The sequence below is a fragment of the Serinus canaria genome, chromosome 1 (assembly GCF_022539315.1).
Source record: "Serinus canaria isolate serCan28SL12 chromosome 1, serCan2020, whole genome shotgun sequence".
Classification (NCBI taxonomy): domain Eukaryota; kingdom Metazoa; phylum Chordata; class Aves; order Passeriformes; family Fringillidae; genus Serinus; species Serinus canaria.
Window position 1 is genome coordinate 108,006,588 of NC_066313.1, and position 128,091 is coordinate 108,134,678.

Genomic DNA, 128,091 nt, shown 5'->3' on the forward strand with positions numbered 1-128,091 from the left:
GGAATATGAGTCCTGTCCTTCATCTGAAAGCTAAAAAGATGAATAAGAGGTTATCAAACAGAGGCTAGAAACAGGAAAGTTTGCCCTCACTTAGCAGAGCCAAAGCTACAGCACAGCTCCAGGAGCTTCAGGAACACACCCCTGGCAAGAGCCTCTCTTGGAGTTACTGCCTGGGTTAGAGCTTGGAGGCTACTGCAAGAAGCAGAATTAACCCTGGAGCAAGGAACCAGGATTTCCCAAGCAAAGGAAGTCAATCAGAACAGGCTGAGGCTGATGCAAGGCTGCACAGACACTGAAAAGAGCCCTGAAATGGGAGGCAAAGCCCAATCTGCTGCAGTGGGAGACACTGAAAACCACATATTGTGTACATACCTTGGCAAGCCACGGCTGAGCCCAGCATTTGGGAAAAAATTAACAACAGATTACCTTTTCTGGGAAAGAATCCACATGAACCTGTGGTGCACAGCATGGGAGAGGAGGATGGGGACAGCACCATTAGAGGCAAGGGTCTTACTTACAAGAGCCATGAAAAATGCTGTGGGGCCAGAGAAAAGGACAACCAGCCCATAGGCAAATGGCAATAATCAATTTTCAGCTGGACAGAGCTGCACAAGCTGATAAGGGTCTGACAGGGTTATGAGCACTGAGAGAAAAGCTGCAGGCAGCAAAAGGGAAGGAAGAAAGGGCTCAGGACTGTTCCTCACTGAAGGAGATAAAGGCAAATGAAAGAGAGAGTTCATAATAATGTCAGAGATTTTTAAAATGTCACATCTTTGATCTCACCCCCAAGGTGATCAGACTGGGTCAGAACAGCAGAAATGGCTGGGGAACTCCTTAAACTGCAGAAGAGAGCACAAAAACCCCTCAATGAACCCATCTCCACAGGAGTGGCTGGAGCCTGGCACCCCAGCCCAGGGTGAGGTTTGAAGCACACTGCTGGGAGAATCAGTGGTCCAGGGAGAAATTCAGCCCTGGAGACACTCCACATCCATCCACAGGAAGAAGTGTTGCTTTCTCACAAATAAGGAAAATTAAGTCATTATGTGAAGTTATGAGGGCAAGTTTTCCTCTCTGCCCAGAGGGAATGGCTTCTGGGAGACAGCTGAGAGCACATGCAACACCTGACACACCCAGGAGGGCTCTGGTATTGAGAGTCCAGAGGAGGGACGTGGAGATGGTAAGAGGCATGGAACACCTCTCACAGGAGAAAAGGCTGAGAGAATTGGGATTGTTCAGCCTGGGAAGAGAAGGCTCCAAGGTAACCTTATTGCAGCCTTTCAGTGCCTGAAAAGAGATTTAAATTGGAAAGGAACTTTCAAAAGGGCATACAGGGTTAGGACACGGGGTGATGGCTTTAAACTAAAAGAGGGTGGGCTTAGATTTGATATTAGGAGGAAATTCTTTGCTGTGAGGGTGGTAAGGCATTAGAATATATTGCCCAAAGAAGTTGTGGGTGCTTTATCCCCTCCTCAATTGTACCTTCCTTTGGCTGCACTGAGACTCTGGGTATCTGCAGCTTCTGTGAGCCTTGGTTTTGGTCACAATCTTCCACCAGCCTGGAACATCTCTTTGGGTTGACTGCAGTGATCCTTTGGAACTGGGTGGACTCCTCCAGTTAAGTTCATCCCTTCCATTACAAAAGGCCACTCTCCAAGTTTAAGCAGCCAGGCTTAACTTGTTTGCAAAACTGGAGGCCTAACATGAATTTCATCAGTGAGTCTCCTAAATTCACACCAGCACTAAATTTCCCCTTCCAACCATACAGTGATAGGACCTATTTTGGTATTTTCAATACTTATTGATCTAATAAATCAAATTAATGGGATGGTTCAATTGCATTGTTTCAATGCTTAAAGCACAGGATGCTGATTTCTCATGGTAATTTTGGAAAGGAATCATGGCTGTGCTCTGAGCTTCCTAAAACCCTCTGGAGACTGGGAATATGGTACCTGCAGGTATCAGCTTACTGTTCTGTTGTTGAACATAGAAAATGGATGAGAAGTTTGCAGGAATCGTTTTTTTCTTTTGTTTTTGATGTTCTCACTTAAAAACTGAGAGGTCTTTAAAATCAGTTGTCAAAAGAGAGATGCACTCATAACCAACAAGACCAATCATTTTCATGCCCCAGAGCAGACCATGGTACGAGGAAGGCTCTGGGAGTTGTGCACACAGTCAGTGCACCTTGGTCCCTGCCAGCACAGCTGCAGTCCCTGCGTGCCTGAGCTGCCTGTCCTGTCAGCAGCCATGCACTCTCACCTTCCTGGGGCTTCTGAAGGGGGAGTTAAGGCTGTAGGGCCACACTGGAAGTAGGTCAAGCCCATTTAACCATGTGGAGCCCAAGGAGCTGTAGTGTAGACAAGACACCAGCATCTCTGGAACTGTGTCTTCTGCTTACAGGCAGGAGCAATCCCTGTCCTCCTTTTCTCATCCAAATCTCTCTCCTGTCATTATTGGGGTGAGTTGCACCTTCCAGATCCAGACTGCAGCTTCCACAGCAGTGAAAAGTCATGGTGTCAAGCCCCTCAGAAAGTGCTGAGGGCAGGAGGACTTTGCCACCACAGCAGGGCAGCACAAACACCAACCCTGGTGCTGCATCCTGCAAAGGCTCCAAACCATGAGGCTGCTCCCAGAAAGTGTCCTCTCCCTGAGCTTGGCTGCTCCTCACCACCAGCATCTACTGCTGGTCAGTGTGGAGCAGGATTCTGGCTGGGTGCAGCACAGCCACACTTAGGGCTCTGTGATTGATGCAGTAGGATGTGTTGTAACATGGCACAATTGTTTACTGAATTAAGAGAATTAAATAGCGAAGCCCAAACAAAATGGTTTTGCTTCTTCAGAACAGAAATTCTCAAAATAATTAAAATCAAGCCTTCTGATATAGAAATGCAATATCATGGTTTGATGACTTTGTTTTTTCTAAGGATTTGGGTTGTGGTTTTTTCTGAGATTATTACATTTTCACAGAACATTTCATTTGCATTTATGCTGTACTTTCCTGCAGAAAATTATGTCATTAGAAAACATAATTTATCTCTTCTGGAGTTTTGCAGTAGTAAAATTGCAATTCAGATTGTCTGCAGCTGTAAATCAAACACACTTACTTTAATGGCCTGGTCTGCAGAGCTGGAGGCCAGCTCTACCCATCCAGTCTGTAATGAATTGATGAACATCCCTGTTCCCTGCAGCAGTCTCAGACTGCTCATAACACTCAAGCATTGATGTCTCTATGTGAGCAGTTTCTTTAATTACCATTGCCAATTCCGATTTTCCAGGTAAAAGCTGTCACCTTGCTCAAATGTTGGAATCATTTATCACCTGTCATGAAGGAGAGAGTCTCTTGGCATCCTCCTGTGCAGTAAGATATGCTTTGATCTCAAAGCATTCTATCTACGGTGTAGTAAGACAAAGCACCACCTGCTATGAAGCTTGACAGACTATATAAAATATAATTTATGTACATTACCATCTTGTCTGACATAAAAGAATCACATAAGAGGACAAGAAGCAAAAAAAAATGTTGTAACTGTAGTCTCAGGCACAAATATCTTTAATTTATGACAGACTTAATAAAATAGGTTTTCTCCCAAATCCATGACTCTTTCCAGGAGCTGTGCAGTGACTTCATTTATATGGTCTTAAATGAAAAGAATGCCTGTTGTCAATACAGTGCTACCAAATGAAAAATAAAAAGATTCAGAAGATCTAGAAGAAACCTGTCTGGTGCCACATGTGTTCAAAGGACTAGAAATCTAAAGAAAAAGCTAAACCCACCAGTCATGATGTAATTAATTTTCAGCTCTTCAGCTGGTAGAACTCCATTAGCAGCAGTAGCCCAGCACCCTCCCAGATGTACAGGGATGAGCAGGGACATTGTCAGGAAAGATGAGTTCCAGTTCCCACTAATGGACATCACCACACCCAGGTCCCTCAGATGATCCTGAGGTGCCATCCAATTCCAATGGGAAACCAAAATCCTTCTGTTCATTAGCAGATTCCAGGGGGGTAGGGGTCACCTTATGAAATGGGCGGAGGGAAAGGAAGTGTTTGTTGCCAGAGGAATCTGATGGGATGGCCTTGGGGGCTGCAGGGTCAGGATGGGGCAGTCCCAGCAGCACTTTGCAGTCACTGCACTGGGAGGGTCCAGGCACATCCCCTCATGAGATGCAAGGCATCAGGATCCTGCACTTCCATTCCTTTATAGGCATGGCATGTTTGTGGGGCACTGTCTTGCAGCCAGACCAAAGAGGTACTGCTGCAATTAATGCAATGTTCACTCCTCATTTAGATTCAAGTACAGTGCCAGAAACTGCTAGCAAGGGTTACTCAACCCTGCAAAGTCGAGTTTTTTCTTGTTTGCTTTCCAAATGAAAACTATTTTTCAGTCGTGTTTTTGATAGGGAAAACCAACACATCTGTCTCCCCTTCCACAATTTTTAATTCCCTCAGTAGTAAACATCTGTCTTAATGCAAGAACTTCAAAGAAAGCCAAAGTGATTCTTTCATGTTATGAATTTGCCCAGACACTAAACACATTTAAATGTCATCTTCCGTTTTCTGTTATGTCCTTATAAATAAGATTATCCTGCTACTGTTCTGCAGATTTGTTTACAGGAAAAAAATTCCAAGCCCCATTTCTTGCTTTCTACTTAAGTTTGAAGTTTGTTCTTAAAACATCCTGGAACCAGAACAAAAATGGTTCAAATTGTCACTTGGTTGGAAAGAGAAGTGTTGGAAAAGAGCAGGGAGATACTAAGAGCAAACAAGGCTAAATAATAGTCTTGTGCTTACTGAATCTCTAATTTTTGAGTGTCCAACCTACAACTGCTACTGCCAGCCAAGCCCGATGTTTCTACATTTTCTTTTGACATTTGAAGATTAAGTAAATCATGTTTATGTGTGATAGTACCAGCACACACTTGACTCCAGTCTCTCCCCACCTCTGCAGAACCTGTCACCAAAGGGATGCTATGGAAACAGCATCAGGTGGAGATGGCCAGGAGCCACACCCATGCAGGAGACCACCACAGCTAATTAATCTCCTGATTAAAGGGAGCATTGAGAAAATCTCTAGCTCTTCCCTCCTGTGCTGAGCAGTTGCTATAGGTCTATGTTCATGTGTAAATCTACCTCATAGGCATGTGCTTGTTATCTCTAGATTTGTGTTTATTTACCTCTTCAGCTTTTAGGAGGGTACAATTAAGGATACCAGTTCTTGGCTGCTGTTTGTTTTATAAAGTAAACATGAAGCAATTGACTGTATTGAGTCTGCAGTGCTATACTGAGCTCTGATTAGAAAACCACTAAAGTCTCCTTAAAGACACTCCACTTTCTAAGGGGTTCTCAAAGGCATCTGAGATTGCCTTGCAGAAGCAGAGTATTGAGCTTGCCTTTATTGTCATTTACTGCTGAACCTGCCTCACGTGGCTACAAAATTCCTGATTTACCTCTCACCATCAGCAACTTTTGCTGATGGTGAGAAGAGACTCGAGTTCTTTTTTCCTGAGGATTCCCATTCTGTATGGAGAATGAAAACAGTTGTCAGACATGGATGAAGAGAGGAGTGGGAGGGAGGGAGGAAGGAAGGAAGGGAGGAAGGGAGGAAGGGAGGAAGGGAGGGAGGAAGGGAGGAAGGAAGGGAGGAAGGAAGGGAGGAAGGAAGGGAGGAAGGAAGGAAGGAAGGAAGGAAGGAAGGAAGGAAGGAAGGAAGGAAGGAAGGAAGGAAGGAAGGAAGGAAGGAAGGAAGGAAGGAAGGAAGGAAGGAAGGAAGGAAGGAAGGAAGGAAAGAAGGAAGGAAAGAAGGAAGGAAAGAAGGAAGGAAAGAAGGAAGGAAAGAAGGAAGGAAAGAAAGAAGGAAAGAAAGAAAGGAAGAAAGAAAGAAAGAAAGAAAGAGGAGGAATGCAAAGAATTGAAATGCAGAAAAGAAAGTGCAAACTGTTTTATAACCTTGATTTAACACCCAGTCTGAGCCTGGCCTGTTATACAGAATATGTTTCCTTGGGGGTTTATAATGCAACTACTACAGAGAAAGCAGCATGATCTGACACAGCATGAGCTATTCAGCAGCCTAGTAAAAATATGAATAGCTCATAATGACAGGAGAATCAAACTGTTGCTGTCTGGAATGTGAGATAGTAAAATGTGAGATGATAAAATATCATGATCCAGATTGAAAATCAATATATTTGTTAAAGCTGCTAGCAAGGGAGCACAGATTATTGGAAAACAGTCAGTGCATTCCCTACAGTTGCTACCAGCATTCTTTGGATAAGGCAAGAAGTTGCAAGTTTAAAGCAGAAAATAAATTAAAGGGTTCTTAAATCAATCCAAGACATTCAAAATTAGAAAATTTAATGGGAAGCAAGTAGTGAAAATCCAGAGAGGAGTGCTGAGCAACTGCAACACTGATATCTCAAAAACAACGGGTCCATTACCCTTACCTGGAGGGTTTTCAGGAGGTGCTTTACTGTAAGACAATGCCCTTGCAATATTTAAAGGGATTTCCTGTTAGAAAATCTTGGATTAGGAAATTTTACATACACCAAGTGAGATATCAAAGACAGAACCAGCCAGCCTGCCTGGTTATTCACTGGGGTTGGTGCAGGTAAGTAATAGCAGTGAAGTATCCCTGCTCAGGTAAGAACTTAAACAAATGTTTAGACTGTGCATATTGCTCAAGTGTTTATTCAAGCAATTTAATACACCCAGGCCACACTAATGAAATTCAGCTGCTATTCATCCCACCAGACAAGATGTCCTCCACAGCAGAGATATGAAAGCAAATAAGATAAAAGGAATGGTGAAATAAGAGGTGCTACTTACCTGTGCTATGCATTTTGTCTTTTTTTTTTTTTTTAATGGAGCCATTTGTAACCAATCCTTAGCATGGTTTGTATTAAGTCTGGATCACAAATGACACCTACCATGCAGCTGTTTACATCTGGCTCACAGGTGTGTGGCTGGTGCTTGCCAGGGGCAGGTGGATGCCTTAGAGGGACCTTTCAGTGCAGAGACAGAGGGGAGGGAAGGGTGAGGCTCTTTACTGCTCCCTACCTGTGCTCCCTCCCTATTACTCCTCCTGTTATGAAATAGAAGTCAGTTTGCGTGGAAATACTGATTAGAAAAATTCCAGATTTTCCTCTGAAGTAGTGAAAAGTGTAGTAATGAATACATGATGGAGTACAGGGCAAGTTAACTAGAAAAAACAATATTGTTTGGCAATCCAGGTAAAGCTTCCAGCAGCAGGAACTCAGGGTACAGCTGTGCTGGGATTGCAGCTGTGCTGTACCCTGGCTGTGCTGGGATTGCAGAGTCCATTGTCCTGTGTCCTGCCCCAGGGGACAGAAATGGGTGCATTAGATTAAAAATCTGTCAAGTGCTCCCAGATATCTGGCACTGTGGTGTACACATACACCAAGGATCCCTCCACATGGGCATTAAAAACCCCTGTATGATGCAGAGCTCAGTGCTCCTGTTCCCCACAGGCTGAGGGGCCAGCCCTGCTTCTTAAAACCCATTCACCATCATCTGCTCAGAAACCAAGTGCTGGGTCTGACAGAGGGCAAACCTAAAGGCTGAGGGGAGACCTTAATGTGCTCTACAATTACCTGAAAGGAGGCACCAGGTTGCACTGGGGAAGGCTTTTGTTAGACATTATGAAAAATTTCTCCACAGAACGTGTTGTCAGGCATTGGAACAGGCTGCCCAAGGAAAGTGGTAGAACCACTGGAAGTATTCCAAACATGTGTGAATGTGGCACTTGAGGACATGGTTTAGTGGTGAACATGGTGGTGGTTCCAGGTTGACAGCTGGGCTTATGATCCTAGAGGTCTTTTTCCAACCTTAATGACTGCATGGTTCTGTGCAAACCTGAGAGCAGGACATTTGCACACCTGATAAAGTGGGGTCAGTGTAACCCACAGGCTGCAGGGAGGATAAACCTCCATGTCTTGCCTGCATTCAGACACAGCCTGCATTCTCCCACCCATCATGGCCTGAGAAAGTAGAAAGCTGCATGGCAGAAGGATGCAGGAGGCAGGGTGGGGGGAATGAGCAGGAATTCACCCCCTGCATTACCAGCCTGGCACTTTCAGAGCCAAGTGCATCAGGGCTTTGGCAGGGGAGTTTTGTTGGAGAGGAACAATGCCACAGACACGGGTGGAACAAAGAGATCTTTGTGAACACGACTGGCCTGCAGCACAGGATCAGGGCTTCTTTTCAGGCTGGCTGCCTGGAATACTGAAGGAGGACAAACAGCTCCCCAAGTCAGAATAACATGACCGAAAATCCCAGAACATCCCCCGAGCTCCCTGCCAGTGCAACTCCTCAGCCGTGCAGCAGCTTCTTCCTGGGTGGGAGGATTTGAATGGAAAAGAGGGGGAGATGTGGGGGCTGAGGCAGTGGGCAGAGCAGGAGCTCTTTGAATGCATGCACACGTAGCTCTGGAGCCTGGCTGCCAGCAGAGGCTGCCTGGCTGCAGAGTTTGGGAAGCCCTGCAGCACACAAAGGTTGCACTGAGACAACAATCCTAAATTCAGTGCTTTTGCTCTCCTGAGCCAAAGAAAAAAATCCACCCCCCCATGCCCAACTTTGGCAGAGCAGCTTCTTCCAGATTTCCTGATGAACTATCACAAGGAAGAGAAATCATCCTCAGCCCTTCCTCACTCAGAAAGCTGAGGATTTTTGGATTTTTCCCATGGTCTGTGTAAAATGAAGCGCCTCAAATTAGCACACCATTCATGCTGCCACAGCCAAGAACTGCCTGTGCAACTACATCCCCAGTAAGAGTGTTGCAGCCTCTCTTAAGAACCTACAAAATGAAATGTACCCACAGATTTCTAACTAAAACACACCACCAAACTCACCCACTTCACCTTTTTTTTTTTTTCCAATAAATTTAGGCCATGGGAACCCAGTTTACCTCAAAAGATTCCAACTTCTTTATAAACCAACTTCTCAGAAGATTTTTCTTTCTAAATAACTATGTCACCAAGCCTGTGTTTTAGCCACCATTCAGAAATCACGTGCTCACCAGCTGGATTGGAACCATGCATTTTATTTTCAGTTCCCATCACAAATTCAGTCATCAACAATGCCATCAAGCTGTCCCTGAAATATTCTTACACCTCTGGCAACTTCAGGGACACTATCATTGGTGAAGTGAGATCCTGAATCTTCCATGCACAAGCATGCCTGGAGATCAACACAGATATTGCCACTGAACTTGCAACCAAATATATTCAAAAGATATCACACTGCTGTGCCTTAAAGGAGGCTCTCAGGGGCCCCTGGCCACTTGGAGGAGAGCAATGATGGCACTTGCTTTGGTGGTGTAAGACTGGGCTTTGCCTTATCAGAAGAACTGCCCTTATCTCACAGTGATTTCATTGTGTCTTCAGCATCCTCAGGAGGGGAAGCAGAGGGGCAGGCACTGATCTCTTCTCTCTGGTGACAGGACTCGAGGAAATGGCTTGGATCTGAGTCAGGGGAGGTTAAGGTTGGATATCAGGAAAAAGTTTTTCACCCTGAGGGGTGTTGAGCACTGGAACAGGCTCTCCAGGGCAGTGGTCACAGCACCAGACTGACAGAGCTCAAGAAGTGTTTGGACAATGCTCTCAGGCACATGGTGTGACTCCTGGGGTGTCCTGTGCTGGGCCAGGAGCTGGACTCAATGATTCTAAGGGTCTCTTCCAACTCAGCTTATCCTGTATAGAACCAGAAGCTTGGTTCAGTGCAGAAACCCAAGCCAACCCACTGCCTCCATCCCTCAGGTTTCACATACTAAACCCTGATGGGATCCAAATGGAAAATCATCAAGAAACTAAAACCAGCAATAGAATGCCATGTGTTTTGAAAGAAATTTCCCCCAGCATCTAAGTTTCTAACTTTTAAATAACTGCCACCCTCAACAAACTCATAACCAGAAGTGAAACAAAATGCCCTCGAAATAACGAACAGCAACAAGCAGAAAATAAATACTCTGTAAACCCATTTCTGCAGCCACACTGCCCTCCAAGCAGCCCCACTGCAATCCAGGGAGCTTCACATGCTCCCCATGAAAGCTGGCACACACCACACCTGTACATCCCAGGACTGAGGGAAGCCATCCAGTGGAACTCTGGAGCTGTCAGCACAGCAGCAGTGACTCCCCAGAGCTGTGAGAACCTCGCTGCCAGGCAGGGCAGTGCCAGGCTGGGCTCACTCAGCACTCCTGGGCCATGCCCTCAGCAAAGAAAGGAACCCCTTTTCTGACAAACAAGCTGTGGGCAGGGTGCCAGCTGCCTGTTTCTGAAGGGGGAAAGGCTGCTCCTTGGAGAAAGGCTGGATCCAGGCACTGGAAAGATTTAACTCTTCCAGGGCTGGCTGGTTTTGCAGAATGTCACAGGGGCAGCTGGTGTGCCCAGGGTACCAAAACTCACCAGTGACAAATCCTATCAAGCACAAGCTGATAAAGATCACTTTCTGGCCATCAAAAGCGCTGATCAGCACCTCCAGACAGACATCTATTTAATAATTTGCAGCATGGTGCCAATTCAAAGGCACAGCAGCAACTGTACTATCCCCAGACATTTAGACACTTCCCACATTTCACATGGTGGTGTTGCAGTCTCCAGAACTCTATGCAGCTGTGTGCCCCATACTGCTCACCAGGGCTGCTCAGCATTCCTCATTCCAAACAATATGCATCCTCTTGCAAAAAAGAAGTCAAGTACAGCTTGTGTAGTGCTGTCAGTTTGCTTTTCCTCTGCAGCCAAATGCAGCTGATCTTCAGTGCTGTCTGCCCTGCACCCCCACCCCCAATTTATTTGTCTGTCAGATGTGTAAGGGCATCCTTTGATTTTCTTACTTTTTTTATCTATCCACAGACCACCCATCTGCTGCCTCACAGACCAGCACAACGTGTTGTGTTCCACAGACTGAAAAGCACTTTCTTCTCCCTTCCAGAGCCTTGGCATTACAAAATGCTGAGCTGAGCTACAGCTTTATGTTAAGAAAGAGGAACCATAAAATCCTTAGAAACAATCTAGCAGGACACCTCTAACCTGTTACAAAATTAGCAGTTAAAACACAGAAAGGCTAAAGAATATTGCCCATTTCAGAGAAAATGCAAAAGAAGGTTCTTCTCAAATTGCACAGACTTTGTAATAACTTGTATGAGCAGGAGGGGACTGAAGCAGTCTCAGAAGATTCCACTGTGATTTACTGTGGGTTTGGAAGGAAATGCTTAAGTTAAAAATGGTCAGTTTGTCAGGTGCTGCTAAGGGACATGAGCATCACACAGTTGCTACAGCTATGAAGAAGTAACTTGGATAAGAGTTGCTTGATCCCATGTCACATCCTACAATTGATCTGGTCCCTTCAGGCCTGCCCTGGTTCCTGACCTTTGTCTCTGCTGTTCCCTGATGCCCTCACAGCATCTTTTCACACCACAGGAAGCCTGCTGAGGGGCAGTCCATGCATTATGGATGATACATTCCTGCACTGTGCCTGAGAGCCTTGGCACTCGCTGCTCAGGGGAGCTCACAAAATGACCCCTTGCCCTTCTGTGACTTCCCAATAAAGCACTCATCCTTCACATGAAATTATAAACTCTTGTGGCTCCAAAAATAGGCAGTGTCATCTGGTTTGGAGTTGTGAACTTTCAATCATTGGCTTAAAGACCAGGGAAAAGCCTGTTCTTCTCCATTAATATGAACAAATGATTTCCAGGATGAAAGCCTACACAGAGCAATTTGGCCTAGAAATGCCCACATTCCCACTTTTCTTTAAAATGCAGGTGATTCTGGTTTGAGTGGTACCACTGCAGCAAATTTGGGAATAGTTAAATACTAATGTGTTGTTTCACCCCCTTTTTTTATATGGCTCATAGAACAAAATTTCAAATTACTATAGCAACAGGCTGAAACAATGCTCTGGAACTTGTCGATATTTATCCCATGATCTAACAGGGGTTTGTTGACTGTGCTACTCTGCAAAGCAAGGGCATTAAGTCAGAGCTTCATTCTTTTACCATATGGTCCCCAGGAAAGAAATTTTCTCTTACACTTTGTACTCTGCACTACACTGAAGTGCACCAACAATGAGATTCATAAAGAAAGCCATTAGTTACCTGTGATTAAATCCCACAGCCCAGGTATGGATTTAAAATTCATGGAAATAAAATTGTAAATGTAAAACTGAAGTTGCATAGATCCAGATGAGTGTTAACAAGTGTGAAGGGCTGTGAGAGTAATGTGCTATTTTACTGTTATTGTAACATATGTTTATCTTTAAAGAAGGTGCCTGTGAAAGGTATTGCACGGGGATTTAAGGCATGTGGGTAGGTGCAAGTAGCACAGGATTAGGTGGCTGGGGGACCAGGCTAAAATTAAGGAAGTTACGTCATTCCCAAAATCAGAAAACTCAGGAGTGAATCTTAAAGGAATGGGGAGAACTCTGACAGAAAATTATTTAAAACAGAGGTGAATGAGAGGATGCTGTACTTATTTGGTTAGTGGGTTTTTGTTGTTGTTTTGTGGAGGGTTTTAGGGGCTTGGAAGTCTTTTTGAGCTGTCTTTCTATGAGACTTTCAAAAAATACAGCAAGACAGACAGTGATTCTGTTGGTCAGCTTGGGGATGGCTCCCAGACCTGTACACAGAGCCCCACCTCTTGTGGGACAAATTCAGTTCACAGAATTACACAGAAGTTTTTGACTTGACTAATTTGCAGTAGCATTTCTTCCTATGACATCATGTTTGCAGTGTTTAGGAAGGCAGCAAACTGCTTTTTAGGAACACACAGCTCATTCAAAGCTGGTTAGTGAGGGCATATTGATCTACCTAGGGACTGGCCATGACCCCCTTGAGTATTGCCAGGACTCCTGGCAATCCCAGGAAGAGTGCTTCCAAAAAGTCAGGTATGAATGAGTTTTGAGATGTGGGATTCACTAACCAAGGGGAAAAGCACCGTGCTTGGCTTTAGAAAAGAATAGAAAGTCTACATGGACAATGGTAAAACAGTCAGTGGAAGCTCAACAGCACGAAAAATACTCATCTGAATTATTGACAATCAGTCAGTGACTCTGAGAGCATAAAGGCAAGGAAAACTGCTGGTGTGGATTTGTGAAGAGCAAATTGTGTCAAACCAACTGAATTTCCTTCTCTGGCAGGGTCACAGGGCTGGTGGGTAAGGGCATGCTGTGGAGGTGGTATATCTTGGCTTCAGAAAGATTTCCAACAGCATGAGTCTGGAGAGGTCTGAGCAGCACTTTCACAGATAAAACTGGAATTCAAAGCAGCCCTGATAAAATAAAATGCATCTAAAATCAGCAGGGTGAAACTCAGTGGGAGGGCAGCATTCAGGAAGGAAAACTCAGGTGCCTAGAAGGAAGCCAAGCTGGGCAGATGGACTGGGCTGCTGCACAAACCAGTGTGGGCACCAGAGAAAAGCAGGGATCGAGCATGAATTGACAATGTGATATTGTTGGGTAAAAGGCAAATGTCATTTTGGGACATGCCAGCAAGTGCTGTAAACAATTACTCCACTCTGCTCTGCTTTGAAGGACCCTGAGGAGCAGCCCTGGGCCCAGACCTTGGCATCAGGCTCTGCAGAGAATTTAGGCAGATGGGAACATATAGGGAAGAGGAGCAAGAGAAGCTGCGAGGGACTGAAATGCATTATTTATGGGGGAAGGATGAAGGAGGAATTTGTTTAGGCTGGGAAAAGGATTCTGCCATAAATAATACACAGAACAATATTAAATGAGGAAATTCATGGGGTTGCTGGCATGGGGCAGCTACGCTGGTGATCTGTGAGAGACACCAGGCACAGAAGTGGGGAACTGGTCCAAAATGCTTGGGAATAAACAGGCTGCCAGGGACAAGGCAGATACATGGGGGCTTGCTGACCTCCCAAGCCACTGCTTCATAATCCCACCCTCTTCCTGCCCAAGATCCAAACCCACAGAGCTGCCAACTTCTGGAAGCCCAGTCTGAGCTGATACCTCTGGTGAAAGGAGCAAAGGGGACCGAGTCCCATGGTGTACATTTCAATGTATGGCTTCCTTAAAATGCTGAGCCCCTGAGGATGCTGTGATGGGCTTTGGGCATGCAGGGTGGGAAGGACAGGACCTTGCTGTCAGTCTGTCTTCTGCCACATGGCACCCTGGGGTAGCTGGGCAGGAGTGCAGCAAGAACACTCTCCCGGAAGAAAAACACAATAAAAGCCAACAAAAAACCAAAACCAACCAACAAATCAGCAAACAAACAAAAAAAAAAAGCAAAATCAAAAACAAAATCAAAAACAAACCAAAACCAGCAACAAAAACCAGCCAAACAAACAAAAAAAGAACCCAAAAAAATTCCCAAAACTCCCCAAACCCCCAAAAAGCTGAATCAAGCCAAACCACCAACACCAAAAACCAAGAAAGACAACAGCAAATAATTTCTGAATGTGAAGAAAAGGGAACCTATAGGTGGGTTAGCTCCATGAAAAGGGTGAACCAGTCAGCTGAGAGGGGTTGAGCTGCAGGTTGTTGCTCTTGTCCAGGACTGTCTTCCTAAGAGCAGATATCAGTCTGGAGGGTGAGAGCAGGGCATGTCCCTCCCAGCAACACAATCTGGGGTTATCTCTGCCAAGTACCACTCATTTTGGGGTGGGAGGGTGAGGGGCAGATCACATGTGTCTCTGTGCCAAAATTAGGCTTCCTTGCCTTTGGAAAACCAAAATCTCACTCACCTCTCCTGTGCTTCACATGACATCCCTCTCTGCCTGGGTCTTTTTTGAAAGATCACAAGGTGACCATGAACTCTGTTTGCTTTGCAGACCATGACAACAAGAGCAGGCTGTCACTATTTGGCTGGTGCTGCACTGTACAGACCCACATGTCCAGGGATTTTCTTTCTCATGAGCTGCACCTTGGCTGCTTTTACACTGCTCTTCAGTCTTCCCTCACCCATACAAATCTCCTGGTGAAAGAAGCTTTGTGAGAAATGATTCAAGACCAATTCTGGAACTGAAGAGGACTTTTTTTATTGATTTCTGGATTTTCTATCAACTTTTTGTTTTCAGACTAATTTTCTGAGTAGTTGTCCTCTGTAGTCCAGGATTGGATCACATTAGAGAGTTCCACTACCCTCTGACAGTGGTGCAGCCCTAGGCAGGTGCAAACCTTCCCCACCTGCACAGCCCAGCTCATTCCAGAATACTCAGGGCATTCCATGAACCTGCCCCAGCTGAGCAGTAAATCTGCAGCACTGTGATCTTACCCAGGGTAGAAATGTCTTTCTCATCAAAGGACATGATTTAATGCACGTCTGCTAAGTTGTGCAAAGCCTTGTATTTTACTGCTAGCACACCTTCTGGGACTGTGCATCCCTTTGAATCCTCTTGGAGGGGTCCCATTCCAACTTGGAGAAGGGCAGGGGGAAATTTTTTCCTCAGGGAACAGAAAGATACCCCCCTGCCCTCACGCCCATGACTTCTTCCTCAAGCAGTGTATACAACCAAGCTTTCTGAGAACAGGAGAGAAGCATGTGACAGTGCTTTTAATGTCTGCTCTTTCCCCCAGCCCTCCCCTGGGGCTGTACACAGTCAATAGCAAAGAAAAGATTTTTGAGCAACTCTTTGAAAATCCTTCTCCACTTTGTCCAAAGAAATACTCCTGTGACACAATACTAAGGAACAAAAAGCATTGTGGGCTTCCAAGCCTGAGGAATACTCTTCAGCTTGAGCAGACGTGTCCATGGAAGGTAGAGATCAAATGAAATAGCCAGAGAAGCATCTCAGTTATTCTAATTAATGCAAATGCTGACTCTCACAAAGTTCTCATTTCCACGGATGGAGGTACAGCCTTTCACTCACCAGGAACTGTGTGTCTGGACAGCTGCTTTGACAGGCCTGGCAACATCCCACTGTGTTCATGTTCTGGGTTGTGAAACTCTGCAGTTGCTCCAGGCTCAGTGGGTTTGCTTTGTTGTGTTACATTTTGGACTTCACAGTACGCTGTGAAGCGTAGAAGAAGAAACACAAACCAAAAAGTTGCTCAATATTAGGGCCCAATATTCAGAAACTGAGGCTCTGTCCCCCTTGATGTGCATTAATATGTCATAAAGAGTTATGAAGTTGGTAGATATCTTCACTCTCCATTATATGAGCCTCCTGTTCCCATACAGGCTCTCAAATGCAAGGCAGCTGTCAGGGATAGGGAAGCTCTGGCTCTCCAACATCCATGGACATTGGTCTAAGTGCTACTGAAGTCAACGCAGTGTTACCACAGGTCTGCACAGAAAATGACTTGGAATATGTGCTGCACATAAAACATTAGTGTGAAAAACAGCAGGCATTTTCAAAAGCTTTCTGTATAACCTCAGGACTGGATGGTAAAATCAGTCACATATAGAATTTTAGAAAAAACCCCATGGTGTTGGGAAGATTTCCCAGCATTAAAAAATGCTGGTTGATTACAACATTCAAGAACTTGTTCACTTGAGGTCTATAAACTAAATCATGCCAGGCAGCCCTAGCAAATCCCATAATTCACATAACTGCGTGAGGGATGGAGTTCAGGGAAAAGCCATCTCCCAGGGAGGTGACAGAGACCAGTGTCATCTATCTTGTCTTCAATACAACATTACTGTAGGAGGATGAAAAAACAGGGCTCTGCTGTAAGGCTGAGAACTGATGATCATTTCCAAACAGTTGCATGTCACTGGTGAATCACACTTGTCATACAAATTAGAAGCAGGTAACATCATGGTTTCTGGCTGGACAGAGGAATGTTGTTTACAGCTATAGTTTATTTCCTGGAAAATGCTGGCACAGATTGACAAGAATAAGTTCTAATTTATGCCCAATGTTGCCTTGGACTGGTCAGATAAATAAGACTCTAAAAAAGCCTGACAAAGTGAAAAAAAAATTAAACATTCATATTTTAAGGATGAAATGCTATGCTTTCGTGTCTGAAAACACAGTTCCAGTTTCAGTTAAGTACTTGTAATGTTTAATTTCAGGCACAAAAAGTAATTTGTTCCAGTCACTTTATTTTTTTCCACTCTTTGATTCATCTAAAACACTTTGAATATTCTCATTTTGGGGCAACCTGAAAGAAACGGTGGTTTAATTCCTTCAATGCTGTCAATGAATTGAAAAAATCCCTAATTATCCAATCTTTATTTGCAGGTCCCATGCTCTGTTTTAATCCTTCAAAGTCTCTCTGTTTTCTAGAAATTATAGGTGTTTCAGACAGAGCATGTATGTACATTTATATATAAAATAAATTCTGGCAGAAAACTTATGTAAGATGGGAAAAGCTTTTGGATTTATGAGCTGACTTTGCTTTGTTTTGCTTCTTCAGTACCTGACTGAAAAGTAAGACTAACTTAAAGGGGACTTGAGAAGGATATTTTATTTTAACCTAGGATTATAGTCACTTCAGCTAATGATGTACAAGATCAAAGTCTAAAGATGTGCTTTCTGTCTCTGTCTGGAAAGAAAAAATCAGATCTCATCTTTGTTCTAGAAGTTCTGATGGTATTATGGATGCTTTTATTCGTCATTTACCCATGTCTGTGAAGTGTCAGATGGTTTGAGTCCTTAATGGTTATTTCCATAAAGAAGAAGTCACAGACTTATGTGAGCACTGACAGAAGCCAAAATCAAAACAGTCTGTCACCAGAGCAGGAGACAGACTGAAGTGACACTGGGATATCTCTTCAGCAGGGGAACATTTCTGGCCAGTGAAGAGCAAGCCATCTGACTGAGCATCTCCTCCCTCAGACCTGCCTTGTGCTCACTCTGGGTTTTGTAATGCCACCACTTTTCCAGCTGTCCCACCAAGGCAGCACCTACCAGGAATGCAAGATGAAGGAGATGTTTTGATTTGTCAGCTCCAGAAACCACATGAGAACTGAGGCAGTGCCAAGGCTTTGGGATCCAAGAAGATAAAAAGGCTCAGGCCAGGGCTTTGCTCTCTCAAGGGTTACACACAGGTCAGCTAAAACTTGTCCTTGTAGCTTTGGCTGAGTGAAGCAGCAGCCCCTGTGTGCCCTGTCCTCCCTGTACACAGCAGTGTCACCCCAGCTTTGCACTCTTGGCCACTCATGTCCGAGCTGATGCTCCCAGGAGCAGAGAAGGAATTTCCCAGCAATTTACAGAACCTGAACTGAGAACCAGTGCAGGTGCTGTAAAACTTGGCCACGCAGAAAAATTAAAATTCTTTAGAAACCAGAGCAAGGCTGATGTTAAAAGCTGAGGCTTGGAGGGTGGTGTCTGTGAGAGGGGAAGGGTTCAAGAGTAGTCAGATATGGTTGTGTCTCACCCAACCCTTGATCTCTCCAGAATATGCACTTTTTGCAGGGTATTTTGTAGGCAAAATAAAGAAGGTGAAAGATAAGCAGTTTTAAAGTGCTGGTGTGTGTACAGGATGTCCATCCCACCCAGGCAGCTCTGCTGGGAACATTGATTCATCCACTCATCTCTTTCACTAACAGATAAAAATGAATGCTCAACAACATCATGATATCTCCTACTGGTGATTCTGGCATGAAAAATACATGATGTGTGTGTCAGGTATTCCCAAATAACTCACATTCCTGGAAATAGCCAGTGGAAGTAGAGAAGCAGATTAAAATGTGATGGCTGAACAACAACAACAAAAATTCTTTTCCTTACTTTTTTACAAAGCTGTTTTCATGGAAGTTATTTCCCCTAACACCCTGCAAACTCATGCTTGTATTAACACATATTGTGGACAAGCATTTTCCTTTCTCTCCATCATGGTTTCAATGACTGTATGGGACACAAGAGTGTATTTTCCTTAATCCAGTTCTTCCTCCAATTTAAATCCAAGGTTTACAGAGATAAAACTGCATTTGTCTTCCACATACTTCTGCCTTGGCAGTGTCAGCTGTGGTATGAGAGCACTGGCTCCCCAGTGGAAAATGTTTGTGGCTCTGAGTTTGTGATCTCTTAGACCAAATATCCCACTTGGGCTACTAGTAAATTCAATGGGAAATGTGTCAGATGTGTTTGATGCAAAATTTACTATATTAGTGTTAAATAGTGTTAATTAGAGTTTAATCCTGGTTTTATAAAAGTCTGCAGCAAAGCTCTTGGTGTCTTCTGGAGGGCCAAGCTTTCACTCACTGTGGTTTTTCTAATTAATGGACAGACAGTGCCACCCAAACAGGTTTTTTTCTGTCCTTACTCCTCACCTAGGAAAAGTCCTACATCCCCAAAATGCCACACAGCTGGCCAGAGATAGGAGATTTATGTTCGATTTCTTTGGAAAAGGTGAAAAATAATAAATAATTTATTTTATTGCCTCTGAATTGTGCCAGATGCCCTGGGGTGGCAGAAGAAAAAGGCATATTGTTACTCAGCTCAGCAAACCCTGCTTTGAAATGATGCAGCAAGACATAGTGGCTTCTTGGAGCAGAACTGCACATTATCATTTATCTGGATGAATGCATGACAGAGAAAAGTTGTTCTTGATTAAAAACAAATATCCAGCATGGCAAGAAAATGAGTAAGGATAAACAGTGATTAAGTGTGATATGTCTGAAGGCTTCCCACAGTATAAAAGCCATATGTGGGAGGCAAGAACCTAAAATTAAACTCCTAACAGTGTGAGTTAAGGTTTTTGAAAGAGGCACCTGACACAATCCAAGGGGGAAAGTTTGAGTAATTGGCTCATTGAGGGTGGTTCTCACCACTTTCCCATGATCTTCACCTTCTTTCTCCCCCTGTGCTCATCCAAGCAGGGAAACACCATCCAGGGGTCACTCCAGACAAGCTGACTTACTCATCCCTCCAGCCCTGGCCATCCAGAGGAGCTCCTGTGCAGAGCTGAAGCAGAGGAGCAGCTCTGGGCAGCCCAGGCTGAGCCTTTCAGGGCTACCCCGAGCCCTGGGAGGCTGAAGGTGGTACAAATGCTAAAGTCAAGTCACCCTATGGCAGCCCAGCCAGCTAAAGCCCTGCACCACAAGCTCCAGTGAGGGAGAAATAGACACAGTTTATTGTAAAAGCAATTGTCTGGGACAGCAAGTAATTAGCACAGGCCCTTCCTTGCAAACAACCAGCTGGTGGCTGTCTCGGTGGTGGTGCTGTTGCCTCAAGCAGGAAGGAAGAGAGGCCTCTTTTCACTTGAAGCTGCCATTTTTTATTCCCTTGATGGTGCTGCAGTCTTGGATTCCACAAAGAGCCTGTGACCCTAACAGGAATCTCATCTGGCTTTTCTGGCACCTGGTGGTCCCAAGGACAGGCAGAATTCTCAGGGTCGGCCATCGCTCTCCACCCTCTTCCATGGGGCTGAACACCCTTCCAGAGGCTCCCTCCCTAACAGGGAGCCTCTGGTTTTTGGGAATGTGTCTCCCAAGTGTTCCCAAGGCTTCATGACAAACTGTTTGCACTGGTACTCACACCATGTTTTGAGGGAGCTGCAAAATCAAGGGCTCATTCATCCAGACCAAGTTCAATAACTGCAAGTTGCTTTAGCTTGTTAGACACTCAGTATTCAGATGCCTTTCCTATTAATCTTCATTGCAGACCCAATCAACAACATCTTCTTTCTCCACTAAGGAAGAAAGAAACCAGAGAGAGCCAGGGTGTATTTGTTAGCAACTGGGAAATCCTGAAGCTTTGGTTTCTCCCTGCAATGCTGAAAGCCTGATTCCTGCTGCCAGCACCTTGTCCCAAGGCCTTTGCAGAGGGAGGCCACAAAGCAGCCTGGAGACTTTTCCCCTCCCTCTGGACATGCTCAAGGAGTGAGACTGAAATCACTTCCATGACCACCCTTGCCCACACAAAGACCTGCTGTGACCATGGAAGGAGCTCCAGCTCAGGCAGAGCATAAGGAGCCTGCACAAAATATGTGTTGCAAAATAAAGGTCTAAATTTACTCTACTGAGAGAAACAGTGGAGATACAAATGCTGAGGGGGCCACTGTGACTCCCCAAATATGAGCAAAACTTGCCAGATTTTGTTACTGACCCCTTTGCCCGTTAAATAGCTTTCCCTCTCTTTGGGTGGAGAGACTGTGCCCAGTCAGGGTCACACACTCAGGGCACCCTTGGCTCTGTTTGGGCAGCCCCAGGGCCCAGGCTGTGGTGCTGGAAGGATCCTGCACAGCCCTGGGAAAGGCAGGCAGCTCCCTGGTCCACACCCTGCTGCAGGATCAGCCTCTGCAGTCTGCTCCCACAAGGAAATGCAGTGACTGGATTTGTTATTTGAAGCTATCACCCATCCTGTGTCAGGCATGAAATTAATAAATTTTGTAAGGAGAGCCTTCCCTCTTCTCTGCCTGTGGAGGAGCTGTCTTCATCCAACTCTACACTGCTCCAAGATGAAGTAATTTGGCTCCCTGAGTTTTAGCTATTTGAGATAACAAACTCAAATTCCTTAGTCATCCTAAGGCCAAACTATCTTTATGTTATGGCTTCATTTTCACACTGACCTGTGCTCTTGGATTAGCAGGACACAGAAGCTGGTCCCAAATGAGGCAAGTTTCCTGAATGAGATGTTGAGGAAGGGCAAGAGGTTAAATTCAGGCATTATCAGTAAAATTTCCATGCAGTGCCCACACAACTGTTAACAGGAGAACTTAATTACTGTAAAGTACAACCAAACAATCAGAGAGAAAAGCGTGCTGGGGTTTGCATTGTTGCTCACAGGCTGCCCTCTCTTAGTCATGTCTGTTTATTGAGGCTGGACACAGCAAAGGGATTTAAGGGAGGAGCTTCCAAAGATTTAACTGTTACTAGAAACCCAGAGCCCCAGCATGCTCCAAAATCCAAAAGAAGCATGTGGTTTTTCCCATCTATGTTGCACATAAAATTTTTTCAGACAGGTGAGTGCACCTTTCTCTGTGTTACATCACAGATACAGCTGGGTAAGAGATATGGTCACTAGAAACCTGATTTTTTGAGCTGCACTTCCTTAGGCAGAGAGCAGAAGTGTGAAGCACAATGAAACACACAACCAAGGCATTGAAAGTATCTACTACCCAATGTGGCCTGCTCTGTGCCAAGACAGTAAGAAACATTTTTGAAAAGTTATCCAGAAAATATTGTTGATTAATGAATGTTTTCAAAATAATGAGCTCGCCTGGATTAAAAAGAAAAAAAAAAAAAAAGATAAGAGATTTTTCAGCTTAATATTTGCTGACAAATTATTAAGATAGCTTTTTCAAGTAGCAACAAAGGACTGCATGAGCTCCTTTCCTTTAATTGTCCTGTAATTGCCTCTTGGCTTCCCAGTTGTATGGAGAACTTTTTCTCTTCATTTGAGCTTAAAAGAATCTTCCATCAAAAAGAAAAAAATTGGATTTGAGTTGGTTAGCCTGAGGATGCTTAATTTCCATCATCACTCATCTTAGTCACAGTGGTCAGCCAAAATTTGAGATCCAGAAGACTGTCAAATTAAATAGATAATAATAATTGACTTATTGAAGGCATCTGTTTACCTAACAAATTAGGCATAAAGAAAAAAAACACCAAAACTATAAAGACCTGTTCTCCTCAAGGTAGGGATAATCAACATCAGGAGTGGAGCTCTTTGCTGGTACCCCTCACATCTCTGGACAGCAGCTGTTCACAAAGTGCTTGGTCAGAGCTGTTTAACTTTTCCATCATCATCATCATCATCATCATCATCATCATCATCATCATCATCATCATCATCATCATCATTGTCTCCTTCCATAGTGGTCTCTCTTTCAAACATCTGTTCTCCCCAAAAAGCCCATCTGTCCATCAGGTTTAAATTCTTGAGCTAGTTGTGATTCTCTGAGAGTCATAATTGATACATCTGCTGTCTCCTAAAAAGTTACATCACCCAAAATGTGTTCTCTGTTCCTCAAAAAAAGCTGCCAGGATTATCTTTATGGAGATATAGTAAAGGTTTAACTCAGACAAATAGAATTTGCTCCTATTTGTGTTGGCCATACAAATATGTGCCAAACTCTTCATGTGTGTGTGTGTACATGTGTATTTATATATATATATAAAATATATATATATATATGTATGTATATATATATATGTACATATGTATATATACACACAAATACATATTTTTATGATCACACAGGACATATTTCCCCACAGTTACACCCATATAACCCAAACAGTTGAGTCTGTCACTGTTTTATCTACTATTTTGCCGCCAGACAGAAGCTTGCAGATGTTAAAAATCTTCCATCCCTAGAAGAGAGGAAACTGATGAGTTCTGGGCAGATTAAGACACCCACAGCTGGTGAGAAAGCTGAAGGTTTGTGGAGTTGCTGCTGCCAACTCAGTGTGTTTGCAAGACAAGGGGGAGAGATCATACACGGGGGTGCTCCAAAACAGGAACATTAACAAAACCTGAAAGAGAAAATTCTGCTTCTTCTTCAGGGTGAGACCATCTCATATCATGAGGTTTTAATTAAAACTATCCTCCGGGGATGATCCTTCTATTTCTCAGTCTCCTGCTATGAACTAGCTAAGATTTTATGACAAGCTAATGTAGTCTAGGATGGCAAATGCCCATATTCCTCATTTTCCCACCATTTCTTTTCTCTGTCCTGAGGAATCAGAGCGTGGACAAATCCCACTGATGCAAATCCTGTGGTGTAGGAAGAATGTTTGCCACCAGGCCATGCTTTGGAATGACAAATATGCAAGAATTAGCATCTATAACTCTCTATAAACATTGGGGTTAATCTCCAGGGTTTACAAGACTCTTTAAATGTGTTTTAATAGGACAATATGTTTCAGAAAGGACCCATCCAACACTTCACGTATCAGCAAAGTTTACAAGAAGGTAAACTGAGCCGGGGTAACAGTTCAGATGTACAGCCAGGGCCCTAATGAGAATGCCAAAGTCAAAGTAATAAATTGATTTGCAAGTCTAATACCTTCCCAAATTGCTGAAGAGCATTCCAAGTCTGGCAGGACATTTGGAAGGGAAGAGCTGTGGGAATTCCATTGTTGTCTCTCAAACTCCGAAATGTAAGAGGATCAAATCACACTTTCAGCCCACAATGATGAGCTGGCTTAGACCTGCTCTCTGCCCCCCTCACCCAGCTTGGGCAGGACTCTGCTCCTGGGACAGTCCTGTTGAGGGGACAGCAGTGCCCCTCAGAGTTTGGGGCTGTTGAGAATAAACAATAATGGGTAATTAAAACTGAGGGCTCTGTGGACACCTTTGGGGGCACCTGTTACAGGAAAGGAAAATTGAGACCCCTGACAAACCTGCCATTCTCCACTGATGACATAAAATTTTCCTTCCAGCTTCCTAATACCAAGTGAGATAATCCTGCTTTGGATTTGAGCCTTGAGTGCCTACTTGCTTCAGGTAGATTCCACCTGAATCTATCCATGAACCCCAAGTGGATTTATTCTAAAAAATTATTCTTAAGATGACCAGGCCTAGCCTTACCACTACCATCCAACTTTTGTATGTACAAACTGCAGAATAAGCATTTTGACCAGCTTGTTTCAGGTTGTATTATTCTTTCTGTGTCTTTCACCCAACACTGAATATCAACAAGAAATTAATGTTGAGAATTTTAAGTGATACAATCCCATGAAAACCAGCCAGATAGTCCTAATAAATTGGATGAATGAGACACTCAAAGAAGGATGACTTCATGTTTCCCTTCTTTATCCTAATTATTGCAGAACATTGGCCTAACCTTGACTATTTTTCCACATCTTTGTAAAGACCTGAGGGGACTTTCTGGAGGGAGTCAGCCAATATTTTAGCTGCGTTTGCTATTGTTTCTGTTTATCACTTGGGTAGACTTGCAGTAAAAGGAGGATTGCTTCATTATAATAATTCAATCTGCACTGAGACAGGCTGTCTCCTGTGTTACGTGAGAAAGAGCTAGAAATTTTATTTCAAAAGCAAAACCACCACTGGCCATTTTAAAATACCAAGAGCAGCTGTCATGACATTGTGGTTTGGCTGGTTCTGTTCTCTGGTGCAGGGGCTGTGGTGGGATGGGGAGCCTGTCTCAGGAAGGGACTGACCTCCCTGACTCACAGAGCAGAGGGATGACAAGCAAAACAAGATCCAACCATTCATTTATCATCAAATCAAAAAGTCCAGGAAAAAAAAAATCTGTAATTGCTCATAGAGAGATTTGGGAGTGATTTTTACTCCTTTAGAAACACAACTTTGACCTGGTCACCATGACTGAAATCTGGCAGGAAGATTCCCATGGTTGGAATGTTTCAATCAATCTTTATTGGGTATTTCAGGAGGATCAGCTGAGCACCATCTGAGGAGGACTTGCACTGTTGGTGAGAAAGGTTTTGGCCTGTTTCCAGATTTCCAGCAACTTGGGAACAAACATTCTGGAGTGTGTCCTCTGATGTATAGTCAGTTGAGAATCTGTACTAAAGACCTAAGTCCAGAGAAGCCACTAACCAAAAATATTGAGTAAATTGGTGGTAATGATAATGAATTACAGGCTGTAAATTATAGCATCATATTAGGAGAAGGACAAATGCAGACATCTATGGTCAGCAGGAGTTTTAAAAGTATGTTAGCTACAAATGGGATCACTAGAAAGGCATCAGATTGCTTCTAAATGGACAAAATGTATTGGCTAAAGCTGTCAATAATAAACCCAAAGCAGTAAAAATTATGAGTAAATATTTCCCACTTCTGTTTGGGGGAAAGCCAGATAATGCACGGCATCTTATGTAAGAAAAACAAGCCTTTCTTTTATAACAATGCTTTCTATACTTGGAAATTTTTAATTGGCAGTTCCTGAATAATTTGCATCCAAAAGGGAAAGATATTCACTGAACCCCTGCTGCTGATTTTGAATAAGTCTTGGAACACTAGAGAAGTTACAGATGTGAAGCAAAGATAAAGTTGTGCCAGCATTTAAACACAGTAACTAGGATGATGTGAATAAATATAGACTTGTCATCCTGACACCAATCTGAACAAAATAATAGAATGGTTATTTGGGAACTCTCTTAAGACTTACAGGGGGAAAATAGAATTACATTGAAATTATCATGAGCTTATCAAAAACAGACCCTATCAACATAACTTCATAATGCTGGAACATGAACATGTTTAATCAGTAAAGGTGATAGATCTGATTCTGTTGGACTATTTTACCAACTGGACTGTTTTACCTCAGATAAAACTGTCTTTGGGGAATTGTCCAGTTTCATGAGCAAGGTTCTTGGCTCATCACTGTTTAACTGCTCCCTGCTGATGGCAAGTAAGAGAGAGAATGAGGGGCTGGTGAATGGCAGAGCCCCTTTGCCCCTTGACTGTGGCAGGGCACAATGAGGGAGAGCAAAGCAGGCCAGACTTGCCAAGGGAGCAGATTGGGGATTCTGCAGAGATCTCCAGATCCTGGTTGAAAGTCGGACAAACTTCAGCTCAGGTCTGAAAGGGCCAATATATGTGTATTTATATATATATATATAGGGCCAATACATGTTGAGAATTTTAAGAGATACAATACATCTTTTGGCTGTGCAAAGCAGGGTCCACCATGGAGCAGGTATCTGCTGTGTTTCACAATGGTGTGATGGCTCCTACAGTTGTTTTGGTGTTCAGGAAGAAAAAAAAAAGGAGGGGATTTAGACAAAAACACACTAACTTGGTTAAGAATAGGAAAACATGCCTTATTCTGAGAGATTCAAGAGCTAAATTTGTGTGACACGTCCAAAGGAAGGCTCAGGGATGACATGATGCTAATGAGTTACGGCTGCACAGACAGCAGAACTTGCCCAAAGACAAAGTCCTTCACTTCTTGGACAAAGGTTTAGCAAATCTCATGGTCTGATGATGGATAGATTCATTCTGATGCAAACAAGACATTGTTCTTCAGAGGGGAGAATAATTAACTGCCAGAAGTACTTACCAGTACTTGTTAACTTGTTAATAATCAGTTTCTAATAAAGCCTATAAAGCCTGGAATATTCCCTAAATTTAAAAAAAATAAAATAAAAAGGTACTCTAAGACATTGACATTGGGAATTTAAAGCTGAATTTGGAGAAACTGATGTAGGTTCCCTGGGCTGTATTACAATGAAGATCATTCAAGAAGGTCCTAAGGTCTATTCTAACCCTCCAAAAATCTGAGAAAATAGAGTGGCAGAGTGGCAATAGTGGCACATTCTTTCAGTGGGTCTTTCAGCTGTCTCACCCCTGAGAAAACTGGGAAGATTCTGTTCTACACCTTAGAGTGCTCAAACATTCCCAAAGCTACTCTTTGCTTTTACCAGAGAGATCCTCTTACAGACAAACAAAATAAGATGTCTTAGCTAGTGCAACCACCAAGTTTACTCAACGTTAAGCTTTTCAGCTGTTGTTCTTTTAATTTTGTCTTGACCACACAGAAATTTCCTCAAGGCAGAGGATTTAGCAGGTCTTGCAAATCAGTGAACATTTAGTAGCAAGGAAGGTAGAGTTCAAAGCCATTCATCCCATTTTTTCATACTCCTCAGCTCCTTTTGTGGCCTTGTAGGACTTCTTGCCCACTGATTTTAGGAAGAAGCTGGACATGTTTTTGTGCATAAAACTCATGAACTGATCTGAGAGGAAGCACCTCTGTGAGTAGATCTGCTGCACTTGGGGAAGTTTCCGTTCACCAGACTTGCTCTTTTATTTCGCGTGGCCTCGCAGCCCATCAATTTGAACAAGTCTAAAGTTCTAAATCACAACTCCAGCAAAATCACTGTGGTTTTTCCCTTATTCCCATTAAAAATCTGTGTAACTACCAAGTTTTCCATGGCTTTTGCTCAAAACCACAACCTGCTGCAAATTCATTGAAAAATAATTCCAAACTTAACCCAGATTAATAACGCGGCCAATTAGGATAGCCAAGTTTTGCAGTTTAGCAGATTAAAATTTGTCAGGTTTCATGTCTCTTTGGGAACATTGTGTTCCACTCAAACCACAATCTGACAAGAAATTATTACTGTCAAACTAAAGCTATTTTAAAAAATCCACCTTTGCATTTTGTAAGCTCCACACTTTGGAGTTCAGTTCTGCAGTTTAATTTTATCCTGTTGCATAAATATGGGAGGATCCTACTTCTAGATCCAGAAGGACTTCCAAGACTTAGCCCTACCCAGACTGGGGTATTTGGACCCATATGCTCTTATTTGGATCCTTTGCTAATCTTTTCTTTAAAATGGAGGGTGTGATCAGATCATCTGCAAATGTTTCAAGCTGACATGTGTTCAGCCATTAGCCTCCCTTCAGCTGAAAATCATTGCTCCTTGATGAGAAGGGTGAACACCAACAGATAGGCTAATTCAAGTATTTGTGATCATGTTGGATAACCCATACATTTTTCCAGTGTTTTTTTCCCCTGGCCTCTGCATTCTTCTCCCTAGGTATGATATTTGGAGACAGAAGCATAGGCTGATGATGGCTGAAACTACACTCCCCTGAACAGGATGGCCCTTGCATTTTCTAGACCAAAGCACTCTCTGGCACTCTGCTGAAAAAAAAGATTTATGGTTTTTAATCTCCTCATAAGGTATGACTGAAATACTTTATAATACATAGGACAGGAATTAATCCTGAATTTATTTTTTTTTCTTATTTCATCTGTCAGAAGAATGCCATTTCATTTATTTATTAAGAAAATTATGTTTTTCAAGGTAAATGCATTATTTCATTATCTGCTTTCAATTAGCTGGGAATTCACTATGTTCAGCCAAATGTCCATTCATCAACAAATTCCAGATTCCTGGCAGTCTGAGCAAATTCCCAATTTTCTTCTTTTATGGGTACAATAAGTGAAGATATTCATGCCTCACGCTAAATTATGGCTGGGGTTAGACTACCCTGGAGGGAGGAGAAAACAACTGTGGAAGGTCTTGAAATGTATTAATAGATGTTTTTATTGAAGTAGAGCTACAATATCTCATAATATTTTTTCTTCAGGTGCTTTGTTATTGTTAACTAGATGCCCTCTTGACCTTCTTTGTGGGCAAAACTGATCTGAGCTGGTCATCCTCCAACATGTGTACAATGGGCTCATGAGGACACCTCTGGCAGCAGGGACGGGTACAAAATCCATGGAAAATACATCTTGCACCACTGCAACTCATGCTCAGTTAGTGAATTCCCATTTTTGGTGCAAGGCTGTGCAAAGTCTCTCCAGCAGTGTCACAGGCTGCTCCAGGGCCACGCGGACACCCTGGAGCATCGAGGGAGGAGTGAGCAGAGAGAAGGACAGCATCCAACCACGTGCCTGGACAGAAGAGGGTCTGCCTTGGAAATATTGCTGTGCTGCTCCTCTTTTGTCCTCCTGCAAAACAGAGCCACTGAGCTGGCTGCCAGCTCACAGCTGACACAGCCCCAGGGCCTGGGGGACCCAGTTCCTCAGCCAGCACGTGCCATGTTGTGTGGCTGCTTCCATTTCAGCCAGCTCCTTCCCCAGGCAGCTGCTCACAGGGAGGAGAGAGCCCCACGAGGGAGTTGGGGTTCTGGCAGAGGGGCTCTTCCTCTCACAGAGAGAGCATGAGCACTTTTTAAAATGCAAACCTGCTCCGGTTCATACAAAGGCACTTTGGTTTTCTGCTGCCTTTCTGTTTCCCAGCTTAGCCACCACTGACCCTCTAATTATATGTGCTGGTCACCACCTCTTTCCTCCTTTTCACTCACAGTGGATATTTTCTGCTGCTTTTGTTCTGTCTTTCCAATGATTTGGGGTCAGCAATGCTTTGCTTACACTGTGGAGCAGGCGTTTGCAGCCTTTCTCATCATTTTCAGGTGTTTGTAGGCCTCTCCCTCTCCATGCATGTTCTGAGACAGGGTTCTCTTGTGCACTGTATTTTTCATCATGTGAATGAAGAAACAGAGCCACTGCTCTGCTTCATTCCCCAGCTTGTGCAGAACCATCCTGACGTGGGCTGATGCCTTTCCCACTAGATGTAGGAGAGGCAGGAAGACAGGAGTTTTTCCCTCGAGTGATTTGTGCACATCTTGGGCATTGCTTTCAAGCAGGATTAGGCTGAGTTTTGGGGTTAAAGCTGTGCTGTCCTCACTTCTCAGGGATGCAGAGTCCTGAGAGCCACCTCACCAGACAGCAGCTCTGCCAGTGGTGAGGGCTCTCCCAACAGGCAAAACCATCACCATCCCACCAACATCTGTCTAATGTCCTATAGCCCAGGCAACTGAACCCATGTGTTTGTTTTACTGGTGGAATACACCTGCAACTTAAATATTGTATGATAAGCAGATGTTCACTTCTATAAAATGAACAGCACACAAAGATTTATGGACCCCAGAGGTTCAGATTTAGTGAGTGGGAGCCAAGGTCACAACTGGACCTTCAGATTCAATAAATCTTGACATTACTGGAGCACTGGGGGAGGGGAGAAGAGCATAGTTATAGACTCATAACAATTTTTAAAGTATGCCAGTGATGATCTGCAAAGCAGATGTAAGCCAGGCTGATTTTGATACTTTAAACTGACCCTGCCAGGTAAGAGATGAAATACCTCAGGGTCTGTTGGGGAGTCACATATGGAATACAGGAGTAGGAACAAAGATAATAAACCCCTGTTCACTCGGGAAGCAGAGGGGGAAAAATGCTCCATTAAATAGAACAAATGTTTTGTTTTCATGCTCCAAGAAGAACATTATTGGTAATATTAGAGGTGAATTTATTCTAATTAATACATTAAATGATATGTCTGTTCTGTGTTTTTGTTTCATGCAGTGCACGAAAGAAAACCACTAGTTTAACTCTGATAAAAATGAAGTCCAGAATGAGCACTGTAGGTACCTCCTGGAGGACACCCTGATGGTGTCTCCCACCTCAGGAGGCAGAGTCAGTGCATAGAGGGCTGGCAAAGGGAACAGACTGCCAGAAGTTATTCAGACTTTAATGTCACTTCAGACCCTGGGAATTGTGAAAGTTAGGGAGAGTGAGAGGCAACAGGGAAGGTTTTAAATGGGCACCAAAATGTCCTGACATTGGTGTGTTACAGACACCTTTCTAGGGGCAGCTCAGAAGCCACTCCCTTGTAAGCTGCAGAAAAATAGTGCTAAGGGTGTAAATAGAAATGGATAAAGACAAACACTGGAGGCAGCCTGAACTGACTCCTGCAAGCCCAGAGCCCAGCCTGGGCTGTGAAGCCCTCCAGAGGAGTTGTACAGGTTTGTCTACTCCAGACTCCACAGCAGACCCAGTGACTCTTAGGTTAGGGCACTCAAAGCTAAATTCCATCAGCCAACATGGAATGTGTCACATGTGACACATGTGATCAGTTGCAGATGCAAACAAGAAAAAAAGAAACACCAAAATGTTTTACTCTTTTTTTTCCTCAGTGTGGTATCTGTGCATGTAAAAAACTCCCCCACATTCAAGTATGTGAAAGCAGAGCTGTCTGAAGAAGAAGCAGCCAGGAAGATGTAGCATTTGACGGCTTCTGTGACAACTAAAATGAAAATTTTCAAGCCTAAGTGAAGTTATCACTAGTGGCCAGGTGAGTGTGGGATATAACCTGTCTGCCAGCTCTAACACAGACAACTCAGAAAGTATGACAGGCTGAAGCAGCTTAAGATTTCCAAAATGCTTGCACAAGGATGCTCCAGATGTCCATGAACAGATTCCTCCATGCCCTCCTGAAGGGAAATCCAGTGTGAAAAGTTGGAGTCAGGCAGGGGAGGGCAGTGTCCAGTGCACTGCCCTTTTCAGCTCTTGTTCTGCATCAATCCTTTCACTTCTGGGCACGAGGCTCATTTCAGCTCTCACACCCCTGCATGCCAGATATGGGTGTATTTTGCTTCAGTGAAGCTCATGATATGTACAAGCCTGGAAAAGGCTGCTCTCACCCCCTGATGTACAACAAACCTTCTGCCAACTGGTCTTGCATGATCAGTGATGTTTTTCCTGCACCCAGGCCCTGAAGGGTGGGATGGAGGCACAGGGAGTGATTTCCTGCCAGCAGTGCCACCCAGCAGAGGACTCTCTGCAGTGATCCCAGTCACCACCTCCCCATGCCTGGGGAATTTTTCCCTATGACAACAATATCCAGCGTCATTAAGGAAGGGCATTTCCCAGTGGTTTTCCCACTGCTTCTTGTGAAAGTGTAGCACAAGCAGGGCAATCAGGTAGTGTTTACATTATCTGGCCCTTGTTCTTGTATCTTTAAACACTGACTCCAAAATAATTGTGTTTTCCATACCAAACAAGCACATTGTGGCCTCTTTGCTGGTGGGACACAGACTGTGGCTTCCTCTGCCTTGGAAGTGGCAAAAGACAGCTCTGGTAACTGCAACATCTTTTAAATGAGCCCCTGATGTCTTTAATGAAAAATTCACTTAGGTAGTTCAATACTCAGCTTCATTGCTGTCCTATATCAGACCAGGCTGCAGGTATGGGTTTAGTGGTTACTGTTTATCCCCAGAGGATTCCTAACCCCATTTCCCACTGCTGAAAAAGGCGTTAAAAATAAAAGCAATGTCTCTCTGAAAGGAAGACTTTCCCAACAGCTGTATCCTTCAAAGGCTTTGGCCTTTTCTTTCCCCTTACCCTCTCCCTAGGTAGCCCTCTGGGACCCACAGTTATGTGGGATGCCAACTGCTCACTATTCATCACAGCCCTTCTCTCCAAGGGCCCATTGACTCTCAATAATTTATCACTCGAAGCTTTGTGTGCTCCTGCGGAAATAAATCAGGACTGGGAGCACCAGATGCTCCCTCATCCCATCACACCGTGTTAATTTATTAAAAAGGGGTTTTCTCAGCCCAGCCAAGGGGTGCAGGGATCTCCTCCACGAGGAGCAGCGAGGATGGGGGTTAAGATCTGCTGAGCCAAGTGCAAAGAGTGGTGAGAGAGAGAGGCTGCAGCATGGAAGCTGAACTTGGAAACCCTGGCAGGGTGAGCAGGCGGTCGGCTTTCCAAGCAGAGCTCACTGGGACTGTGCTCCAAGAAAAATACATTTAGTCCTTAAATGTGTATTTTTCCTTCTGGGCTCACGATCTCTTTTTGTTTCTTGGACTAGGTCTCGCACCCGGATACAGAGAGTAAATATCAAGCCATAAATCACAAATACGAGGCTTGCTTTTCTTTCTTCAAGGTTGTATAATATAATGGAAAAGATCAAGCAAATGCAAAGCTGTTTTATGCTGCACATGCAGAGTGCAAAAGGCCCTGGGTCTCTTCCAGTGACCCTGCAAGAATGATAGGCCTCCTGCTAACACAGAGATCTGGTTTTCTGAGGCATCACACAAATCCTCTCATGGCTTGAAGAGTTTCTCCTGTTCTTGTTTTCTTTAATGTTCTTGCAATACAGTTAATTTAACATATAATGACCCTTCATTCAAACTTTCTGCACATATATATTATGGCTGTTTCATCAAATGTGTCTCTGGCAGAACAGGAAACACAAATTTCCTACATTCTCTCCCTGAGTCCTGAAGGCATGTCAACAGCTTTTTGGTACTTATCACCTTTGGTCATTTCTCATCTCCCCTTCAGAGGGGGAGGACCATGCCTGCTAACACACAGTCTTGCCTCTGACACTGGAGAACCACGCTGACTCCACCTGGAAGATGGAAGAGTGCTGGGAATTCTTGAAGTTCTGGGAGCTTGTCCTTGAAATCCAGCCTTGCCAAGGTTGCACATTCTGTTCCAGCACTCCCTCATGCAGCAGGGTCTGAAATCACACCACTGCTGCTCTTACAAAATCACTTTCCTGTTGCCTGGAAGAGCCAAACCAAAAACTGAGGTTCATCCTACCCCCCCAAAACATTGATCAGGATAATTCCTCCTCTCTAGCACAGTGCCCATCACCCAGGAATTGTATAATGGGATAGGAGCACTGCCAGTTCTGCTGATAAATTGGCAGCCTCTCTGCTCATCTCTGAGCATGTAAAAATGGGATTTTAGAGGATCATGTTTCTAAATGACAACTGGTTTTTGTGGTGACACGAAGAAAACTCTTCCCAGGTTTCAAGTCACTGCCACACCTCCACAGGGACTTCATAACTTTTACAGGAACAGGCTGGCAGGTGGGTTGTAAACCCCATTTCTGCTTCCTTTCTCTCCCGCTCCTCAGAAGTTTCCATCTACACTGACATTTTCCCAAACTTCTAAGCTAGGCAAAGATATCCAGTGTACATAATGCTAGTCTAAAGAGCTAAAGCTTGCCAATGTTATGAGAAAGCATAAGCAAGAGATTATAATGGGAAATGTTGGGCAATCTTGTCTTTACTTAAGGCAAAATCCCCCGCTGGGCCTGCCACCAAGATTAGTTCCAGATTTCCTTAGGTTCTTGTGACATGCACAGGGCCTGTCCCAGCCCTGCTTAAGTGCTATCAAGACTAATGCTTTCTTTCAAATCTCTCCTCCCTAGCACCAAGAGCATTATTCTGAGGAGATTTTTCCTGAAATCTTCATGAGACAACATTGGGAAATGCTGGTGAGTAAGTAAGACAATTGTTTATCCTCCTGGTAAAACACAGCTTCCTCTAAACCAGAACTCTCCTCTCCTTAAAGATAAGCAAATGTAAGAGAAATGACTGTAAATCATGAGATTTCTGGTTAAGGTTGCAGCAAAACTCCATTTGCATCTTAACTCTGTTTTCTCTCATTTACGGTCTTCTTCAAATGTCTTCTTTGGCACTGAAAACATTTGTCTCAACCTAGAGGCGAACTTTGGAGAGGGGGAGTCTGAATAAAACCCCTACAGCTGTTTTTGAGTTATCCAGGAAGACAAAAATGCACATTTCCCAGTATAAACATTGTCTTGGTTTTATTTTGGGGCTTTTTGTTGTTTTGTTTTTTAAGTTCAAGGAGAACATTCCGTTTATTTAGAGTTAGACTGTTTTATTTTATTCAGAAATCAGCACAGCAAATCTGTACTTCTTGGTGAGACAGAGGGACACAAGAGCTGCTCTTTGAGGTCAGAACAAAGGTTGGTCCAACCCTGGGTCCTGTTCCTGACCATGGCTGGTAGCAGATGCTCAGTGCACAGCAAAGAGGAAACAGGACCAGTGCCATGGGGCCTTTCCTGGTGTCCCTGCTGTGCTCCCAACATTCCATGATCACCAGGATTCCTGAGCTGGAGCTGCAATGCTGGGTTTGACAGCCACCAACAGCCTGGTTCTCTCTGAACCTGTCTAATTTGGAGCCTCTCTGCCCTCTTGGCCTTTGCAGAATGTTTTGGTGAGGGCACCGACCCGAGGCAGCTCCGCTGTGGAATCAGCAAACCCTCACCCTCTTTTTAAAGCTGGTCATGTCCTTGGGAGACTCTTTGTTCTTACAGTGAGAAACACTGAATAGCCTTTTTTTTCCCTGAACAGGCCTTTTTCATAAGCTGTTCCATCACCCCTCTCATACAAGCTTGGTCACAGCCTCCTTGTTCTTGTTTTAATTCTCTCTCTACCTCTGGCTCCCCCATATCCATTTTAGGGTGGTTGAAGCATGGCATGGCTTGGGTTTATGATTCACATGACAACTTCCTTCCCTGGTAGTATCCAGTACTTAATTTGACTATTTTTTTCCTTCCATTGCTGAGTATCAGAACTCTGCTTTCAGAGAATTTTCCATCAATATTCCAAATTCTTTTCTAAAAGGCAGCAGCATGCTCACTGCCAACTGCTGGCTGAGCTGTGGTCATTTTGTCACTTCTCCTCTCTTTCATTACTTTGCTCTTCCCAGCACTGGTTTTCTACTGGTATTTGATCTCCCAGTCACTCAGCAATGAGTGAGTGAGATCCTCCTGTAATTCTTTGCTGTTGGCAGTTCTGAAGAGTTCTGCACCTTCCACTAATGTCATTCATTCACTGCTTTTAATTGACCCATGGGAGTATACCACACACATCTACACTGTTTGCTAGACTGGAGCAGCTCCATGAGAGAACTTCAGCCCTTTTCCATTCACAGTTTGGCTCCCCAATGTTCCTGGAGCAAAGTGTCAATTTTGGAAAGCTGGATGTGCTTTATCAGTGATGCCTTGCTGAGGCACATCCTCACTGACCTCTGCAAAGCCTGTCAACAGATTTGAAAAGCCTGGATCTCCCCAATAAAAGCAACAATTCTTTCTTGTTGCTTTCTTTCTCACCATCTCTCTCGTGCACACAGGATCCATCCATGTCTGCCAGTTCTAATATGTGACAGAATCTTCAATTCCCTGATTGCTATAGAAGGTCAGCACATTAGTTTGCAGTTCTTAGGTTCATTCTTGAATTATTTCTAGTTCTTATATAAGGAATAAAATGTTCAAATGTGAAGTTTTATTAATAATTAAAAAGAAAACAAATATTCTCTGTAGACATGTTCAGTTATCTGTGCTAATTTTCCTGTTAAAATTGCATCTTCTTCCACAAACTGGGCCAAAGTAAATACACAATTAAAATACTTAGAAAGTTTTCCTTCTTCCTTGAATAAAACATTGATTTCCACAAAATGCATAGAAAATTTTCCCCTGTAAATTCCAATTTTGTATTGACAGTTTTCGCTCTTTATAATCTCTCATGGGTCAAACACAACATAAGACACCAACTGAACATCCAGACATTCTCACGCTGTTTGGCATCTGCAATTAATGCTATAATCTGAGTTCATAATCAGAGCCTTCCTACACTGGGATATGCACTAGCATTATCTTGCCTCTAAAATTTCAGATATATGGGTGGAGTGGTTGATGCCCCAAGCTTGTCAGTATCCAATGTCCTTAACAACATGATTTAACTTTTGGTCAGCCCTGAGGTGGCCAGGCAGTTGGACTAGAGGATCTCTGTAGGTCCCTTCCAACTGAAATTATTCCTGTCTAGTCTAGTCTAAATCAGACCTTTCCCTGTGCACAGTCAATTCCAGGAATAATTGTGCATATTTATTGATGTTTTAGCATATTTTCCTTCAGCCTGCTTATTCCCAGTTTTCCAAACCAGAAATTTGCATACTTTTAAAATGTAGTCAGATGTATAATATTGGGTAAAAATATGAAAGGCTATATTTGATGTGTCTGTGTGTCCTGCACACCCCAGCACATGTGTGAGTGTGCAAAATACTCCATGAGCATTCATGCAGACATTGGAGAGGATAAGTGTACAAACAAATGCATATGAACAGGAGTTGTGGTTTGGGTATTTTTTTTCCTGAAACTACTAAATAAAACCCAAAATGTAGACGTTACCTATAGCAGCAAAGGCATCAAGTATTTAATCATGAACACAGCCATGAATATGAGAGCACTGCCTATGAAATCAATGCAACCTATCACCTGCCTTAAAAATGGGCTCCCACTTAAATATCTCGCCCACCCAGGGCTTCAGTGAGTATCACCATAGCACCACCCAGGCAAATAAAAGCAGAATAATGGAGGAAGTGTGGGTGCTTTCCCCTTGCTCCCTCCAAACTGGCAGCACCACTGCACTGTGCAATCCCAGGAGACAACACTTCAGGGCTGTGCAGCTCTGCCTCCAGCCCTGAGTCAGTTCAGGGCTCTGTTTGTCTCTGGGTAATGTTAAATTTAGGGCCTGAGTTTGAGGACTACTTGTCTTCACTGCTCAGCTCTCCCAGCTTCAATATATCACTGGCAGGCCAATACCCCAGCCCATGGGGGGGTGTCCCATGTGACACACACTAATTCATAAATGAGAATGATCTCTGAATGCATCACATTGCAGTGAAGAAAAACAAACCTGATGGACTCTTTTAGGGCTGTGATAAATTAGAATGTGCATGATACAAATATTTATCTTGCACCCTTATTACAAGTATTTCCTTTTTGCTGGTTAATTTAATTAAGAGGTGTCCCTTTGGATTAAAACTTTGTAAGATGAATATATTTTTCTCCAAGCCATAACTCATTTTGAATGAAGAGAGGAAAACTCATAGCTCCTGAACTTATTAATAAAGATCTGAATTAAAATACATTCCTGGCTTCCTTGAACACTTACGTATGTTACAGGATAGCTGGGAGGAGAAACAAGAGAGATTATTTTTGTTTTCATGAGGAGGACCTGATCCCAGAAACACTGCTGAACACGTATGATGAGGAGTTAGTCACAATGATTTCTTTGGCAAGGGAGAAAGAAGCAGAAACAAAAACAACACTGACCCAACTTTCCATCAAAGCGGGGGTGGGGGATGAGAGAGCTGGTGGGGCATCATTCTTCTCCTCTACCAAAGCCCAGGATCCCACCTCACTCCCAAAAAACCTCCCTGGGCTTGGCAGCCTGTAACTGTGCAGGATACGAAGGACAGGAACAGGAGAAATGGTCAAGCCTGCCAGGAGCAGCTCATGGCCCAGAGTTTGTCACCCTTCTGCATGGCCCCGGGAGATGTGGGGACCTTCCTTGTGTCCCCTCTCTGCACATCACCACTCAGTGCAGGAGACTGGGCTCCCAGGGAAGACAAAACCCACAGAAGAGCCCAGCTGGTTCAGCTGGCAACTCCTGGGGCCTCTGAAGACATTACCTGAGCTGTAGACCCAAAAGGAAAGAGGTGAAGATGAAGACACTGGAGAAGGAGCTATTTGGGGCTTCAGAGGGTCAGGATTTTGCCTTGGGTTGCTGTGCTGATCTCAGATGTGCCACTTCAGCTCACAGCTGGGGAACCCTTCCTGACTTTCTCATTGGGTGTATCTCCAGGGCAGCTCCTGTGGATCACAACCAAGCTGCTGCAGTGTCTGTGCAGAGACAAGAAGGCTCAGGGAGCAGCTTTGCTGACAAACAGGCATTACAGAGGGGTCATACCAAAAGTGCATCTGTTTTTCCAAAATCTCTGCTTTCCCTCTGCTCATAAAGCAATTCCTAGAACTGTCCATCAGAAAATTAGTCCCCAGCTCAGTCCCCACAGAGGGATGAGTGATTTTGTGTCTCATTATCCCTTTGAGGTAGAGTTTAGACATACAAATGTTTGGGAGATGCAGCTATTTTGAGAGGTCTTGCCTTCCACAAAGGTTTGTGTTTAGGACATCCATCACCACCTCTGTGGCACCAGATGAGGGATGATTTTAATAACACTCAAAGTAGAATAATTGAAAAAGCCTTGTCATTTCCTTTCCTCTTCAGAGGAGAATTTTCTGATCAGTTTTGGGCATTGTGTCAATAAATCCTGTCACATTTCCTTTCATTGCAGAGCCCACCATTACACTGTTAGCAGACTCATTAACAAGACAAGGGGCATCACTGTCAGAAGAAAAGGCTACTGAAATGTAAATACAAAGTCTAGCCAGACATCTCACTTATATAAGCTTGAACTTGACTCATTGCTGCAGGCATAATTGGAGGGGTTTCTGTACACATTATTCAAATTCACGTGGAAGCTGTTTTGCTTCCCACACCCTCCAGCACCTGCAGAAACCTCTCTGCTGACCCTGAGACCCTTGGTGAGAATCAAGCCAGAGTGTTTGGTCAATGCCAGCTCTTACATCAGTGACTGGCACCCCTTCATGGCTCCCACGTCCCACTTTTAAAAGAATAATTACAGCAATGCTGTGAGTTGAATGACAAAACTCAAAGAAAAATGAACTTGAAGATGTTTCCCTAGCAACTGTGTGCAGCAGTGTTTCCACCAGGCCAACATTACAGCATCACTCTCACAAACTGAAAAAAATCCCAGACTGAAATCTTTACCACTTGAATGGCAAGTGCAGCCTGGCAGAGACTGAGCCCTCCTTGGTCACACCAGCCAGTGCCCAACTCATAATGTGGCTTTCACCTTGTGTTGAAAACTACTCTGGATAAGGAACAGCAACAGCTGTGAACAGGGATTCAGAGAGCATAGCAACCTCGTGAAAATAATAATAATAATAAAAAACAACCTTAATTTCAGTTTTGTTAAAATAACTGTTGATTGCCCCTTTCACTTTCCATTCCTGATCCTTCTCACCACTACATCAGTGCAATTCCAGCACATGCTGTCTAATGAGTCACCTTTGGCCATCTGATTTTCTTGAAGCAGTGGCTGTGAGTTCCCAGAGGGTGAGCCAAGGCTTACTCACCCAACAGTAATCATCTTTGTGCAGCCAGTCCTTCCCAGTCCTTCTTGCTCATTATTCCTAAAACCAACTCATAGAAACAACACATCCTGCTGCAACCCACCCTTGCTTTCCTGGCAGACAGAGAGGTTCCCATTTTCCCTGCATCGCCCATAGCAGATGCAGTGAGTGATGCAAGCAGGAGGAGGGAAGAGGCAACAGTCCCATTACTATCCTAATAAATCCTCCTCTCTTCTGTTTACCACCATCATTTTAACTGATGTAGTCCAGAACAAGGCAAACCTTTTATGCTGACTCCTGCATTATTACCCTCCAGAAAGACAGTGACCATTTCACTCATGGATGGTTTGAATATTTAAGCACACAGATGACATCATACTTTTTAAATCTATTGGCAAGGGTACATTATTTATTACCTATACTCCTGAGATAAATGCAACTTTATACTGTATCATCCTGAAAATGATTTTTGCTCACCTGTGTTGAAAACCCTCTGTTCCACAAACGTTGGGATCCAGCTTTTGGACTCTAAACATTCTGAAAATGTTCCCCAGAGGTGGAAAACTGATTGCTTTCTTTAGTTGATGCATGGTCAGCATCACTAACATCCATTAAATTAGCAGTATCAAATCCAAAAACATGTCTCTGCACTATGATTTATAGCTTACCTCCTGCGAGAGGAGAGGCCTTTGGCACACTGAGCCAGAGATGCCTCAAATGCCACCAGTGGCACAATTTTATAAAAAGGTTATGAGGGGAGGGAACTGTTCATCAGCATCCACACACCAGTGGTGCAGCTCTGCCCCTGCTTGCTGGCTGTTAGTGCTCATGCCACTCGTGCTTTCCATAGCTCTCCATGTGCCACCAGTGCCATGTGCCAGGAAAAGCTCAGCCTGGAGCTTTGCAGGGCAGGGCTCAACAGGCCCAGAGTATCTGAAAGCCTCAGCTGATGGAGCAGGAGGAAGACTGTGCACTCACCTATTTCAACAGTCTCCTGAATGGGGAATAACGTGCATTGACTCCATAATTGCAGAAAGCTGATCAATTCTGGTCAATTGCTTTCCTGCTACTACACTGTATTACACCATTTAGGAAAACCCATTGCCCTTGCCAGACAGTCACAACACACACGTGGGTCCAACTGGTCAATAAATGCAAAATACCATCAGCAGAGTGCAATTAAGAAACCACCTTTTGGTAAACAATCTCCATAACACATTCCACATGTGCACAACAACAGGTGCAGCAAGTGAAGATTTGTTTCTCATTTTCTCTGAGCTCCTTTCACAGCTTCCCAGGATTTTCCTGGGAGAGAGCTGTATCTCTCTCTGTTATGTGGTTACCACACTTACCCCCAAGGAAGGCAGTGCTGCCTCTTCTCCAGGGAAAGGGGGAGGCTTGTGCCACTGGGAGGAGCAGCCCAGGAGGGAAAAGAATGATCCAAAAGCTGAGGCCTCTCCTTGGTGTGGAGACAATCCTACAATTGCTGGGCTTGCTTTGAGAAAACAGTCCCACATTGGCTCCTGAGCTGCACAGAGGGACCTGAGAGCCAGCAAGAACCACAGTCAGCTGCAGACTTCAGAGGACAAGCTTTTAACCCTGCTCCTTGGTGGGTTTTCAGAGGACAGGCTGGAACTGGAGACTCCTCTGCTCCTGGGCCCAGTCATGGCTTAGGGTTCACCTGCTTTGGAGCCAACCACTGGTTTGGTTAAAGGGACGAGTGAATCCGTCACAATCCCCCACCTCTAAAAATCAGCAATACTGAATTTGAGGTGTGATCTGCCAGGATCTGACCCAGTCCTGGAGCCTGGCTGTTGCAGCTGAAGCACGTGGGCTAGCCCAAGGCAAGTCAGGGATTTTGAGTGCAAGGGTAGGAATGCAGAAAAGCAATCGCCCTTTCCCAGAAAGCAAAGCCAAACCTGTTCCCACAGGAAATCCTGCTCCTCTGTTTCACAGAAATCAATGGTGAAACTGTTGGGGCCTCTGGAGTGACAGCTCAGGTCCTTCATGATTGTTTGCCTTCAAAAAGGAATTTTGCTTCATTAGGACGCTGAGTCTTTCTAATTCACATACTTGATTTGCTTCGGGTCTTGTGCTGTCTTCATTCCATGCCTGACAACAGGGAGTCAAAGGGGCATCTCTGAACCTGCTGGGATGCTGTGAAACTTTACTGGGGAGAGTTTAAATGAATTCTTGAGAATTGGCTGGGGGGAGAGAGTTCATGGGATATTACAAGTGTTGTGTGTGGGGTGAGAGGAGGCAGGCACATTCCCGATGGAGTGCCCTCTCTGTTTGATACCATTGTTATGGAAACTTGAAATTTCAGGAAGGCCAGTGAAATGGAAATGCCAGGAAGCCTGAGAGAGACCATTTGCTCACTCCTCACCAGGCCTTGCAGGACAAAATGTCTGAGTTTCTGCCTTTTTGAGCTTTCCCGGGGTCCTGAAAGCCAAACTCCCTCGTAGGTGCAAAGGTCAGGAATCCAGCAGCAGCGAGGTGATAGACACAAATCCAAGCAGTCACTTGAGATGCTTACTCTGGAAACAAACTCTCACAACAAAAGTGGCTGGAACAGGAGACCTGATGCAATGGCAAAACAGATGAAAACCGTGTGCTCCATCCCAGGGAGAGTTACCTACTGGGAGAGGGAGTGCAGGAGCAGTGACTCTGTGTGTTTCTCCAGCTTTTCATAACCACCTCAACCCAGATGGTGAGGGAGAAAAATAAAAACTTCCTGCATTTTGATGAGCTTGAGCAATATGATTTTAACAACACAGGAAGGAATGTCCTTCAGCAGCAAAGCAAGACATCAGATAGAGGTGGTGGTTCCTTGCACAAGAGTTTGCTAAGCAGAACAGAGCCTTATACACTGCAAAATGAAGTTCTTTTGGACAAAGAAAAGTGCTAATTTTTTATTGAAAATAGTTAAATTAGTCACTACCCCAGTCCCAAATGGAAAGAGGCTTGAGCTACAAAAGCTCTGCTTGTATAAATGTCCAGATGAATTTTCTAAAATCCATTTATCTGTCAAAAAAACAAAAATGCCAGCAGCAGAGAGGTTTGAAAACTATGGACTCTAGGCACTGTAGTGAGGATTTTCCTTCAAAACAATAAAAAATTTAATAACAATAATAATAGAAAAGGACACTGAAACCCAACTCCAGAGAAGATTTTGTTCCTATTTCTCCCGAGGGAGAGGCAGGGTGAGGACACCACCAGGCTTTCAAATGCAATCCCTTCATGCAAATGATTTCCAACGGGAGCTCCTGCCCTTGCCTGCAGACAAAAGCAGAATGCATCGCTGTTGCCAGACCACCTGGGACATGGGGAGGAAACTTCCAGATGGGTTTTAAGACAATTCATTTATATTTATATAGCCAAAACAAATGTTGGGGTTTTTTTTTTTTTTTGCAATAGCATTTCCCTTTGCTCTATCCAGACCACCAAGAGAAGAGGGAGGCGCAGAATTTCTATTGCATTAATAGTCCTGCTGTTTACAGTTTTGTCTTTTATGAACTTGTGGGAGCTGTTTATTGAGTCATAAACTCTACTAATGGGAATATTATCTCTAAATTATAAAAGTACTATGGTATTTGAGTTAGTTAAAAGAAAGGCTTAAAACAGTTACACACTTACAGTTTATCTCAATTACCAACATGATCCGATAATGGGAATTTAATTGCTAATTGCTGGCTTATATTGTCGAAGAACTGCAATAACAACACACAATATATAGCCTTTAAACATGTTCAGACTGGTCTATGTCACCTCCTTTCACTGCTACCTTCTTAATATGGTTGGGGGGGAGGGGGGTTATTACAATGATTTAATTCCTGGATGCCTCAAATTAGGGATTTCTCTTTGTTAGGAAAGCATTTCCAGCAGGGCTTTGTGTGAAAGATTTTAGCAAGCTGCCTGCACACACTCGGGTGGCTTTGAACAAACAGGACAGCCTTATGCACACGCTTAAATACTTGGCTGAATCAGATTCTCAGAGAGCTCTAACAAAAGAAATTGTAGTTCCATTTAAGTCAACCCAGATACTCCTGTTTACCCAGCTGGAGTGAAGTTTGAGCAAGACCCACCAGGCAGAGGCAAGTCCAAGCACAGTCAGATCCACCTGATTAGCACAGCACTGAATCTGCTCATCCTGAGTTTCAGAATATCCCAGGGGAGGCATCCTGTGCACGTTGGGCATGGACTCCTGGTCTCATTTACTTGTGGTCCCAAGGTCTGACAGTCTCATGGACTCTGCCCATTCCACCCTGCTCAGCCCAGACTATCCACAGCTGGCCCATCAGCCACCACTTGCCCAAGGGAGCAGCCAAGGTCACCCTCTGAGCTCCTCTCACAATGCCAGTGGAACCCAAGGGTGGCACTCACTCCTCCAGCAGCAATGCAAACATCTTCATTTAGCTGGTTGTTCCAATCCTTTCAGTTGGTGCAGAGGGCTGGGCAGGGATATCAGGCATCCTCTGAATATTCCTGTGGCTGGTCACTGCCTAGAGGTGCTGATTTCCCTTCCATCAGCAGTGAGGGATCCAGAGAGCAAGGGCAGGTGCAGACACTGCACTGCCAGCATCTGAGAGCAGGGGACATGAGTGTCACCCAGAGACATTCTAATTTGGAGATGGTCTTGTCCCACCTACAGCATGGCAGCTCTGCAAAGGGTCTTCCTCTTGTTCTCCAAGGCAATGCCGTCCTGACAGATTTGCTTTGGAAAGTGGGAGTTTTTTAAGTGCTGTCAGGTGATGCAGTGAATTTTGTGCTGTTACAGATCATCCCACCATGCTGCTTGCCAGGGATCTGCATCAGATTTCAGGCAGGTTTGTGAATCAGCTCCTTTACTTCTCTTTGTTCATAGTTCTAAATATGAAACTATCCTGATGAAAGAGGAGAGGGGAGAGGACAGATGGCTGGGGTGAAGGGCAGATGAGGATAGCTCATTCATTTGTGTGTAATACATACCAGAAGAAACTTCCAGATGATTCAGAAGTGACCAGAGAAATGTGCAGAGGAAGAGTTCATTTAATCAATTCATAACCTTAATATATTATAGATGTATTAACTTCCTAATCTTGTTTATGCTTCCTAGTTTTAAACTTTACATTGGAAACTGGCAGGGACATGGAGCTTCCCCAAATATTTCTCTGTCTTCTTTGACCATTGCCCAAATCAAGAGTGCTGCTTTTAACTGGGTCTGAGTCACTCTCCCAAACAAACTACAAGAAGAAATTGATTAAGTGCAAAGAGTAACTTTTAAAAATTCTTTTTTCCAGATAGTTTTCTCTTAAATGTTATCCATAGTGCCCTCTAAAACCTAAAAATAATTTTAAAAATCTGACTGAGCTCAGACTGTGATACTTTTTTCCTCCTGATATTGTAAATTCTTCACAAACAAGCCACTATTCTGTCTTTCTCATTGTACTGCAGCTTGATGGCTAAATGGCCTTAAGAGGAAGAAATTCAGCAAGTAATCACTCAATAGTTCAGTTACAGAGGGTACTGGACATTATTGTTTAAAGAACTGATTTTTCCCTCCGTGACACTGAATGTTAAAAAATGTTAAAAACTGGGAAATTCTTCTATTAGTTCCATGTCTCAAACCACAGAAACACTTAGAAGGGCAAGCACACACCTGGTGAATTACTGCTAATGATACATGGACTGCTGTTCTCTGAACGCAGTCAAGTGACTGAAAACATCCAGTATTTTGGTTATTGTGGAATTAGGATCCCTACAGCTTTCCCACAGCAAGTTTTCCTTTGGGAGGCAGTGATGTCTCCTGGGCTAAAGGGACAAAACAGAGAGAGCAGACACAGGAGCCAACTGAGCCCAAACTTTTTCCATGAAGTAGGATGAACTCACACCAGCACATGAGGAACAAATGCCAGATGATTTTCATCCTTTCATTTATGCAGATGAACATCTCTGCCTGATGTTGGTGCAAGTGGCTCTGTGTGGAAAAAAACAGTAGCTGGCTGTAGGTTGAAGAAAATATTTGCCTGGTGAGGAACACCTGTGTCTTGCCTGTTGCCACATTTCTCTTCTCAGAGGAAAGCAAGGCACAATTCTTCCCAAGGATTTCTGAGATTCACATTCTCTGTACATCAGAGAAAGAAAACACAATTCTTATCACTTGCTGTGCCTGTGTTGTGCCAAAGCAGAATGCAATATGGAGATTGTTCACCCAAAGTGAGGATGTTTTGTTTCCTTGGCCTATCAGGCCCAGGTGTGTGTGTGTGTCGGGTGACAGTCACAAGATTCAAGTGCAGTGTGAGCAGTTGTGTGCAGGGTTGAGAGCTTGGCAGATTCCGTTTTAGATGTACAGAATAATATAGTATAATAAAGTAATTAATTAGCCTTCTGATATCCATGGAGTCAGATGCATCATTCTCTCCCTCACCAATGTCAGAGTTGCTGTTGATTTACAATATCTTGTCCACAGCAGATGCCCCCACGTCTGAGGGGACCCAACTGCAGGTAAAAGCCCAGGCACTCTGACCCAACCTGTTTGCAGCCATTTCCTTGCCAGCAGCAGCAGCTATCCCAAAGAACTTGGAGCCTCCTCTTCCCAAATGCCAGGCTGAGGAAACAAACATTAACACTGAGCACACAGGGGTGTGAGCGGGGCTGTAATGTGAATCCCTGAGCTCCTGCTGGCCAGTGCAGATATTTGAGGAAAGGAGATACCCTTGGCTGCCCTGCAGAGATCCCGGGCTGAGATTAATGGCAACTGTGGGGGCTGCCTTCCCCTGTGCCAGGCGTGCTTTAAAGCCGTGGCCTCCTGCCATCTTGAAACATAACCCTGTGGTATTGTCTTCATTCAGGCCCCTCATCAGCAATGTGAAAAGAGAGAAGAAGCTGGTGGCAGGATTAGAGGAGAGGTTGAAATATTCTGGGCAGCATATGCTGTAAGTCACATTATACACAAAGAGGATTATTGGGCTGCTCATTGGCCAGGGCTTTCCATTCTGGAAGCATTGCTGCTTGTCAGAGAGAAAACCTGGTGAAAAGTGTTTATAGCATGTTGGACCACAGTGTATGACACACTGAGCACAGTGACAAGCAATGAAAATATTTTTCAGGCCCTGTCTGCCCTCTCCTAGGAGATTGTTTTGTGTTTGTCAGGGTTATGCAAGATGCATGGGAAAAAGGGAAAAACAGAAGTGAGAACAATAATTCAGAATTATATCATAAACCTCCTAAAATTATCATCATCAGATGAACCCATCTCAAACTTTAAACTGAGTACATCAGTCTTGGAAAGCAGCTTGAGACCCTCATTGTTTTAGAAGTGAGAAACCACCTCCTGTTGTCCAGGTTTAATTTATTCATGGCAAATTATACCCATTTTTTCCTTAAGACTACCAATGTTCTTACCTGAACCAGATAATTTTCTTCACCTGGCAACAATGTATTTACAGAGAGAAAGAATATTCATTCAATCTGAGCCTTCATTTCATTACACTAAATAAATTATGCTCCTTCACTCACCTTTCTTATCTCCATTCTCATGGTCACCTCTCCAGCTCTTCTCTGCACTGATTCCAGTTTACAGTCCCCTTTCTTGACCATGACCAGACAAGACCAAACCATGACTGAATTGATCTGTGAACATGGTTCCACATTAAATTACAAAATATATTTCTTGAACTATTTTTTCTTTTAAAAATGCTTCTTTTGTCTCATAAAGAGAAACAAACTAATGTGAATTTATCTTCTCTAGAAGCTACTTGAGAGGTTTTCAATGTTCAGAATCCCATCTTGTAGGAAATCCTCAGCTGTACAAGATTTCCACAACTGAAACAAATCCTAAATTAAAAATTTACAAGGAAAACTGCATTCATTTAGTATCAATCTCAGTCCTGGTGGCATGTTATAAAAATATCTAAGCTTTCACCAAGTTGGCTTCAAACACAATTTTTTGTTTAGGATCCTGACACTGTCCCTGTGGTCAGATATTTCTTGTCACATAAGGAACCATTTTCCTCTCTTGGATCTAAAAGCAATTCATAGTCTTTTCTACAACTTGGAGCACTTTAGGTTTTTTGTCCTTTTCATTTTGAGCCTCTGGATACAGACACTCCTTGCCCATTTTATTGCTACCCCTCCTCAGCATCAACAACATTATTATGCCTTGTCTCAAGACCTTTTTCACTGCAAAAAAGGCAAAGAACTTTCAAAAGCTTTATATTTTGCCATACGGTACAAAAAGAGTAAGAATTTCATTTACATTTTCATGCAGAGGTATAGGAAGGTATTTCTATATAAAATCATAATTGTAAGGGGGATTTCCAAGTTTCCAAAAAATTACTATTGTCTCTCCCTCTGTTTGGGGATTTAGATACATTGAATTCTTATCTTTCTAAATCAAACAATTCCTCCCCAAAACTGTAATTTCAGATTAAAGAAAAAACAGGGTTCTAAGTCTTCCCAAACACCAGAAGAGGTGCACTGGCTCACACCTCTTCCCCTTCCCCAGTGGAATCTTGTGGATGAATCAGCTCCACCTTCACCTCAGCTCTTCCATTCTTCAGAGTGGGGTAATTACTCCTCTCACAAAAGCACAAAGTAAATCCAGATCTAATCATGGCTTTGAACTGGTATAAGCTTAAAAAGATACAAAAATGCTAACAGGAACTCCATTTAGCTATGGAGAAAGAGAAGGGTATCTGTGAATTTTCAAAGTGCATTTCTGCTGCAAGAATGCTGCACACAGAAATTGCACTGCAATCCCTTCTCTTCAGACATGTCCCACCCAAGTTAAACTGGGTGGGACTAACCTGAGTCACATCTAAAACAACAAGCAAGAACTGACAGCTTCTGTGCCGTGCCTGCAAAACATTTGCTTCCACTTTGGAAGGCTATAATTATCTCTGATACCAGAACAGCTTTATAGGGCAAAAACCTTGCCGGCATTTCCTCCACAAAATAACCAACTTTGACATGAACAGCACTTGAGCATCACCACGGGGATAGAGCAAAACCACAGATAAGAGCTGCAGAGCAAGGGAGGAAACGTGAATGGAATGGCATTATTGTGCTAACACAGTCAAACCCAGTTCTGAGAGGTCATCCAACAAGGTTTGTTCTCAGAACAAAGCAGGGTCATTCAGATTTTGCAGTGTTTGACAAAGATTTCTCAATACTCACAAATTCTCCATGCAAACAGGCAGAGATTAGAGGATCTAGTTTTAATTATGGTTGTTTAAGTGTGACAGAGGGCTGTTGATTTAGAAAGAGTTCCAAAACCACACAAGTATACATCTCTGTTGGAACAAGAAATTAAATGCAATAAAAGTTGTATCTGCTTTTTTCTTATTGTACAAGAAATGTTTTGGTATCTCTCTAAGTAATCTTCAGAGCTGAAGCACCAATCTTAAATCAGTGTCTTGCACAGGTGAGGTTATTCTTCCTTTCCAAAGAGATCATCCAGAAGAGGAGGGTATCTGATCCCAGTCACAGGAGGGGATCGTGGTAGTTGGTTCCAGATATCTTCCCTCTGAAATTAGTAACCCAGAGAATATCTTAGTATAAAATAATGAAAACAGGGATCACTACAAGCTGGTCAACATAAGATTGAATGAGCAGCTTCAATTCCACAGACAAATCTCTGAAAAATTTGGTCTTCATATAGGACATCTTCTTAAAAGATTACAACATGCACATTCTTACGAATGTTGCAAAATATTTTATTAAAATATTTTCTATCACTAGCACTTTTACAGATATTTTTAATTAAATAATGCTACATTTTCTTCATGAAAATGCTTATGCTTCAAATTCTTGAAAGTCATCTATGTCTCAACACCAAAAATCTTACAAAATAATGAGATTAAGAGAAGGAATAAAAAAGAAAGCCGACTAAACAAGCACAGCTCTGCTGCTGAAATCTCTCTGTATTTTCAGGTACTGTAGCCTCAAAATACTGCTATTCATTCATGGTAAGTCATGCACAAAATGACACTTGAATTCTAAAGCTGAACAAGATTTAAAACTTTTCCTGTCTCTGATTTTTTTTCCATTTTGTAGTTACCTCTCTTAAAATATTAAATATTTAATTATTGCTTAAGCACAGAATTCATCTGTAAAAACAAAAAATACCCCTTCAACAAAGCCTAGTCAACACCATGATCCTCAGGACTGCTGTACAAAACATGTGGAAGGGTTTTGATTTTACCTGTACAAGACAAAAAAATTCTTCACAAAGACAAAGCAAAAATAATCAACCATGGGAAGCAGAGCAAATCAACAGCCCTGGGCCTTTGTTAGACACCAGCAGCAGTCTGAGATGCTACAGAAGAAAGTCTTGGTAAGGCAGGCAGGAGTGAGGAGTGAGGAGTGAGGAGTGAGGAGCACAGTGCCTGAGGAATACTGGTTTAAACTATGCCATGCGTGAACTTGAATTTAAAGGAATGCTGTGTTTCTAAATGGTCTGAACACAATCAAACACATTCTGTACAACACATTGGCCAGGCTAGAACAGCAAAATGATGTGTTGGCAGAAGTCTTTGGATTTATTTGTTACAAAGTATTTAAAATTCAGCATAATTGCCTTATGGACCTTCTATTTTAAAATGTTCCACTCAGCACAAGATGGTAAGATCAGATTAGTCTCTGCAGTTTGTTGTTACTGCATTTTTTTTTTACCCTAAGTAGCAGGCTGAAGACACACAAAGTTGAACCATCAGTTCTTCTCTCTGTGCACACCTACCAGAGATGTGGTGTGCTATGTACAGGTTTCTGAGGAGTTATAAAAAATGCAGAGCTATTTTCTGTATATGTGTCAGTGGAGCTTAAAGTATTTCTGTCTACCTCAGCAAGTGAACAGATCATTTGACATGTGACAATGATATTTGTGGGGGAAGGAGTACTCATGCCCATTGTCCATGGATAAATTCACCTGCTTCCACTTCTCTTTTTTTCTTCTATAAAGTGTCCCAAAGATGTGATACCTACTAGGCACCTCCTCATCCCTGTTTGACTTCTCTGCTTCACCCTAAACCTCCCTATTAAATCGATCAAAAATTAATTACTTAAAGAAAACAGGTACAAATACACAAATAGGAAAAATATTATAGTGTATGTTGGCTAAGACAATCATGTTAAAGTTGGAGAAATTATACTGAGACACTGGTTTTACCTTGGGTTGCTCCTTTTCCTCCACAAAAGCACGGACTTGATTCTCTCTCCAGTTCAGTGCATGAACAAAATTTTTATAGTTTACCTGCTTCTGGTTATCTTCAAACCTGAGCAGAATATCCACAAGATGACTCAAGGTTAAAGGGAATTTTTAACAAAGTTATGTCATGTTATCTACAGCATACTAATCATTGCCTTTGGGATAATAACTTTTATACTACTTTATTCCCAAACACTGTCAGGAGTGAAAAAAAAACTACAAAATGTCAGGAATACCTATATTATATATTCTTTTCCATATTCTTATTGGGATATTTATTATTGTCTCTTATAGTAGAATTCAACTTCTTCAAGCTTTACTTCATTTCAGATATTTACATTTTAGTTTTGCCCAACCTTTTCCAACACTGATCTCACTGCTTTTGACCAGCACAGAGTTGGGATGATCAGTGTATGATTCCTTTGTGTAGAAAAGAAACAGAATTACACAGGAAATCTGTGCTGTAACACAACTGACCTGCTCTATTATGACTTCTACAATCCTCTCCTGAAAATAAGTAATCCTTCAAAAATGCTGTTTGCACACACCTTGGGATCAATTTGCAACTGACAAACAGACAGCTTGCTAACGTATCAAATAATAGCCAGATTTTAAAATTATTGGGTAACAGGTTTATGGCATTGGTCGTTATTTCTATGGATAAATAGATATATTTTGTATATATTTTGTATCAGTTGTGGCTGTCCTCTAAATGCATATAGATGCTGCCAGAAGATATATATGCTGCCAGCTGAGGTTAACAAGTCTATAAGTACATGTGGAAAATGCTATTTCCCTCCCTCAGATATCTAAAATCTTTACCCTGCACTAATAAGCCACATGGGAATAGATTTATAAGTCATTTTATCCTTCTGCCATTGATTTGGAGGAAGCAGCTTCAGAAATAAAAGGCCTCAGTTCAGCAGAACACTGAGGTGATTCTTGGGAACCACTGTTCTTTCAGTGTCACCAACCAAATGTTGAAAGATAACTTTGGATTGAAGGTTGAAAAGAACAGTTGGAATGCTCTGCCATAAATTCATCACTAGCAGCTTCTGAAGGACACCTGTGTCACTTAACACCACCCACCTGCAAAAGGGACCCAGTTTGGGCACAAAAACATAGCCTGGAAGTGTCTGTGCTTCACTGGGGTCCATGGAGAAACACAGATACCCAGCAAGGCTCAGTATCTCTTACCTGGTGGGAGACACCAGGTTAATCAATTCTGCCCTGCCATCTGGTGAGACAAAAACTACTGCACAGGAAACAAGTACTGCAGAAAATCATTTTGCCTTGTCCTTAATGAAATAGCAGTGCAGAAAACACAGGCCTCAAAACCCTCCAATCACTACAGAGGATTCTAACAAAAATTAAGCATGAAGGCATCTTAAGGGAGAATTTACAGCACAAACTTGGAAAACAATACCAGAGGAGAAATAGATCTGGTGAGAAAAATGAACTGCAATAAACTGCAGCTCATCCTTTCCTTCTCCTCCCCCAACACCTTTCATTTAATAGTCAGCAGGAAAGATAATAATAAAATATACTGAGAGCCATAAACAGAGATGGCAGTGATAAACTGGAATGTTAAGTACAGTGAGTTATGCTGAAGATGAAAGCAAAGACAGAAAAGAATGCTACTGCTACCAGAATTAAATGGAGCCTGAAACACTGCCATGAGAAACCTTCCATGACAGCCTGCTTCTTCACCATAGTTCACATGCAAGTTAACATTTCCACAAAGCCTTGCTTTTGGGGAATATATCCAATACACAAGAAAATTTCCATTCCCACTACCAGTTTCAGGTTTTTGGGTTTTTTTTGTTGTTGTTGTTGGGTTTTTTTGTTTGTTTGTTTTGGTTTGGTTGTTGGGTTTTTTTTGCAATATAGAAGACAAACAAGTTTTGCATGAGATGTAATAAGACAATCAAAAACTTATATCTCTTGGAAAAATAAGGGTAGACAGATTGCAATTTCAGAACAATCAGGACAAATGACTTTTCCTTCTACTATTATGTAGTTACCTTTTGCTCATTGTGAAAAGTCAAAAGATTAATTCTACCACCAAGATGCTGAGCTGCATAAGCAGGATTTTTAAGCAAAGAACAAATGAAGGTGCGTAACTGTTTAAACTTTCTTGAGAAAAGCATTGCTTCTGCTTTTGACACACATTTGCAAGGAGAAAAGTCCTTTGATGTTACAGCAGTAGTGAGCTGAGATGACAATATGGGTTTGAAATTATCTATAACCAAGAATTTTACCATGGGCAGAGGAAATGGGATTCCTAAATCTCATAATTAAATAGCTACAGAAAGCATCTTAAAATACTAGTCTAGAATAACCCAGAAAGAAAAAAAAAAATCTACTCTTTAGATCTTTTTACTGCTGTGACTTATTGTATCAATCTACTAAAAGCAGACACTAGAGATTTGGCACAGAGCATCCAGATGGACTAAGGAGATGTTATCAATTTGTGCATTATTAGGACAGAGATGTCATACATTTCACAGGCTGGAGTTAATATTGCTGAGACAGTGCTCTTCAGAAAAGGAAATTAGATTTGTCTTATCAAGAAGATGTGCCAAAAATAGCTTCAAACCATCCTTCTCTTCAGTTTTTCCCTGTTACTTCACCAATGCATGGGATTTTAGACTATGAAAGTCATTCCTCCATCTCTATCACAGTTTGCAGAACTTTTTATTTTCTCTACCATTAGAGAAATAATCACACATTTCTGCTTAAAAAAATACATTCATAGTTAAATACTCCAGATAGGTGAAAAATCTGGTCAAATCACATGATGATCATTCTTGAGGATGCTTTGGTGAGTAAAGGTTACTTACTAATAAATTTTTCTTTCCCATCAAGAAATCTAAAGCCCAAAGATTTATGTGAAATTTTAATGTGCATTCAGAGTTTTTTTAATGTCTTCATTTCAAACAACATTTTTTAACAAGTTAATCTGATAATAACAGAGCAGAGGCATCTGCTGCTTTAAACCTTAGAGAAAATACTGGGATTCTTCAGCCTGTTTGATACTTTCTGTGCAACACAGTTCTACAGGGACTAAATTGCCACAGGTGTACACCTAAATTGTCATAAACTGCACATAATTAAAGTATTTAAAACACAAGCACAACAAGTCACTATTAAATTATAATGGCTATATCTCCTTTTTTCAATTTAAATTTATACTACTTTTACTCCTGTCTTGAACAACCATGAATTGAACCATCAGCTCCTCAGTAAACTGAGTAACAGCAATAATTTCTTTTAAGAGATTAAAATATGAATTCTAGAGATCCTTTTAATCACAAATGGCACAGGGATTTTCAGGCACCAAAGGTAACAAGAAGGCAGCAGGAGAAAGATCTTGTGATCATTTCCACTGCTGCTCCTGCTACTGGACACTTGCTGTATAGGAAAAGAGGGTTTCTTCCTGAAAGAAATAGGTCAGCCCTAAAAAACCATTACAGGTAGGAAACCAGGTAAAAACTATTACCCAGCCACAATCCTGGGAAAAAATGAGCAGGCAGGAGTGGCCTGGCCTGACCTGTAAGTGAACTGAGAACTGGGATCACCATGAGGAGGCCCTCTGTCATCAGGCACTGCTACCTGAGGGACTGGAGATTCACCTTGTCAAACCAACAAGCACCTTTCAAACAGACTCCCCCCAGCAGCGTAGAGAGGTGAAAAAAGACTCAGCTACATTTAACAGAAATTAAAAAACATAATTTAAAAAACTAAGGACCTACAATTAACAGCTGAATTAATGTAGAGTAATCAACATGTAATGCCTGTAAACTTGTCATCCATTCTTTCTCCTCTCGATTTTTCCCTTCCTGAGCTTCCTTCCCTGTTTATAAATCCTCCAGGGAAAGACTGCTTCTTTTTAAGTCCTTTTTAGCATCAATTTAGCATTACAGAAAATAAAAATAACAGAAAAACTCCCTAAACTCATTACTTAAGCACTTTGCAAAATTTATTTATTAAACAAACTGTAATTGTTCATTATGCCTGCATAAATTTAAAGACATGTTTATAATGACTACTGTAGTTTTCTGGCAGAAACAACTGTGTACTGTCTGCATTTTTAAATACAATGTGATTAAATTCTGTATTGTTCTGTGATTAAAAAAGTAAGTGAGAAAATGCTGATGGACAAAGCAAATACTTTTTAACATGCCAGCTCAGGTAAATTGGAAAAATGTTCACATTGTTTGTTATCTAAATCCTCCTATTTCAACATCCACAATTAAAAATATAAATTTACACTAGATGGACAATATGAAAAGGTCTTATGAAACCACAGTTTTTGTGCTAAGTCTCCTTTGATTCCTTGGCAACTGAGTGGTCTTTGGGTACAGTAAACAAAGTCCTGGGTCATTTGGAGGTGACCAGAAAATTAGACAGTAATTTCTAGTCTCATCCCATGCTTGTAATAAGTGACAGATCATTGCAGTATAATTTCCAAATGTAAACAATAAATACTTTAGGAGTACTACCTTTCAAAATGGAAAAATAGAGTCATTAAGTCCTGGAGAAAGTCTTTGCCACCTAATCTCAGATAGCAAAGCTGAATAAACACAGAGCTTCAGCTTTCAGCTATTATCTGATCACATTGTCCAGCATCATTTTATAGCTGAATGGGGTCCAGCTAGTGCATTAGCTATATATACTGATTTTGTGGGAATCAGTCCAGCAACTTTTACTGTACCACTTTCTTCCTTCATAAATAAAGATTCACAGAGTAGAACCACCACCACCACGCAAAACTACATGGTTCCTCATAAAAATATTTTTAAAGAATTAAAAAGGAAAGAATACTGGAATACTGTTGACAAACTTGGCCCACACTGAATTGCAAACTCCCCAGGAATGAGACTGTTCTTCATTAACAATAAACCTGACTGTTTCATGATTCTTTCGTTGAAGAAAACTAAAGAAAGCATAAAGAAAGAAAAAATTTAAATCTCATTAAGATGACTCCCCTCTTCAATTTACAGACTACTGGAAATTAAGTCTTATTAAAGAGAGTTCAAAAAAATATTTCCGTGGCTCTGCACCCTCATAAAACAACAAAAGTCCCAAGCATTGCCAAGTGCACACATGATGAAGAATGTGACAATTCCTCATTACCTGCAGTGCTGTGGCACCACTCAAACTGCCACCTTTGAAGCAGCTGATGCTGCAACTTAGAAGTGCCTTACACAAAGCTCTCTGTCAAATGAAGCACTTCCCACACTGATTTCTGAGGCCCAGCTTCACACCATTCTCATTTACCTTTTTCATACAGAAAGCTGTAACACAGGCTGGCCCCTTTAGAAACTAAGGACAATGGATGGGAATTTGGAAATGCAGCTCTGATGCAGTCTGAGGAGATAACTCTCTCCTCCACCACCTACAGAAAGAACCTACAGCAGCTGAAACCTCATCCAGCTGTACCTTGCTAAAGCTGGGTCAAATCCAGCCCTTGATCTCCTCCCTGTGTTCTAAGCTTATCTCTAATTTTTATTATACTGTGCTGGGCTTTTTCTTTTTAATTGCCTACACTCACTCCTTAGGAAAGTAGAGGTTCAGGACACAGAAGCTTTCCCTGGTATAAATTCACAAACAATAAACATGTCCTAGAGCCCAGGATGTGTCAGGCTTGTCTGCTTCTTATCAGAACTGAGTTAGTACATAAAGGAAAACTTCCAGTGCCTTGTTGTGCATCTATTCAAGTTCAGCCCTTAAGAAATGGAATCTGTAAGAACCCCTTTTGTAACATGGGATGTCAATTGTCCTTCAACAATTGTGTTGGGCAGCTTGGTGGGAGTTCTAAAATGTCACCTGTAGATTACTGTTAAATTCAGACATTTCTGAAGACTAATGCTTATAACTCAGTGTCAGAAGTGATGAACTGAACAGCAATACAAAGAAGCTTTATCAAAATGGATTCCACATTTCTGCCTGACAAGGGTCTTTCCATTATTTACTAAACCCAGATGCTTAATTTGCAACTTCTCCTGAAATCAAGAAGTATATTTACCTGAAAGCATCTAAACATGACAGAAGACAAGACCTGTTCCTGTTTTTAACATACTATGAAAGCACAGACAAAACAGGTAATTTAAGGGTTTCCCTCAAGGGAAAGAGGAAACCAGCAAGTATGGATTTAAACCTATTACCAGAAAATCTGGCCAGGAAAACCAAACTCAACAAGACATGAATGTTCAGAACACCATAGCATACTCTGAATTCTAATCTTTAATATCAGTGCACTAAATAGTAGTTCTTTTCACTTCTATTCCCATTAATACACCTAGCAAAGCAATTTGTCTCAAGAAAGCTAAATGTGCCATGGAAAAGTACCAAAGCCATCCCAACACTCCTTTTCCTTTCTAAAAATGCCAATAAGATATGTTTCAGGTGAGATTAACAGGAGAAGCAAACCAATTTTCTTTACTATTGATGCTGTCAACTTGATAAAGACACTTTATTGTATTCATGTTAGTGTGTTCCTTGGAACTCACACAATGTTTTCATAAGATTATTGTTTTTACCTCACATCTATACACAGGAACAACTAAAGCAAAAAACCTGAATCTTATTGGAAATGATAAGCATCAATAACTGACTCTATCAATAACTCATCTATGGAAAGATGAATTCCATAGAATTCTGCCAAGCCCCAGATGATTTACTATGCCAGGCAAAATGAAGAGAAGTTGCTAAGATGGATGCATCTCAGTTGATTATAAATATTTTATAAATAGGAAAGCCTGTGTGTGCAGGGACAAAATCTGCATCATGACATTATTCATATTAGATAAATGACAAATTCTGAGGATTTGTGTCTGCAGTAGATATTTAGCATTGATTTGCACCCATGCATGCAGGTCACCTATTCTGCCCTTAAATTACCTGGCTAGTAAAGTTTCTAGAAGATCATCAGGAAGTGGCAACTTAAAGGATTTGAAAATAGTCCTGCAGGTCTCATAGGGCAACAATCCACACCTGCACATAAGAAAGAGAGGGGTAGAAATATACATTAGGTATTTTCCAGGTTTACATCAAGTGAGTGTTTCTGTGCTTAGGAAAAAGTGTGAGGAATATCAGGACAGAGAAAAAGACAACAAAGTTTTATGAAATTTTGCTATTACAAAGCTGAGAAACCTGAAGGCCACATTGTAGCCTTTCTCATACTGAGATCCTCAGTGATTCTCTGTGATTCTTTATCTGTGACATCAGAGAAAAAAAGAGCAAACGAGTTACATAAAGATTCATTCTTTCCTTTTCTTTCCCCCTTAAATCACTATTTCTCCTCTTTGATTTAAAATCCTGTGTTTTGCCCACGAACTGGTATCTGATGTCACAGAATGTTCAGTACAGCATCTACAATAAAAAGCCCATGTCAAAAATATAAAATAGACAAAAAAGGCTGTCCTCCTCTTGTTTATTGTCAAGTGCTGAGAGAGGCTAAACACTACACATAATATTCTTTGGCCACAATAAACCATTTGCTCAGCAACAACCAGAAAGCGGGTGGGTTTACAAGAAGAGCTTCTCAAATAACAGTTGGGATAAAGAGAGGAAACTTACTTTTCTCGGTCGTTGTACAAAAACATTGTATTCAGTTGTTCAAAATATTCAAAGGCATTTTTCTTTAGTTTGTCTTGAGCCACTGAAAGGAGGAAGAGCAGGTCAGTTTGACTCTCATCTCTGATGCCATAGTGACGTCCAAGAGTCATAATTTCATGTTCTGAAAATACTCCAGCAGCAACACTGACTATCCAGTTTCTGTGCACAAAAACAACAGCTTACATTAGTTTTAAGGAAATAAGTTAAAACCAGTTAATAATCACTAATTTTGGATGAGAATGTCCAAATTTCTTCAGTAGCTGTCTATACATACAAAGATACATCCTAATCACAACTGAAGTGTTTTACCAGAGATGCCATACAGAGAATTACACCAAATCACAAGTTCTCCTGGCAAAAATGCAAGACAGGAGGCAGTAGCAAGAGCAACTTACACTTGGATGCTCTAAGTGGAAAATCAGATCCAATGCAGGGATTGAGCCTGGGATGTGCTCTCCCTCCCAAGCCTGTGTGTGCTGCTCAGACAAATCAGCCCAGCTGATTTGAAAAAAGAAAGAAGAAATTTCTTCTGGAAGAAGAAATTTTCTGAGATCCATCTGATGGGACAGTGTCAGCTCCCTCAGAGCTGACACCGTTACAAGGCCTGTTGTCAAATGCAGATTACTGCAACTGCATTGGCTCTATGATCCCAAACATCTGCCTCTGGTGCACTCACATTCAACCAGGCTTTTTAAAAAGCATCAGCACAGGCCTATGTGTTTAGTCAAAATTAGATTAATTATATATAATACTTCTGCATAAACTGCACTAAGAATAAACTGCACTGTAATTGCTGGTGCAATTAGTGCTGTACCTTGTGATACCCATGAGGACACTGAATCACTGTGATTAAACTCTAATCCTTGAAAACAAATGGAAGAAATTAGTAGTGATGCACTAAGTTCTGACACAAGAGCTAAATGGCTGCCTGGAGAATACTTGAATTGTTGAATTAATCTGATGAGGGATCTCTTTAAAATCCATATGTGAACTGAAAGCACAGAAATTTAGGACCCTTCCAAATTTGCAAACTTTTAACAAGAAACAGAGTTTATCACTTGCTTCTTCTCAGATGTTTGTGTGGTCCTTTTCAAAGGAAAGCATCACTTCATGTAATATGATTGCACTTACACAACTACTAAAGAAAAGTTAAATACTGCAGAGTGTCTACTTTGATTCAACTGCTTTTTTTTCATATTAAATAAATCAGAATGATCTTTTATTTGCAGTGACAGGAAATAAATACAAGGAAGTAACAAGTTGTTGACAGTAGCAAACCTTATCTGAGATTACACAAACTTAATGACCAAGACCTGGTCCATCTATTAATATTATCATTATCATCTCAGTATTATTTTTCCACTTACTGGATATTATTATTTATATTGCAGCAGCATTCAGAGCTGCAGTCAAAGCTGGAGCCTCCTTCCAGCAGCCTGCAATAAACACCACTGCACACACAGAGAGGACAATGCTGCCTGAGAAGCCTGGCACTCCAGGGCTTGGGCTAGCAGAGCTGGGGGCTGTAGATAACATCAGCCATTTCCAATTCAGACTGCATTTCCATACATGGCACAGATTTTTCCACTGTCAGGATTTATTTTAAAAGTCTTTTATTTTCTCAATCCAGTCAGTGACAATCAAATCACTAAAACCCACAGATAAAATTATTTCACTTGGGAATTAAGAAATATTTTAGTGATTGTGAGGGACTAATGAGTAAGACCCAAGACTCACAAACAGAATGCCATCTAAACTCTCCCTGACCAAAAAAAAAACAAGCTCCAATAATTGTTCCCACAGCTTAGCTATCTCTTGTTTTATGTCTTTTTTTGTTCTAGAAGAATAGGACAGATTGCAGTCTGAATTTATTACAGAAAGAAGTCATAATTAACTGCTCAAGAGAGCTGCTTCTCAAGCTGAATTGAAGATAGGCATCTTTGTTAGACCCACATGGTTCTTTGTCTCTAACAGCAAACAGTCTTGCCAGTAGCTTATGAGAAAAAACAGCCTGGATAGGGCTGTGTGATTCACAGGCATCTAAGTTTTAAATATTTTTTAATTCTCTTTTTAACAAAGATTTCAATGGTTCTAATGATAGCTTAGGGGATAGCTTAGCTTCAGTGTACATCACATATTTATTTCCTGGATGAAGTACTGAAGATTTTGGGTTCTGAAAGCAGTTAAAGTAAATTGTATAACCACAATTCTCTTCACTACATCATACTTAAAGATGTAGTTTTACATGCAGATTATATAAATTACATAGGTAGAAAGGATGAAATCTGAACAGCCAAATTCAAAGCTGAGTAAAACCTCAGCTGTATTTAAGATAAGGAAAGAGGATTATCATTGAAGCTGTCACACAGATAATTACCTGCACTAAAAATAATCATTTGTTTTTAGTTATAGTAATCAAATGTCATGGCAGATTAAAAATAAACAGAGATGTACACATTAGGAAACTGAAAGAAAAAATATTCTATTCACATAGAAGTATCTTGGAATTTTTATAGATGTAAAGAAGTGTTTTTGTTTTTGTCATTAAAAATGCTTCTTTCATTCTAAAATAAGATTCACAGATTATAATGAGAACCTTTTGATTACTGGATGTAATACAAACAGACTAACAGAAACAAAACCTACTATCACTATAGAGCACAAACATTCAAGGCTCCTTAGAGGCAAATTCTTCCTCTGGCAGTGTGAATATCCCCTGTTAGACCCCAGGCCTTCCCCCATAGGAGGGATGGGGGCAATAAAAGGGTGTTGAGACTAGCCCAGATGAGCACTGAGGCCCAGAAAACCCTGATTATTTGGGTTCTCCAGATTTCCTGCTCATGGAGAGGGCTCCTGCATTTTTTGTGGCTGAAACCAAGTCCTTCCATTCCAAGTGATCAGACATATCTCTCCATGTCACAGAATAGAACCACCCTAAATTAAACTGTTGAGCTGTTCACAGCTGCACAGATTATGTCCATGATTAAATTTAAACTCAACTGAGCCTCCTCTGGATAAAATAAAAAGCTTTGTCTGCCATTTAAAAGCACAGTCATCCCTTCTAAAAGTTTGCTTTCCTAATTCTATCATACAAATGTTCCAAATCTTTGAGCTGCTCTTAGTGCATGCACAAAGTTTTGCAGGTGAATCTTTCATAATTTGAACTAAAACAGTTTTTTTTTTATTTTAAAGAGTTACCTTGTATATAAATTAAAAACCTTTTACAGGTGCCAGGAACTTTCTCCCATTAAACATGAACTTTCCATTTTCTCTCTTCTTATTCAAGTAATAACATCTTCCCTCTTAATGCAATTGGCAATTCAAAATCTCACTTCTGCTGAGTAAAATATCTGACTTCAGAAATATTTTGACCAAAAGCTGCCAAAAACTGTGGCCTATTTTAATTTAAATCCTACCTTTAAATCACTTATTTTTCATTTCTGAACACCAGCTTGTTTTAATTTCTCACTACTTTCACTTTGAATTGCTGAAAGAACCTTCTGCTGATCTATTTCTCTTCTGAGATATTTCAGAAGCAATTGCCTTGGTTAGCATTCCTATGGAGATGACATTCCATGCAATATTCATCTACTTACATGCCTTAGTTATTATGACAGTTCCTAAATAGACAGTGTATTACTTCTGTGAAAACCAAATGCTTCTAAGCAAAGTTTTCTCTTCTGTTTCACACCATTAACCTTCCCAGTACTGTGCCCAACACAGTTCATACACTCAAGTATTCTGGCTGTGGGATAAACTGAAATCAGTTTGTATTTGAACATGATTTCCTCTTTCAAGTATCTCTACATCTGCCCACTGCCATATCTGGATCATTGCCAGATTTCTGCTCCTTTTATCTATGCTTAAATTAATATCCAAGTATTAATTATGGTTCTCACTACTGCTTTCCAATCTTTTTGAAACATGCTTAGCACTGCCTTCTATAATTTCAATACACCTTAGTTCTGTAAAGACTGTCTTCTTTACCAATGTTCAAAACCCAAACACCATTTTCAGGAGGCAACTTGAACATTCCTGCTTGAATTTCAAAACTACTCTTTGACTCTCAGGATGGATTTTTCTTTATCTTTCAGCATATATATTACTGCTGACTTGTGCCCTTCTTCACAACACTGTGTCAGCTCCATAAAAAGCAGACAGATTTCTCTTGTGCTTTTCAGCTTACTTGAAACTATCACTTTTTTTTTTCCTGGAACATGGATTTGCTTTCTTTTTTACACATAATCTCCAAGTAAATGCAAAACAAATCTATGACATTTCTCAGCTACTGGGCAGAAAGCATCAAAACCCAGTCATGCTTTATATATTTTGGGGGAATGCGCCTCTATTAAATTTAAAACCCCAAACCCACTGTCTTACCTGAAAGTGTCATACCCAATCACATTGGTATTCTCAGGGTCAGTAATAGCAAATGTCTTTCTGATTTCTTTGGCATGAGATTCAGTCATGCTCTTCAGTTTGTTGAGGATGGCACAAATATTAGCCATGGGGAACTAAAAAGAGGAAATAAGACATGGATTATAAAGACCTGGAGGACAGGATGCCATCCAGAGGGACCTGTCCAGGCTGGAGAAATGGTCCCTTGGGAATCTCAGTAAGACTATCAAGAATATAAACAATTAAACAAAAATCATCAGATCAAGCATTCTCAGAAAGTTTAGTGCAGCAACATAAAAGACGACCCACTTTTCCTTGAAACATTCAATTTCTAAAGCAGAAGTAGAAACGTTTAAAGTACAGTTCTAATAACTTGGTCCTCATTTTATGTTGGTGCCCCTCAATGAATTCTCAAGTCATAAATTTCACAATATTAAAGCTAATTTTTCACCACTGGCTCCAGAAAGGTTCCAACAAATAGTCTCATTCATTTTGGACTACATTCTCTGACATACTCAGAAACAGCACATTGGAATTTTTTTAGGAACCAATTTTACCAATTTTATAAAAATGCTTACATGTATATTTCTTCCTAAATAGAGCATCGAAATAAATTTGAACTCAGATTAAACAGAACTCAAGCACTAAGGCTTTCAATCAATATTCAGATTGTTGTGTTAGTGCTCTACCAAGGATTTATTTGCTATACCCATTTTGTAATATAAAACATAGAAGTATTTAGTCATTAAATTGGGGGTGACTTCTACTATGTTCTTATATGTGTCATGCTCTATCTAGCTTAAAAAGCACAATGAACTGCCTGAAAATATTTTTCTCCCATTTCTTCCAATAGCAATTATTTGAAATTTGGTATGACTAGTATTAAGGACCAGGACATAAAAATTAGGCCTCAGCCCCAACTGTGCTGAAGTGTGTCCACACTTTGTATAAGTTCAAAATGCTCTAGGAAAGGATATTTAAAGTCCCTATGGCACTGCCAGAGCAGTACAAATTGATCGAAGTTTAATCAATACATCAGCAGTTGCAGGTTTTTCTCAGAATTGGAGAAGACAATTTCTGCCTCTGCCAAAACCCCAGGTGCAGCCCTGGCAGGCAATGCCCTTCAAGGCAGTGGCTTGGAGCAGTTGAACCAGCAATCAAAGGGTTTTAGAGGCAGCAGCTTTTCCAGGCCCCTCTCTGAGATGTTTCTGTTTGGGGCATAAGCACAAAGCCTTCTGCTGCTCAAGCAAGGAACAGAGAGAAAAGACTGAGCAGAAAGGTTCAAAGAGCAGAGTGTTTCAGGATGGACAAAGTGTTGTGAATATTCAAGAGTCTGTCTTCTCTACAATATCAAAACAGCTATTTTTACATCTTTTTTCCAAAACTACATATTCCAAACACCTACACAGGCATTGAGTGTCCAAGCAGCATGGCAATAATTTCACCAGCTTTCCCCCTTCTCATGCGACTCCTGATATGTTTCTAGTCACAGTCTAGTTTGGTTTGCTTGCCTTGCTTAACTCAGAGATGATTATGCTGAATTCAATGGAAGTAAAACCCTTTTCTATGTTTGTGCTGCAGCACACAGCAAAGTTAGAACAATTGATACAGTTCAGAGATGCTGAATTCTCTTCCAGTGATGCCTTGTTTGAAAAGTCCTCCCCAAACTTTAATAATATCCAGAAGACTCTGCACAACACACCTATTCTGTTTTGCAAGCGAATCTACACTTTCTAAATAAATATTTTTTTCCTCAAATTGAAAAATAAAACAGAAGTGCTGAAAAGGTTTAAGCTAGGTCATTGAAGTTACTTTCAGTAAAAGTGGCAATCAAAATGACAAGACTCTGTGATTTTTCTCTCCCTTTAACATAAAGACAATACAGTAAGTGTAATTTTGAAACAGAAAACTAAAGCTTTCCAACTATCTTAGATGGTTTCAAACAAATTTTCAATATTCACCTGCACTATAATTACCAATCAAAATTTCATCTAAATCACCATAAGCCTAAAGAACTGTGGTCAAAATGGCAATTTCCATGAAGAAACAGATTTCTTTTACCAGTTTTAGAAAACATACTGGAAGGAAATCTCTTGTCTATTCAGAAGGAAAATAATTTGTTTTGAATTTTAGAAACAACTAACAAATAGCCATTTTTATCTTGTTTCCCCTTTTTTCTAAACAATCGTCCAGCTCTGATCTTCTCTAGTAATTGCTGAAGTTGTTGTGATTTGGGTATGTGATCCCCTGATGAACTGAGGCAAACTTCTGGAGCTCTAGTCAAAAGATATGAGTGAAGCCCCTACCTCTGGGAGAATCAACCTTTTTTTTTTTTCTACCAGCTGCATGAAAACCTTAATTGTGCAAAGAGCCTTTCAAAATTCACTTTAAGAATATATTTTCAATGTCACCTCTTCACATTTTGCAGATTTTATTGTGATACTATACAATCATTCAGTCTGGAGAACTAAAGTCTCATCCATTTGATCCAGGACAATCAATGCAAACAACATTCCAAAGAACATTTACAATCTCAAGATGAGCTCTGAATTTTGGAGAAAAGGTTTGGTTTTGATTCTACCAGGTGGAGAAACCATTCAGCAGGACGGAAACACACTGGATTGCATTTTTGAGGTTTCAGCTTTGTATGTTACTGCTTTAAGCTTTTAGCAGTCTTAGCATTTTACACCCACAAGCATTTTGCAGATCTTCCTTGTTGTTCCAGGGAAGGCAGATGGTGCTAATCCACATTAATTTACAAATCCATATTAATTTACAAAAAATTTCACCATTCTACTAAAGTATAAAGCAGCAGAGGCACTCCAGCTCCCAATTTATTGCTCTCCCCTCTGAAGACAACAAGAAAAGACAGTAAAACTCAATAAACACTGTAAGCTTGAATTCCTGACTGCAATATGAATTTCTAATATTACAAGGGAAACATTTTGGTAGAAAAATGTGTATGAACCCAAAAAATCAAATTAGGACATAAAATAGCCTTATCAGTAAAACTAAATTGGATGTGTCCACATCTTGAGTACTGAACACTGTTCCAGCCTCCACATCTCACAGTTACTTTGCAAGGACAGATTAAAAAGGATGAGACTCTTACCTGCACAGGATTAGGCTGAGGGGGGGAAAGGTCTTAGATTTACAAAATTATAAAGGTGATGCATAAGGTGAATAAACCTCAGAACAGTATAACTGGCCTTGAAAGTAGTGGGAGGATGGTTTAAAACAGATAGAAGATACTTCTTTTATCAGATATTTGTTTTTCATAGCAGGGAGTGAGCTTTTCAACCTACTGCCACAGAAAGTTGTGGAAGCTGACAGTATCTGTAGGTTCAGCAAGGGTTAGTCAACTCAGGGACAAGAGGTTCATGAACAGCCTCAAGAAGGAATAGGCAGGGATATCCCTTGTCACAATCCCTAATGCAGACTGAGTGGATTCTGAGAAAGGAAAAGGGAATGGACAGTAAAGAGTGGCCAGACTTGCATGCACTCCCAGCTGCCATCCCCTAAATCCATTGCTAGACAGAGAGCACTGGGCTGTGAGCCTTGGATGAGGAAACACTATAAATAATTCTGAAAAATACATGTATAAACCACAGTCCTGAGAGATAACAGAAATTAACAAGAGCCTGCTTCACCTCATTTGCATTCTTCTCCATGTAGTTGAACGTGTATTCTTCAGCATCCACCAAAAGAAAGTTGTGACCATGGAAACAAACTCTGGCTCCAACAAACAGATCCTGAGCCTTGTAGTATTCAGATGGCTCACTCTTAAAGAGTTCCTGCCCAGGCTTCTTAATGCGACCTCTTTCCAGGAACTTCCCACCAGCTATCCCTATGGGAACAGAATTACAAATAATTAATTATGGCTTTACTTGGAAAAAAAAAAACCCACACACAAAAAAACCTCCAAGCCATCAGCAAAAAGACACCCCAAACCAGATTATTTGTATTTAAATACCACATTTTGTGCTCCAGTTTCCTGTCTCAGAACACTCTCTTCCCCTGCCTCTCACTGCTAAAAGGACTGTCTCTGCCAGTGTCCACAGCAACAATGACATTGTGCACATTCTGTGACATGTCTCATTTGAATGCCTGCCAAACACCTTCCCTGCTTTGCTTTTCTTTAAAATGGGACAGAAATGTGGCTCTTCAAATCGTTCCCATAACCCCGTTGCCAGCCTTGGAACTGGCCCTTGAGAAACCTAAGATCCAAGCACTAAGATGCAGGCAATTATCCTTAAACTCTTACAAGCAGAAAAAGGAAAACAAAAATCACAACTTAAGAGAGCCCTGTCCTACAAAGATTGTGAATTCTGATGTACTTTAATTCTAACTTCCTTTAAAGGGCTTTGGAAATTTTTTAAAGACATAGGAGTGACATGATACTGTCTTCCACACATTGTTCTGCCAATGCAATTTACCTGTGATCTGCTCTTTGCTTTGTGAGGTGGGGATGTCACATGGCTTCTTTTTCACAGTATAATGATTTTATTTGTGTCACTAGAAACTGCACAAGGTACTCAAGGGTGGGTAAGATGCTGACAGGAACATTTCACTTTCCTGTATTAACTTCTGGTGTACCACAGGAACTGCATTGCATGCACTAAGCTTTCTGGAAAACCTTATGTCACATGTTTAGTTTCACTGGGATATGTGCCCTACAACAACTCTGGGGTTTGCTTCCTGTTGATATTGCAGCTTCCAAGCCAAAAGCCAAAATCTTCCTTTAGTAACATTTAATGCTGCCTTAATACCAGGTACTGATGCAAATCCAGTAAAAAAAGGCTGATGAACAGTGTAATCAAATGCCTTTTATAGTCAAAATTGTAAATGAGTGTGAAACCCAAACTACTTATTAAACCAGAGTTTGGAGCAGATGTCTGTCTTAATTGCTTTATTAGCACCATAAAAGACAAAAAAACCCTCCACTATGGTAATCATCAGATCTTGCTTGAATCGAAAAACAATTCAAATCATTAATGTGACTCTAATGTTAACATATTCCTTTTCACCCAGCTATAAAAACAAGTAAGAAATTTTTAGGTTATATAATCCTGGCAACTGTTTTTAATATTTAATAGGTCTCTGTAAGATTGGAAATTCACTCTTGCCTCTCTATTTCCCTGCAATTGTGCACTTATATTGGAAACCTACTTCTGTCCCATAATGGTTTTTTAAATGTTACAGGTTAATACATTACAAGTGGTATAAAGAAAAATGACTGAAAATATCTCATTTACTTAGAGATTTTACACTGAAACCTGATAAGGAGTTTTGATGGAAATCTACAAAAGCCAGGCTCAAAGCACAAAATAAACACCACCACGAAAAACCCTCTTCCATTAAGATCAGATCAGAGTTTGCAGGTGTTTGTACAGCTGTTGGCTGGGTCTTACACTGAGTAAAAAAGGGGTTGTGATCTTCTTCATGGGGAGCCAAAGTTCTCAGGCTTTGATCCCCATCTCAAGAAGTACTTCAAGATGTCCAGTCCTGTGAATTTCATAGAGTTTCAGTGTTACTAATATTAGAGTGAAGTACTTCTCTGAAACCTTCAGGTTGCTGAAGTGAGAAAACTGAGAGCACCTTACTACTTTCCCTTTAGGACTGGGATTTGAAGGATTGGTATTTGAAGCATTACTTGCCAATTTTTACCAGTTCATGTAAATAAAAAGCTAAAATTTCAGCCCTCTGAACCTGGGTACAAGAGGGATGCCCAGGCTGCTATTTTGGATATCATACTCCTTTTCCTTAGCCACTACTACCTGACCTCTACAAAGTCTTCCCATTCTTAACACTGAAGAAACTCATTCACTATTACTTCAGACATGGCTAAAAGGAGGGAGGGATAGTGAGAGAAAAAAAGTAGAAAGAAAAGGAAGGTAGGAAGAAACAAATTTGAGCAGACCCAGGACTTTTTGTAACTGCTGCTCTATCTCCTCCACCATATTCCTTGCCTTTTCAATGCTGTTCTCACTAAACTCTCCAGTGGCCAGTTCTCAGCCATATCCTTTCATTTCACCTTTCTACCACCTCAAAAAGTCAGCTACTCCATCCATTTTAACAACCCAGGGAAGTTAAAAGTCCACTTACAGACACATGCCTTTCATATGTGCTTTGAAGCATTTGTTACTATTAGTGGGCAAATTTGCCCATTTATCAATTCACATTTTATTTGACCAGCGGTGTTCAATGGACTCCCAGATGAAATCCCAGCACATATTCTCATTCCAAAATAAAAGGAAGGCAGGCAGCAATCTCTGGCCTGGTACTCATGTTGTTGATGGCTCGACCAGCTGACCACATCTGCTCTGCAGTGGGTGGTTTGACTCTTCTCTGGGTGCTGTAGGATAAACCTGGAGTCTCAGGTCACAGCTATTATTACTGTGTGCTCATGGTTCTCTGGGGCCTTTTCTAGCCGAAATGGTGCAAAGGAGAACTAGAAGTGACTGAACAGGCAGTACACATGCTTGGGGTCCAAGATTCAAACTGTTCCCTGGACTTCTTCAATTTAACAGTGCAGCTGTACCTTTAGCACCCTTTATGTCTCTGGACATAAAAAATGCCAATCAGACATGTCATTCAGTGGTGGAGAACTGAGCTGCTCTTGAGCGTCCCAGCAGCATTACGTATCAAATATATACATAAGTGTGTGTGTGTGTGTGTGTGTATTTAGCTGCAACAAAAGAAGTTGCACAAGCTTCAGCCCACTGGATCCCAGAAGTGAGTAAATTATTGATAAGACACTGCTGCCATAAAAGTGCTAAATCTTGATGCTGTAGTGGAGCAGGATTAACTGGGAATGCTCATCAAAGTCCTAAGCAGGTACTCTACACCTTATCAAAACACTTCTCAGAGTATTGCTCATATTTTAGCTGGGGTTAAGGTCCCTATTTATGCACTCATAATACGGCTGGATACAAGCAGAGATGCCATCAGAGGTTCTCTGGATTGAAAAGGCACTTCTGGATGTTAACTGCTCTGAAACTGTTGCTGAAGATGTTTAGTGGACTTCACAGAAAGACATTAATCACTCCACCAAGGTCATGCTTAGCCAAAGCTACCCCATCTCTCTAAACTACAGAATGACTTCCTGACATCCTTCCCACTGCTGTGTCCTTCCATCTGGCCACAAGACACTTCAGGAAAATAAAAAGATGCTTGAAAATCACAGAAACCCTCATATCCTCAGCTGGAGGCAGCCTAAAACAGACAACAGAGGCCAAAAGAATTAGAACATGGCAACATTTGGTGAACATGCTCCAGCAATAGGATAAATGTGGTCAAGGAACTGAGAAGTAACAAAGCATTTATTTGTCACTTCAATACTGTCAGTTTGGCTCTTGGAATACAGTTCAGTATTGTACACAAACACACATCCAGACTCTAGCACAGGTAAATCTTCCCTCTTTAAATGCTCAGCACTCCATGATTAATGGTAAAATATGTTAGAAAGTGTCACAGCTGTTTGGCTTTCATGAGCTACTTCTATACAATGGATGCTGTATAGGTTCCATAACACAATTTTGCAAAACAAAGGATTTAGTCTTTCATTCTTGAAGTCTTGTATTTCCCGTCCCTATTTATCATCAGTTACAATAATATTCCACAACAAAAGCAAACGTTTAAAGGTCAGATTTTCAAATTAAAATGTAATAAAAGCTCTAAAGTATTACACTTGCAGTTCCCAAAGGATATTGTGAAGCACTGTCACGCAATGAACAATGTAATCCTGAGTGAGGAAGATCATGAATTACTATGACATCCAGCTATGCAAGATAATGCAGCAGGCCTGCTGATGCAATTCCCACTGCATTTAAAAATCCATATCCCTGCTCCTGCTACTGCTGAGTCTGGCCACAATGTTTACTGCAAAGTCCAACCAGATGAGCAGGGGAGCTGGGGCTGATTAGAGACATTGCCACCTCTTACCTGAGTTTCTCTCTGCATATTCAAAAACAGAAATGGTGTCATCACTCAGGAAGAAGGAAATGATGAATTTACGATCCTTGTCCACGGGGATGTCCGTGATGAGTTTGGCCGCATAGCGCAGAATGTTGCTGTCCATGCCATACCTAAAACAGCAAAGAAACAGGTAAATAATCAAAAACAGAGTGTGAGAAAAGTTTTCACCCCTAAAAGATGCCTTCTCCTGAGTTTTGTAATATACATTAATTGTGTTAATACTGCACCAAGAAGGAAAATGGCATAAAATTCACTACTTTGTCAAAAACTATTTTCAGCTTAAATTAAAAAAACAAGATAGAGTTGGTCAGACAGAAAGGAATAATTTTCAGGGGAAAATTACTTCTCTGCCACAGGTCTGGAATTAATTTTTATTCAAGTTGAGTTGCAAATCAAGCTCGAAGTTACTTTCCAGAAAATTTGTAAAGGAAGAACACATTTGGGTATGTATATTTTCAAAGAAAATTCTGAATAGCAATTCATACAAGGATTACCTCCCACAAATTCAGGTCCACCAGATGACCTTACTAGCTAGATATTTATCAAGTGATTGTGTTTTAAATAATTTGCAGTGTTTGTACACACACTGTCAATACATTCCCAAGCCTTTTCTAACTGCTTTCCTCTTTTACAAAGATTCTCCAGGTGAATCTTTAAGAGGAGACTTTGCTTTGTTGCTTTGTCTTCAAAGCAACTAATAAACTAAACTGCCTAATAAACCATTTCATAATGGAAAGTAAAGTGTTAAAGCTTTAGAAGTGCTACAGTAAACTGCATGAAATTCAGCAGATTAAAAAAAATATAGTAAGTATCAGAAAGTCAAACAAAAACAAATCTGTGTTGGTCTGCTGGATCATCCAAATTCCTGACTAATGCCTGAACTAAGATTTCTGTCAAACTCCCACTGAAGACAGCAGAGGGAAGGAGGTAGAAGATGGAAGGGTCATAATATTTGCCCTCTCCAAAGAGAAATTTTGCAGAGTTTGCAGAAAATTGGAGTACCATGTCACTGACCCAGTCCCTTAAAGTCTGATGAGCTGTATATTTTGCTGAAAAAAATGACATCCCCACATAACATTTATGTCCCTCACAAAAATACATAATTTAAAAACCTGAAATAGTTTTTCACACAAAATACCTGTCTTTCACCAGGAATTGCCTGTAATCCTTATGGGCAGTCTTGATAACCACACCCTTACAGGAGCTCAAAGAATCTTCTTCAGAACCAAATCCATTATAAGGAGGAATAATTTTTTCTGGTTTTGGAGGTGGTGGGGTCTTATACTGAATTGGGGTGAAATCCACTGCAGTAAAAAGAGAACAAGACTTATTTGTTACTGCTGTGATGAAGGCATTTTACCAAGGATTTAAACTTCCAATACGAATAGTTGTTAGCCTACTTCTGTAACAGACCAAAGATCAAAGTCAAACCAGGATCCCTCCTACTGTTGCAGGGTAGAAGAAGACTCTATAGAGCCAACAGCAAAATTATTTCTTCAAGGATTTCAGCATTTCATCTATAATCTTAAAATATTTGCAAAATATCATTAAGATACACAGCCAAAAGTAAGGACAAATACAGTTTAAAATGGGATAAAATAATAAATTAAAAATTCTAAATTAATTTTTCATCCTTTGAGACAACATGATTCAGTAAATAACTGTCCTATGAGTTTCCTGCTCTGTGCTTTTGGGTAGAGGAAAAAAAATACATAAATAAGAAAAATTGTATTCATTATTTAAGCATACATATATTAAAAGTCTTTGGTACACTAAAGCAAATAACTTCAGCCCTCAACTCACTATATCCAGAGTTTTGGGAAGCTTTGTTTTTCCTGATTTTCCCCAGACTCAAGTCTTGTCTTGCAGTGATCAGTGATCCCAGGTACACAGCAGGAGCTTTCCTGACTCAGCAGAGGCACATCTGGCCAGGGACCTGCACTCAATTCCCACAGAGGTACCTCCCAAAAGTGCTGCTTCCCTGATTCTCATTACTCCTCTCTTGGTGAAAATCTTGTCCCATTTGGCCCCTTGCTGCACCCCTGCACTGCAGAACAGCTTCCAGTGTGTTCACATAAAACTTCACACAGGAGCTCAGTCTGCTGCTTAAATGAGGTTCATGGAAAATTGAAAGGTGAGAGGAAAGTAAGGAACTTGCATATGGGAGAAAACAAATGGGCAGATCTGAGGCAAAAGAAGAAAAGAGCCTCAGGAGCACAGGATAACTCAGGCTGGACAGGACCTCAGGAGGTCTGCTCAGCACAGGGTCTGCCTCAGGTCAGAGGAATATGAGAGATGAGAACCATGTATAAAAGTGGATCCCATGAAATAAAGGGTTTTTTTCCTTTAAAACTTAACTTTTCTACCCAGAACTGAAGCGAGATGGATAACCTAAACTGGTAGCATGGGTTTCAGTGCAAATAGAGGAGGGTGACAAAACTGCTGTCACTTAGAACACTGAACTGGTTTGTGATAAAAAGGTTTTAAACATGGCTATATCAGAAGATCAAAGCACAACACTCCTAAAATCTGACTTGCCTAACAGTGGTGTGAGCATTCAGATGTCAGAGGTTTTTTTTAGCCTGAAAATAATGAGTTCTCCTTTAGCCTTTACCTCTCAGAAGAATATGGTCTGACTCAAAAAGCTGATACTTTCACCTGAATCAGTCAAAAAGGGTTTTGCACAATCCCGCCAATATTCTTCTCCATAAAAACTACATGTGCCCTTCCTGGGACTCAGCAGCCAAAAGGCCAAGCCCAAAGAAAGACCATTCAGAGAACTTCAAAGTAATTTTCACCATGAAAGAGTATGTGTGTGTAAATATGCACCAAAATCACAGACTCATAGGACCATAGAAGGGTTTGGGCTGGAAGGGACCTTAAAGATCACCTCGCTCCAACCCCCCTGAGCAGGGACACCTTCCACTAGACCAGGTTGCTCAGAGCTCCAACCAGCCTGGCCTTGAACAACTCCAGGAATCACAGAATCAATTAGATCATCTGAAATCATCAAGTCCCACCTATGATCAAACACCACCTTGTCAATCAGACCATGGCACTGAATGCCACGTTCTGTCTTTCCTTAAAATCCTGGTGGTGACTCCACTGCCTTCCTGGGCAGCCTATTCCCATGTGTAATCACCCTTTCTGTGAAGAATGTCTTCCAAATCTCCAACCTAAACCTCCCCTGGAGCAGCTTTAGACTGTGTTCTCTCAACCTGTTACTGGTTGGCTGGGAGGAGAGCCTGAGTCCCACCTGGCTCCAACCTCCTTTCAGGGAGTTATAGGGAGTGATAAGGTCCCCCCAGAGCCTCCTGTTCTCCAGGATGAACACCCCCAGCTCCCTCAGTCACTCCTCACAGGACTTGTGCTCCAGACCCTTCCCCAGCTCTGTTGCCCCTCTATAGACCTGCTCTGGATGGGGCATCTGAGATTTCTCAGGACAATCTGCTCCAGTGCCTCACCACCCTCACTGCACAGAACTGCCTCTTAATATCTAATCTCAGCACACTCTCTTTCAGTGTGAAGTCATTCCCCCTTGTCTTGTCTCTCCAGGCCCTTGTAAAGTCTCCATTTTTCTTGTCTGTTCTTTTCAGGTAATGGAAGGCCACCTTTAGGTCACTCCAAAGCCTTCTGAACTGCCCAATTCTCCAAGCCATTGCCCATAGGAGAAGTGCTCCTTCCCTCTGATCAACTTGGTACTTCCTCTAGACTCTCTCCAACAGCTCCATGTCCTGGGATCCCAGGGCTGGATGCAGCACTGCAGGTGGGGTCTCAGAAGAGTGGAGAAGAGATGCAGAATCCTCCCCTCCCCTGCTGTCCACAGTGCTTTGGATACAGCCCAGCATACCCTTGACCTCTGGGCTGAGAGGGCACAAGGCCAGGGCATGTCCAGCCCCTCATCCACCAGCCAAGTCCTCCTCTGCCTGGACACTCTGGATCTGCCCATTCCTCAGCCTGGATTGACACCGGGGATGGCCCCAGCCCAGGTGCTGCACCTTGAACTTGTTCTTATTAAACCTCATGAGATTCCCGTTAAGCTGTATGAGATCCCCTATTTTCTAAGCACTGTTTGTGACCAAAACACCACATTTTCCACAGCGTGTGCTTGATACAAGCAATGCCTGATAGAATAAACAGGGAGCCTGTAAATCGGCATAGACGGAGCAGGAGGGTAAACCCCGATGCCTACAGGTGCTGAGCACCGCAGGTAGCACACAGGATCCGCCGGCGAGATTCCTGCTGGATTCTCCGCTGGATTCCCACTGAATTCCCGCTGGATCCCCACTGAATTCCCGCTGGCTTTCCCGCTGGATTCCTGATTCCCGCGCCGGGAGCGGCACCGGGATCGGCGGCTCCGCGCTCCCACAGCGCCACCCGGTGGCGGCGCGGCGGAGGCGGCGGGGGCTGACGCTGCTCATCAGCCCGAGCGCTCGCTTTTAATTAGACAATTAGCGGATTTGGGCAGCCACAAGCCTCGCCTCTTTGCTCAGGTGTCACAGGTCCTGCCAGAAGCAGGTACCGGGTACCCCTCCTCGGGGGACCAGGACACCTGCGTGGGACCCTGGCTGCAGAGGACAAGAAGCTCCTGTGTTTACACGCTGGTCACAGTCTGCACATTCACGCCCATGCATAAGGCTTTCATCAAGAGATGCTAAAGCATTTCCCCTTTCGTAAACTTCAGCACATGTGGATGAAAATTAGATTTATAAACTAGAAGGAAGTTGTAAATTAAGAGGAATAATGTTTTATCCCTGGAGGATGTGTTGAATCCCACACAAGTGAAGCTCAGAGTAAGTGAAATGCAAAGGGAAGTTCAGCCCTTTGGTTCCCATCTCATCCCTGAAGTAAAATGAACTTGTGTTATTCACTGAATCATAGAATTACTAATTTTAGAAAAGACCTCTGAGATCACCCAGCACTGTCAGGTCTACCATTAAACCATGTCCCTAAGTGCCACATCTTCACATTTTTTGAACACTTCCAGAGATGGAGACTCCACTCCACTACTTTCCTGGACAGTCTGCTCTAGCTTGACAACCCTTTCAGTCAAGAAATGGTTCTTAATATCCAATATAAACCTCCTCTGAGGCTGTTTCATATTGTCCTGCCCCTTGTTACCTAAGAGACCGACCCTCACCTGTCTAGGTTCACTAAAGAGAAAAATACAAACATCCAGCCTTGTGTCACCTATATTTTCCAGGATTTTAAAGGATTATGTATTCATATTCTTTCCTGTGAAAGAAGAAATTCAGAAAGAAATTGCCATGGAGAAATACAGGTTATAAAACTAGTCAAAAACTCATTTCTGGAACTTGTGAAGAGCCAGCTACCTGAGCTCAAAATCATTTCATCTTTGCCCTTTCACAAAGCATTAGGGCAAAATCAGACAGACAGCTGGCACTTACATACAAAATGCACTCTTCTCAGGGTGATCACTGGTGTTTAAGAAAATTACCTCTGTCCAGTCTGGAAAAGAAATCAATTCTCACTTCTTCCAGGCTGTAACATTTTCAGTGTAAATTTACAGTGGATAAAAAGTAAAGTGAAAGTCTGGGATTACTAATTTTATTTACAGAAAGAACAGGTATTTTGGCCATGTATATTTTCATCCCTTTTTACTGCAGTAACTTGGGGGGTTATATCACCTCATTTATCAAATATGGACCACATACTTGTACATTTCCCATAACTTCAAAACTTGAGTGAGATTGGAACAAGCACTGGGAACAGCAAGGAACAAAACAGTTCCAGCCACATCTTTAGCATATAAACAATTTGAAGACAGCAAAGCCTTCTTAGTAAGAAAAACTAAATTCCTCACAAAGAATTTGTTGCCAGAGAGGCAGCATTAAACCAGCTTGACTGAGCTTGTCAGCTTTCAATTTCAATATATATTCTGAATTTTGGTATAGAGTGTGAGATTACCTTCTTCCCTCCTTGAAGAACTGCAGGAAAACCCTCATGTGTTAGATAAGACCATATTTCAAGGAAGAGCCAAGTGCTACATACTTTGGATTACATACTGAATATCAGAGTATAGAAAAAGGAAAGAAATTCTACCTTCAGAGGAAGAGGACAGGCACCTCTGAGCAATAAAGCCAGAAACAGGAGAGAGAAATCCCACTAGACTTGGGCAATATAAAGAGGTGGTGATAACCCGGGGAGATGGCAGTTAGCATAGTGTTCTCTATACATCAGAGGAGATGCATGACAAACAGCTGAGACCTTCTAGTGATAGTCTGCTTCACAACTGAGGTAAGAAGTAAAATATGAAGGCAAAAAAAAAAAAAAAAAACCAAACCCACATCCACAAATTTTACATTCAGGAATAAAGAAAACCTAGTTCTCACTGAAGTGTCCATGCAGCTGAAACATGACAGTGTTCATCCTGATTCAAAGAAAACCTCCATTTACAGTCTTTCTACTTAATGATTATTACAGTTACCTGGGCAAAAAAAAGGAATCTATACATGCACAAGTATATTTAGAAGCTGCTGCTCAGTCTCCACCACGTGTAGTGGAGAGGTTAAACACCAGAGACACTGACCTCTGACGAGCCTAGTGAAAATTGGCAGCAGGCTGCAGTGCCCCGCTGAGGGGAAAGCAAGGAGTCAGCTGTTATGCCGTTCTCCAGGAGCAGCTGCCTGGCCAGCAGCACAGAGCCCTGCCCCGGCAGCGGGTCACGGCCGGAGCCTGAGAAATGAGGGGGTGGGAGGGGTGGAGAGCAGGCACAGGAGAGGGATTGCAGGGTGCTCTGAAAAGCCTCAGCAGCCAGGCTTGGGAGGTGCTCGAACAAGGAAGAAAAAGCTGTAGGAAACCAGATTTTCCTGGTTTTGTTCCATCTTGAGTAATCTGTTATTTAAGAGAGAATACTTTTTACTCTGTGCTAAGATATTGTATTAAGTGAGAAAGACAAGTACCAGCTTCCTCTCCCTGCACATCAGCCTGTTTCCCATTTCAGCAGGGTGACCACAACACCTACTTGGCTAAAGTCTTTTCCTCCTCCTCTGAGGCTGCACTAGCAATTCTGGACAGATAACTTCACATATTAATACATTTTCTCTTACATTCATAGTACTTTTAGGTGACAGTAATGCCATCACCTTCCTACTGAAGAGCATTAGCTACATTCATCAATGTAGCATCATCTGCTTCTCACAAACATATTAAAATAGGGAAACCCCACATTAGAAATATATCACATGCTTCAAGAGAAATCTAAAATACTCTTCATTCCCCTAAAAGGCAAATTCTGTGGGCAAGCAACTTGTGCTGAAACTGCAGACTCAAAAATAAATGTCAGCCTCTTTAATGGCTTAGGCAGAAGAGTATAAATTGAAGGGGAGTAATATAAAAACACAATAACAAAACAGCTGGATTGGTGCCATGAGGTGCTGAGTACTGTGCCTTGATGCAAGAACTAATTTATCCACTTGCTTACTCTTGCTCAAGTAAATGGTCTCCCTGGACTGGAACTGCAATTAAGTCCGTTCCAGTTTTAATTGGATGGGAGTGGAATTCTGAGTGCTTTGTGGGACTGAGCCCACTGAGAGTACCTTATACATCCACAGACACACACAAAACGTGTAAATCACTAAAAGGTGAACACTCACTAGTTCTCTATAAAAACCTGCTTTTAAGCCAAAACCTACCCTGATTCTACTTCTGGTCCCTTCAAGTTAAAAAGTCATACCTACATTTTTTCAATCCTTGTGGGGAAAGCAGGAGACAATTTTACAGCCAAGTGTGTGAATCCCTTAGCTCTAAGAAAGTATTGTCTCTGAACAAGACAGGTTGCATCAAGATGGATGGTTTTTCATGTCAGCCAGAGTCTCTGCCATCATATATCCTTAAAGGTATGTGTAAAACACTTCCCAATTTCCCAAAGGTCTCAGCTAGAGCACATCTTTGTGTGTTTGGTGTCAACGAGGCAGAGAAACTGGAGAGAGTGCTGAGAAAAATTATCACAGATAAAAAAGAATGAACTATGGAGAAAGACTGAAATGTTTTTCCTTAGCAGCAAATGGCCTGGGATGAGGGCAGGGGAGTAAGATTTTGTATTGGAATAATGTTCAGATATGTGCGAGGTTATCAAAAGAAAGTACTGAGTGGTTGTTCCCAAAGTCCAACAGAGATAAGAGAAAAAATTTACTCTCTCAGTTTACACAAACCAGCTTCAGAGTAGCTTTTAAGCAGCATTTTTAACTATGAGGTTAGGACAAGATACCTCAGGAGGCAAATCTCCTTTACTGCAGAACAGGAACAGACTAGACCACCTACAGTTTTCTAGAAGTCTGCACATCAGCAACTTCTGAATTCCCCTAACTTGCAAACCACCTAACTTTTAACATCCAGAGACATAAGCAGTAATTATTGAGCCAGCATTAGAGGAGGGGAAGGCCCTTTGCATTTGTGTGTCACTTGGTTGTTTGACCCAGGATGGTCAGCTGCATTTCATTTACTGCCTGCCCTGAGTAAGAAATCCCCATTTTCTGTTTGGGATAATTTGCTCAGACAGAGGATATTACTGCCAAAAAGCAGCATTGGTCTTGGCTGAAGAAATTCCCAGAGCAGAACCCCCCATTTTGCATCTCTAGAGTTAAATTTGCTATTATTACAGGTTTAATAATAATTACATGTTTATTGAATATGGCATCCTTACACACTGGCAAGATCAGGTTTACTTTGGTACAGACATGCCAAGGTATTACTGAAAAAGTCCTAATGAGAAATATTTTGCCAAATAATAAATCTAGTGTTTGAATGGCAATGCTACACCATTTAATTCCCCCAGTGCAGCAGACAAGCACTGATACACACACACCTATCTGACCACAAAGTAATAGAAATAGCCTGCTCAGGTGTTTTATTTCACAGTGGCAGGGAAAAGCCATGGTAGCCAAAAATCCATAGTTGGATTCTTCCAACCCTCTCTGAATAGTCAGATGCTCAGCTATATTTATTGAATGAATAAACTGGCAGAAAATAATGAAGTCATTTTTGCAGGAAGATGTCCATGATGGAACCATTAGCAAGTCTGACTGGAGACATTCAAAGACGAATAAATGAAAGCCCCTATTGTTATTCATTTCCAAAATGCTTTTCCATAATGGACATAGTTGCTAAATGTTTCTAGAATTTAGTACTGAAATTTCACAAGATACACACTCTAATGGTCCAGAATACATAAAACTGCATTGTAAAAACCAATGATGTGACAGACTAAAACTGTCATGTCAGAAAATCTTATTATGTGAGGATTCTGACATCCATATAAAATGAAATATAAGGGGGAATAATTGAGCTCATTCTACTTACCCCCTTACTACATGCTCTTTATTATTTTCTGACTGCAAGCACAGCTATTGGAAGGGGAGGGGAAAGGAGAGAAGAAGAAATGCCAATCTATCCATATGGCTATTTCATCACTGTAGTTTTCAAATAGAGGCATTAGAAGAAGAACACATACATTAGATGTTAGTTTTCAAGGGAGCAATGCATAAGAAAGCTCTTCTGGATTACCTGCAAAATTACTGCTTTGCTGCTAACAGCCTACAACAGATTGTTATTGCTAAAGGTTTTAATGAACATGTTTTGTCAGTAATAAAATTTGAAGACAGCTCTGCTAAATTTGGAAGTATAAAAATGCTCATAAGGAAAGGATAATGATCACTACTTACCAATTCCATACTTTTTCCTGTAATGTTCTTTAGTGAATTCATCACAATCACAGAGCAATATTTGCCTTCCCCAAACATTAATTACTGCCCCTATTTTCAAGTCACTGTCTTTGTAAAATTCCCGATGCACTGCTCCTGTCTAATAAAAGAAGGAACATTTATACAGCAGTTTTGTAAATCTCAGAATCACACCACCTTTGTTAACCCAGGTCATTATTGTGATTTAACAACCTTTGATGTCCATTTGTAAGTGTATTTCACCCCATCTTAAGCTCCTTCACTTTTACAAATGTGGGATTTACATACAGTAAATCTCAGTAGCTCTCATTTGAGCTACTCTCCAGTGGCAACACAATTTCATAAATAACTCTCTTTGTTGCAGAAGATAACAACCATAGAAATTACAAAAATTACAATAAAGATATTCAACAGCTGGAGGCACTCAATAATTTCTGACCTGCAGAACGTCCCGAATGTAATAACCTTTGTTTCTTTCTGACTTTCCCAACACATTGAGCAGAGTGTAATTGGTGATGGTGCCTGGATGATATGGAGCAGCAGGAGCATTCTGCAAGGAAAGAGACCAACTCTTCAGAAATATGGGTGACAGTGAAGAGAGAACTCTGCTACCTTAGAACCAGCAGGTTTGTTACACAGTGGCTGTTATTGTAGTATTTTCTGGGAGATTTTTTAGTAAATTCTAAGATTCTACTACCAAACCTAAAAGCCAAAAGTGTATATTCCAAAAGCCAGAATGTATATATGCCAGAAACAGCATTCAGAATCTTACTCCCCCTCCAAGGGTAATGTCTCCTTTCTCTTGGAAGCAAACAGAAAGCAAAGGTCAGCATACCCAAAGTACCACATCATTGTCAACATCTGCTTTAAAGGATATTATTTTGATTGGTAATAATTATAAAAACATGCAAAGAATCATCCAGGATTGGTCCTATCCACTACACAAACAGAGGAGATTCAAGTCAGCTTGATTTTGTTGGCAAAGATGTGTTTTTGTTTCTATTGTTAGTTTCAAAATTACAGAAGTAATTTATCCCAGTAATATCAAACTTAATACATATTTCTGTCACATTTTTTTAAAATTATGAATAAACTGCTGATGCAGGGTAATCAAAATGAGTTATTTTGTCTTACCACTTCTCCTGACCCCTCAACTTTTGATTCCTCTGCTGCCATTCTCAAAATTTCCAGAGGAAAAAGCCAGTCCTTAAAATTGCAACATGCACCTCAGTGGTCGAAGGGGTCTGATATCATAGAGCCACTGCTAAATCAGCATCTCAGAATACAGGACTTACAAGGTGAGAAAAGTGTAACATTTTGCTGGTAGGTTTTTATTACAAAAACTCATGTACATCTATGGTATCACAAATAGATTATCAGTGTTAGAAGGAAAGGAGGAAAAGACTCTCAGTATTTTATTCCATCTGTTGGCTGATGTTATTCTATCACCAGGATCTGTCAGGAGTGATACAGAAGTGTATCCAGATCAGTAATTTTATAATGATAACAGGTTACAGAGGATGCAAACCCTTTGAATATTTCCCTGAGTGGAGCCTTTCTCATGATTAATGCCCAAGAAGGCTTATTGATGGATTCCTATTGATTTTAATTGGCTTTGCTTAATGCCCCAAACCCAGAAACTCAATTTTAAGAAATCACACCAGATTTGCTATGAAGAGGTAATGTTATAGAATACTAAAACTGACTTTTCCAACGGCTGAAAATGTAAGTCATAGATCAAATCTGAATTCACCTCAGTCTTACATAAGCTTATCAATATTAATTTTCTTGTCTTCCATTATTGCAGAATTTTATTCATACAGCTACCTTAATACATTAATATAGGAGAAAGAAAATCATAAGACATGTCAATGACTAAATGCTCCTTTTAGTCTAAGCATGAAAAGCCTAAAGATATTTTTCCATCACTTATTAATTTACTACATGAGTATGTTTGCAAATCCTAAATCATGTAATTATGATTAATACTCTGAAAACACTTTCTAAAGATCATTACAATCTTAATACAGGATGTTCAAAACAAAGCAATCAATATTTCCTAATTAGTGGAAGAATTTTAAATTTTCATTGCTCACCTTTGGAAGCTTATCTCTTTTGAGGAAAAATGGAACTACATCCCGGCCTGAGTTTGGTGGTAAAATTTCTCTTATATCAATGGTGTCATCCGACAAATAATAACGAAGAACAAGTTCCCGTGGGTCAGAAATCTTTAATTCTGGGTCATTCCACACACAAGAAAACCCCAAAACTTGTCCATCAAACTCCAGAAATTGTTTCAAAGTATCAAAGCGCTCATAAGGGTGAAAAGGATTTGTGCTCTCCAGATATCTCTGGTAAAGGAGAAATTGAAAGAATTGTAATTAATGTATTTTTAATTATTTACTCTTAAAAACAGGATCACAACTGCAGGGTGCTGTCTAACCTTAGAACATAGGTTTAGGATTTTCAAATGACACCACACCATTACAATATATGAAATATGATTTATGTCATTATCAGAAAAGTATTTACAGGGTTGCTGTGCCCTCAGAAAAAAACATGAAAACAATTTTGGATTGGTTTTAATCCTTGTTTTTCTTGCAACAAGGTCCTCTAGATCAGAGAATTGTTAAATTATTTACAGTACAGCTCATATTTTCAAGAAACTGCCTGTGGTAATCAGATGACTAGAACGCCAAATAGCATCACTCTTCCTGATTTACTTCCTTAAAAATCATTTCTTACAGATAATGTGGTGTAAAGAATCAATTCATTCTTTTCCCTTTGGCATTTTCTGTCATTCAACTTTAAAACATAGATTTTTAACTTTTGATTCATGCTACACAGTTGGCAGGTACTGGGTATGTTTGTTCTCCTCTCAAAACACACCCATGGGTCTGATAAGAAACAGCAAATGTTCAGCTAAAGATACTTTCCAGCTCATGTGACAAGGTGCTTCCTGCAGTCATGGTTACTGCAAAAACAGTAGCACTGGGTTAAACTGGGTGCCAGGATGCTGATCCAGTCCAAGGACTGCATTTCTATACTGTTAGTTCACATCTGTAGATGTGACCTGAACAGTGTTTTTCACAAGTCCAAATCCACATGACCAAAGTGCATTAAAAGGGATGAGATAATCCTTATCATCTACAAAATTGCTTCCAAAGAAGACACTGATGAGACAATGTGAGCTGAACTGTCTAAACAGAAAACAATGTTGACTGTGGACAGTTTATATTGTTGTCTATATTTCTCTTTATCCACTAACACCCCTTCTGGCCTTAAAAATCTGTGAGGGAAAAGGCCCATTCTTTCAGAGCATCAAATCTTAAAATAAGGAGAGCAGAACCAAGTTATTTACCTTCCCAGTGCTCTCTTTTCTCCTTCCTGACCCTTGAAGATGCAATTGGCAACAAAACACAGCCACAGAACCAGGTAACACCATTGTCATCCATGGAATACCATCTCCAACAACACAGGAGGAATTTCTTCATGGAAAGGGTTCTTAAGCATTGGAAGGGAATGCCCAGGGAAGTGGTGGGACTCCATCCCTGGAGGTGTTCAAGGAACATATGGATGTGACACTCAGTGCTCTGATCAGGGTGACAAGGTGGGGATTGGTCACAAGTTGGACTTGATGATCTCAGAGGTCATTTCTAACCTAAATGGTTCTGCAATTCTGTGAAATATGAGTCTAAATGGTTTACTGCACTTTCCACTGGCCTCATTTTCTATCCCATCCCATTCCTTACCTTCCTTCATACCTTCATTTTCCAGCCATGTACTAGGAGTCCAGTGAAAACCAATTTAATTTTGCTCGAAGTAGCCCAGAGCAATCAAAAAAAAATTACCTTCCACAAATTAGGTGGTAATTTTTTCAAAGAAAAGTGAAAAAAGGCAACAAGAATCTGCTAAATAACTTTTCTGGAATTTCTCAACAACTGAGAACATGAAGGCATAGATTTTTGTAATTTTTTGTCTTCTGAAGCTCTTATTTCTCAAACCTTTTTTCCCTCTCCATTCTCTTTAGGGATTGATATGCCAAATTCTTGAATGTTTTGCTTGTTGTTAAAAAAAATTAAAACCTAAGTGGGTTATGCACTATCTTACAAAATGTTGACACAGTCTGACAGTATCAAGACAACTCAGCATGTGTTTATATACACAGCTGTTACCTACAGGGGCTGAGTAAGGGAAAAGAAACCCATGGCCAGGCTGAGTCACCACAACACAGAACCAGATGTGCTACAAATTCTGCTTTTCACTAGGAAACTGCACAAGCCTGGCAGCATTAGTGAAGAGAAACCAACTTGTTAGCCTGAGAGTGTTTCAGAGACATGGAAATTGTCCTACACATCTCAGTCACAGTCACCTTGCATTAGTGCTGCTGAGGCCCACAGCAGTTTTCTCACTGGGAGCACTGAGGATGCCACAGACACAGGCAGTATTTGCTGCTTCCAGAGGACCAGGCTAGATATGTCACTACAGCCTGCATATGCTGGGCCAACAGTCCTAAGAGTCAGGTCAAGTGCCATTTGCACTTATATTAATCAAGAAAAACAGAACTGAAAGAAACTTGTCATTAATCACAACAGAAAACATCACTCCCATTACTATTCCCAGAGGGGAAAAAATAAATAAAAACAAACAACAAATCCTGCAAAGGGGAAATCCACATAGAATCTAGGAGTTGTGAGTGAGATTTCTGGAAGTGTGTGTTTGTGTATATGTGATCCCATACACTTACAAAAGAGGGAGGTAAATAAAACCTCACAAGTCTTAAAACTGCAGAACACTGGGTTCTGTATGGCAGAAGAATTTGCTTTACACATGTAAAGAACATGTTAAAAACATGTTGGAGTAGAGATGAAAGATAACATATGAATAGAAGAAAGGAGTCTGCAGGAAGCCATGGGTGGGCTGGAACCACAATTCCAATTAGATCTTCCTTTAAACACTTTTAAAGTGTTTATCATCATTAGATTAGCTCAAGCAAAATCATAAGTAGAACATGTAAATTACAAATAAAACATGTAATAGGTACATCATTTTTTTCTTTTCCGTTTAATACTGAAGGGCTTATATTATTTTTCCTAATTAATTTTATTCTGTTTTAAAATATGTACAAACACATCAAGAGAAAATTATGTATATAGTACAATGAGGCACATACCAAAATATTTAAATCCAAGTTTTCTCTTGGGATTTACTCTGTTGAAATAGCTGCTTTCTATTTGATATTAAAGAAATCATGTATGTAATGCATATAAGAAATATGCATTCAAATAAAGTTTTACTCAAATCAAGTTTTCCCCACTGCTGCCCCCCCCCGACCTTTTGTCTCGCTGTGGTGTATGGGTCGTCTGGACGGCTTGCAGGAGGATTTAGTCTGATTCCTAACTTCCTCAGGAAATTTTTTGTGTACAGGTCACAATCTATAATCTTATATTTTCGGCCATAAAGGGTTATTTCTGTGTTGATATTGAAATGATACATAGTGTAGAACTGATCCTCATGAGGAGGTGGAAGTGGAACAAGGCCCCGTCGTAAAATAGTTCCTGGAAAACAGAGTAAATTCATTAGGTAAACAATATTTGCTCTGAGGATCCTGACAGAACCAGGTTTAGAGAAGAAAAACCTGCCTTAGCAGGGAAAAAAGTATGACTTATCAGGGAACATTGAACTGACATTGAACTGAGCTTCCTTAAGGAGCACATGGAAAGTAGAGACAAGAGAGGTGAGTTGGGCTGATTGCTGGTCTGAAGCAAAGAATCCATCTTGAAAATACAGAGCCATGACCTCATAACCCACAGTCTCACAGGAACAGTATCCAAAAGAGAAAGAAAGGAGAGGAGAGAGAAGAAAAAAGAGAGATATTTTAACTTTGATAAAGTAATCAAATACTTACATTTTCTTACTCATAGTCTTTAAATGAAAGGACTGTTATCCTGACAGCATTAAATTTTATTCCTTTTGAAGATTAAAAGACAAGGAAACTGCTATTGGCCTATCAGCTGAAAACTCTCAAATACATTGATTAATTGGGTGATGCTTCAAAAGTACTCACTGCTTGTGAGCAAGAGACTGGAGCATCTTGCAAATGAGGAAAGGTTGAGAGAGCTGGGTCTGTTCAGTCTGGAGCAGAGATGACTCAAGGTGGGGTAAACATATCAAAGTTTACAGAAACCTGATGGGAAGGAATGAAGAAGATGGAGCCAGGCTCTTTTCCATGGTACCCATTGGCAGGATGACAGTAAATTAAAAGATACAAAATTCCAGCTGAGCACACAAACCCACTTTTTTACTGTGAGGGGGATCAAATACTGGAACAGGCTCTCCAAAAGGGTTGCAAAGTCTCCATTCTCAGAGAAACCCAAAAGGACATGGCCCTGGGCATCTGGCTCCAGTGATTCTGCTTGGAGCAGGAGCATGGACTAGAAAAGCTTAAGGTATCCCTTCCAACCTCAGTGATTCAGGGATACTACAAATGTTTCAGAAATAACTTACAGGAATTTTAGAACCAACTTAAGGGGTCCTGTGGAGAGAGGGGATAAAGAGAGGCAGAGCAGAAGGGAGAAAGATACCATTCTGTGCTTTGGTGTTTGAAGGGCCTTGTTCCTAGGTTAGTCCATGGAAATTCTTTATTGTTCCCTTTATTTCCCTATAGACTAATTTGTATGAAATACCTTTCTTTACACATTATCAGAGTTGTTTGTTAAGTTCTAATTCCTACAATGAAAATATATCCTTAATTTTTCAGGGGAATAAAGCAACAAAGCAGATTTACTTTATATTCCCATTAAAATAATTGTTTAAGACCCATTCATCATCCTGATGTTTCACATATACTGAATCCAACATTCTGATTACTGACCTTTGACTGTAAAATATACTTGAACCTCTATCTGCTTAAGCATATTATACACTTATTTAGGATGTATCCTCATGAAAGGTGCTAGAAAATGGGAGATGTAGCACATTTTAATGGGATGTAAAACTGCATTGCATTAGATTTAAAAAACCATATACTTTAAAATATTTTACCTGATTTTGGCTAATTCGTAGGTCAATCAACAGATAATGGGGTAAGTCTGAGCATGCAAATCCTTTTGAATCACCACTCTAACTAAAACATAATGGTTGATGATCTTCTACTATGAGGTGTTTTCAGAGATTATATTCACTTCAGGTTTGGTGAATCAGCCTCTGTTTGTTTTTCATATCACTTTCAAGGGTGAAACACAGATACCCATTTTGTTCTGAGGGAGAATTTCTTTCCTAATGGAAAATGTCTTGTAAAGATATTATCTGTAGCAACCCTTTGCTTTTATTAGGTATCACTGTGCCTGATGTACACATGTAGAGGGTACATTTCATAATGTTGAATTTGAAATTTAATAAAACCTGATCAGCTGGGGTTAGGTCTCATCATTTTAAAATTGTTCTTCCTTCTGGAAAATAATACATTTAATCTAGAAATTTGTTGCAAGATGTTAAAGGAACATCTAATTGTGCAGTTTTCAGGTTGCTCAGGATGGATTGCTATTCCTGATGGTTCTTTGGCTGTCAGTTTATTGAGCAGGATATGCTACTTCACCATCAAGCATTGATTTAAATATTTGCATCTGGTCAGACTAAGGCTCTGTTCTACTGTGCTCTTGGGAAGGGAGTTGGGGTACTGCTTTGCACCACAGTGGTGGTGGCACTGAGCTCCCACACCATAATTTGTGACATATCTTCTTTGCTCTTGGGGCTTTGGGTTATTTGGCAACCCCAGGAGCTGCTTAAGGAGATCTCACTAGTAGTGAAGGCCTTTTGAAAATGAAGCTGGGAAGAAAATGATCTGGTGTCTGCTGCTTCTCTTCTCTGTAGAAGAAATTAAATGGTATCCAGAGTTTCCTCAGCACAGCTCTCTGACTCTGCACAGCTCAAGAGTGCACTAGAGAGAGGAGATGAATGAGTAATACCTGGAGTTTGTACACACTTTGCTTGCACAGAAAGGAGGAGAAGCCATCACTATCATTCTTGCAACACAAAGAATTAATCCCAATAAACAAGGAAGCTTCTTACATTTACTTACTCACCCTTCCAGAACATAGCAAGGTCATGATTTGGCCACCATCAAATATGGCAAAATCACAATTATTTCAAGGCCTTGGGGGAGACTTAAACTCTTAGATAATTTTTTATATTGGAGGAGCTGATGCAACTTCACTTTCCCACTTGTACTTTCCTCTTCAGCCAGCCGGCCTTGGGAACCCAGCCAGGAGGCAGCTCCACTCTCTTTTTCAGCTGGCTGACCTTGGGGAAACCAGCCAGCTGCTCCACTCTGCTCTGGCTTGCAGAGTCTGGATTGCACTGGAAGCTACAGTCATCCCCACAGGAACAGAAATGACCTTTTGATAAGACATTATCAGCCAGCCACAGTCCTGTTAACTGGGAATTATATGTACAAAACACTTGCAACTGCCATACGTAGCCTGGCTCTCTATGGGAGTTGTTTTTTTTATACTGAAAGAGTAATTATCATTCTAGCTGTGGAAGAAGCATTTGGAGTTTTTTATGTGGTCAAGTTTACTGTCCTTCTCTCCTTATCTTGGCTTGGGCCTTGTGCACTGTGATTGTCCTGCTGTTTCTTGCTTTGATTCTGGTTTCTCAAGTTCAAGGTCTCTGCATTCTCTCCTCAGTAGAGATTTCCTCTAATGTTTCTAATATTTGCCAAATAGCAAGGCAGTATTCAAAATTAAATTAAGTTTAAATTTCAGCTATTAAATAGCAACCTTGTAAGTCCAAATTCATGTCCTAGTACAGCAGCCACTTTCATAAAGCAGTTTTTAAAATCACTGAAACATTTCCCACAGATCATTTACTTCATTAGTTTGAGATTTTGATCAATGGTAAAAACACATTTTCTTGTTTTTTTTCTCTGAAGCCAATTTGTTTTAGTTTTGTAAAATCGCAATTCAATTTAGAATTTCTTCTAACTTTTTTGACCACTGTTCCTTCACCAGATCTTCCTGCAGTCTGCAAACCTGTCCAAATTTCTTTCCACAAAACCACAAGCACTATAAGAGTACAATGGGAAACTACTGCATTCCTCCAATCCCACCATTCCCAGACACTCATTCAGACCATCGAAGTCTCATTTGTGGGTTATGGCACAAGCGCTGGTAATCCCATGGCCTCAAGGCATTAACCAGCCAAGACACCCTTGATCTACCCTGCCATAGCTCTACCTTCTCTCCAAGAAGCCTCCCTAAAACAGCCAAGCCAGCTGTCTGGTTTTCATCTTTTTTGACAGGGCAAACATCCAAGTTAGTGTGACCAGTATCTTCTGCCTTCAACAGTTTAATTCTACTTTACCCATCACTGGTTTTTGCTGTCCTTCCTTTACACACCCCCTTTCCTGGCACTGCAACTCTCCAATTCTTCACACAGACCAAGCCCATCCTGCTCCTGATGTCCTCACACATTTTTCTTCATGCACCTGTGCTCTTTTGTTCAGTGCAGTTTGCCTTTTAGCAACCCAAGCTCTCCTACAGCTGAACTCTCCTCTACAAATCCCTGGAATTTTAATTAACTGAAAAGTTGTATTTCAGCAGATGTGCAGAGAGCAGTATAATGGTCAGGATCCTGAACTTCAGTTCAGTTCAGCTCCTCACCCTGTTATGACCTTTTCTGTATGATCCTGGGTAAGATTTTCATTCCTTTGTGCTGCAGTTTACCAGCTCCACAATGCAGACAGTTCCACTCCTGTTGTTCTTGGGCTTAAAAATTCCCAGTCAGGATAAAAAAATTTAAACAATGTAAGATAAATAGATAGAGAGAGAGAATTATATTAAAAGAGGAAATGGGACAATTCTTTATTGAAAATTGTAAGATTAGCAGTTCATGATTTAGCATGTATTTTTAAGAAATATTGATTTTGCATGTATTCAACATCAAATATTTAGAGCCTTTAACATAATAACTTTGTCACTGGTCTTCGATAATGGAGCACAAGGTCAAATTCCAAGTGCATGAGAGTAGAGAATCCTCTGATGGGTGTCTCCACCACCTCTTTCACTCCACATCATATTAATTTCTAGGACAACAAGAATATTTATGTAGATGTTTATAATAAAGTACAGGCCCTGTATTTATGCATCAACTGTGAAGCCCAAACACATTCCAAATAGTCCTTGGGCCTTTCAATCTACAGTTTTTCGTCCTTCCTAAACAAAACCAATACACAGAGGTTCCTTACCAGACCAGGTACCAGTGACAAATAAATTAAGTGCACTTTGGAGATCCTGGAACATTTATTTTTAATGCATCAGGTAAATATGTTGCACATACATATTTATCCCACATAAAGTACTCAGACAATCTCATAGAGACTTTCAAAACATCCTTGCATGGAAGACTGAGAAAATTCTTGTTTCTCTCTAATACTATTCAGTTAGTTTTAGGTCCAGTATCAAAGGTGACTCCAATAATCATTAACACAAGATACAACCAAGGAAAGAGGAGGAAATTGTAGCCTTCCTGTCACCAAAAGAACAGGACTAGACTGCCAGGAACATTAGGGCTGAAGAGGCAGCCTGCACAACCCATAGTACAAAAACAATGAAAATAACTCCTTCAAAGGAATCAGCTTTGAATTTACTTTATCCTGCTCTAAAGAATCTGGCTTCCACCTTCTCTTTTAAAGGCATCACCTCTGACTCTCTGTACTTCCTTTGTCAGTGGACATTTCCTCTAAGCCACAAACCCCAGAAGTAGCTGCTCCCACTCTTGGGGCACACAAGTCAAGGAAATGATGATGTCTCTCCCACGATGATGTCTCTCATGTCTTACATATGGGTGCAGGCTGGGGGGAAGGGAAAGAGCCCCAATATGATTTTCTTCACAAGAAAAAGCACTTGCCCAGGTACGAATAGGACAAGGTTTCATTGCATTCAAAATCAGTCCCTGCTGATGAACCTACAAAACTTCTGGCAGGAACCACTCAACACAGGAACAGCAGTGCCTGAAATACCATTTTAAGAGATTCACTGGCAATTTTATCCCAGTCCTAACAGTAATGATGCACACAACACCTTTAAATATTATCTTATTCTGTAGACAGAGAAATTGATAGCATCTGCTGATCTGGGAAAAGAACAGGGTAGTTAAATGGTTAACTTATTTTTGAAAATTGCTGTGCTAAGAATGTATAAAATGTACAAAACATCTTTGGGGACTGGGAGGTGCAGCCATCCCAAGACATCCTGCTTCTCTGGATTATATCCCTTGAAAACTTTTAATTCTGGCAGCAACCCATAAACACCAAGAAGCAGCAGCTGTGTTCCCCCTCTGCAACAGGATGTTGACCGCTAGATCACATTTTCTTAATATAAACCAAGTCCAGTAATACCCCAGTAAATCAGCACTGCAAACCCTCCTCCTGAAGTCCTCAGGCTGGTCCCAGAGCAGGGCTGTGACACTGAGGCAAGGCAGCTCCTCAACTTAAAAGGCATCAAGGAAGAATTACTGTGCCAAGGACACTTTAATCTTAAAAGAACCAAAATCCAGAGGCACAGAAGACTCTTGTCTTCAATTATGGCAGAGACACTGCAGTAGCTTATGAACAATTATGGAGCTGCTGCCACAGAACTCCCTGTCAGTGCCAAGATGGGAGGAGACAGGCTGAGGAATGGAGATCTAGAACACAAATTGTTTTTGCAGGACTGACACAACACTGACAAAGACCTTACCGCCATATGATTTCAAACTACTATATTAGAGAAAAAATTATATGTTTGAGAAGGGGAGGGGATTCAGCCTTAGAGAACCCACATCTTGAGAAACTAGAATTCACATCATGATCTGTAACAAGAAAAGACAATTATACCTGTGCATTTACACCCCAATTTAGCTATAAGAACTCATATTATATATCCTTTGGAATGGACCAAGACTGCAGAGAAGAGTCATAAAGGGGAGGAAAAAAGGTGCCAATAAAAACAGATACCTTGATTTATGCCACTGTCTTTCACTACAGGCTCAGTCACTTGAATTGTATCATCTTCAAGGTAGAAATATATTTTACAGTGCCTGATTCTATAGAGCTCTTGATGTTTTTCAGGCACTTCTTCTTCAAAATAGGCATCAAAACACAACACCTATTAAAAACAATAAATAAATGTAAAGCAGCAAAATCTCCAATGCTTTAGCAAAATGTGTGAAATTAACTTGTAAAGGTCATAAGTAACTAAATGTATGGATTTCAGGAGGTAGATTTATTTCTCAGAAATGTAAGAACAGAAATCCACATTAAAGCACATAAATATAAAATTCTTTGCTTGGTGTTTTTATTATCACAACATGTAAGCAGAGATGGAACTCTAAAGAAATAAATCAGATACAAAACTATCAGCAGGTTGCATGGAAAATCTTCCAAACAAAGCATTTCTGATAACACAATGAGCTGCCTAGGTACTGAAGCAAATTTTAGACTGCTATTCTATGAATTACTAGAAAATACAGTGCATGATGACAGCAATGGCTTTACCATCAAGGTAAGTGGAAAGAGTTCTTTTTAAGCAGATCCTGCAAGTGTTCAAATGAATAGTACTGAAGACTATCAGAGAGAAATAACATTTTTCAGGAGGTATTTACAGCTGTGCAATGTTGGCATTTCAAAACTTCCTTGGTTCTGCAGTTCAGTGAGTGGGGAAACTACACAGAGTGTAGCAACTTCTCTTCATGGTCTCTTGTAACAGCAATAATGCAAATAAAACCCCACTTTCACAGGGATGTGCTCACTGGCCCTCATACCTGGAGATCCCAGCTCAAACTCAGACACCATTACACAAATTTTGCACTTCTTGTTATGAGTTTTTAATCACCAACACCAATGTTAAGGGAACATGAGAGATGTATCTACTTCCTAGGGCATTATCTAACAGGATTCTTGCAATAGTAAGTATGTGCAGGAAGGCATTAATTAAAGCAGGTTTCCATCCTGTCCCCCCAATACATTTGGGTCAAATGATTGTTAATTTGTACTTAATTTTCCATACTGGTTATATTTAATAAATGCAATTACCTTTACTCTTCATTCATCAGACAACCTGAAGCATTGAAAAAAAAAGACAGTTTAGCCATTCCCTATGTTTCAACAAGCATCTAGCACACCATGAGTTGGAAATGTTTGAAATCTAATAAGCTGGCTGAGCTCCCTGCATGACAGAACACCCTGGTTAATAGTCTGCACTCCTTTTGCACATGCCTTTGGGAATCTCAAAGTGCCTCCATGAGTATTCATGGAGTACTCATGAGTACTCTGTCATCCAGAGATTTTATAACACCTCATGGACAAAAACAACCTCCTTTTCTACATCTGGGAAGAAAGAAGTAGCAGCCTGCCCAGGGGCACACAACAACAGCAACCCTGTCTCCTGCTCAGACTTCTCAGTCACATTCCCTTCTCTCAGGCAGGCTAAGTGCAAGATGAGAATAACTGTCTTTCCAGAAATTATTTCAAAGGCTCAGATCCCACTGATTTTCAGCGACCATTGAACAGTATGACAGACACATTTTTGGCATCAACTCTCCTGCACTGAGACATCCACCACTGGAGAAATAAAATTTAAATTATAATCAAATTACATAACCATTACCTGTTAAACCTGATGGCATTAGATCTTCACACAAAGGAATCTAGAAAACTCAGTTACAGTTTAACTAGTACAACATGCAAGTTTCTGAACAACGTACAGATTTAAAAACATATTTAAAAATTAATACTTGTCCACATTTTAAAACTGTGGATTTCACTTTTTCATGTATCAAACACAAAAACACTGGACAACACGTCTGACATACAACAGAGGCAACACAAACATCAATCTGCAACATCTCTTCCTCTTTCAGTTTGTCTCAACACTGGTGCAGAGTGCCATTTTTGGTGACCAAATGATCCTTCCTGGCCTCCAGCTACTGCTCTTGAATGACCAGGGCTCCTGGTCATTCTTGAACACTCCAGTGGACATAAAAGGTGATCTGGTAGAACCACATTATCCCAGTCTGAACATCCTGTGCTTCAGCTGACAAGGATCAGAATTTCATTCCTCACCCAGCTGCTGATAACCCATGAAATCACTCAAAACATGGAAACTTCTGCACTCTCTTGTCCCTATTCTGCCAGTCCCACTAGAATGCTCTTCAAGAGCTCTGCTTCATCACTAATTGTTCTTAATTTTGTCAATGATCTCTTCTGAGAACAGTTGTCTCATGAGACACCAGCCAGGCAAAGCAGACTGTTTGCACAGAACTCCAAGCCCAATCACATCTTTAATACACTGGATTTTTTTCTTTCTCTGAGCACACACCTATGCCCTGGTTTATCCCATTTGAGGAGGTTGTACAGGTTCTTTTGCACTCACACTTTATTCTCTTTACACCCTTATCAACATGCTAGTGTGTGACTGAAATATATGCAGCAACCAACTGAAATTTTACAGATCAAAGCAGATTACTTGGGAAGTGTGAGGAGGGAAAGGAACAGAAATGAAGATTACTTACTTTTCATTTTGGACCAAAGTTAGTCTTAAAAATACTCAAAATGTAACATTTCCTAACTGGAGTCTCATCTGCAGTACAGAACTACAAAGTTCCCATCCCACTCCTTAAAAAATTAAATGTAACCTATGAAAACCAAAAATAACAAATATTGAATAAACTCTGCAGCACTTTGCAAAGTGCCACAAAGGTTCTCTGGCACCTGTGATAGTCAAATTATAAATATCATTCCAAGCCCAGGAGGCCTTGTGTGTGTACTTAATCATACAAGAAATTAAATTTACACCTGCTTTCTATTAGGCACGTGAAACTACAAAGACTACTTCTCAGCTTACTTAATAATGAAGTTTTATGCCGGTCTTTCTTCCAGTTGCTATGGTACTATTGTAAGTTAGCAGCCAAAGTGGTAAGAAAGCAGCTTACATTTCAAAAGAAAAACACCTACTCAGACCTTTTTTCATTAAGTGCATTCTGCTGAGTCCCAAACTGCAGCTCTGGAGGACAGAGCTGCATTCCAGGCTCTTAACTGGGGAAGCTAAATTACTTGGATAGTGAGTGCCCTGTAACAAACTGCCATTAATACAAACACATGAGCCCTCCAGAGGCCAATTCTGAACCTGCAGACTCCTGTCCTGGACTGCCCTGTGGATGCAAAGATGGATTAGATCAGGAATGGCCAAAGGCCAGCAAGCTCCTCTCACCAGCCAAGGCCAGGAACTGATGCTCACTGGAAGGTCCCTCTGCCTCCTACTGAACCCCTTGATTCTATAGGCTTGGATTCAAGGCCTGAGGAGGCAATACACCCTCCTTGTTCCAAGAAGGGAGTAGGAGAAGCAAGTCCAGGTCTGGCTGAAGCCTTAACACCTGGGCACACTGGACCAGGTCATACCCAAGCATGTTGCTCTGTGAGCAACACCAGGGATCTCAGAGGCAAAGCCAACCAAAGGCATGTGAGCTGTTCAAACCTAACATTTTCTTCTTGTAGTTCTGCTCTACCAAAAATTAATGCGTAATCGTACTCCAGTTACCTGCATGGTCTCTCTTTTAAAGCAAAAATTATGAGATTTGCCTTTCTTCCCAATATTTAAATACCATAATCATTTAGTCATGCAACAATTCTGCTGAATGATTCCTTTTTCTGGATCATTTTCCTTTCCCGATTGTAGGCTTTTTGCTTTAGAAATAAAACATCTCTAAGTAGAATTTAATGTGAATTTAAACATAGCAAGCAACAACAATGTGCTACAAAATTCCTGTCATCACGGGTTACAGTTATTTGATAACTCTCTAACTTAAAAGGTGACACTAAATTATGCAAAAAATCCCAAACCAAACAAAAAAAAACCACCAAAACCCAAAACCAACCAAACAAAAACAAACACACATAAAAAAACAAACCCTCATTTTAAATGTCTGTGGCTGTATCAGACATACACAATTATACAATAACAAATTATACAGAAGTCCAGAAGTCAACAGGACTTAGAGCATGCAACCATGATGGGATGAGTGAATCCCAAGCATGTAGCACTTCACTGAGTTTAATGATTCCCAAGTGCCCAGACACACTTTCTCCTCAACTGGGGATTACGTTACATTCATTCTTACCAGCTTGCCAAATAATTCCCTTACTGTCATCATTTTCACTAAAAAGAAATATGCTTCCCACCCCCTTATTTTTGTTAAATCCTGTAGATGCATTGCAATACAGAAACATTTATATATATTGTTGTTATGTTTATATTAATTGTCCAATACATTAATATAATGAAAAAAATACCCACTACCACTCTTTTTGTCTATCTAGGAGCTTTTTTGGCATGCACAAAAATAATCTTCTGAAATCTAATGGAATTTCATCATTATACTCTGTCCTATTGTAGCTATTCATCAAAAAAAAAAAGTTTTCTACATACTACATACCTGCTTGTCAAATGCTATCCAAGAAGGAGGACCACTTCCTACTCCCTCAGGAAACACACTGCTGGTAATTTTCAGGGTCTGACCAGGTAACAGTTCACCTCCTATTCCAGGTTTATCTTCAAACAGCTTCCGAACATTATTGCTATACCCGCAGATCTGTGATCTGTGGAAATTTTCTCCCCCAGTCTGTCAAAAATGCAGAAGAAAAAGAGAAAAAAAATTCTCTGTTTTTGATTTTAAGTCCATGATAGCTGACCATCCAGCAAGGAGAATTAATCATGCAAAAGTTTTGTTATGTTTACTTTTAATACAGACTCTAAAAACCTGTAACAACTGGAATGCTGCAAATGAAGTGACACTTTCCAGAAGCCAATTTGCCAGTCTTATAGACAAAATTGGAATAATATTCCAAATTTTCCTAGGCTGAGACTGGACAGTAGCAGATGTTTAACCCCACACTCCTTCCCTCCAATAAGGATTGAGGTGGGATTGAGAGAAATAATCAAATCACCCTCAAGAACAGCTGTAAAAGGTAAAGGGGAAAGGCCTTTCCTACAGCTCTCCAGAGGAGAAATAGAAACCATTCAGCAGCACTCAGAGAACAGCCTGCTCTTCTTATTAATGTCAAAGATCCTATTTACACTTGCATCCCTGAGTGCAAAATAAATTCCTCTGTACTAGTGAATACACTTGAATTTGGGAGACTGGACCTGAATCAAGAGGCAGACATTAATTTCACCTGGGAGTATTTCAAAAGAAGGTCTCTGCAGTCATTCCTCTGTATTATTACTAATTTTTCAGGCTATTAAAGATGGAGTGCTTAAAAATATAGGAACAACCAACAGAAAAGAAAACCACCTTGCCCACTTGAATTTCTTGGCTGGGGCTGGAACCAGCCTTCAAGTGACACAGAAAAGCTTCTGGGCTAAAAAAATATCACTCCTGTCCCTGGGAATGTCCCTCCTAATAAGCTGCCTGCTTTGCTGGCCAGAGGCAGCTGGTGTGAGCTGGGCTTGGGCAGCAAGCCCCTAATGACCCCACATATCAGTCTCATAGAAGAGGACAGGGAAATAGGAAATGCCAATAGAAAACTCCACTTCCTTCCATGAGCAACACCCTGACTTGTTAGCTCCTCTCACTCTGCCATTCTTCCCTTTCTTGCCCGCTCAAATCCTCAAAAAACTTTATCTGGGAAAGCAGAGAGGGGCCACTGCACCCTGGCATGCCCATTAAGAGAGAGGCCATCAGAGCTGTGCCCTCCCTCGGCCTGGAGCTGGGGGAAGATGAGGCTGAAGTGGGAACTAATGTTATGGCTGAGAAAAGTAAAGGTAGAGGAAAAGGCTGGACACCAAAATTTTTCACAGCAGCACCAGAGCAGCATGTCAGTAAAGTAGCAGGGGGACAAATTTGCCTCCCCACTCCATTTGGAAGAGTGGGGATTACTGATTATCACATGCATATATGTAAACCACTACTCCCCCAAAAGGTGTAGACAGTTCTAAGTTAGTGTCATAAATCAAAAAATTGAACAAATAATCCTTTTTCATGATGGTAACATTCAAGTGCTCCAAGATAACATAACACACACCCAGAAGAGCAGTTCTGGGAACAAGTGCAAGCAGTGAAGCTGCAAAACCTGAAAGTACTCAAGCAGTTATTTCATTTTGCCAGTATGAAAGAGCCAGGAATCGAAAGGCAGGGAACCAGCCTCATGGCACAGAATTATCAACACCAGTCTGCAGGAACTCCTGCACATTGGGGTCATAGTCTGAACTGGTCACCTGCCCCGGGGTGCTCCAAATCCAGTGGCACAAACCAGAGAGCTGCTGACACGAACAGCCCAATCACTGCCTTAGCTGAACCTTGCTTAAAATCCTTTTGCACACCACTTTGCCAAGGACAGCAGTATGAAAAAGAATACTTACTATTTTTACAAATCATTATTTTTAATACCATGATAATCAATGGCTATACCCCTGCTTAGGTTAAAAAAAGCTGAGCTAGCCGGTACCCTTTGAAACAGTTATTGCAAAGGAATAAAGTTCACATACTGGGGTCAGAAACAATCAGAGCTATGAGAGCACATCCCCAAAAAAGATACTTTAAAGGTAAGCAGTCTTTTGAAAAAAGATGGATAAAAGAGCATGCAGAAAGTATCATAATTTAAAAAACATTAAAAATGAAACAGAAAATTACTCCTCAAGATATAACTCAAGAACAAGAGTTACTGAATAAAAGAGAAAATCAATAAAAGGAAATGCTTGTATGCAGACTAGGAGTTCCTGAGTCCCCCTACCACAGAGCATTGCTCAAGCCAGGAATTTAACCAGTCACATTTGCAGGAATGATGCCCAAAATAAAACATTTTATATCAACAAAGATTTGTGTGCTGTGATATAAAATGCCATGGTTCAGTGTGAGCACTGACATTTAGGCATCAGAAGCAGAACTTCATGTGGTCATCCCACCTCTCCCATAACAAGTGAGGACAGGCACTCTCCTGGAATCTGGAGAAGCCAGGCACTGACAAGGGCTGGCACCTGCTTTGCAGCACATCTGCACTTGGGATGGTTTATTCTCTCTCCTTTGGGTGCTACTGAACTTCCCTTTGTTCTTTTGCTTCTTTTTAAAATAATTTTGTTCCTCTGCAAGCTGAGAAAGAGCTGGGGAGAAGTCAGGAAGGAAGGGAGCTTTATGCATTTATCAGTTCAAATGCACAATAACTACAGTCAAGCCGAATTTTAAAAGAGGTTTTTCTAGGCAGAAGCATCTGATTTATACTGAAGGTGCTACAGAACAGATCCACTTTCTGGCACAGCAAGTATTTAGTTATTTTCCCTCTATTACCAAAGCATGTGTTAGGGAGAAAGGCACAGTTAGCAAAGCACAGTGAGGGTGGCAGTTTTCCTGAGCAAAGGAAAGCTTTTCATGTCCTCAAAACTTCTTCTAGAAGCATTTGCTGTTCATATGTCTTTGGGGTTTAGCAGCAAAAGTATGGCAAAGTGTTCATCAAAGTAATCCAGGAATGATCCTGCTGGAATTTTCAGAATTTAGGGCTAAAATCACAACATCCTTAATATTTTATATGAAAAATACATGATGAAACAGCTTTAATTCTGTTAAGAATCTTTTGTGTCATTCCTGTAACTTTCTAGCGTTTGACAAAAAGACTATTTTAGATTCCTAATCACATAATGACTTATCCCCTTCTTCCAAAAAGCACCTAGATCTATAGACAAAACCATCTCTTCTCAAAATCTGTACAGTTATTTCTTAAAAAAAACAAAAAACAAAAAAACTAGAACAACAACAACAAAAATAGAAAGTTTAAGAAAAAGATTAGCTGTAATTGAGGATCACAAAAGAGAAAAATCACATTTGGGAAACTTCAGGTAATGAACTCAGACCACATCTGGCCTAAAATAGTGACAGAACACCATGCTACCTCCACATTGAATGACTTCTAACAGAAAGCTTTCAGAGAACAGGGAAAGAGCTTGAATGTGTCTGCTGTGCTAATGCAGCTCAACTGAACAGGCCGTGGATCTGCTGAACAAAGCTGGACATTTTCTGTGTGGTGAACTTAAAAAATGGTGAGGATCCACTCAATAGTGACTAATATAAAGGTCAGGGTTCTCTGACTGCAGCTCTTGGCTCTGCAAGCTCAGCCCCTGCAGTCCTTGGGGAACGCTGCCTCGTGCTTGCTCCGTCTTGCTCTGGAATGGAGTCACAGCAAATTCCCCAGGGAGCTACACATTCCAGATGAACCAAACTCAGCTGGAAATAGTCCAGCACAGCAGCTGCAGTGATGGGAGAGCCCTCAGTGAGCTCTAAGAAGCCACGTTTTTAACTCAGTCCCACAGGGAGCCATGGCAGGAGTGGCAGCACAGTTCTGTACCCAGTATCCATCTGTAATTCCCACCTTGAGAACAGCAGTTGCACCCTGGATGTCCTGCTCAAACCCTGCATCAGGAGGAACTGTGGCACTTCTAAATGATTCTAGGCTGCTGATAAAGTCTCCTGGCTGCTTCAGCTAAGTGATAGAAATAAATGCAAATGCTAGACACCGTGCCAGTCAAATTCATGTGACTGATTTCCAACTCTTTTATCACCCCCTGCTTGGTGCAAAGGTCTCAGGATGTCAAGGGTTAAGTGGTACTGGCAAAGGAGGAACACCCTAAGATATTATTCCCAGCAATTCTGGTGCCACTCTAAAAACATCACAAAACCACCTGCATCAACACCAATAGTGGATCAGTACTGGAAAGGCATGGATCTATTTCAGCAGGTCCTGAGGAGCTCCAGAAAAATTAGCACCTCTCCTATAAGGACAGGCTGAGAGAGTTGGGGTTATTCAGCCCAGAGAAGAGAAGCATCCAGGGAGACCTTATGGTAGCCTGCCTTTAAGGGGGAGGATAAGAATAAAAGGGACAGACTTTTTAGCAGAGTCTGTTGCAACAGGACAAGGGGTTGTAGTTTTAAGTGAAAAGAGAGCTGATGGAGGCTAGGTATAAGGAGGAAATTTTTACAATGAGGGTGGTGAAACACTGGGACAGGTTGGCCAGAGAGGTGGTGGATGCCCCATTCCCAGAAACATCCAAGGTCAGGCTGCCCTGAGTAACCTGATATAGCAGAAGGTGTTCTGCTCATAGCCTGGATGACCTTTAAAGGTCCCTTCCAGCCCAAACCATTCTGTGATTCTGGCCTGCTCTTACTGCCTGGGAAAAGACAACAGATGGATAAAGGAAAGGGCCCAAAATGCAGCCACAAGGGGCAGCTGCAGGAAGATTCAGGTTTGGGGGTTGTGAACAGACAGATCTGGGGGAGCAGGGCTGAGGGGCAGGAGGTAGTGGAAGGGGTTCAGGGAAAGATGGCCAGGGAAAGAAGAAAGGACAGCAGACACAATTACTTACAAAGAGGTTGGGAAATGTTCTTGGTCAAGAAAAACTAATGTCCTGTTTTGTGGGTTACAAAGCAGCAGAAAATATTTCAGGCAGGAAACACAAAACAGCCACAGTAGCACAGTTGAGGGCAATTCCAAGCTGCTGCAATAAACAAGGAAGATGAGGAATTTCTGCTGTGCCACTGGAGTTTGCAACAGATTTTTTTACAGTTTTTCAAGGATGTAGTTTCCCCCTGAGATCTATAAACTTATTGTCTGATTCTCTAAGAAATGCCATGGAGAATTGTTGCACAGAATTTTCGCTCTGAGAGGGATTTCAACCATCAGGCAAGAGAATACACTGGTCAGCCAGCACTTGGCAAATCTGACCCATTTGAATACATGCTTGTCACCCTCCTCCTTAGCTGCTGACACAGACATCAATCCACTATCAGAAGGAGCAGCTGCTTTTGAGAAGAGGAGGCAAAAAAGGAACACTAAAAAAGGGAGTACTTGTGTTGTAACCAGTGCCATCCCTGACCAGAGCCAGTCCAGGCTCCAAATGCACAAACTTTTTCTTGCAGAAATAAAGCAAACCTTTCATATGCTGTGTTTCCACCACATGCTCAAAATATCTGTATTGTTAGATTTCCTCATCACCCACAAACAAAAAACACAGGCACTGCTGATGAGCAGCTGATCTTTGGACTTGTTTTAAAAGAGGTGGAGGGGTTTTTTGATGAATGGACTTATGTGTACACAAACTACTGTAATTTTGATTTTGAACACTACCTTAAAGCTCTGATTTTCTGGAAGCAGCCCGGCCACCTTATTAAACACATCCAAGGTAGACAGAACACATATGTACTCCCCTTCCATGCCTTTTGTGGGTCTACAGATGAGGCAGGTGGAAGCATTAGGAGCAGAGACAAGAGAATTTCACTAGAATCTTGAACAGTAATGAGTGGAATTAATACCCATAGTTATAAACCAAGGGCTGATAGGAACAACCATCCCTTGTCCCCTGTGCATCCTTCTTCAGGGAATGCTTTGCCACTGTTGTTTCTGTGCAATGAGGCATTGATGGTGATACTCACAGTCCTGACAGGTGGAAACATTTTCTTCCTTTTCAATTTATCTGTAGCAGTGACACGTTTTTTCTCCTTTAAATATGTTATTTTCAGCTTCTCATTTGTGGAGGTGAGTTGTCATTAACTCCACTGTCTCAAGGACTGACAAAAGGAGCAATCTGGAGCCCTAACAGGAGTTTATAACCATGGTTTTATGTGGGACTTTGTGACAGCTTTCACACCTTTAGTTCTTATACTCACTGCATGCACTTCAGCATGGGGGGTTCAACACTGTTAGTAACTCTTCCCAAGCATGTGAAGTTAAATTAAATCAATTAAGTTAGACTGAAGTTTGGAGAACAATAAAGCCACAGAGGTCCCTGAGCTGAGTTATTCTGCTTCCAGCCAGCAGGTACCAATGGCACACACCTATTCCAGCACTGCTGACACGCCCACTCAGCAGCCACCTCAAGAGTTACACACACAACCAATCCTTAACAAAACAAATCTCAATTCAGCAAGAGACTGAGTATTCACCACCAGTCCTTTCTTTTATACTCCTTCCTAAACAACAGCATCCAGCTGTTTCCAGGGAAGAAGATGCCTGAAAGATCCTCACAGTGTCTAGGCTGGGCTTGCAAGAGGTCCTGTGTTTGCACACACCTGTGCAGAGCTGACACACAGAGTGAGGCCGGGAGCCCACATATTTCTACACAACTTCATGCTCCCTGTACCTGGGCAGCTTTGTGTTTGCCTACCTTGTGCCTATCCTAGAATCCTAGAAAGGCCTGTCTTGCAAGAGACCTCAGAGATCATTCAGCTCCAACCCCCTTTTGATAGGTAGGGACACATTCCTCTAGACCAGATTGCTCAGAGCTGCACCTGACCTGGCCTTGAACACTTCCAGCAATGGGGCATTGGCATGTTCTGTGGGCAACCTTGGCCACAACATGTCTACAGTGTGAAAACGATCGATTCCCTTCCAGGTATTTTAACACTATTAACAACGTCAAAATACACTGTTTCATTTGCTTCCTGAAGGCACCAGCTGGAGGGCTGTGCACGAATTCTGCCCTACCCCTGGCATTTCTTCAGTGTGTTCAGTGAATTCCTAGCTATTCGTGATGAAAAATTTTGAAGTAGTGATGGCAGCCTCCTCTTTTGTTTGCTGTGATAAAATTACCATCTTGTCTATTTAGCCTGCATTAATAGTATTGGCAACCCTGAAACAGCACATCAGCATTTCTGTCACTGCCCTCTCTGGCAAAGCTTTTTGGTTACTTATGTAGAGAGTATCTCTCTCTCCCTGTTTTTTTCTGTTAGAGCTGTGCCAAGAGCTCAAACTGCCCCAAAGCAATTGCCAGATCACAGAATCAGTGAGGTTGGAAAAGATCTCTGAGATCATCGAGTCCAACCTGTGACTGATCACCACCATGTCACCCAGCCCATGCCCGAGTGACACATCCAGGCTCACCACTGTGCCACCCAGAACATGGCGCTGAGTACCACATCCAGGCTTACCACCGTGTCACCCAGCCCATGGCCCTAAGTGACACATCCAGGCTCACCACCGTGTCACCCAGCCCATGGCCCTGAGTGCCACGTCCAGGATCAGCACGGCGTCACCCAGCCCATGGCCCTGAGTGCCACGTCCAGGATCAGCACGGTGTCACCCAGCCCATGGCCCTGAGTACCACATCCAGCCTTTCCTTGAACACATCCAGGGACGGTGACTGCACCACCTCCCTGGGCAGCCCACCCGATGTCTAATCAGCCTGTCTGTGTAGAAGCTCCTCCTGGTGTCCAGCCTAAATCTCCCTGGCGCAGCTTTGGCCTCAGCTCCGCCCGTCCTGCCGCACAGCACCCTGACCCAGCCGCTGAGGCCGGAGGAGCTCAGCGCACCAAGGGGCGCCTCCCCTCCACCTGCGGGCCGCCCCCGCCACGCCCGGGACCGCCTCCGGCCAGGCCCCCGCGGCCCCGGGGCAGGGCAGGAGGGAGGGCAGGAGGCGGCCAGGGCGGTCACTCACGTTGCGGCGGCGGGAGAAGCCGGGCAGCGGCGGCAGCGCCATGGCCGCCCCTCAACCGCTGCCGCCCCCGCCGCTGCGCGGAGACCGCGCGACGCTGACGTCATGCGGCTGGGACGTCACGGGGCGGGGACGGGCGCGCGGCGACCGCGGGGCTCATTCCGAACGGCTCCAACCCGAACCCTCATCCCGAACGGCTCCATCCCGAACCCTCAACCCGAACGGCTCCAACCCGAACGCTCATCCCGAACTCTCATCCCGAACCCTCATTCCGAACGGCTCCAACCCGAACCCTCATCCCGAACTGCTCATCCCGAACCCTCATCCGAACGCTCATCCGAACCCTCATCCACGACCACGAACCCTCATCCCGAACTGCTCCCGAACCTCATCCCGAACCCTCATCCCGAACGCTCATCCGAACTCATCCCCAACTGCTCATCCCGAACCCTCATCCCGAACGGCTCCAACCCGAACCGCTCCAACCCGAGCCCTCATCCCGAACGGCTCCAACACTAACGGCTCCATCCCGAACCTTCATCCCGAACCCTCATCCAGAAAGGCTCCATCCCGAACAGCTCTCATCCCGAACAGCTCCATCCCGAACTGCTCCATCCCGAACCCTCGTCCCGAACCCTTCTCCCAAACGCTCCATCCCGAACCGCTCATCCGACGGTCCAACCCGAACCCTCATCCCGAACCCATCCCGAACGCTCCAACCGACCCTATCCCGAACCTCTCCGACGCTCCACCCGAACCTCATCCCGAACCGCTCATCCCGAACCCGATCCCAACTCCCCGAACCTATCCGACTCCATCCCGAACCTCATCCGAACCTTCATCCCGAACCCTCATCCAGAAAGGCTCCATCCCGAACCCTCATCCCGAACAGCTCCATCCCAAACCTCTCCATCCCGAACCCTCGTCCCGAACCCTTCTCCCAAACTGCTCCATCCCGAACAGCTCTCATCCCGAACAGCTCCATCCCGAACGGCTCCATCCCGAACGTCTCCATCCCGAACCCTCGTCCCGAACCGCTCCATCCTGAACCCTCATCCCAAACCCTTCTCCCGAACCGCTCCATCCCGAACCCTCATCCCAAACGGCTCCATCCCGAACCGCTCCATCCCTAATGGCTCCATCCCGAAACCTCATCCCGAACCGCTCCGTCCTGAACCTTCATCCCAAACCGCTCCATCCCAAACCGCTCATCCTGAACCCTCCTCCCGAACTGCTCATCCAGAATGGCTCATCCCGGGATATGGCCCGGAGGGATGCAGCCAGATCCCGGCTTTCCTCTGCACCAAGTTCGGGGGGTACCTCATGGTGGACTAGAGTCAGCAGTAGCAAAGTAGAAATAAATCCATTCTTATTTATTTTTATATATAATTAATTAATATGTGTATATAATAATTAATGCTATATAATTAATTAATATGTATAATACTAATAATATTAATTCATATGTTTAGTTATAGAAATATATCTAAATATTATATGTATATATCGTTTATATCATTTTATTATAATATAAAACATATAATATATAAATGTATCATAATATATGTGTATAACATATATTTATAAAATATTTATTACACATCATCATTTACTGAATGCATAATACATATTAAATCCAAGAGTAGCACACACTAAATCAATTTCTTCAATTTTTCAGGATTAATGGCCATTTTCATCACGAGAAATTTAGAGAAAAGGAGGCTCAAGGGTGACCTTATGGCCCCCTACAACTCATGACAGGAGGCTGTGGCCAGGTGGGGGTCAGGCTCCTCTCCCAGGGAACGAGTGACAGGAGGAGAGGACATGGTCTAAGGCAGTGTCAGGGGAGGTTTAGGTTGGACATCCGAAGGAATTTTTTCATGGAAAGGGTGATAAGACATTGGAATGGGCTGCCCAGGGAGGTGGTGGAGTCACCATTCCTGGAGATGTGTAAGGAAAGGCTGGATGTGGCACTCAGGGCCACGGGCTGGGTGACACAGTGGTGTTCAGTCACAATCTCAGGGGTCTTTTCCAGCCTAAAGGATTCTGTGAAAATTTACCTCACCTGGTGAGGAGCAGTGACTTCACTGGACATGGAGCCCCCCAAATACCTCTGGCACTCGGGTCACAGATGGGACAAATCCCACCACATTTGCCATTTTCTGCACCAATAATTTTTAATGTTTTTCATTTTGTGACTTTTACACAGCACATTTTACTCTGGGGCCCTGTCAGGGGATGGGGGAGGAGGAGGTGGGATGTTTTTACAGCTTTTTGTTTGCTTTTTTTGCATTTTAGTCCACTGGGATAGGGAAACTGGGTCAGTGGGTTTTCACCTTCTGGTTTCCCAGTGCTGTACCACACATCTGCATTTGCATTTAGTGTGGAAAGGTAAACATTTAAAATATATTTTAATTGAAAATTAGAGAAACCATAATTTTAATCACATTCATTTCCTACAGTGGGCGGTATTACGCAAAAATTTAAATTTCAAACAGAAAATACAGTGAGAGTTTCTCACGGATGGCTGGGGGGGAAGGGTTGTTTTTCTTTAATGGAAGTAACATTTTCCTTGTTAATAAGGGAAGATGCATTCCAGATCACTTCCAAAGCCAGTTCCAGACAACAGCAACCTATGTTCCTCCATTTTACATAAAGCTGTTCATTAATATGTGTTTTTTTAATTAGACTGCTTTTTACAGAAAAATCAGTTTATGGATCAAATAGCTCAAACCGAAATATTCCAGTTCTGATCTGCCATCACCCTGTCTCAGAGGAGCTGTTCTTCAGCTGCTGAGTGTCCTTATTCTCATGGATGGAGTGGGTCTCCCCTGCCATGTTTCATACTCCATGATGCATCAGACCATGAAATTCCCATAATGTGTCATCCCTCCTCCCCCAAACAGAGACTCGTGGAACAGCATGGGAGATGTGTTCAGCCTGAGCAAGGCTGGGAGAGACTCCCCAGCCAGTCCCCAGGGAGCATTTGTGCAGAATTCACTCTCTGAATTGGAATTTCGCCAAAAATGTTCCAATTTCCAAAACTGTCATTTATGGGGAAATTATTTTGGGGTTGTTTTGGGGATTTTTTGCCAGATGTTTGAAAAGGAAGGAAGGAAGGAAGGAAGGAAGGAAGGAAGGAAGGAAGGAAGGAAGGAAGGAAGGAGACGGAAGGAAGGAAGGAAGGAAGGCAGGAAGGAAGGGCGGAAGGAAGGGAGAGGAAGGAAGGAGGAAGGAGGAAGGACGGAGGAAGAGACGGAAGGAAGGGAAGGAAGGAAGTGTAGGTATCGGTATTCTCTCCTGTTTGGTTTTTGTGGCTCATTGCCCAACAGGGTGGTTGAAATGTCTTAATATGCCCTCTGATATCAATAATAAACTGTTGCTCCAAGGTTTCAGGCAGTGGGGGCAGAGGCTGCATGTGAAAACCATGCAAAGGAAGGTCAGTGAAATGCAGAGTATCAGCAGAGTCCAGTGCATTTCCAGCAGAAAAAGCTGTGAATTGTCCCTAAACCCTCAGGTCAAATCTTTCTGCACCTCTGCCTCCCCCAATAAAGAAGCCACAGGGGGCTGTGGAGAAGGGGAGCATCTTCCTTGTGCACCAAACCACTACTCCAATTTGATGTTTTCTACCAGTCTTCAATCATTTTGTTTTCTTTCAAATGAAAAAAAAAAAAAAAAAGTATAATCTACTTTAGAACACAATTGCTTCTTTCTGCATTACCTTCTCTTTGGGGTTTCTCTCACATGTTTATCTTTTTTGTTCCTTGCTGTATTCACTCAGTGGTACAAACTGAGTGAAAACAAATTAATTTTAATGCCTTTTCTAGGAAAAATGAAAGTACTCCAGGAAAACCAATTTTGATAAAAGCTTTTTATTAAATGAAGATTGTTAATGACAACAGTAAGCAGTTGGCAGTGGTAAATTAACCATGTGTTCTGACTACTCTGCAGATGATAGTGGTGGATGTACATAGGACTGCATTAGTTGTGCAGTTCAAAGGAGAGAGAAAGCAGGAGGGAAGCTAAAGCTGGGGAAAACATGGAAAATGCTGTCTTTGTGATAAAAAGACAGCTATTATAGTCTCTTTGTGTTGAGATTGAGTTTTACTGGCAAACTTGAAATGAGTAGGGGAGTACAAATTGTAAAGTGAGCCCCTCAAAACTTTCCAAAGAGGCTTAATTTAAATATATATATATATATATTGGCTTTTACTCTGACCAAATGCTGCAGGCTCCAGGCTTAGTCCATTTGTCTGAGTGGAAGGCCAGGTCTGACCAAATTCTGTCAGTTTAGAACAGGAAAATTTAGAAAAAAAGAGGAAACCAGGAAGGTTAGACTAAAATCAGCATAATTTAGTGTTGCTTGTCTGTGAAGACATGTCTCTTCTTCTGTCATATGTGTGACTTATCCTCTTCCTGGGACTGGTTTTACAGGCCATGTTAAGTCTGGGCTGCCCAAAATCAGATTGTTCCCAGGCTTCCCAGTTTAAAGTGAATTATGACCCTACATGGATCATCATACAGCACACTAAAACCTGAACCAAAACTGAAATGTGGCATACACTTAATTAGGTTCCAGAAATTAAGAATGGAAAATTACTAAATAATGATACCCTTTTCCTTAGGCTTGTCTTATAAAAATATTGGATGCTGTAAGAGACATTGCAGAAGTCAGGGAGGGGATTGGATTAGGGGAATCAAAGCCAGCCCTGCCTGAGGCCAGCTCATGTTGGGGCAAGGAGGGCAAACCCCAGTGTGGCTGTTCACTGTGGGTCAGCTGCTACCTTCAGTGAACAGCCCTAGAAATACTGATTCTTTGTTTTCCTCTGTCTTCTATTACCCCATTCATTTTGTTATTACCTGTCAATAAACATGTAGCCCATGAAGATAATTCTTCATGGCCAGAAAACAATGCTGAGATCACAGCTGTGCAGTGCTCCAGACAAGCCACACAGGGAAAATCCAGCACCTTTATGTCCATGGATCTGTGCTGGCCATGTACCACAGGGATACTTGGAGCATCATTCCTCCAGCTGCCTCCTGCCCCAGGGAGGCAAAGTGAAAAGGGTGAATTTCCATGTCTCATGGCCTGGAACATTTTCCTCCTGGCAATGCCATGGGGGAGAGGAGACCAGAAAACAGTTACAGCCATTTGGGTCTCACTGGAAGGTTTCCTTAGCTGGAATGACCTTTCCATGGGGAATTGCTCCAATTCAGCCTGTTCTACTGAGAACACATTTGCACATGAGCCCCTCAGTGAGAGGTGCCCTGCCCTTTGGGGACAGAGGTATTGTGCAGGGATGAGGGATGCAGGCTCAGTATCCCCACAGGTGCTGCCTGCCTGGCACAGTCTGGGTGTGAGGGGCCCTGCACAGCCTGGTTTTCCTGTCCTTGTGCCCCCACCCCATCATCTCATCCCACAAACTCCTCAGCCTCTGGAAACTTGACAGAAGTGCTCTGTCTCACAGAACAAGCTCGGTGGGCAAGTTCCACTTTGCTGAGCCTGTTTGAAGTGTTTTGAAGTTCCTACTCATCTGATACCCAGCTCCTTTACATAAGGTGTGAGCTTCTCGGGGGTATTTGCAATCAGCCTGACTTCCGTGTCATGGAAGTCAGGAGACTGTGAGGGGCCACTTCCCTAAGTCCCCCACACTTCAGAAAGAACAGGAAAAGAGAAATATTCTGGGCCTGGTAGATACCTTTGAGTTGTCCCCGCTGCATATATTCAGTGAGATCTGCATCAGGGAGTAGCTGCTCAGTTCCTTTCACCCTCCTTATGTGGGCTGATTTGAGATGCAGGCACACTGGTAAAATGAACCTGACAGAAAAGCCTCTAATTTAATTCAGAGCAGAATGCAGATTTTTTTTTCTCTCTCTCAATTAAGCTATAGACATGCATTTAACACAGCATGCAGTATTAAATGGGAAGAGTTGGAAAAACTTGTAAGACACCTAACAGTGATGGGAATGAAGTATGAACATGGAGCTTGGCAGTCAGAGTGCAGCTGAGGCCTCCCAGTTGTGTGTCACCTCTGCAAGAGCCAAGCAGCCTTCCTCCCTCCAGATAACATCACTTCTAGGGTGAGGACAAATCTCTTGGGAACACAAAGCCCCCGAGGCAGGGAGGCACAGTGACTCTCACAGCCCAGACAGTCCCGTGGGAGTCAGGGAAATGCTGCTGTCACTCAAGTGCAGCACCCAGACCCCTGTCACACCCTGCAGAATGAATGGGGAGCTGCTCTCATGGGGACAATAAAGGAGGGAGGCACCTATTGCCCTCCTGACTGGACTTATTTTCCTTCCTTCACTCCTGACCTGTTTGGGATGCTAATGGGACTGAATTTATGCAGGTCAAACATTTCCTGACTTTCCTCTCATGCTGCTTTTCTGACAAAAACGAGGGGTTTGGCTCAGCAGAAATGTTAACACACCTTCCCTCCTTTCCACCAGGAGTGTAACTTGCCAGTAGCCTGACTCTCCATTAAGAAAACTCTCTCACCCAGCTAAGGAGGCCCTTCAAGCCCTAAGCAACCCCAGCCCTGGCTCTGTTCAGCCAGACTTACCAGTCTGTTCCATTCTGCTTAGGAATATTCTGTCAGCCTTTCCCCAAATCTTGCAAGTTGCCTTGAGGATACGCCATCAGCTGAGGCTGCATGACCGATCAATTCCTCCCTCTTCTCCCATCCTCCATTTTCAAGCTTCATCTTTGTAGCTGATGGATAAAACAACAAAAAAACCCCCACCAGCCATATTTAAAATTCCCATGGCAATAAATAGAGAGATAGATAGATTAGAGTCAATTACCAGAAACTGCTATTGATCAAGGCAGGTTTAGAATTATACTTGCTTTCACGATCAAGCTTACAATACAATTTGCCCTGCATTCATCATCTGTTTCAATCAAAATGAGAGGGGAGGAAATGACACTTATTTTAAATAAAAAGCTTTCAAGCTATTCTTGCAGGCTGCTTTGAGGATCTAGGACAGATCAAAGCTGCTTTGAGAATTCATCCATTCTCCTTCAGATATGATAGCTCATTGTCCATAGGAAAAAAAAATTAAGGCAGTATAAGCTATCAAAGAAGCAAGTGGATTTAGGGTTTCCAAGAAGTGGTCTCAAAATTGGTGAAGCCTGCCAGGATAATGGCAGAACAGGAGTGACAGTAATCCCCTCTGTCACAGAAACCAAGATATTGGCAATTGCAGGCACTGCACAGAAATCGTTTCCTAATCAAGCTCTGTCTTAATGGTAGCTGGGTCATCTGTATGGATCAAAAGCCTTGGTCAATACCAGCTTCCCAAGAGTGCTTGACATTGGTCAATTATGAATGGGTTAGGAGCTGAGGTTTACCCCAAACCTAATTCCTTTGCTGATTAGGACTTTATTCTAACTTCCACCCTAAGGGCACTCTTGGGAAACAGATCCTTTTGATCCTTGTTTTGGCATTGTCCTTTGAATAATGTATCTTTTTTTTGCATCCAATGCCTTCTCCTTACATAATGGTAGATAGCAATCACATCTCCCTTCAGTTTATGGCCAAGTTTAGTGAAGCAGACTTTTTGGCACGCTGCCTGTGTGATAGTTCATGTTTCTCCTGAACTCCCAGCTCTGCTTTTTTCTCTGCCCGTTCCAGACCGAGTTCGTCTTCCATGAATAAAAAGCAGCAATGCACAATAACTTAAAAGAACTCTCTCTCACCAATGTGCTGCACTGTTCCAGTTACTCTCATCTCTGCTTTCCTCTGCCATGTCTTCTCAATATTTCTTTTCAATATTTCTTTCCCCTGCCTTCCTGCTTTCTTAGGTTTGTGCTTCCTCCTGGCCCTGCTCATTCCCACTTGTTCTGCTTCTTTTCTTCACTGCTGCTTTTCTCATAGAAGGCCAAAATAAGTGAGAAAAGTGTCAGGTCCTCCTTTCCAAACCTGTTGATTGAACGTGCTGAAGAATAAGTGATCTGCAGGGAATAGGATTTATTGGGCTGTTAGCTTGAATGGAGACGTCTGGCTCAGCCTGCCGAGTCTCTGAGCACAATTTCTCTCTGCACGGCTCCACTGCTGCTCTTCCCCTCTCTAAATGCACTTTGAAGGGCTTTGCTTTTGTATCAGTGTGTGAGGAGTATGGGTAAGACCTAATTTCAGCGATGGGAGAAGCAGACTTCACTATATATCAGAAGTGGTTTCATGCCCTTATAATACATTTTTCAAGGCAACTGATCCTGATGCTTCATGGCTAACTTGGCTTCCATCCACTGAAATCAGAGCTGCTGTCCTGGTGGGGTTTTGTCTCTTTGTTTGGAGGCAACCTGTGATAGCACAGAAAGGAATGTCTTCACCTGGAGTTCATTTTGAGCTTGTGATTAATATCAGTTCTTTTGATGAACGAGGTACCTATTTTGCTATGTTTCTACCTTACAGATGGGCCAAACTCCAGATCCTATCAATGAAAGGATAAAGAGAGAAAAAACCCTTCTGCCATGCCAGATGTTTGCTGCTCACTAGCACATTCCACACCACAGCAAGACCATATTTATTTTTGTGTGCTAAATGCTGTAGCAAGGTTAGTCCACAAATAAATAAATAAATGAGTAGAGGTTCAATAATTAAGGGAATTTCAACTGGAACAAAAACTACCATGAAAGTTGAGACGGTAGCAGCCTCGACAGTGTCCCTTTAAATTACACTTAATAAATACCAGGGAGCTGAAGTGTTCTGTGGTTGTGCATATATTTGTAACAAATGGTTGCACAAATATTTGGCTCCTAACGATGAACTAACTGGTATGACATTTGCCAGGGAAAATTAATTGCTTTAACGTATGTTGTATAAAATATGAGATAATCATGTAATGTATGTGTGTGCTGTAGAGTGTTGCTGAGTGACTAAGTTATTACCAAAGGAAATTTATGAGAAACAAACAAGAAACACTCAGAGATGCTGTAAATGTCATGCTATGCTCAAGGGCCTTTTGCGGCTGAATAATTTTTATGTGGATGAGGAGGACAGGATCATGCTGTGAAAAATCAAGTTAGAATGAGTTAATCTTTGCATTTGCACATAATTTTATTGGTATTTAATGTAGCTGTGATGTTTCTGTTTCAAATTGTAGGGACAGTTCATAGTTAAGATGACAAGATCGAATCAGACTGAGCTGAGTGATCTCAGCATCAAATTTTGAGCGGTCTATGTTCAAGAAGAAAAGCTGCCTATTAAAGAAATGGGAAATAAAGTGGTCCTGATAGTCAAGTCGTGGCTGCTGGTTTGTGCAAAATTTTACTGCCTAATTTATGTGACTTTTTGGAAGGGTGAAGTAATCTCCCTTAGAGGTCTTGCTTGTGAAGAGGCACTCACTGCTCTGTGCAGCTCTAAAGCAGGGAAGGGTCAGGGGCTGCCAGGGCTCTGCCCTCCCCTCCCACAGGATGCTCTGCAGGGTCTGCATGAGGCTGTGGGCACCAGGGAGAAGTGGAAAGCAGTGAACTGAACTGGAGAAATAGGAACTGGCGAGGGAAAAGCAGACACACACATCCCTTCTCAGACAGGGAGCGTGGAGCGTGATAAACCTGATCTCCAAATGGTAGCAGGAAATAATGCAGTAAAAATCACATCCATTACATTCTGCCTCTTACCCCTAACTAAGGAATTCAGGGAGGGGAGACTCACTCTTGAGCAGATAGCAGAATCATTTGAAAAAAAATAAAACCCAATAAAGAAACAGAGCTAATTGGTTTGAGGGGGTCCCTCCTAGTTCTGAGGGACATGATAAAGTAGGGCACAGCCCTTGGTGGGTGTCACCAGCATTTTGCCAGGCAGCAGCACAGAAAGCATCTTCCCAGGTGGAGTCCTGGAGGGGAGAGGAATAACTTGGGAATGTGAAAGTGAAGGACAATGTCAGTGAGAGTTACAGGATTTGTAAGCCTCAGGGAATGTGGGGAGGATAACACCAACCTCAAGGCAAAGGGCTTGAAGGCAGCAGACTTAATACAGAGGATAAATTCCTGTGGGAATCAAATCCATGGAAGAAAGGAGTTCCAGAATGAGTTGGTGGTTCATTAAAAACAAATAAATAAATAAAGAAACAAATACTGTAGCAGCAGAATCACAAAATATCCCAGTGTGTAAAAGGATAGGAAATGCAGTCGGAGATATCTGTGAAATCACAAGCTCTTTTATGATCTCAAGTGCAAGAAGGGAGAGTACAGAACATAGAAACTAGGTCAGATATCTAAAAATGAATGTTAAAAAAAAAAAAAAAAAACTCAGCATGAGCATACAGAGAGAAAATCAGAAAGTGTAAAACACAAAATAAAATTCTTTTCCTATTCTTTGCTTGTACTAATAAGGCACTTTCAGGTTATTTTTTAGTAACAAAAAGTAAAAACAAGGGAAGAATTACTCCATGGGTAGGAAAATCAGCAGATGATGCTGAGAAGCTCAGAAAGCTTAGTGCCTTTTTTAAAGAAGACTAGAAGGGGACAAATGTAGTGCTTCTGTTAAAAGAGGCAGGGAATTGTGAAGCCAGGGAATTAGAAACAATAGGGTCAGTGGGATGTTGTAAATGAGTGTGAGCATTGTTTCTCACCCAGGATATCTTGGTGTGTCTCTGCAGTTATGGCCTGGCAGGAGCCTGGAAAGGTGAGGGGATGGATTGCCTTTCACTCATGGCTCATCATTTGCCCCAAGGTGCACATTCAGGCTTCTCCCTGTGGCCCCTTTTCCTTCTGTATGGCTGGCAACTGTGTTCTCACTCAGAACTGGCTGAGGACATCACAGGGACTGATCCAGAGGGATATTTTGTCTCTGGAGGTAGCTGGGCCAGACAAGGTGGGAAGAAACACAGAATATGTGTGAGAAGGTAGCCAGTGATTAAACTGCTTGTTGGTGAAAGAAGGGTAAATGACAGAGTCCAGCTTCAACATTAAGTGAAGTTGTGATCTGACATGCAGCAACCCAAGCCCTGGGGCTGCTCCAGCCCTTCCAGCACAGCTGCTGGTTGTCCCATCAGCTGAGGAGAGGATGATATTTTCTTTAATCCTGCAAGGCTGTCAAGGCAGTGAAGCTTCATCCCCTCATTGTGTGGAACAGCCTTCCTCTCTTCTCATCCCCTGCCTCTGTGTCACTGGGGGGTTTTGCTGTCTTATTATTAAAAAGTCAGAAGTGCCAGGTCTGCCTGCTCTTTGTATTCTTACCTTGTTCAATTCTGATTGCTTCCTGTGTAAATCAGCTTCCTCAGTTTTCATTTGGGTTTTTTTTCCCCAACTTCTCTCACAATTGTCAGGAATCATGCCTCACATTTCTGTGTCTCGATAGAGAAAGGGCTGCCTCTGTTTGAAGGAGAAACTCTGCTTGTTCTGAAGGGTGCTGGAGAACAGTCACCTGCCATGAGATCCTTGAAACATCTCCTAGCAGAGAGCCAGAGCCCCTTCCTGTCTGCAGAGAGAGCTGAGTAAGCTCCTTAAGCTAAATCAGCTCTTCTGAGCAGGTCTCTGCAGAGCATTAGGCTGACCAGAACCAGATCCACTGTTCCAGGGGAATCACGAAACCTTCGTGGCACTGAAATGTCATCATATTGAACCTGTTCTCTCTTCCACTCCAAATATCCCCCAACATCCTGTTTGGGATTTCACCACTGGTTTACACTGAGCTTCCAGGTGCATTTCCCAGTCTTTCCCTGACTTTGCTGTGATTTAGGACCAAGCACTGTGCAGAGGGCTTCAGGTCACTCCACCTGCTGGGCATGATTTTGCATAGATGAGAACCAACACAGCTTTATTGTCCCACTGCCTTCATGCTCAGACTGGACAAAACTCCTGGACATTCTTTTCTCTCCATTTGCTCAGCCTAACCTAGATAACTTTGTGTCATCTTCAAATGTTGCTTCTCCACCTCTTTTCTAGATCACAGTGACGTACTGCAAATGCCACTCATTGTTTTATACAATTCACTGGCATACTAATACAGGACCTTAAAAAAAAAAAGACGGAAAAAAACATTCCATTTACAAATATAGCAGATGCCAGGATTAAAGGTTCTTATGTCATTGTGATTTAGTGATTTAAATCTGTACAACAATACAGATTTTAGTCAAGGCTATAGAAGGGCATTCCTGGGTTAAGTCTTCCAGTGCTGCATGATTCCCACCATCAGGAAGTTTTCTGAATTTGCTGTCCTAAATCTTCTTTACTTCAAAGGTGATTTGTTCTTGTTCTTGTTTTGATGAACATGATGAGCAAGTGATGATAATCCTCTTTATAACAACCTTGTAACTACTGGAAGACTGGGAGACAGATTTTCTGGAAACCTGGTTTCAGCTTTAAAATAACTCTTCCAAATTATATTGCTTTTGTGCCACTTGGCCACAAAATAGGCAGTTTTCATAAAAGGAAGAGACAGGAATGACCATTTGAAAACCATCTCTATCCCTCTGCAACACAGGTTTAGTCCTTTGGGAGGTGACCTGTCAGACATGAAATTGATACTCTTATTTACCAGTGTCGTGTGCAATCTGTAAATTCTTTTAGTAAGATAGAGGTTTGCAATTTTATTCCAACAAAAATGTGGGGAGACTTTACCTGACTGGTGCCTCTGATTCCCTCTTGAACTTGCAGTGGCTCAAGTCACTGATTGCTGATCCAAGGAAAGTTACATTAGGTAATCTCAGTAATAACACCACAGACTTCCTACTTCTTACAATGCTGGAAATTAGGAAAAGCAGTGCAGATAAACAACAAAACCAAAATACACCATATTTGGAAGTCACTCAGGAGTATTTTCTCATTGGGGTGGGACTGAAGCTGCCACTTCAGCTGTGTCTGGCTCTGGGTGTGTCTTCTCCTCTCTTCAGAAAGAAACTTCTTGCGCCTTTTGCCTTCTCTGAAGAATGGAGCCTGACATCCAGAATCAGTCAGCAGTGCTGCTCATCCCTGAGAAGGGCTGACAGGCTCTGAAAAGCCATGCAGCACCTGAGGATGCTTCACACCACCACTCCAGTTTAGAGAATGGCTCTGGGGAGATCGAGTCCATCACTGCTCTTTGTCCTGAAGGGGATCAAGGAAGAAGCAAGGAGAAAACAAGACTGTGTGTGTCTCCTGATGCTGAGCAGGCTGGAAGAAACCCAGCCCCAAAACTGACAATAATACATGTTGCAGAGGAATGGTATCACTTTTAGCAACTTGAAGAAATACTTGTGCTCAAATTTCACTCAGCAAACACCAGTTTTGCATGTCATATAGCTCCTGAGGAGCAGCAAAAATGATGGGCAACAGCTGAGGGCATTGCCTTGTCACCCCCAAGTCAATAAGAATCAGGGCAGTGCCCATCTGTGTGACCTGAGGAGCAAACCATGGTTTTACAGGCTTGGTTGTCTTTCCCAAAATCCCCACCCCATAACACAGGCAGTGCAGGGCTGCTCTCCCAGTCTCTGTAGCCTCCCCAGGGAGCTCAGCTGCCTGTGTTCAAGGCAGGGACCCAGGGCCCAGCTCTGGCACAGCACAGCTGTGTAACCTCTAGTCAGGCTCTGAAAGAGGCCCCAGAAAGTCTCTGCACAGATTAGAGAGGTACAGTTACAGCCAGAGGTGGGAAAGATGAGAACAGTTTGGAGCCGAGCTCAAGAATTGAAGGGGGAAAACACCTGCAGGGAAATATATTGAATCCTTTAAAATAACAACAACAACAACAACAACAACAGAAAAAGGGTGAGGTAGTTTGGGGACTGGTCCCTAAATTAGGAAAATTAGGGATTAGAAATTAGGAAAATTAGAAATTAGGGGTGATCAGGTCATGTTTTTGGTGAGACCTCCCACTGCATGACCAGGTTTTTTTGGGACCCCTGTTGTCCCTTGAGGTAAATCTGCTTTGAGCTCCTGATGTCCCTGCCAGCCTCAGGGGCTCTGTCCCACACATGGAGAGAAGCTGCTGCAAAACACCAGGGGTATGGCTGTGTCTTGTCCATGTTCTAGGGTGTGGAAAAGCAGGAATTAACCTTGACACCTCGAGGTGAAGCAAGGACTCAGGTGGGTCACAGAGCACAAGCCCCCAGGGATGGTGCCTGCTTGGACAGACACATGGCCACTCCCTGGTTCCCTACCAGATTTTCTGGCCCTCAGCAGGTTAATTCCAGCTGATTCAATGATGCCTTTAATTTTCCTGAGTGCTGAAACTCAACCAAAGGTGAGCTTGGACATCCAAACTGGCCCAGCAGGTGCTGAGCAGAGCAGAGGGGGTGCTGGAGGATGAGCTGGTGGCCGTGGGGAGCTGGGGAGGAGGGGAGCTTCTCCTCAAAGGGCAGCAGGGCAGGGTCTGCCCAAGGTCCCAGCTCCAGGTGTCCTGTCCAGGCTGGCCTTGGCAGCTCTGTGGCCCCTGCAGTGCTGCTGCACTTGGGTCCCTTCGTGCCCCCCAGCCCAAGGAACCACACGAGTTGGGCAGGATCTGTGAGGTTCTGTCAGCCCCCTGCAGGGATGGTCCTGGTGGGATCTGAGCCTGCACAAGCCCTGCAGAAGGAGCCCCTCAGGCAGCTGCTGTGTCAGTGCACTGGGCGGGGGGCTGCTGCAGATGGGGTGACCTTTGTGTCCCTGAAGGCTGCTCTCATTTTCCCAGTGGGGATTATTCTGCACAGGCTGTTGCCCCCACAGCTCCTGCCTCTCTGGTTTCTTCTGGCCAGCCCAGTCAGGGGTGTGCTGCTGGTGCTGGGCACTGTGGAAGCACTCTGGGAAACATCTTTTCCACCCCTTTTGTTGGCATCTTCTGGCAGCTGATTCCTCCTGCCAGCTGGAGAGGGACTGGTTTACCCAAACACTTTCTGCAGAGGCTGCTCCACTCAAGAGGTTCAGATTTTTCCATCCCATTTCCTTGTTTCCTTATTTTCCCCTTGAACAGAGGTCCCTGTGGTGCTCCCCAAAGAAGGAACTGAATGCAGCTGTAGGAGAAAGTAAAAGAAATGCCCTTAGAGCTTGTGACCTTCCTCCTGCCTGCTCTCATTCCTTCAGCCCTTTTTCATCTCAGGCTGCTCCAGGCTGGGAGTAGGATGAGCCTGGGCTGTCAGTCCATGCCCTGCCACCCCCACCACAGGCAGCCCCCACAGCTCCAGTCCCTGGGGTGGATGGATGGATGGATGGATGGATGGATGGATGGATGGATGGATGGATGGATGGATGGATGGATGGATGGATGGATGATGCATGGATGGATGGATGGATGGATGGATGGATGGATGGATGGATGGATGGATGGATGGATGGATGGATGGATGGATGGATGGATGGATGGATGGATGGATGGATGGATGGATGGGGATAACAAGATCTTGCTCCTCTAAGCAACACAGGGTTCAAACAGCCCACAATATCAAGCAGAGTTGCCTGTTAGTTTTATTTTATATTTTATTTTATTTTATATTTTATTTTATTTTATTTTTATTGGCAGTAGTTAATCCATATTATAAAGGAATTGTGTTTCTTTCTAAAATGTATCAAGCAATCTAAAGGTGTGGAGACCAAAAGAACATGTGGGTAGGTATAGCACATGAAGGATTTGTATTCCTCTCCCTTCTTATTCAACCTGTGGATGAGAAAATGCATAGTTCACATATTTACAGAGCTTTGCAAAAGGTTACCAGTTACTTCCTCTCTAATATCCCTAATATAGGGAAAAAAACCATTTGAAATTGTAGAAACCTTTTGCAAAAGTAAATCATAAGCATACCATTGCTCTTCTCCTATTGTCAAGAAAGGATTTGCACTGGGAAATCCTATTAATAGAGATTATTTGCATAAATCTTTTGTGCAGCAGACTCCAAATAATTTGTATTATATACTTCTCCTGTGGCATGTATGTTAAAATGGTGTCTTTTTAATAATATATTCATTTTGTCACTTACAAATCTACACAGCCATGACTCACCAGTGTCTAGTTTCTCCTGAGGTCAAGTGCAGTCAAGCTTAGAGATCTGTAAATGCCCAAACTTCATTAAACACTCACCAGTCCTCAGTAATTCCCATTCCAGTAAGTTATCACAACTGTCCCACAAAAGCTTTCCAGCATCTCCCACTCCCTTTACAATCCTAGGATGTGATTTATTACTCCAGTCTGGGTGCTCTGAGAACTTTTTAACAGTACTAATTGCCTTATTATCCACTCCAGTGCGAGAGTAAAACCTTTTGACATTTTCCTTCCTTCCCTGAGGAAAACAAATCCCAGTTCCTGGGATATTGCCTTCTGCTCCCTTTGTGATTACTGGGGCGAGGAATTCCTTCAGGCCCTTTGCCTTATCAGCCTCATCTGTCACCAGCTTCCCATTCCCATCTCTCTTGGTGCTCCCTAACCACTTTGCATCTCCCATTATTCTCTGTTAGTTTTTGCCTCTCCTTTTTTTTTTTTTTTTTTTTTACTTACAGTGTCAATCTTCATCACATATTCTATTCCTTATTTTCTATCCATGTATTTTTTTCACATCAGGCTCTGTGATACTTACCTTGTCCCAGTTTACTATTTTTAAATTAGTGTAGGAGTGCCTATTAAAAAAAAAAGAAAGAAATGCTTTTTTTCCTGGCTGTTCCATATTTAAGAATTTGCTGCAACAGCTTCAAGCAAATGACACACATGCACAAATTCCTGTGTGTCAGTTACCAGAAAATCTTAATTGTCTAAAAGCAAAACTAATATCACCCAAAAATTACCTGGTAGGTATCTAACCTTTCCAAAGCTGAGAAAATAAATAAATTTACTTTTTTCTTTTTCTTTTATTTTAAAGTGAAAACCTGGAATTAATTGCAGTGCCACACCCCCTCAGAATCTATTATTCCTGCTCTGTGTGAACAGTAAGAAGACAGTAGGCACAGAAAACGTTTCTGTGGCATGTTCAGATGTGAAGGAGCACAAGGCTGAACCCAGGAGAAGGATGGAGAGGCCAAGTGGGATAAAAACCCTGATGTTCCCAGGAGGGAAGCACTGGAGTTCTCTGCTCACTGCAGGATGCTTGGCAGCAACCAGGGCTGTGTCAGATCAGCTTTGTTCTGTAACCAAATCCTGTAAATTCCTGAGGAGGGAGCACCCACAGCCTCCCTGGGCGAGCTGTCCCACTGCTGCACCACCCTCCTGCTGGAAGATCTTTTCCTGATGTCCAGTGTGACCTTCCCAAGCCACAGCTCTTGTGGCTGCTGCCCTCGTTGGGCAGGGTTTGGCTCCATCACCTTTGTGCCTCCCCTTCAGGTGGCTGTGGCTGCCTCAGATTCACCCTCTGCCTTCCCTTCCCCAGGCTGAGCAACCTCAGCTCCCCTGGTAGCCCTGGCACTTCAGACCCCTCAGCAGCCTAGGTGTGTTTCTCTGGACCCTTCCTTCTTTCTTAGCCTCTCTCTTGAACTGGAGGGCCCAAAAGCACTCATGGTATTCCAGGTGAGGTCCCCCAGGGCTGAGAACAGACAGGCAGGTAACAAATTTCCATAACTGCTGACCATGCTCCTGCTGAGGCACCTCAGCCTGGGTTTTCTGCCATATGCAGTGACTCCAGGGTTCCTTCAATTTCCAGGTCCACCATAACCCCCAGGCCTTCTCCAGAAGAGCTGCTAGTCCTGCAGCCTCTGCCTATGGGGTTCAAAAGGCCAAGGAAAAATTGGGATTGTTCAGCTTGGAAAAGAGAAGGCTTTGGGGTGACCTAATTGTGGCCTCCCAGTACCTGAAGGAGGCCTATGGAAAAGTGTGAGGTTGTTTGCAGGGACATGGAGAGGCAGGACAAAGGGAAATGTCTTTAAACTGACAGAGAGCAGGTTTAGATCAGATGTTAGGAGGATTCTTCCCTGTGAGGGTGGTGAGACCCTGGCACAGTTTGCTTGCACAGTTGTGGATGTCCCATCCCTGGGAGTGTCCAAGGCCAGGCTGGATGGAGCTCTGAGGAACCTGGGCTGGTGGAAGGTGTCCCTGCCCAGGGCAGGAGGTTGGAATCATCTTTAAGATTCCCTCCACCCCAAACCATTCTGTGAGTCTGTGATTCCCAGCAAGGCAGATTTGCCACAGAACATGGACATAAGCAGGATACAGGGCACCCAGATTGACATCCATGTTCTGACAGACAAATTCCTCTTCTTGTGCCTTGCCCTTAACTCCCCTGCCAGGAGCACTCCCTGCTTTCCTGATTCTGTGCAGATTGCCCAAGGGTCTCCAAGCCTAACCAGAGATTCCTGTAAAAAACATAAAAAGAGGAAAGACCTGTGCATCCCTTCCCTGGTTTGTTCTGCCTTGGCTATCACATACAAACCAGTGAGTCACTGAAGCACGAGCCTGGCTGTACTTGCACACACAGCCTCAAAACAAATCAAAAGAAGCCAGCATGCAATTCAGCATTTAAGTTTGAAAACTCGATCTCATGTCACATATTTATATTCCACATAAATAGAAAAAAATTATCATGTTGTAGAAAGGCATTTTCTCAATGTTTTTTAACAATTATACATTGTTATAAGAGCATTAATAATAGACTTCCTGATTGCTGTTAATTTTCCTTCTTCCTCTTTATTGGCCCAAGTGGATTTTGAAATACAATTTGGCAGCTCTTGATTTTCAAACATTCCTTTCACACATCTGTAGGGCTTTCTTACATTTACAGATTAATTCAGATGTATTTTGGCTTAGATTTCTGTCTCAGCAACATGTAAGCTATCAAGGCATTTGATTGCCTCACTGGAGAGGATTTGAAATCTGTAAATTAAAATCTGAAATTTGGCTGCAGTAGTTGTTTGGTTTCTGTGAAGCACACAAGAAAACAGAATAACCTCTATTTCATCATTAATACTTCAAGAAAAAAAGAAGTTCAATTACAAACAATGCTAGATATATTTGTCCTAATTCTCCAGGTCCCATGAGTGTGAATGGCAAGTGTTTGAGTGCCTCCTGTTGCGACAAAAGTTCAAATTATCTATATTAAATGGGAATCACATAGTTCAATACTCAATTCTCCTTGTGGATTAACATTTTCTATTAAGTATTTTTTAAAACTATACAGTCCACATGTGCAGAAATGGGTTTTTTAACAGATTAGGGCTAGGAGGACTTGAATTTGTGTGGTTTGATGGTGAAATCAAAAAGGCCTTATCAAAGACTGAATGTATAACAGCATATTCCAGTTCCCAGGTAAGCATCCTACCAAATGGGCAGCAAAATATTCTGGGTGTAACCTGCTTTCCTTTCTTCCTGTTGGAGCATTCCCGCCTCAAGCAGCTCATTCAACTGTTCACAAATGACTTCAGGAAACTTTGAGGTGACCAGACCCAAGTTCCTGACCATGCTCCATGAACACTGAGATACAGCCACACCCCAGAATGTGCCAGCAGCAGAGACCAAGGTTATCTCATGCCAAAACATGGCTTGGAAGAGAGGACACTGGTCTAGGAAGAAGGAGAGGTTTCCCAGGAAAAGAAAACAGAATGTGGCCTCCAGCTTCCCTGAGCTAAGCCAGAGGCTGAGCTGTTGGGAAGTCCCACAGCTGAACTGACTTGTGGCATTTATTCCCAACTTCCCCTCATTTTGAAGCACTGCATTTCCTCTTTTTCACAGCTCAGTGTTTGATGCGGTGCTCTGCTCCTAGGAGCTGTGGAAAAAACAGAAGGCAGGCAAAACTACAGCAGGGAGGCAAGAACACAGACTGCTCAAGGAACTGTGAAAAGGAGAGAGGGTGAGGGAGGCAGAAAACCTCTGAGTGCAGAATCCATGAACTATGCAAATTTGTACCACTGCACTGGTTTATCCAAGCTATGAGGTGGAGTCAGCCTAGGTCAGCAAGATTCCCTAGTCCAAGCCTGGCACCAGTTGTGCTGGAGTTTGCTGTGCTGTGTCCAGCCCAGGCTGTAAACAAAAAAATCCCACATTACACCTCTATGCCACATTCCACAGCACTCCAAGATTTAGATGCCTCCAAGCTTCAGTGTGGGACCAAACACAACCAAGAGTTCAGCACCAGATGATCTGTGCACACTCACCCCACAATCATCTTAATTAAAATTGGCTTCTGGTCTTACAGGTCCTGATGAATGTCAGCTGACTCACTTCCCAAACTGCCCCAACACCAGCTCTCCCACATGTCCCAGTACTGGGATGTCACCACACTGTATCAGACCTGCTTCCAATCCAACAAGGGAGGATGGCACCTCCTTCCCCTAGAAGGTTTGACTCTTGTTCCCCTCCACAACCCACCCAGCCCATGTGCAGTCCTAGGGTAAACTAAACTTTATTTTTTCCCTGCAATCTCCCTTCCAGAATGTCATGTTGTTTTAGTTTGGGTGAAACATTATCTTTTTCCACTATCACCTACAGACCCCAGGGAACTGCACACCATAAAAGTTTGATTTTTACAGTAATTCTTTGAGATTTCCAACGATTTTCAAAAGGTTAGGGGGAGGTATTACTGATGCTTTTTCACATTACTGAATTCACTGTAATTTATGGAGTCTGCACAGGCAGAATTACTGAATTACAGCCCTGACTCCTGCATTTTACTGTTTGCCTCTCCCCCTCATAAGCCCTCATGACAAATGCACTTGAATCTGGGAGACAGCTCTATCTTTTAACTACAACATTTTAATTTTCAGTCTGGCTGCTGAAGCAGAAACAGCCTTCAAATTTTTAGCCAAATTGTGGCCTCTTAAAATTCAGTAATAAGATCATGCTGGCATCTCACCTTAAATTAAAATGCACTGCCCAATGCTTCTTTCACTAAAAATAAGTAATTTCAGGAAATAGATTATCCCATTAAGATAACAGAAAACAAATAGATGATTCATTAGCAATCTCTCCCCAAATGCACTATTTAATAAGCTTTCAAAAGCTGTTCACTAAAGGGATTTATGCCATGCCTTCCTCAATCATTATCTTAGCATTCAACTTTGAAAAGTGGCTGCTAACAACTACTTGAGGGGAAAAATTTATACAGGCCGGTAGAGGGAAAAGGTAAGATCAGCTGGAATTTTATCATGAACTGCACCAAACTATGGCCAGAGAAACCTAAAGTGATTTTTTTCCCGCCTTTAGATATAACTGAGACTATTGCAATGTTGCCCCATCTTCCCCTGAATGAAGGGCTCTTCCTTGATCACAGTAGCACGCAGTAATTCCACAGACCCACTGGGCATTATGGAAAGCTGTTTCCCACTGCTAGGTCCATGTTTTTCACCTTGATGTTCTTCAGCTATACAGTAAAAACCATAGAAATGCTGGGTCAGCCTTTCATTAATTTAAGTAGTTTTAATCAGCATTCTGAAACTGATTTCCACCCCCCCCGAAAAAATGCTCTTCAAAAATTTTTATTCCATGTTTTTCCTTTAGCGTCATGGAACCATAGAATGGTTTAGACTGGAAGAGACCTTAGAAATCATCCAGTTCCAACTGCCCTGCCTTAAGCAGGGACACCTTCCACTCTCCCAGGTTGCTCCAAGCCCTGTCCAACCTGGCCTTGGACATTTCCAGGGATGGGGCAGCCACAGCTTCTCTGGGCACCCTATTCCAGTGCCTCACAAGCCTTTCTCCTCTGATTCTTCTTAGCCTGGATTGCTTTCTGACAGAGAGGGCAACAGTAACTCTGGAATCATCTCAGAGAAGGCTTTACCCCCAGAAACCCAGTTTCACTCCATTCCCAACCCCATCAACATCCATTTTTTGACTGTATCTTTACAGTGCATTCCCTCACACAGGTGAGACTGGTCTGAGCTGGCACAAAAAAATCTCAGTTATTTGCAAGAAACGTTGCACTTACCTTGGTCCTTTACCACAGCTGCCACTCCATCACCACCTCACCCTGCCAGCTGTACCTGGAGCTGCTGGCAGCATCCCCTGTGTCTCACCAACCCAAGGAACTGCATCAGCAAGTCCTGCTGTGCCAGCAGCCACTCTCCTTTTTCCAGTCAGAAGTCCAGGAGATTAAGCCAATCCCAGCACAAATCACCAGTGTTCAACTTTTCAATAACACCATTTCTCCTTGCCTTTTTAGTCCATTAGACAGTTTTACATGTACAACATTATGTCTCTTAAGGCTTAAAAAAAGGAAATCTAACTCAAGAAATAAAACTATAGATGCCTCAAATGTATTTCAATCAATTCTTGATCCATTGACTGAAAATCTCAGATGATGCCAACAGAACAGCAGAACAACTTTCCTCTGCAGAAATCAGTCTTGCATGCTACTAATACTTTTGGTTTTAATTCTAACAATGAAGTAAATTCCTTGGTCACATGAGCAGCCTTTTAAACAAGCTCACTAAAGGATGCTCCTTTGAAATCCTTTCACAAAGTACACGAAAAATGCTATTTACAGGTTCATGGTACTGATTTGGTCACTACATTCCCAAAGCCCTTCAGGATACCCAGTTCATTCCAGCCAGGGTGGATGACTCATGTCAGTTGGCTTCAGTACCCTTTGGATGTGCCAAAAACCCATGAGCTTCATCAGCAGAAAAAAGCTGACTGGTTGGTTACCTTCCATTATTCTTTGGGCTGAACATTACAGCAAAGGCTTTAATATTTTAACATTTTCATCTTTCTTTGTTTTACTCTAAATCCCAGGATAACCCAGCAGACACATTCCTCCTTGGGCTTCCCATTTCCAACAAATGCAACTGTGCTTATATAACTTCAGATAGTCACTTCAAAGCAAAGTATTTAGAATCTATGGCCATTCATGTGCCTTGGGCTTGGTTTAGGGTGTGTGTGCTAAAATTTGTTTTCCAAAGTCTTAACAAGGCTTGATGAAACCCTTAAAGCTCAGAGGTATGCAGGACATGCTTCGTATCTTACTCACCTTGGCCACAAGCACACCACAAACATGAGGTCAACATGTAATACAAACCTCTGGAGCCCAGGGATGCACAAATCTAAATATTTG

At 42.2% G+C, this 128,091-nt stretch overlaps 1 protein-coding gene across 4 annotated transcripts; it reads right to left on the bottom strand.

The window, feature by feature from the left end:
* Positions 1-47,909: 47,909 nt before the first annotated feature.
* EFHC2 (EF-hand domain containing 2) lies at positions 47,910-106,547 on the bottom strand. Of its 4 annotated transcripts, XM_050978885.1 has the most exons (16): positions 102,178-105,107; positions 97,265-97,450; positions 93,867-93,891; positions 92,790-92,940; positions 86,129-86,352; positions 82,891-83,145; positions 81,234-81,344; positions 80,777-80,915; positions 72,232-72,397; positions 71,061-71,203; positions 66,767-66,963; positions 63,099-63,232; positions 58,680-58,877; positions 58,002-58,094; positions 51,057-51,162; positions 47,910-49,415 (listed from the first exon to the last, which is right to left on the bottom strand). In XM_050978885.1, exons 5-16 carry the CDS (start codon positions 86,288-86,290, stop codon positions 49,320-49,322), a joined length of 1,800 nt encoding a protein of 599 aa, XP_050834842.1. In that variant the 5' UTR covers positions 86,291-86,352; positions 92,790-92,940; positions 93,867-93,891; positions 97,265-97,450; positions 102,178-105,107; the 3' UTR covers positions 47,910-49,319. The 4 variants fall into 4 exon arrangements, with proteins under 4 accessions (XP_050834842.1, XP_030089831.1, XP_050834835.1 ...); XM_030233971.2 differs by lacking the exons at positions 93,867-93,891; positions 102,178-105,107 and adding an exon at positions 106,418-106,547; XM_050978878.1 differs by lacking the exons at positions 93,867-93,891; positions 102,178-105,107 and adding an exon at positions 106,403-106,547.
* Between the last annotated feature and the right edge of the window lie 21,544 nt (positions 106,548-128,091).

Excerpts from the sequence above, each read along its gene's own strand:
- EFHC2 (XM_050978871.1), bottom strand. The coding sequence starts at position 106,438 with ATGGAGCGGTTTGGGATGAAGGTTCAGGACGGAGCGGTTCGGGATGAG. Across the intron at positions 66,964-71,060 it reads ATATGCAGAGAGAAACTCAG|GGATAGCTGGTGGGAAGTTC; the intron begins GTAAGAGGTGGC and ends CTGTTCCCATAG. Across the intron at positions 58,878-63,098 it reads ATTGGGTATGACACTTTCAG|AAACTGGATAGTCAGTGTTG; the intron begins GTAAGACAGTGG and ends TTTTGTGCACAG.